Here is a 144,179-nt window from a genome sequence, read left to right on the forward strand (position 1 = left end):
TTTGACAGCTATGTTTTGTAGGAGTGGTTTTTATTATTATTTTTATTATCTCATTATTTTTTACCTCCACCTGTACACACTATACATGTAATAATACCCAGTCTCCCAAATGACTTTCAACAATAAAAACAGTTTAGAAGATCCTAAAAGTCCCTAATACTTTTTTTTTTAAATAATGTCCTGGTTTCAGTTAGAACAGAATTAATTTTCTTCCTAGTAGCTGGTGGAATGCTGTGTTTTGGCTTAGGATGAGAAGAGTGCTGATAACACTCCGATGTTTTAATTGTTGCAGAGCAGTGCTTATACCAAGCCAAGGACATCTCAGCTTCTTGCTCTGTCCTGCCAACAGGCAGGCTGGGGGTGCAGTAAGAGCTGGGAGGGGACAGACCCAGGACAGGTGACCCAAACTAGCCAAAGGGGTATTCCATACCATCTGACGTCATGCTAAACAATATATAGAGGTGGCTAGCTGGGGGGAGGGGGCCGGACTGCTCGGGGTTAGGCTGGGCATCGGTCAGCGGGTGGTGAGCAATTGCATTGTGCATCACTTGTTTGTACATATTATTATTACTTTCCTATTATCACCATTGTATTATTATTATTATTATTGTTATTATTATTTTGTTATTATTATTTTCCTGTCTTATTAAACTGTCTTTATCTCAACTCACGGGCTTCACTTTCCATTTCTCTCCCCCGTCCCAGAGAGGGAGGGGGGAGGGTGAGCGAACGGCTGCGTGGTGTTTAGCTGCCGGCCGTGTTAAACCACGACAAATAATATTAAAAAAAAAGTTCAATTTAAATTTATAATGTTCATCAAATGACCTGGGAATCAAAAACATTAAAGTAACTAGTAGGATATTTCAGTATTAGATTAAAAGCTTAGGAAAATATTTTGTTATTCTCTGTAACATGTTAGAAAAAAAATGGAATTTAAATAGTAAGATGTCATTAATATGTAAATAACAATCCATTACAGTAAAAACAGACTACACATTTGTAAACAATAGGACTTCCATGTAAATCCTAAATGGCATGTAAAGAAATGTCTCTGCAAGCTGATCCTCTGCAATATGTTTTACAAGTTTATCTGTAACACTGAAATATAACGTGATTATTGTTGATAAGCATTGCGTAAATCTACAATGACCCTTATAAAATCAGGCATTTCACTTAAATATATCTATGGTTTATCTAGGTGACATTTATGTTCACTGCATCTTTTAATAATCTTTACCCTGAAAATACTTGTAATATGTTTGGTGATAATGCAGCTTTTCCAGTAAAAAGCTGAGCTGTAAGTGAAGGATTTAACACTTCCCTGTCTCAGTCTGACCTGATCCACCAACAAATGGGACACTTTTGATGAAATATTTATATAGATAACATGTATAAAAGACTTTTATAATATATAATGTATATATATAAATTATAATATATAATATATAATATATAAAATATAAAAATTATATATAATATATATACACACATATATAGTATGGTAGGCCTTTGGGTCCCAAACTCCAGGTGCTCTTACATGAGGGACCAGCTCTCCTTCATCACTGATGGGCTATTAACCACAAAGTCTGTGTGGCTCCACAGACTTTACATGGAAACAGGAAAGTACAGTAAATTTTGGTCCACCCACAAAATCTGTTCGTATACAGGCAGTTTTGAAGTTAAAGTGTTCTCTGTCTTTCTTGGCCTAATATAATACGGGCCCCCTTTCCTTACCATATTTCTCGCAATCATGTTCTGCGTCTGGAGTCTGCATCATGAAGCTGCCTCTTTGTAAGACTCATTTTTGGGTAAGCTATCCAGAGGTAAACGTTTTTGAAATAAAACTGCTTTAAAAAGAGACAAGAGACTTTTTATAAACTTTGGACCATTTCAGACTTAACAACGGCATTTCCTCAAGCATTATGAATCCACGGCACCATCCATTATTTCTCCAACTAGTGCCATTCTATTGGTAAGTACTACAGTAGTGTCAGGCATTAGAATGAACCAAAGGCAAGGTAATCATAAATAAAATAGAAATAAATAAATAAATACAAATAAAATAAAATACAAACAAAACCTATATATATATATATCATATATTTTCAGGAAACCTTTCAGAAATAGTTTTCAGGGTAGGCACTATTCAAGTGTGTTAGTGATTTTTTTTTTCCCCATTGTGATGTGTATTTACGAGACATCAGCTGTCTTTGCTGAGTATTTAGGTATTACTGGCAAATGCGTTGGCAGGACGTGATCCTGTTAACACCGTGGGAAGCCTAGGAGACGCTTTTTAGGCTTGTAGCTGACTGTCAGTAAGCATTCGATCCGCATGTAAAAGCCAACACCTACAAGGGCAGGGCCGGAGAGCCAAGCCTCCTTAATTTCAGAGCACGTGTTGTTTGAGTTAAGTCCGGAGAGCTGCTGCCACCTTAAATTTCTGCCTTCGCAAGAAAATCTTCTGGAACTACAGCGGCGCTTCACTTCTGTAAACATTTGCCGTTCCGTTCCGCCGCCAGCAGAGCGCCGAGGCCAGGCGGGGGCTGCCCGTGACGCACAAACGCGACACCGCGGCCAGGCCCCACTCCCTCTCCGCCCCTGCCCGCCCCGGAGGCGGTGGCGCTCCTCGCCCTCTCCCGCCCCGCTGCGGGGGGCCGGGTAGGGCCGAGCAGGGTCGGGTGCTGCGCCGCGGCGCGGCGACGAGGAGGGGAGCAGGGACTGGTGCGGGAGCGGGTGGGCTCTGCTGGGGAGGTGAGCGTGTGCCCACCGCGTGGGGTTTGTTCTAGGGGCTCCTGTAAGGTTCGTGGGCTTTTGCCATAGGGGCGGGATGGTCCGGGGGGGGCACGTTTGACTATTCGGGGATTGCGCAATGAGTGACAAAATGCTTCTCTTTTGCGGTAGCTAGTTGTTAGACGTGGCGAAGCACCCCTCCTGCTCCCAAATTATGGGGAGGAGGTTTCGGTCTTGCTGATGGCCGCTTGGGCGAGCTGCGGGTGGCAGGCACGGCTCGGGCGGTGGTCGCGGGGGCTCGGCTCGGCACGGCTCTGCCCCGGTGCTGGCGCCGCCGGCCCTTAGGATTGGGGTCCGCGAGGGCCAGGCTGCTCGCTGCGCCCTGCCTTCCGGACGGGCTGTTCCGGTAACTTGAACGGGAAACAGCTTTTAATTCCATCACCCGGATGATTTTTTTTTAAGCAAGCTGTGTTTCTGGAGTTGGGAGTTAAATCCAGGGTATGGTTAGTCGAATGTGGTGATCAAAAAAGTACCACGGAGCTACTTAGGGTGAACTAACGTGTGCTTTACGGGTATTCAGCATTCTGTTTTTCAAATCCTAAACCTTCTCAGAAAGGGCCTGTTTTGGTATTTAAGTGACGCTGTGCATGATGTCACTTGGGGGCTTGTGTTAGTGTGCTCATGGCAGTATCTTACGCAGCAGGGTAAGAAATGAAAGTGGTGGTCATGAATGAAGCCTGCATTATTTTCCAGATAAAAAGCAGAAGCTCTGCAGTTTAAGTGAATTGAGATATCTCTAAATTAGTTGCAGCCTAGCTACAGGCATTCATCAGGATAAGTGAGATTTGGAAAATGAGAAGCTGTGCGATGCAGTTCTTAAGACCAGAAAATGAACCATGGGTGTTCTGCTGTCTATTGAAAAGGAACAAACAGTCTCGGGCTGTTCCCTTTTTGTTGTTCTCTGAACTGGAACTGTTTTATTCCAATTTTGTTCAGAACCTTCATTTCCTTAGTTGCTTTTCTAGAAGGTTTTGGCTGACCCTTAGGTACTTGGGATGAGACCTGGGGAGGGAAAGCTGCTGTGCTCCGCATGCGGGTGCAGCTGAAGGCTGCTTCTGTGCCTGTTAGAGTAACACTGCAGGAAAGGAAGGTTGGGTGTGTGCTGCCTTTGGGCTGTTGCAGCACTTTAGTGTGAGCTCTGAGAGCAGAGGGAAGAGCCTGGGAGCTCCCCAAGGGTGTGGACGAGGATGGACGGCACTGACCTAGATGGCACAGCGCTCGAGGTATTGAGAGCGAGGCCTCCTGTGCCCCTTCATCTCGCAAGTGCTGAGGCACGTGTGGGGCTTGGGGCTGGTGTCCCGGCAGTGCACTGCTGTGGGCCCCCGAAGGAGCGGTCTGTTTGTGGGGTAGCTGGGCCCTGTCACTCGCTTTTGACACTAAGGTGGCGGTGCTGGCTGTTCTGGGAGGGGCGACTGGCAGCCAGGTGGTCCAGGGATGGCATTTCCTAAGGGCTGCTACTGGGGCAGCTGCTTTGTAAGAAGTGCTCTTGATTTTCCTGCTACTTGCTTCCTGCCAGGGAGGTGGCTTCTGCTTTTGCCTGGATAAAGCTGAACCAATAAACATAACTCCTCTGGCAGGGGGAGGATATTTATATCTCCTGTGAGGCCAGAGCTATGAGTTACTATGGGAATCTTAGCCAAAACAGGACAAAGCTTGAACAGAGTGGTGAGGCTTTTCCTGGCATGTGTTCCCTTCCCTAACCCTGGCCCAGAATAGCCCCAGCAGTGCTGGAGCCCCAGCCAGGTCCTCTCATTGCCTGCCTTCCCACAGGGATGTGTGTGGGCAACGGGTGCCTCACGTGGTACCATGGCATTTGAAGGACCCTTATAATCATAGCATGTTAGGTTGGGAAGGCTTAAAGGTCATTTGGACCACCAGGTTCCTTCAGGCCTTTAGGCTTTTCAGGAAATGTATGCAAAGATACACAGTTCCTGCTGCTGGGACATGAGCCAGGCTACTGCCTGCAGTGGATCTTGCTCTGGATTTATGTCCTGAATGCAGGTTGCTGCATGTGGCCAGCACAGCACAAGGGATTCATGCAGCTACTGTTTTTGTTGGTATATTGGTATAAACCAAAAAATTTGGTGATGAGTATTTGCTGTAACTTTCTTTTAAGTCTGTGGAATTTTATCTCCATTACAAAGAATTAGCATTCTTCCTTCTCTTGTATTAGCAAAGTACTTTTACTTTTCTCTGCTCAGTAAATATGTTTCAGTGGTTGCTGCCTATATTTATTTAAAAACTGCTACTAGAGCTAGTACCACACAACAGTATGTAAAGCTCTTTATTAAACCAAAATGAAGATGTAGACTTTGAATCACAGATCTTACATTGCTCAGTGTAACTGAGGCAGCTAGGAACCAAGACATTTTTTTCAATGGAGCAATTGCCTTTTGCCTGTTGCTACATTTTCTTCACTAGTTGGGAATTTCCCTGTATGTAAGAAGGTTGCTGAACAATAAGTTGTGTAATATAATAGCAGAGAAAAACGAATTTTTGTTCCTTTGGTACTTCGTTTTTTTTTTGTTTGTTTGTTTCACAATCTTTTTAAACTAGTTGGATGAAAAGGAAGGTATGACTGACAGTGTTGTGTTAATCTTGGAGGCTGAATCAAAAGCTGTAGGAGTTGATAAAAAGCAATAGAAGAAAAGATCATGCTATTAAAAAAATATCTCTTTAGCATCTTGTTAGATGAAATGGGGATTGAGCTCTGTAAAATCTTTATTGCTTTGCTATCTGTAGAGCACATTTCAACCTTTCCTGAATCATATATTGCACAAAGGAATGTATGTATGGCTGTAAAATAACTCATGATTCTGTCCCTATTTGCCATTTATGAAAGGGTTCAGTTGTAATTCTTAATGTTTCACTGAAATTCAAGTACATGGAACGTCTCACAGCGTAAACTGATAAACTGATCTTTTGCTAGTTAAAATAACAATTTTTTAAATCATCTTGAATTTGCGTATTCCTACAAGCCAGAAGTTTTGTCACCATATTTTAATATGAATGTAAATTAAACGTGCCATACTAGATTATCAACAGCAAGAACAAGGTTTAAGTTACATACTTTGAATGTGTTCTTTCAGGTTTTTTTTTTTTCCTTTATAGATTAGATGCATAATATCAAATAATTTCATATTACTATTTTTTTTAAACGTTATTCATACGAGACTAGAATCAAAATACATGTAACAGTGTGATATTTTTGTTAGTAAGGTATGCTAGTACAGAAGAAAAAGTATATTAAAAAAGAACACTTTTAAAACTAATTATTAAACGACGAGGATGTGTGTAAGCTGGCAAGTGAGCTGGGTGCCATATCATCCCACAACCATTCATCCTCTTGGATACAGCTTTTGCTGTGGGAGTCAGAAGCATGAAGGAACTCTTTTCAGTTTCAGTTTAACTCCCTGCATTGGATGAGCATGTTTGCTGGACTGAAATAATTGGATGAACTGTAGCAGACAAAATGTATTACTAGGTTTTACTGTTTTTTTTTTTTTTTTTTTTTTTTTTTTTTAAACTCTAGAGACCCTGGAAGAGTAGAAAGAAAGAGACAAACAGCTGGCCCTTTTCCTCCTGGCATTCTGCTGTGGATACCCATTTGCCTGTGCAAGCCCACCTCTTATTATGTGTGGAGACAAAAATAAATAAATAAATCATATGTGATACTTGGTAGTACTGCTTCAAAAGTGGAATAGCATCAGCTGAGTAGGTGGCAAGTGTCACAGCTGCTTCAGGTTTTACCTAAGCAGGTTTTGTAGTCCACATCAGTAATGAAACCAGTTGCCCTGAAATTACTGTTCCATTTGTTCATATGAGTGATTTTGGGTAGTTGCACAATGTAGTCCTGCAGTCCAGTGAAATAACTGTACATCCTGATGCTTTCTGCTGAGTTGAGGATGATTTCAGGATACACAAAGCATGAATGCAGCAGGCAAAGATAATTCAGATTAATTTGCGGTAGAGGCTTAACCTAGAAGGAAACTGAGATATTTAAAGTTATTTTAGCTTGTATTTAAAATTCATCTGTCCCATATAATTTAGACATGCAAATATCTTTGATCACTAATTTAAAACTGCATAATACCACACAAAAGTAATTCATTCAAAAATAATAAATGTATATTTTGTTTTGCAGAGCAGTTATAAGCAGATCCACGGCAATGGAAGGTGAGTAAAATATAAACCAAATGTTGTCTTTTGTCATATCAAAGATAATAGGGTTTCTTCAGGGATGTTCAAGTAATATTAGCTTAGGTATAAGTTTGCCTAACTTATGATAGATGTTTGAATGATTTAAATTTTAAAATTGAATAACTTACAAAGTATATAGCTTACATTTTAAAATCTTAATTTCTGAGGTTAAGTAAAAAATAAATAAATTAATCATATTGAAATGCAGGCTACTTCTTCTTACAAGCTGACCTTGTTACTTAATCCATAACTCTGAGTCAGCTGGTGACGAATTAGCATGTTACAGGCTAGAAGAACTTGGGAGAAAATGTTTTATGTAGTGAAGAATGGCTCATTAACCAGTCTGTTCTGTACAGGAGTACAGCCTGTCAGTTTGCTGCTAGTTCTTTGCGTTAGAGCCTTCTTGTGAATATAAATGAACAAGGCCCTTCTGATCCAAACAAGTGAGCTGACCCTGCTTGGCTGGGCTTTAGGTGACTTCCAGAGATCCCTTCCAGGCTGAAATGGTTCTGTGATAGTATGACATCAAGTGTAATGCCTGTCTTTTTTCCTGCACTTTAAGGGCCAGAACTCTTTTAAGTCATACTCTGCTTTAATACACATTTTTGCATAAAATATAAGCTTATTATGTAGTTTTTGCTATTCAGAAAATAGCTTAATTTTTATGTATCTACTTTGAAGAAGGTGGCAGCTTGGGGATCTTTCCCCCTATGTGTAGGAGGAAATGAGCAATACTCAAAATATGTGTTGCATTCTTCTAGCACATAACCCTGCATCAGCACCTGGATTTGCAAATGTTGGCTATGCACAGGGAAATCAGGTCCCCTATGGCAACCCGCAGTATGCACCTGGGAATTTCCAAGGTAGGTTGCTTGGCTACAGATCTGCTATTTTGTTAGGACATAAACATGGGGAGCAGGAAGTTTCACCAGAGCAACCATCTTTGATTTACTTTTCTGATATTAATTCTGTAGAGTTTCTGGTAACTTCTATTTTGCTGAAAGTCTTACTCTTTCCTTGGTGTTAGTGTGTGCTGAGCAGAGCAAGTAGCGGAAGTTTAAAATGCTGGATGTTCTTCCTCATAGGTCACCAGTTGGAGTTTGTTAGGGAGGTGTCACTGGTGCAAAGCAACTAATGTATAACAGCTTCTTGCTATTGACGAGATTTTTTAAATTGAAACATTAGTTTATTTTTCTTCAGAAATCCAGAACTGAATAATTGTTTTCCTTTCACAGTTCTCCTGGTCATGTGGATCCCGTTCCTTTTTCCTACCCTTTTGCTGTACTTTGCACGTACACTTTCATTTCCTTTCTACTTTTTCTATCTTATGTTCCATGTTCAAAACAAAGCACTTGTAAATAGTTTCTCATGTCCTGGCATCTATCTGTCTTCTGAAGAACCAAATCACAATGAGCAATATCTAACAATCAAGCTCTCAGAGCGTATGTTATGGATAAAGCGCAAAATGTTTGGCTTAGGTTTCTGTGTTGTACATAAGTTAAATCTTGTGTGTCTTGTAGCAAGGAAATCTGAGTTCTGCAAGTTCGCTAGACTTCAGCAAAGAATGAGCATGTGCTACCTTTACTACAAAGGTCAGGAGATCATATTTTTGTTCCAAAGAATTGCGCACATACACTTACACAATGGTAGTCAGTGTGTGTGCAAGGGCTGTGCTCAGATGTACGAGGGAGTGTTTCATAAGCGTGGTTCCTCACCAGAGTTGAGTGTTCCTGCTGGCTACAAGCTTTAAGCCACTGTCATCACCTGACTTACGGCCACAGCATCATCTTCCACATGTAATAGCCCATGTTTTGTAATGTACTATGAAACATCGGTGCTAAAGGTAAATCTATGAGTCAGCATCTCAAATTAGTTGTATTTGTACAGCTCTACAAAAGTATTTGTGGTGGTTCCTACTTGTATTTTACTCGGAAGCACACAGAAACAAAATTCCTCTGCATCTGACTGAAGGTCTACTAGGTAGGGAAAATTTACAGTTCCTGTTTCATAACTTCCAGTAACAGCAGCGTCAGCTGACCCAGCTGCAGGGGCCCAGGGCCGCTCCGTGCTGCGGGAGCCATCTTCAGGGCTGGGCGTTTACATGATGGGCCTGCTGCAGGAGTGCGTCTTGGAAAGCGCTGCCTTGGCCCTCGTAGGCCCTGGGGCTTTTTCCTTTGGTGTGCACCTCCTGTATGAGGAAGTTGTTGAATTCGGGGGATTCTCACCCAAAACTTACAAGCGGGAATGTACTAGTTTTGGATCCCACTCATTTAGTTTTAAGCTGGAGGTGAATTTTGCAGAAAGGACATTTCTTACCATGTAAGTAGAAGGTGTATTCTAGGAAAACTCTGTCTTAAAATTCCTCTGGTATTTACAAGTTGTCAATTGAGCAAATACTTTTCCTGTATTGTAATGCATTGTGCCATCTTTACTTATAAATAAATAGGATTATTTCTTTTTTAATTTTTGTGTGAATAAAATTTCTACTATATACAAGAGTAACATATTTGTTTATTTAACTTGTTTTTGTCTGGAGGGATTAGAACATCCCTGTCCATCATGAATTCCTTGGGTCTGAGGATCTTCATGCTTCAGAAAAGTAAACAAGTCTTTTTGAAGATCCATGGTGCAGCAAGACCGAAGTTTCCTAACTGTATCTCTCCTTATGCTTAGGTGGTGCTGGAGCAGGGCCTTATGGTTTCCAGGCACAGCCTATGGGAGGCCCACCTGGTCTGGGTGGTCCACCCATCCAGAACCAGCCCACTGCCAAGGACGGGACAATCTGGATGCCCATCCCTCCTCCTCCTCCCAACTGCCCTCCCGGGCTGGAATACCTCACACAGGTACCTGCGGCCTTCCTCCTTCCCCAGGGAACAGGTGGTTACCTGAGAAGCAGCCTACATCTGTGGGAAAGCTAAAGAACACACCTGCCTTTGTTGCATCTGTCTTTTGGGCTGCTAAGTAAGGCCTTTTTTAATGTGAGTAATGCACTTTTGAATGTGGAGGTGCCTGTTACGGCCAGAGTACATTGTGGGGTACCTGTGCTCCTTCCAAGTGAGATGCTGAAGGGCAGGGGGCTTGGATGTATTATACGTCTTTCCTGTTTCTAAAGCTGCTGTTCATGAGAAGTAATGTGATTTGGCAAGGTGTTTAGAACAGATACGTATAATGTGGGTACCGTTAGCACCTTAGAGGTGCTTACTTTTCTGTGTAATGCTTTCTCAGACACTAGTCAAGCTTCACAAACTTAGAGAATGTTAATTAGCAAAATGAGAATTGCTCCCATGTTGCAGGATACACTCTTGTACCGTAAAAGCATGGTTTGTCTTATTACTGGGACTTAATACCAATATATTGCCAGTTTTTCAAATTGCTCTAAAGGGGGGAAAAAAAGCTTCCTGAGTTTCACTCAGAGCTGAGCTTCTGCTCTAAAATTTCTGAATTTCATGCTAGTGACTCCTGCTTCTCTTTGTACAAATTCCTGATGTAGCTATCTGGGATGTGTGGTGTTCAAGGATTTGTTAGCCTCTGTAGCAATGCTGAGATACACTAGGTCCTGAAAGGAACACAGGCACCTTCATTCTGTGTGCTTGTAACCAGACCAGCTTGGGTACAGCACCATCTTCTGTGGTGCTCTGAAACGCTGTTCTGCTCTACTGACAAAGGACAGGACAGGGAGGACGTGAACCATGTCCACAGCTTTGCTAGTAGATGATCAGTCTCCAGGCAATGTATTGCTCCATAAATCTGCATTCTGAAAAAAACAACAATGCTTCTTAAAACTAGATTTCTCATATTAACTGTTTATTCTGTTTCATTTTTCAACCATGAACAGATTGACCAGATATTAATTCATCAGCAAACCGAACTTCTTGAGAGTAAGTGAAAAGTGTTTATCACAGAGAAAATATTTAAATCTAAGAGTCCCCAAAACTCTGAAGTTTAGACTTTCTTTGATGCCACTTGTTTAAAATAGATCCTTTCATGGATTGCTCCCTCTCTCTTTCCTGCCTCTTATCTGTCTTAATTCCCACAGAACTTGTGGAGGAGAGGAGGGAAGAAGAAAACAGGAGGGTAGAAAAAGATTTTTAAACTGGTTCTGTAGCTTAAAAGATACACAGCAATGCTGTGTATCTGTTGAGTAATCTTTGTAACCAGCTGTAGCTGAAATCACTAATCTCCCATGCCATTCATTCATGACTGCAGCTTTCCTCTCTTCACTACTTAAAGATCTTTTTATGTCTCCTCTTGCCCCATCTAATTCATTGGGCTGGCATGCTGCTCCAATTCCATTTCCAGGCAGTCTTGCTCTTCTAGTTTATTGAACTACTTTCCTTCTGCTCCTGTCATTCTGTTCACTTTAAGAATATCAAAGTTGTGTTATCAGTGTATTTCAAACAGAATAAATGAAATAGACCTTCCATCTCAACGGACACTTAATGCTGCTGCTTTTGCTTTCCATAATATTTCAAGGGTACTTCTATTTGTTGGAGAAATTAATCAAAATTTCAGCCCTAGTTCTTGCTATTTTCTATTTGTGCTGCTTTAAATCTTGACTGTGAGGCCTTTTCGTGGCTTTCTCATTCTGAACATATTCATGCCCTCTGGATCCCTTTTCTTGCTTCACCACTAAACTTAAAATTCTTCCTAATTTTCACACCTTCAGCTCTTCCCTAGGAACCTTCCATGCTGCGTGACTTAGAGTGGCAGTGCTCACTCTGGCAGTGGGTGCCCATGTCTGGGGGGAGGGGAGCTGATGGACATTTCTGTGCTCTTTCTATGTTGCCGTGTTCATGATGGCTTGTCCTCATTGAACTTCTCTGTGGGGCTGGCCTGCTTGAGGGCCCTTTGCCAGTAGCTGCCTCTGACAGACTCCAAATGAGACCTTCCCAAACAGTAGTGTAGAAGTAGCATGGTGTCTTTTCTTACTGTTTTTCACACAGACACACCTAATAAAACTGTTAATTCCTTACTATTTTTCAGTTTTCCTTGGATTTGAATCAAACAACAAATATGAAATCAAGAATACGTTGGGGCAAAGGATATACTTTGCGGTAGAGGACACTGACTGCTGTACAAGGAACTGCTGTGGGCCATCACGACCTTTCACCATACGGGTTATGGACAATCTGGGTCGTGAGGTGATAACACTGCAGAGACCCCTGAGGTGTTCGTCATGTTGTTTCCCCTGCTGCTTACAGGAGGTGAGTTGTTCCCTCAGTATATGGGATGATTTTGTTTTTCATGTTAATAATTATGGGATGTTGCAACTTCTGAGGCCTCAAATCTGAGTCTACTCAGAGCTTTTACTGATGAGTTTGTAGTAGCTGCTTTCTGCGAGGTATTCACTGAATGCTTTCAGGATGTCCAGAGTATTTTCTTTGCTAGAATTAAATCTTTCCACTGCAGACATATAGCTTGTATGTTCCATAACCTTAGGAGTATGCTTCTGCTTTCAGTGAGGGCAGAAGTTGCATTTGGATTTGCGGTTCTGTAGTTTTCTTAAAACAATGCAGCTTCATTGGAAAGCTGGATTGTTGTGGAAAAATAAATTGTGCTTGGTTTGCACATTAGTGTGGGTTTTTGTCTAACAAACATATCAAAGCATGAACTGCTTCACATGAGGGGTTTCTTTCTCCTGTGAAGATAGAAATTCAAGCACCTCCAGGAACACCGGTTGGTTACGTTGTCCAGAACTGGCATCCCTGCCTACCCAAGTTCACTATTCAAGATGAGAGAAGAATGGATGTACTGAAAATTAGTGGCCCGTGTGTTGTCTGCAGCTGTTGTGAGGATGTTAATTTTGAGGTATGCAATGCAAAAATCGTTTGTGTATATCTTCTTTCAGATAGTTTGACAATAGTTTGTTGCTTCACTTACTATCAGTCAGCTGTATGTATTAAGTAAGGAGAACATAATATTTTAATGCTAATACAATAAATTCACTTCTCTAGATCATTCTAAGTAAGCCAGCTAAATTTCCAGAAATGGCATCTTAAGGCCAATCATCAGTGATCTGATTCCTTGTGATTGCACACAAGGAATCAGATGGATTTGTAATGGATATATTTAAAGCAAAATCTTTTGAATCCATTACGTTAGTTCCTAACAACAAAAAAGTTATTTTCTGTTGTATTAGCTGTTTATTAAAATGACCTTCTGCAACCACTCATTCAATCATGTAATAATAATTCAGTAACAAGTAAATGGACATTATTTATAGCTGAAACTTTAACTAGAATGAGTGAAGAATTACAACTTCCGTTTAAAAATAATGTATTGATGCATCAGTATTTTCATACAGATTAACTAGTAGACACTAGTCTACTGCATTGTTTAAAGGGATGTTGTGGTTCACTGCTAAACCAAATTTAGTATGATTTTATTTTGGGGATTAGTCTTTCACGCGATTCAGAACACAGGGTACAATTTCAGGAAAAGTGTTAACCTCTGCTTTGGAACAGGAGAATGTAATTTGTTTGATTTTTCACTTGAGCCATTCCTGAGGTATGGGAGGAGAAACTAATTCACTCTCTTGGCTAAAAGACAACATTCCCAATGGAATGTGTGCGTGCTTGCATGCAGTAGCTGTCCTCCAGTACTGTTAAAACATTGAACATTGCAGTCAGATTTAGAATTAGATGTCTTAATTAATGACTTTCTGATAGTCAGGGTTGTTATTCTATACAAATGGCTGCATTCAGTGACTGCATTAATTTAAGTAACACAATTTAAAGCTTTCAATTAGATCTATAATGAAAATAATTTGGGAATATTGTAAATGATAGAATTGTTGCTGTTTTTTTTAATTTGTTTATTAAACTAGGTGAAGACTTTGGATGAGATTTCTACCATTGGGAAGATTTCTAAGCAGTGGACTGGATTTTTGAAAGAAGCGTTTACAGATGCAGATAACTTTGGAGTTGCATTCCCAATGGACCTTGATGTAAAAATTAAAGCAGTCATGATTGGCGCTTGCTTTCTTATCGTAAGTCCGTAGTTCACTAATCCTTGAATATGAACTGACTTCTTTGTCTGAGCATTCAAACTGTGCTTGGTAGAGTTTGACTCTGAGCTTCTCAAAGTGAGTGAGGGTTTGTTGTGGACTTCTTGTGCATAAAGCTAACCCTGGAGGGAGTGCAACAAAGAAGTATTTCAGATAATAAGCTTATTTTAGACTACATGAAGCGCTAACTGTATTTAAGAAGAGCTTCATATGTGTTAGAATTGAGAAATCCTATAAAAGGAAGACTGCTTTACAGACTCTTTAGAGACAAGCATGTTTATGTGGATGGTGAGACTAGAAAAGTGCAGATCAGCAATAGCCAAGAGACTCAATCAAAGCCAGAACAGATCACTTCAAAAGTGCACTGTTTCCATGTTGGCAGGGCTCACGAGGGAGAAGAAAGGTACATACACAGCATGTGCGTTTGGAAAATTCTCAGCAGTTTTTACAGCCCAGCTCATGAACCAGGTTTTCTTTAGCTGTGTGTGTTCAGGTGCTATGATGTACGTGAAGAGTAGTGAGTATGAATGAGGACTCCGGGCACAGAAAATGTGCTTTTCCCCTTCCTCTCCTGTAAACTAAAGATAATGGCAATTATGATAGATTCCAGCTTGAGGTAAAATTGAAGAGACTGAGTCAGGCTGAAGGAAGACAGGATGGAAATCCTAAGGAAGTATAATTTACGTTAGTGATAATTTTAGTTTCCATCTAGTTTCCATCTACATAGTTCCTGAATAGTTTCCATCTGCAGCTTTCACCACTTCTTTCTCTCTCTGTGGATATCCTTTTACCTCTACATGACACCCAGGGATAGGGGCTGGAGAGGGGTACCCCCAGCTGCTTCTCATCATCCAAAGTTTCTGAGGGGAAGGTGCTTTGAATATCTTGCAAAATAACCACAAACTAAGAACCAGATTTTAAAAATACTGTTTTTGTTTGCCTTTTGTTTTCTTCTTAGGATTTCATGTTTTTTGAGCGTATTGGTGATAACCCGCAGCGAACAGGAGTGTGGCAGTGAAACCCAGAACTTTTTATTTAGAAGGAAGGAAATAAACCACCCAGCTTTCTAGTGGGTTGCAGAGCTCCCGTGAGAATATGAAAAATGTATATCTTGTGCTTGTAATTATATCTGTATAAACTCTATAAAGAGCTTTATTGTCTAGCTTCTGTTTTTGTAATCTAATCATATTATTTGTAGTATTAAAATAAGCACCCTTTGCCTGTACAGATAAATAGTGTAGTGTATAACAATATATAGTAACCTTTTTCCAAGAAACCTGGAATTGTTTATTAAAAATTCTAATTGTAATTCCTTTTAAAAAAAAAAAAAGACTACTTTTTTTGTTCTATATTAATATAAGCAGTCAGCCTAATAAAGAGGTCCTGATCTTTTCCTATTGTTATAAATCGCTCAGTCCCAAAATAGGATTTTAATCAAAGTTTACAATTTATTAAAAGAATAGAGGTAAGCAAACAGCGCTGGGTGCGTCGGGAGTCTCCGCTCCACCTAGACGCACACCAGTTACATCAAGCAGCTGATTTTTATGCTCCTAGGCTAATACATATTCATTACTACTTCTGAAAAAAAACGGGTTATTATAATTAGCTTCCGGGATCCAAACCCTCCTACTGGAGCATGCGCATCAGTCTCCGGTGGTCCCTCTGGGGGTCTTTCATGCTGAAGGCTCGTAGTCTTCCTCTCATTTTTTTTTTTCTTTTTTTTTGTCCTTCCCCTTTTGTACTCCTCGGCAGCATGTCAAAAGCTTACACAGCGTCCCCTGCAAGTTTTGTCTTCTAGCCGTCCTTCAGCTTCTTTCTTTCTTCTCCTTAATCTCCTGGCCAGATATCAGGGGCTTGTATAGTGTCCCATTCAGAAGCCATAACAGTTACTAGTTGTTAGCAGTTGTTCTGAAATCCCCAGACATCAGAGACTTCTGTGGTGTAAATGCCTGAAGTAACTAGGATAATAAAACTAACATTCACATTTTTAAGGAAAAGGTACAGCACTGAAGAGGCTTTCAGGGTAGGGCATAACTGCATTACCTGAGCATTTCCTAGGCTCCCAACCTTAGATGCTATCGCGCTGGGGAAACTTGGTGTGCTAGCCCTAAGGAACAGCACGGAGCGTAGAGTGGAGTGGAGACACCACGGCTAGGCTCTGTAATCAGGTGGGGCCTCGATTGTTCTTGTGCACAAAGCTGCACTTTTTGCCACCCTGAGCCAAAGACCTGTCACGTTTTGACAAATGCTGTACCCTAGTGTACTTTTTGCTCATTATAATATCATTATAATACCAAACCACACCTCCATCCCAAAAGCTACCTGCCTCCAAGGTGCGACCACCCCTCACTGAGCATGTGCCCTGAATTTCTCGGAACCTATTACTTTAAACGGAGATGGGAAAACTGCACCAATCATAACTAAGATATGCTTGACTAGAGCCACTCAAGCTCCACCTAAAAGATAGAAAATAATATAAATTGGCCCAAGAGAAAGGGGATGTTAGGGAAGATACCACCGTCAGGGGAGATACCATCCCGAGGAAATACAACATCCTTAGGACCTTCTGACTCCTGGGATCAGTCGACGGGGCTGAGCCTCTCTTCCCCCCCCATTGGGACGCCTTTGGGTGAGATCTGAATACTTGCTTATAAATCTCTATAGAGTCTTTGATCCTTTTAACGTGTTTATTTCTAGGCTGCGCACCTGTAATACCTGTAACATCTATAACATCTGTAACACCTGTAACACCTGTGTATTACATGCATACTAGCTTGCTTTTGCAGACAGTCACTATCGCTGGCAATCCAAAAGAACCTGATTATCTGTTGCTGTAATAAACCATACTTGATTGCATTGTGATAGCTCTCATTAAGTGCAACTAGGGTGAGGGTGGTTATCCGTGATAGTTCAGTGTTCTGAATCTAACCAGACCCCCAGACCGTTAATGCGTTGATGGTGAATGTCTGATGGGACCCCCAGACGGTTAACGTGTTTTTGGTGAATGTCCGACTGGTTCAGTACTCTGAATCCGACCGGCCTGTAACGGTTAATCAGCTACACCCCTTAACGTGACAACTTCAAAGAAAGAACATACAAATACAAATAGCTCTCTATTGACACTTCACGTGTTGTTAAAACATTCCTCACAGGCCATTCACAGGGACGCTCCAGTCACATCTATAGTAGTGCTAAATCAACCACAAAGAAGGCAAAAAGGCTGTAACTGTTAGGAATAAGAGTTCGGAATAACAAAAGCAAATAGGCTCATGGATTTGAGGAATATTTCTGAAAATTTGATAAATTGACTCTAATGAGGGGGAGACTGGGACACTGGGAGGAAAGGGAAGAAACCACATCTGTGGAAGAATTAAATTGCCAGTGCAGGACCCAGAGACAGACAGAACTGCTCTCTATTGACATGAATTGTTAAAATATTCCTTTGCTAGGTACAAGAACTATATACATTAACCATTCTGTTTTTCTTAGACTTGTGGTTATACAAGGGTATGTAAGACAGAAGGTCACATTCATCATACCATGCGGCCCTAGCACTGTTCCATACTGACACGAATCAGATGAACATATATCACACCATGTATCCTTCTTTGATAGTTTTGGCTTGGTGTTGATATTGTTGTTTCCAGCTTATCAAGTATATACGTGCTGGGCAGCTAAACCCCACAACCGCTCTCTCACTCCCCCTCTTTTAGATGAGGAGGGGGAGAAGTAAAGCAAAGAACAACTCACGGGTTGAGATAAGGATAATTTAATTAAAGGGAAATAATAATAATAATTAAATAAAGATTATTATGAACTAAACAATTTAACTGAAGGGAAATAAAAGGGGAAGGGGAAAAAGGGAGAGGGAAAGGGAAACATAAAAAGAAGGGAGGAAAACAAACAAATAAAATAAATGAAGGCTATATGGAAGTCCAGAGGAAAGAATTTACTCTCTACTTCCCACAAATGAGCGATGATTGACCACGTCCTTGAAGCAAGGCCTCAACACACGCAGCCGGTGTTCGAGAGGAGGACCGACGTTTTCCCAACGAGAGCCCACCCCTCCCCTCTTCTTCCTGTCTTCTTCCACCTTTTATTGCTGAGTGTGACATCACATGGTATGGAATATCCCTTTGATTGGTTTAGGTCAGCTGCCCTAGTGATGTTCCTCTCCTCACTTTTTGCCCACCCCCTAGGAGGGTTAGAGAAAGGCCCAATGCTGTGCCACTGCTGCTCAGCAGTAGACACAACACTGGTGTGATAACACTGCTGTTCCAGGTACAAGTACAGAGTACGGCACTGTATGGGCTGCTGCCGGGAAAGTTAACATTCCAGCCAGACCCAGTACAATACGTTTGAAACAAAGTATTCAAAATGAACAGAGATATCAGAAATCATTGCAGAATTGTATTAATCTTATGATGAATCAGCTGTCAAATATGACTCATTTAGTGTAACAGTTCCCTAATTTTCCTTGGCTGTTTTAAAACTTACGGTTTTGATTTTCAACAACAGAAGTTAAAGGAGACTGGAAACATAAATGCCTGTGGTTGCTTCTATTTAATGATCCTCTAGGAATTGCCTTGTGTGTTTTTTTTTTCTTTTTTTCCCTGAGGCAAGGAAAAAGTAGCTTTCAGTTTCTTCAGTCATTTAGTCCATAGTTTTCACAGTTTGCAAGTCTTTAGATATGATGGTGCAGGAATAATAAACAGAACAATCCCACTTCAAAAGCAGTGGGAACAATCCCACTTCAAGATGCATGAAATGGTACATTTATATCTTGTCATTTATAACTTTATTTAAAAGTGCAGGCAATGGAGAAGTCGCTGTTTCTTAGCCCAACTTCACACAAGAATGTATGCATAGCAGTTCTTGGGATCTAACTACAAGGACAGGTTCTTGCCAGTATTTTGAGTTGTATTCTAATTTTGTTGAAGATTTCTTTTGTTCAGGATTTTCAATTTATTGATGGCTCCTGGCCAGTCAAAGAGCAGAGGAGTGTCATTGCTGCTATGTACTGTGACTCTTAGATGTTCTAAGAATAGTATAAATCCATTATGACAATGTATATCATTATGAAATTCTTTAAAATTGTCTTTTATGCCATATTCAGGTTAACTTTTGCTGCTAACAACAAAATTCCTTGAATATAGTGGTCTTTGAGGATTGTTGGAGATAGGCTTTGGTTAATCAGTGCTGTTCTTAGGGAACAGTTGTGCCTTTTTTTGGCCTGAAAGCACCATCAGCCCAACCTGCATGCAAAATTAGACAGAAACATTCATATACATCTCTGTAGAGCAGTAAGAGAAGAATTTGAGAATGGAAAGAGCTGCAAATGTCCAGGTTCACATCAAGATGTAGGAAAAATAAGTATTGTAAGTAAGAAAGAAGTACGAGCTAAGCCTCCTAGATTTGCCAGAACTGCTGTAAGAACAGGGAAGAAATTCCATAATCTTGAGTCTTGAAGGCATGGAGAGACCCCTGGACTAGGGGAGCTTTCCATCACCTGGATAGTTCTGATACTAGGTTCCACAGCTCTGAATCTTTTGCCTTGTTTCAGTCTCTCATGACACTGAAAATATTGCATGAGAAGTCCTAACTGAAGCTACCATGGGATAACTCTTTAGTTAACCAAGTGGTATCTTACCACTGTCATAGTCATTTATCTTTTCCTAATCTATTTATCTGAAAAATTGTTACTCCTTAAATTTTTCAAGAGCTGCTGGAAGCAGCTATATTCACTTGTGCATTTATGAAACTGGCTGTGCTAAGTACAGAACAGATCATTCTTTGAGCAGTCTTTCTTCATTCTGGAGAACCCATGACAGCTTCCATACTTAGTAAATAACCAGGCTCTAGAAATTCCCACTTTTCATCCATTGGGCTTTAAGCAATACAATGACTTATCCCCATAGTCATAAATCCAGCCTTTGGAAGCATGAGAAGTCCTTCAGCATGCTGCCTGTTAATCAATTCCACCTCAGTTAGATAAAACTGTTAACTGTCGATAAATCTTTATAGAGTGAGATTTGCAGATGGATTTCTCTAGTGCTGTTAATGACCTTTCCATCTGCATCATCCGTTTATGGTTTTCATCCCCAGCTGTACAGGAGATGCAATTGCCTAATGAAACCCTCGGGTACATAGGGCAGAGAAAGGCATAATTTATACAATGTTTCTTGGTAAAAAAAATGTGTGATTAATTTTAGTTTCCCAGAAACCAAAAGCAAGAAAAGAAAAACAAAAACCCTACCCCTTCCTTAGTCCCAAATCAAAATTGCAAAACTGGTTTTCTGCTAATTGACGAGAGAATAATATTGCGAACTGGAGATGAGGAGTATCCTTGTTTTAAAGTATTCCAGCTGGTGTTCTAAAGTTGTCTGTATTCCTGAATATGAATATGAATGTTAATGCTTTGTGACAGAAATACTTACGAAATTGTTGAATGCTAAAGATAAGTGGATGATGCCAGGGTGGAAGTTGTAGAGTCAGGGGCTCACATATAAAGGAAGCTCTCATGATCAGAAGGAAACAAAGACTTCCTGCATGGAGGGGAAACTACACAACAAGATGAAGAAGCCACTTCAGTCAAAAAAGCAATTGTGTAATGAGACCTGATCTTGGAATTAGTGATACATTAGAGTGAGAGGTATTAAAGCAAAACAAAAGTAACAACTGGCCAGTGAAATAAAGAAAAAGCTACTGCCCTTCTGGGGTGGAGGGAAGAGGCCAGGTATCAGAGAGATCTGTTGTCTTAGATCAGTCTGTGTAAGGGCATGCTTTCATGATACATGCTCATACGGTCTGTGCTTATGTACTGGGTCGGAACACTAGGATTCAAATGCATTACTCCACATGGTTCCCTTTTTTACATTCCACCTCCAAACCTGAACAACAGTATGGAAATAGGGTTGTGGTGGAAGGCAGGCAGCTAAGTCTTTGCGTGGCCCTAAGCCTCAAGAAGCTGCTTCTGGATCTATGTGCTACTTGTATATCTTCTGGATGGCCACAGCTAATTTTTGTTGTATCCTAGAGAAGTCACAAACAAAAGCACCTGAAGTTTTTGTTGGGTTATTTGGCTATAAAACTTCTTTTGGAAAGGTGTTGCTGTCTTTTCTTCTCCTTCTGGTCTCTTTCTCTTTTTCCGCTCCCATTCTCTCCTTTCTTGTTTTCTTCTGTTATGTCATTTACTGTCAGTGATAGTGAAGTAAAACAAAGCAAAGCTCTCTCTGAGGTGCCTCCTGCCTTCCCAGCACACAGAAAAATGATGGTGAATCTTTGGGCTTTTGTTTCCAAGTGTTTGGTTTCAAGTGCTTGGTTCTGAGTAGAAGAGAAGGTGAGTGATTCAAAGATCGAAGCCGAAATTCCTTTAAGTGGTATATTCTTTATTGCAGCGCTGGATGCACGGGGGATCTCTCCACCTATCGTGCATACCCAAAGCGGAAAGCAGTCTTGAATTTATACAATCAATCTATCAATATTCTACACGTGCCTATACATATTCATTACCTATCCCCGCCTTCCCTCGTTTCTCATGCTAATTAGCCTTTTGGCACCTTGCGCCTGCGTAGAGCCTCCCAAGAATTGTGGGCAGGGGTCTTTGGGACGTGGGCAGGGGTCTTTGGGAGGAAGACCCCGAGTCTTCCTCACAGTGTACTTTTCACCTTTGGTCAGGAATCTGCTGAATTGGCATGTTTCTTAATTGCAAGAGCTGGTTGTTGCTAGTTCTTCCATTTGTTGTATCTTTATAATGAATTCCAATGTCCAGTTTTGAGATTTATAGTCCTTACGTTTGTTTCTCTGTCTGTCTGCCGCTTCCTTATCATGAGTTCCAGTGTCTTGTTTCGAGATATACAGTCCATGTCTGGGGATTGTCCTTGCCTCCCCAATGCCTCCCCAGTACCTCCTTAATCAATCCCCCCTTTTCTTTTCCCATGCAAATTCTTTTGCATCAGATACTTTCATTATTTACAGTAACACAACAAAGCAGGCATCTAAACAACATGCACACAAATATTCCTAACACTACTAATGCGATTAGAGCAATGAACACTTGTTTCAACCATTGAAAATTGGGCAACCAGGAGGTCAACTTATTCCATATTTCACTAAAACTCCACGAAAGATCATCTTTACTGATCTCATGTAGGACCCTTGTCTGCTTCCATATTTCTTCCAGGTCGGTAGAGATCCTTCCACTCTGATCTACATACACACAACAACTTGTGTTTATTACTGTACAGACTCCCCCTTGAGCGGCCAGTAACAAGTCTAGGGCCATCCGATTTTGTAATACTACCTGTGATAAACTAGATATCTCTTCTTGTTGAGCCTTTATAGCATCCAGAGTTTTGTTTTCTAACTTCTCTATAATTGCAGAAATATTAACTATCGCCTTTTCCAATTCACTCACTCCTAACCATGGGATAAACCATCGAACGAAACTATGAAAAGCGGTGTGTCTCTCTATCAATGGATTGTTAATTTTTCGTCTGATTCTCCGCATATGAGTTCTCAAGTAACCTCGAGGCACTACATCATGTACTGTCATATTGGGGACTACCGCTCCAAGAGTGCAAGTTCCCTTCCAGTTCTCAGGCAAGACCTTACGGGCTGTATCGTTGCATAGCCAATACCACCCTTTTCCTTCTGGAACCGGCCAGCTGGTTGAATTTGCCCAGCCGCTAGTCGTACTAATATCAATTGTTCGATTACAAGATGTCTGATTTCCCACATAAGTAGTATCCGTATTTATACAATCCTGTTTCCCCATACCCCTAGGTGGGTTACACCTTTGTACACATACATAGTAAGATTCCAACGGCACAAAGCTACTCACTTCTAGTTCCAAAACTTCTTCATATTTTCGACCCCAAGATGTGTTTTCCCACAAATTAGTCCAAGATAAATTTGCAGGCAAGGGAATCCCGATTAAAGATACACCCTTATTCCCATGCTGTGGCAGATGGGTACATACCCAACAGTTCGTCTTATTAGTTACTTGAGAAATTGTTTGTATTAAGGTCAGGTGTAAGTTCTCATCCCAAGTTGCCCACCCGGAATCCGAGAACCGCACCCCTGCAATCATTAGGATCTGGAAAACCGTAATTTTGTTGGTCCAATTGGAGTGGTGGTCCATATCCTCGCCAGGGCCTTCTTCACCCTTGAATTGTGGATCCAAGCTGCTTGCTCCTTAGTTTTAATGGCGGTATGTGTTGTCAGTAATACTTGGTATGGTTCCGTCCACTTTCCTTCCATTTTTCCTGTAGGGGTTGTCCTGAAAAAGTCTTTATATATATATAATCCCCGAGCTTAAAGGGGTGGATTGGTTGATCCAACCCTCTAGCCCTGGTCCCTAAAACAAATTTATGTACTTTATTTAATTGTTTCTGAAGTTCAGTTATATAAGCATATAAATATTCTGATCCTAACTGCATTAGGTCCTCTCCACTAAATAGAAATTGCTATGGCCTTCCATATAAGATTTTGAAGGGACTCAAATTCCCTTTTATTCTAGGTTTAACTAATTCCAAGTAATGCTAAAGGGAGGGATTGAGGCCATGACAAATTAGCTTCTTATCCAATTTTAGCTATTTATTGTTTAATTAAATGGTTCATTTTTTCTACCTGTCCACTTGCCTGTGGTCTATAAGGAGTATGCAGTTGCCAATCTATCTTTAGAATCTTACTTACCACTTGTTGTACCACTTGCGCACAAAAATGTGAACCTCTATCAGAAGACATTGCTACTAGAATCCCAAAGCATGGTATTATTTCATTTAACAAGACTTTAACCACTTCTCTTGCTTTGTTTGTTCGACAGGGAAAGGCTTCAGGCCTTCCTGAAAACGTGTCAGTCAGAACCAGTAAATAATGATACCCCCCTTTTCTAGGGAGTTCTGAAAAATCAATTTGCCACTGTTGCCCCAAATAATTTCCTTTACCGATTATTCCAAATTTTATTCTATTCTTGGTATTGGGGTTATTGTGTAAGCAAATGCTACATTGTTGAGTTACTTGTTTTATCATATCGTCCCACTAATGTCTGACTCAGGCTCTTATGCAGTGTGCCAGCTCCCCAGTGCGTTTTATTGTGTTCTGTAAGAACTATGGGCCATGTCAAACTAGAGGGTATTACTATGTGGTTATCTTTTAAATATAATTTAGTCAGCAAAGTATAAGGGTTTGCCACTACTGGATGTATATCCTCAGTGATTTTATTTATGGCCCTCAAATCCTGAACTAGCCTATAGCTTTTTCATCTGCCTTTTTAATTGGCAATATGGGTATATTGTATTCTGATTCGCATTCAATCAATAATCCATACTGTAAAAATTTATTAATTATCTCTTTAATTCCTTTCCTATCTTCTATCCTCAAAGGATATTACTTAACGTTAACGGGTTTCTCTCCTGGCTTTAATTTAATAATTATTAAGGTCACATTTTTAGCTCTTTCAGGGGTTTCAGTAGCCTAAACTCCTGGACATACTTGATCTGTGATCTCTAAAGGTATTTCACTTTTAGGGTCAGTTTGTATTAGTGCCAAGCTTAACACATTTGTTAGTTGTTCTTCTCCTGTTCTTAATTCCATTTTCCCTTTTTCAAAGACAATTTCTGCTCCTACTTGCTCTAATAAATCTCTACCTAAGAGTGCCCATGAGGAGCTAGGCATATATAAAAATCTGTGTATGCCCCATTGTTTCCCTAACTTGTACTTCAAAGGTTCACAAAAATAAGCCTTTTTGGTTACACCTTGTCCTGGTTTCAGTTAGAACAGAGTTAATTTTCTTCCTAGTAGCTGGTAGAATGCTATGTTTTGGCTTAGGATGAGAAGAGTGCTGATAACACCCCGATGTTTTAATAGTTGCAGAGCAGTGCTTATACCAAGCCAAGGACATCTCAGCTTCTTGCTCTGTCCTGCCAACAGGCAGGCTGGGGGTGCAGTAAGAGCTGGGAGGGGACAGACCCAGGACAGGTGACCCAAACTAGCCAAAGGGGTATTCCATAGCATCTGACGTCAGGCTAAACAATACATAGGGGTGGCTAGCCAGGGGGAGGGGGCCGGACTGCTCGGGGTTAGGCTGGGCATCGGTCAGCGGGTGGTGAGCAATTGCATTGTGCATCACTTGTTTGTACACATTATTAGTAGTGGTACTATTATCATCATTGTATTATTATTATTATTATTATTATTATTATTATTATTATTATTATTATTATTTTGTCTTATTAAACTGTCTGTATCTCAACTCACGGGCTTCACTTTCCATTTCTCTCCCCCGTCCCAGAGAGGGAGGGGGAGGGTGAGCAAACGGCTGTGTGGTGTTTAGCTGCTGGCCGGGTTAAACCACGACACACCTTTTACCCTAACATAATAATTCTGTGAAGGCATTAATGCTTGATTTAGAACTGAATACGTTGCCCCATATCAATAAGAAATTTCACTTCCATTCCTCCCCTAGCTTCATTATAACCAGCGGAGGTACTAGGGTAGATTCCCCAGGTCCCCGTTATTCCTGTTGAAATCAGGGGTCGATTATCCTAGGAAAAGGCTAGTCAATTTGTCCTCCGAAGCCAGGTCCAAACCGTTTTGTTTTATTTATTTATTTATTTATTTTCATTATATTTCAGAGTTGGTCCAAAAATTCCACAGGGGTTTCTTTTAGACCTTGTTGGAAGCATATTCTCAATTCCCAATTCATCCAGGTTTTAGTATTTACTTAACCGTTCATAATTTTCGGGATGATTAGGGTCTTAGTGGGGGTCGGTCAGGGGAATGCAATTGTCCACAGTTCCCTGAGCGGTCCCATCGGCAATCTGAGCTCGCACATGAACTCAGGTTGTTTTAAGAGTTAACTGCTTTTCTGTTTCTGTGACAACTCTCTCGGACCCATCATGGTCCCTTTGCCCCAAAGGGCTAACACTCATGATTTTAAGATCTCTGCCTCGGGCAGAGGCAGAACTATTATCATTCCTACATCCTCTTTCCCTGCTCATTCAACTTCAAACACCTTTAACACTTTCAACAACCCTTTTAACACTTCCTTTATCTTTCTCCAGCCTGTACTTCTCTAATGCCATCATCAAAGGCTCAGTCAGGGGCCAACTTAATTCCGTACCTTTTCCCACCAAGATGCTGAAACATCAGTATACAACATTTCATCCTGTTCTGCTTCTCAAAAAACAACATTAACTGTAGCAAAATATTATAGTTTAAAGTTCCATTTAGGGGCCACTTTTCTCACATTCCAGCTTATAAAGCGGCCACCACTGATTACGATATTTTATCAATGTTTTCCTGTTCACAATTCCACGGGCAGATCCTCCAATATCCTTCCAGTGACTTAAAACACATCCTAACACACTTTTCTTTAAAATTTCACTGCTTGTTTGCCCCCCCAGTTTCCAGTTTACACTTTCAGAATACACGTTACTTACAAAAGCGTATGACAAAACGTATCACTCACAAAAATACGGGCACGCATTATCTTTCAGTAGCGATGTCACAAAACTACTATTACCAGCAATATTGCCAAAATCACAATAACAACAGTCAGAGTCAAATTCCACATGCGATAAGTCAGAAAACCGAACTGTGTAACACCGTAACGATATCTTTCTTATAACAATGCCACGAACCTACTATTACCACCAGGAAAATAGCCAAAATCGCAGTAACAATAACCAGAGTTAAATACCATACTCCATGAGTCAGAAAACCGAAATAGACAACACAATTCCAGATGGACCTTAAAGCGAGCTCCTTCCTTAAGGTCCCCAAACATGTACTTATGGTGCTAACCACAAAGTATATACCAAACACTGCCTCGCAGAAGATCACCTTCTGACTTACAGACAGTTCCAGATGACCGGTCTACCAGAAAACCAAACCAGAATAAAGAATATACTCACTTACAATGATGGGGTCCTTGTCTGCCTCCGCAGTGATCCGGTGAGTCGAGGAGTCCTTCCGGGAAATCCCGGGGGTACCCTAGGGAGTCCTGTTCCCAGCGGGTCCTGCGGTCCGGCAGAGAGGTTGTCCCATCTGGGTTGCCAAATTGATTCAAAGATCGAAGCTGAAATTCCTTTAAGTGGTATATTCTTTATTGCAGCGCTGGATGCACGGGGGATCTCTCCACCTATCGTGCATACCCAAAGCGGAAAGCAGTCTTGAATTTATACAATCAATCTATCAATATTCTACACGTGCCTATACATATTCATTACCTATCCCCGCCTTCCCTCGTTTCTCATGCTAATTAGCCTTTTGGCACCTTGCGCCTGCGTAGAGCCTCCCAAGAATTGTGGGCAGGGGTCTTTGGGACGTGGGCAGGGGTCTTTGGGAGGAAGACCCCGAGTCTTCCTCACAGTGTACTTTTCACCTTTGGTCAGGAATCTGCTGAATTGGCATGTTTCTTAATTGCAAGAGCTGGTTGTTGCTAATTCTTCCATTTGTTGTATCTTTATAATGAATTCCAATGTCCAGTTCTGAGATTTATAGTCCTTACGTTTGTTTCTCTGTCTGTCTGCCACTTCCTTATCATGAGTTCCAGTGTCTTGTTTCGAGATATACAGTCCATGTCTGGGGATTGTCCTTGCCTCCCCAATGCCTCCCCAGTACCTCCTTAATCATGAGGAAATAAAAAAAAAAAAAAAAAAAAAAAAAAAAAAAGTGAAGAAGCCCCAAACCTCCATATAATATATAAAACGTGAGGTATCTCTATTTATCTATTTATTTCCTTAGGATTGCTCCCATCCCTGCTTCTGTAATCATTTTGAAGAAACCTGTGTATCATCTGCAAGAAAGACACCCATACAGGTTTTGTTCTGGAGATCCTGTACCGTGTTCAACAGAGATACTCGACAGATGGCTTGGTTTACCTTTTCTTTTTTTTTTTTTTTTTTTTTAATCTGCATTTATTTTTAGCACGGTGTTTTAAAAACAGCAAGGAGGGGGAAATGCCCAGAGGACATTGCAGGAGCAGCCACCGTGGTGCTGAGGCCTGTGTCCGGCTCCTCAGGCGCCATGCCGGGCTCTGCGGGCGATAGGTGGCATTGCGAGCGCAGAGATGGCGCCTGTGCCGCTACGGCCTGCACCCTTAGCTTCCGTCGGCTGTCGCTAGCTGTCGTCCTGCTGTTTTCTGTGGAAGAACCGCAGATTACGCTATCTCCAAAGTATGTTTTCCCTACATGCATGTGGAAAGCTAGATGGGCTTTCCCATCAAAGCTGCAAAATCCTGAGCCTCAATGTGGCTACGTGCTGCTAGGCAAATTAAAAAGTGCATGTGGAAGTACGCTAAACCATGACTGTTTAAGGAAACCCAGCCAATTACAGTGTAGTGCACTTGAAGTTGCATTACTTAGTAAATGAAAGAATTTGGAATTGGATTATGATTTCTGACATGATTTACTGCAGAATGAGAAAGTTATTAATGTATCCCAGGAACGACCATGAAAGCACACAGGCTGGTTTCATTGCTGATTTAATGTCACTGATTTATCTCTGAGGTGAATTTGACCCTGTAGACATGAGGTGCCTTCAGTGTATCCATGACAGGGACTGAGCAGCCCCAGGACCGCAAGTGCACAGGGCAGCAGGCAAGGGAGAGGTGAGCCAGGCTGGGGCTGCCCTCCCGCCCCAAGGCTCAGGATGTGTTTTTTTTTTTTTTTTTTTTTTTTTTTTAATTGCGTTTAAGCTTGCTGCTCATGCCTCAGCTGGTTTAACCTTTAACTCACCGAGTTATTGAACTGGGGCATCTGGAAGCAGCATTTCTCTGTTGTTGATTGCTGTTCATTTTGAGGAGGAAACAGGCAGTCCTTGGAAGCTGGCAGTACATGCAGAGGGCAGTCCATGCTGAGCAGGAGGTACATGGCCACATGCTGCAGGAATTGGGGCTGCCTTGACCTGGTTTACAGCACCGTATTATGTATACCCAACATGTCAGTTCAGTGGTGGTTTGTAGCTGAGATCCTGGTTATGTGTTCCTGCTCTAAAGCACAGTCCCTCATGTGCAAGTCTAAAGTTCCCCCTGAGTGCTGGGATTTTGGGGCACAGTTTGACTTGGTACAACCTGCCGAAGTACTTGGACTTGCATGAACATGGCTTTGTGCTGGTTTGCTTTCCCTTCCATTGCAGCCCGTTGCCTACCTGAACTGTCATGTGCACCACTGATGAGCTCAGTCCCACAGCATTTGCGTTCTCTCAGTGGCTCCGTCAGCTGCCAGTGACTTTTCCCAGCCTGTGCAGTCATTAGTTCAGCTCAGTCACTGTCTCCTGGTTTTACTGTGGCTCTCCAGCCACATGGCATGACACAGAGCAATGCTTGGACAAGGGAATTTGAGCAGAATAATTCCTAATACTGCAAGTGCTGTGTACATTTGCCCCAGACCTACACCTTAGCAGCTGAAGTGTAGCTTCACTACATGAAGGGCATCGAGGGGCTGGAGCATGTCCAAAGAAAGGCAATGAAGCTGGTGAAGGGTCTAGAAAACAAGTGTTATGAGAAGCATCTGAGGGCACTGGGGTTGTTTAGCCTAAAGAAAGGGAGACTCAGGGGAAACAGTATCACACTCGACAATTTCCTTAAAGGAGGCTGTAGTGAGGTTTGGGTTTTTCTCCCAGGCAGCAAGTGATAAGATGAAAAGAAATGTCCTCAAGTTGCACCAGGAGAGGTTTAGGTTGGATACTAGGAGAAATTTCTTTACTGAAACAGTTGTGTGGCATTGGAATAGGCTGCCCAGGGAAGTGGTTATGTCACTGTCCCTGGAGGTCTTCAAGAAACGTGTAGATGTAGAACTTAGTAGTATGGTATAGGGGAGAACTTGTCAGTACTAGGTTAAAGGTTGGACTAGAGGATGTTAGAGGTCTTTTCCAACCTGAATGATTCTATAATTCTATGATTCAAAAATCCTTTTGAATCCTTGTCTTTTACTCCTGCAGCCTATCCTGCTTATCAGCAACTTGCCAAGGCGATCGGCTCCGGAGCAGACGCTTTCTGCAGCGAAGCGGGGGATCGAACAGGCAGGGCTAATTTTTCCGGCATCGAGCCCACTCGAGGGAGCTGCCAGGGCCCGGCAGTCCTCACGAGGGAGGTGAATGAGGTGTGAACAAGGTGTAGGCGGAGCCAGCAGCGCCCCCTCCCCAGCCGTTCAAAAGGAGCCCCTAGGGAGCGTGAGCGACCAGGAGCGTGGCAAACGGGGGGGGGGGAAACAGAGCAGTGTGTCTCAGAAGAGAGCGGCGCGGCAGTTCGCGCAGGAAGGGCAGAGCATTCTCCCCCACCCATATGAACACCTCCTCTAATGGCGGTCTACCGCTAGCTCAGCTGCAATGGTCTCCACCAGGCACAGTGCTCTCTCTAGAAAGTCTGTACACACCCAGACTGACTGCCCGCTCAAAACTGAAGCAGTTCAGGTCTCTGGGTGCAGGGAGTGCCTGAGCCTGTTGCTACCATCTGCGGGGGGCAAAGAGACTGTGTGCATGAGGTGCGAGCAGGTGGACGACCTGGTCCGCCTGGTGGCAGAACTCAAGGAGGAGGTCGAGAGGTTGAGGGATATCAGGGAGTGTGAGCAGGAGATAGACTTGTGGAGCAACTCCCTGCGCGGCCTGAAGGACAGGTACTAGCCCAACTGAAGTGCATGTACATTAATGCACGCAGCATGGATAACAAACAGGAGGAGCTGGGAGCCATTGTGCGGCAGGCAGGCTTGGTTACCATCATGGAAACATGGTGGGACCACTCTCATGACTGGAGTGCTGCAATGTCTGGCTGTAGGCTCTTCAGAAGGGACAGGCAACACGGAAGGGGAGGTGGTGTGGCTCTCTATATCAGAGAGAGTTTTGATGTTGTGGAACTTCAGGCTGGGAATGATAAGGTTGAGTCCTTATGGGTTAGGATCAGCGGGAAGGCCAACAAGGGAAGCATCCTGGTGGGGGTCTGTTATAGACCACCAAACGAGGATGAGGAGACTGATGAGGAGTTCTACAGGCAGTTGACAGAAGTTGTGAAATCGTCAGTACTTGTTCTTGTGGGGGACTTCAACTTCCCAGACATATCCTGGAACCACAACACAGCCCAGAGAAAGCAGTCTAGGATGTTTCTGGAGAGCGTGGAAGATAGCTTCCTGATGCAGCTGGTTAGTGAGCCTACCCAGAGGAGGTGCCCCGCTAGACCTTCTGTTCACAAACAGAGAAGGACTGGTGGGAGATGTGGTGGTTGGAAACTGTCTTGAGCAGAGTGACCATGAAATGGTAGAGTTCTCCATTCTTGGAGAAGCTAGAAAGGAGACCAGTAAAACTGCTGCATTGGACTTCCAGAGGGCTGACTTTGAACTGTTCAGGACACTGGTTGGTAGAGTCCCTTGGGAGGTGGTTCTGAAGGGCAGAGGAGTCCAGGAAGGCTGGGCACTCCTCAAGAAGGAAATCTTAATGGTGCAGGAGCGGTCTGTCTCCACATGCTCAAAGACAAGCTGGCGGGGAAGAAGACCAGCCTGGCTGAACAGAGAATTGTGGCTTGAGCTTAGGAGAAAAAAGAGGGTTTACAATCTTTGGAAAAGAGAGTGGGCCACTCGGAAGGACTATAAGGATGTTGAGAGGCAGCGCAGGGACAAAATCAGAAAGGCCAAAGCTCATCTGGAGCTCAATCTGGCTACTGCCATTAAAGACAACAAAAAATGTTTTTACAAATACATCAGTGCAAAACGGAGGACTAAGGAGAATCTCCATCCTTTACTGGATGTGGGGGGGAACTTAGTTACAAAAGATGAGGAAAAGGCAATGGTGCTTAATGCCTGCCTTCTTTGTCTCAGTCTTTAGCGGTAAAACCAGTTGCTCTCTGGATACCCAGTACCCTGAGCTGGTGGAAGGGGGTGGGGAGCAGAATGTGGCCTTCACTATCCATGAGGAAATGGTTGGCAACCTGCTACGGCACTTGGATGTACGCAAGTTGATAAGGATGAATGGGATCCACCCAAGGATACTGAGTGAAGCGGCGGAGGAGCTGGCCAAGCCACTTACCATCTTTTATCAACAGTCCTGGCTATCAGGAGAGGTCCCAGTTGACTGGCAGCTAGCAAACGTGATGCCTGTCTACAAGAAGGGCCAGAGGACAGATCCGGGAAACTATAGGCCTGTCAGTTTGACCTCAGTGCCAGGGAAGCTCATGGAGCAGATTATCTTGAGAGTCATCACACAGAACTTGCAGGGCAAGCAGGCAATCAGGCCCAGTCAGCATGGGTTTATGAAAGGCAGGTCCTGCTTGACGAACCTGATCTCCTTCTATGACAAAGTGATGCACTTGGTGGATGAGGGAAAGGCTGTGGATGTGGTCTACCTTGACTTCAGCAAAGCTTTTGACACCGTCTCCCACAGCATTCTCCTCAAGAAACTGGCTGCTCGTGGCTTGGACTGGCGTATGCTTCATTGGGTTAAAAACTGACTGGATAGCTGGGCCCAAAGAGTTGTGAATGGAATCAAATCCAGCTGGAGGCTGGTCACTAGTGGCATCCCCCAGGGCTCAGTACTGGGGCCAGTCCTCTTTAACATCTTTGTCGATGATCTGGATGAGGGCATTGAGTGCACCCTCAGTAAGTTCGCAGATGACACCAAGTTAGGTGCATGTGTCGATCTGCTTGAGGGTAGGAAGGCTCTGCAGGAGGATCTGGATAGGCTGCACCAATGGGCTGAGGTCAACTGCATGAAGTTCAACAAGGCCGAGTGCCGGGTCCTGCACCTGGGGCGCAATAACCCCAAGCAGAGCTACAGGCTGGGAGATGAGTGGTTGGAGAGCTGCCAGGCAGAGAAGGACCTGGGAGTGATGGTTGATAGTCAGCTGAATATGAGCCAGCAGTGTGCTCAGGTGGCCAAGAAGGCCAACAGCATCCTGGCTTGCATAATAAACAGTGTGACCAGCAGGGCTAGGGAGGTGATTGTCCCCCTGTACTCGGCTCTGGTGAGGCCGCACCTCGAGTACTATGTTCAGTTTTGGGCCCCTCGCTACAAGAAGGACATCGAGGTGCTTGAGCGGGTCCAGAGAAGGGCGACGAAGCTGGTGAGGGGCCTGGAGAACAAGTCCTACGAGGAGCAGCTGAGGGAACTGGGCTTGTTCAGCCTGGAGAAAAGGAGGCTCAGGGGCGACCTTATTGCTCTCTACAGGTACCTTAAAGGAGGCTGTAGCCAGGTGGGGGTTCATCTGTTCTCCCATGTGGCTGGTGACAGGACAAGGGGGAATGGGCTAAAGTTGCGCCAGGGGAGTTTTAGGTTGGATATTAGGAAGAACTTCTTTACTGAGAGGGTTGTGAGGCATTGGAATGGGCTGCCCAGGGAAGTGGTAAAGTCACCATTCCTGGAGGTCTTTAAAAGACGTTTAGATGTTGAACTTAGTGATATGGTTTAGTGGAGGACTTGTTAGTGTTAGGTCAGAGGTTGGACTCGATGATCTTGAGGTCTCTTCCAACCTAGACAATTCTGTGATTCTGTGATTCTGTGCTTTTTAACTGGTGTACAACAGTGACTTCAGTATTTATTTTTTTAAATCCTGTTGAGCATGGCTATGCAATGGAACCAAGGATTCATTGTTACATCAAATTTCTCATTTTTCAGGAAGCAGAATTTGTGGCTCCTGGAAAATGTAGGCCAATTGGTGGACTGAGGCTGAGCTTGCTGGCACTCTGTTTTTGTCTCTATTCTGCTTGTTGCCAGATTAGGATAGAAAAGAAATAGAAGCAAAGCTGTTCAACACAGACAAGGGCTCACTGTGCCCTTTCCTCTTTTTCCACTGAACAAATTTTGGAAAGGCTTTTAGAGGTGGTGAGCTAACATTAAAATGCACCAAACAATAAAGTCAGACATTGAATTGAACAAGAATTTAGCTGTGCATTGCAGCACACGTTTTCCTGTGGGGAGGAAAGAAAAAAAAAAAAGCAAAAGCAAAGAGTATTTCCATGGTAGAAAATGGAACAAGAGAGAGGAAGGTAAAATCTCTGTTGAATAAATCAACTAACTTTATGTATGTTGTCTATGCTCCATTTGTGGTATTCAACTTTCTAAGCAGTAAGTTAAGTTGCAGGAGCAGTTTGTGCAAAACTGCATATTAAAGTTCTAAAAAATAAATTATGAAATCATCAGTGGTTATGTGTGCTTTAAGGGAGCCACTACCATGAAGTGGCAAAGTAAAACATGAACTAAACACCTCTTAAGCTGCAAATACGAAATCGACACAGCAATTTTTTTTTATTTTTATTTTTTTTTCCTGGGGATTAGCACTTCAGTAATTTTTCAGAAATTCAACGAAAGCTTTCACTATCAGATAAACTCATGCCATATTTGCTAACAGAAATATGCACTGGTCAAGTTCTTATCTTTTCAAAAAGATGTAATGAGGTATAAACATCAATGAAATATATTTGACCTCAAAATCCTATTGAGCTCAGAAAAGTCAAAGCTAACGAAGTGTCCAGTCCAGAGGGCACCTAGCATCATGGATGAATCTCCGTGCCTCAGCTCAGATCCAGCCACACCAGTGGCACAGATTAGGAGAGTTTTGGTTAATAAACATTTAGATTCTAATAAGATTAGAATCTGACTATATGACTAGTGTAAAAATACAATATACCTGCTGGCAATAGAAAAGATACAAGAGAATTATGATAAAAGTAACAGGGCTTGAAATCTCACCATAATCGAGCTGCAGTCTGGAGTGGTTAAGAAAACGTGATGAGTGCTTTCTCTGAAGACATGCTTTGGTGCTACCTGATTACAGGTATGTGGAGAATTGTCACACTTCCTGAAACTTCATCCCCTCCCTGAGACCATCACTGTCCTCTCCACCTGCGCTACCCACCTGCTGTTCATACCAACTAAAGTATTTTCATCCAGGAGGAGGAATATGGCATACATATGGAGGAATATGCATACATATACATATGTGGCCAGGCCAAAACAACTGGTGCTACCTGTCCTTTTTCCTGCTGAGGCTGTACTGATAAAGCATTTGCAAATGCCTTCCTACAAACTCCCACGAAATGCCAGTAATAGTTGGTGACTTCTAATAGGCGGTCAGCATGGTATCAACAGTTCAGTCTGCTGAGGACCAAAATCATAGAATATCCCAAGTTGGAAGGGACCCATAAGGATCATCAAGTCCAACTCCTGGCACCACACAGGTCTACCAAAAATTTTAGACCATGTGACTAAGTGCACAGTCCAATCGCTTTTAAAATTCAGACAGGCTTGGTGCAGTGCCTACTTCAATGGGGAGCCTGTTCCAGTGTGCAACCACCCTTTTGGTGAAGAACCTCTTCCTGATGTCCAGCCTAAACCTCCCCTGCCTCAGTTTAACACCGTACCCACAGGTCCTATCACTGGTGATTAAGGAGAATGGGTCACCTGCCTCTCCACTCCCCTACACTTCCTCTACAACGAGGAAGTTGTAGACAGCGATGAGGTCCCCCCTCAGCCTCCTCTTTTCCAGGCTGAACAGGCCCAGTGCCTTCAGCTGCTCCTCATACGTCTTCCCCTCTAGGCCCTTCACCATCTTTGTCGCCCTCCTCTGGACACTCTTCAACAGTTTAATGTCCTTTTTGTAGTGTGGTGCCCAGAACTACACACAGTACTCGAGGTGAGGCAGCACCAGCACAGAGTAGAGCAGGACAAGCACAGAGTAGAGCGGGACAATCACCTCCTTTGACTGACTAGCGATGCCATACTTGATGCACCCCAGGTTACAGTTTGCCCTCCTGGCTGCGAGGGCACACTGCTGGTTCATATTCAACTTGCTGTCAACCACAACCCCACTCTGTGGGGATGCTCTCCAGCATTTCATCACCCGGTCTGTATATATTGCCAGGGTTGCCCCATCCCAGGTGCAGGATACTTGGTCTTGTTAAACTTCATGTGGTTGGTGATCACCCAGCTATCCAATCTGTCCACATCTCTCTGCAAGGTCTTTCCACCCTCATCCGAGTCCACAACTCCTCCAAGTCTGGTGTCATCAGCAAATTTGCTCAAAACACCTTCTAGTCCTACAACCAAATCATTTATAAAAACATGGAAGAGGACTGGCCCTAAAATGGAGCCTTGAGGGACCCCACTAGTGACCATCTGCCAGCCAGATGTGGCCCCATTTACCACAATCCTTTGAGCCCTGCCCATCAGCCAATTGCTCACCCATCGTATGATGTTTTTGATTATCTGTATGCTGGACGTTTTGTCCAGTAGGATCCTATGGGAAACCGTGCCAAAATCTTTGCTGAAGTCCAAAAAGATCACATCAGCTGATTTCCCTTGATCAACTAGATGGGTGATCTTATCATAAAAGGAAATCAAATTTGTTAGGCAGGACCTACCCCTCATTAACCCATGTTGGCTGGGACCAATGACGGCATTGTCCCCCAGGTGCTCTTCAATAACTTCAAGAATCATCTTCTCCATAATTTTACCAGGCACTGATGTGAGACTGACAGGCCTGTAATTGCTAGGGTCTTCTTTCTTGCCCTTCTTGAAAATTGGCACAACATTTGCCAGCTTCCAGTCTACTGGGACCTCTCCAGATTCCCAAGATCGTTGAAAAATAATTGAGAGAGATCCCGCGATGACATCAGCCAGCTCTTTAAGCACCCTGGGATGGACCCCATCCGGACCCATGGACTTGTATGAATCCAGGCGGAGCAGCAAATCCCACACATGTTCAGGGTCGGTTGGGAGTTTGTCATTCCCACCGTCATGGTCTTCCCGCTCAGGTGCTGCTTGACTTCCGATGTTTTGGAATCACCTGATCTTGTGCTTTTAGGAGGCAGTGCTTAAAGATTGACCAGCACTGATGGACGCCAATGCCTTTAAAAGCAGTTTCCAAGGGGACCTTGCTGACTGTTTCCCTGAGCAGCCTGAAGTCTGCTTTCCCCATATCCAGGGCTGAAGTTTTGGTGGCAGTTTTCCATCTGTCACCATAAATTCTAAACTCAGCCACTTCATGGTCACTATGACTGAGACGGCCGCCAATTGCCACGTCTCCCACAAGACCCTCTCTGTTCTCCAGCAACAGATCAAGGAGGGCACCTTTCGTAGTTAGCTCCCTTAGCACCTGCACCAAGTTATCACCTAGGTGCTTTATGAACCTTCTGGACTTGCTCGTGACTTGCTTGTCTCTAATATGTATGTAAGAGGAATGTATTGAGTGTGACATTCAGGTTAGAACAAGTCATCAAGTGTCTCTTGCAAAGACCTACATTTTTTCCTCTAAAAAGAAAGAAATAAGAGCGACCAAGTAGAATTATGATGTTGCTACACTCCTGTTAATCCAGCATTTTGTGGTTAGGGTATTAATATTTTCAGGTATCATGAAATTCTCTAGATAACGATAGTTGAGTTAATGATTGCATCAGATGTAGTTAGACAGTGGCCTCTTCCTTGGAGATCCCTTTGCCTGTAGAGCAGTAACTGAGCTAAGTCCCATTAGTCCCTTGCTAGTGACTGAGCAGATGGCTAGTGCAAAGGGGTACTTTTGTTTGAAACTTTTGGTATGCAATTCCTGGGTGATTTTTAGTGCAAGATTAAGAGTTTATTCCATAAGTTTAAAATCTGTAGAAGGCATTCATAGGAACCATCCTCTTTAAAGCTGTATTTGCATTTCCTATTACCACTGAAAAGGCACAGGATTCCCTGTAGCATTGCTTCCAGGTGCAGAATTGGGGCACCTGGAGAGGACCAAGGTGCTGTGCAGCGTGGCTGTAGTTCCTGCTGCCCAGTGATGCATGCTGTATCCCAAGTGACTTGTCATGGACAGACATCTCAGGCACAGCATACGTGGAGGAGCAACCCTTATTTGCTAGTACCTGTTTTCTGAATCTTTGCTGAATGCCAAATATTTTTCAGTGGGTTAAGAAAAAACCATGTCACAGAGAGATGCTGCAGCCTTCCTGTCATCCATCCATTATCTAAATTAGGTGTTTCTCAAATGTTTACTCACCGAACTATCAAAGCTTTTATCTGCCCAGACATGCTTTCTGGTTATGGAGGACCAAACTGATGGGAATCACAGACTGTGGTCTGTGTGGAGTGAGAAGTAGATGGACAAACTTGGAATCAATCTCTTCCGTAATGACAGACTGATAGATCACATCTTTTTTCTTCTACAACACAAAGAGGCAAAAAGGAAAGGAATGACCTAATTTAGTCATTGAGATGTATGGTGTGACAGAAGAGTTTTCCTAAAAATGCACATAAAATGTAAACCCATCTTTCCTGTAATTGCCTGGACAGCAGCTGACTTCTGTGACTCACTTCAGAGAAATTCCTTGAGAAACAGGTTTGGCTTTCTTTGGGACAAAAAGAAAAAGAGTAAATTATATAAATGGTGATTGTAAAGCTAATCCCTGCCTAGTATTCCCTGTCTGTACTATATCAGAAGCAATCAGAGCCAGTAAAATTTTGAAGGTTTTAGTAAATTCACTGTCAAAGAGTACATGCTCTCACAAGCAGAGCTCTGCTTTGGAGGTCAGCCTGGGAGCACTGATTCCTTTCAAAGAAGAAGGAGCGAGCCTCCTCTGAAGTTCTTGGCATGCTGGCTGAAAATCACGGACATTTAATCAGTATTTTTTTCCTCGATCTAATCAGACCAAAATGTGGAGTAATCTACAGCAGAGTTGTGGCCAAAACATCTTCCTCAGTTGGCTACAGGGAGAAACAGACAGAGTGGAAAAAGTGTGTGGATGGCCTACGTGCAGTTGAGTTCAAATGCACAGCATTTGTTTATGGAAGCTTATATTCAGCTGCACCATCAGATGTCTTAATTATAGTCTCAGAGCATAGGGGGAACAACACATTAAAATTATATTGGAGAACTGTCTGATTCGCCACATCCCTCCCCTCCTCTCCCTTTACCCACCTCATTTGCAGCCAAAAAAATCTTTACTTTCTTTCCCAACAGTTTCAACAGTTGCAACATTTTCAATAAATACTAGACAGTGGAGAAGCATTTGTAATAACTCAGCAGAGCAAATGCATCTTGACACACAGCAAGCTGGGCTGCTAATGAACAACAGAAGGAAGATACAAAGAGCAGGATTAAATAGTCTGCTCTTACTAAAACAACGTGAATCTTCATCCTGTCTGACCCTAATTTGGAAAAACCCTCACAAGGTATCAAGAAGAGAAAAAGGCAGCAATTGTGATTATGCAGAAGCCTAGCTTTAGTGGTATACATTTTTTTTCCTGGGTTTCTGTGATTTAGAGGGGAGTTTTTATCTGCCTTTGTCTTGTCTTTGTTTTATTTTGGAAAATGCATCATAGTGTTTTCTCTGGCTTTAGTAGCTACTTCAAGCATGGGGCAATTTAAAGATTGTTTTGGTTTGTGAGCAAGTGATTTCTATCGTTGGGATTGGAAAGCTGGGGAGGTTCTCACTATTATATCTTGGGGTGTTGAACCTTAAAACTGTGAATGTTGAACCTTAAAAATGTGAACAGTCTGTGGCAATACTAATACCTCATAATGGCTTTGTCTAGTGTTTTGAGGAGCCCTCATAGCTCAGTAAATATTTCATAATAGTCTTATCATTCAGCTGGCTTGTCCCCTGCTAGCCAGGGTGTTGCTCGGTGGGCTTTTGTAGACCATCACTGTGATGCATGATGTCTGATGATCCTCCAGAGACAAGCAGTAACAAATTTACCAAACTGATAGCAATAATAAAATTGAATTAATAATAATCTACTGGGATTCCTTAATGTTCCTGTCTGAAGAAAGACGTTCCTTTAGTGCTTTTTATTATCTTGAAAATCTTCCAAAAGTGCTTATAATATTGATGTGCTACTTAGGATGGCAGGATTAAAACAAATCACCTTGCCTTCAGATGAGAAACTAATAACATCTGTAGTAGTTCCTAGTTTCTTGCATGCACTACAATTTCAAAATGACTTACCCAGACACTACTTTGAGAAGTGGAAACCATGGCTTTTATGTTATCTGGCAGCCTGAAATCTTTCAGATGGCACTGACCTGCAGGGGCTGGATCCAGCAGCTCCCTTGACCCGTGTTCCATTTAGGTATGCACACTCCAACTGGCAAGAAGAAGAATTCAGCCAGAGAGAGATGATTGAGTGATCTATAGTCCTGGGACCCCATTCTTGAATCTCATGAACTAACAGCTTCAAAAGGATCTTGAAAAAAGATGAAGGCCACATGACTGGAAATGTTGTATTCATTTTTGAATGCATTTACCAAAGGCCTGGAAATGAATGCTGCTGTTTCTGAGCTCCGGTCCAGGTTGGAACAGACTGGCAGACTTAGAGGCAGTTGAGTCATCTCCATACAGAGCTGGTAGAACAAAAGATAAAGCATGACAAAAGGGGACTGAGCTGCAGATAGTCACGTGTCCCTGTCGTGAAACACAAGAGAATGAAATCTCCATCCTTTACTGGATGCGGGGGGAAACTTAGTTACAAGAGATGAGGAAAAGGTGGAGGTGCTTAATGCCTTCTCCGCCTCGCTCTTTAGCAGCAATACTGGTTGTTCTCTGGATACTCAGTACCCTGAGATGGTGGAAGGGGATGGGGAGCAGGATGTGGCCCTCACTATCCACGAAGAAATGGTTGGAGACCTGGTACAGCACTTGGATGTGCACAAGTCGATGGGGCTGGATGGGATCCACCCAAGGGTACTGAAAGAACTGGCAGAGGAGCTGGCCAAGCTGCTTACCATCTTTTATCAACAGTCCTGGCTATCGGGGGAGATCCCAGTTGACTGGCGGCTAGCAAACGTGACGCCAATCTACAAGAAGGGCCGGAGGGCAGACCCAGGAAACTACAGGCCTGTCAGCTTGACTTCAGTGCCAGGGAAGCTCATGGAGCAGATTATCTTGAGAGTCATCACACAGAACTTGCAGGGCAATCAGGCGATCAGGCCCAGTCAGCATGGGTTTATGAAAGGCAGGTCCTGCTTGACGAACCTTATCTCCTTCTATGACAGAGTGACGCGCTGGGTGGACAAGGGAAAGGCTGTGGATGTGGTCTACCTTGACTTCAGCAAAGCTTTTGACACCGTCTCCCACAGCATTCTCCTCAAGAAACTGGCTGCTCTTGGCTTGGACTGGCGCACACTTTGTTGGGTTAGAAACTGGCTGGAGAGCCGGGCCCAAAGAGTTGTGGTGAATGGAGCCAAGTCCAGTTGGAGGCCAGTCACTAGTGGTGTTCCACAGGGCTCGGTGCTGGGGCCGGTCCTCTTTAATATCTTCATCGATGATCTGGACGAGGGCATTAAGTGCACCCTCAGTAAGTTCGCAGATGACACCAAGTTAGGTGCATGTGTCGATCTGCTTGAGGGTAGGAAGGCTCTGCAGGAGGATCTGGATAGGCTGCACCAATGGGCTGAGGTCAACTGCATGAAGTTCAACAAGGCCGAGTGCTGGGTCCTGCACCTGGGGCGCAATAACCCCAAGCAGAGCTACAGGCTGGGAGATGAGTGGTTGGAGAGCTGCCAGGCAGAGAAGGACCTGGGAGTGATGGTTGATAGTCAGCTGAATATGAGCCAGCAGTGTGCTCAGGTGGCCAAGAAGGCCAACAGCATCCTGGCTTGCATAATAAACAGTGTGACCAGCAGGGCTAGGGAGGTGATTGTCCCCCTGTACTCGGCTCTGGTGAGGCCGCACCTCGAGTACTATGTTCAGTTTTGGGCCCCTCGCTACAAGAAGGACATCGAGGTGCTTGAGCGGGTCCAGAGAAGGGCGACGAAGCTGGTGAGGGGCCTGGAGAACAAGTCCTACGAGGAGCAGCTGAGGGAACTGGGCTTGTTCAGCCTGGAGAAAAGGAGGCTCAGGGGCGACCTTATTGCTCTCTATAGGTACCTTAAAGGAGGCTGTAGCCAGGTGGGGGTTCATCTGTTCTCCCACGTGCCTGGTGACAGGACAAGGGGGAATGGGCTAAAGTTGCGCCAGGGGAGTTTTAGGTTGGATATTAGGAAGAACTTTACTGAAAGGGTTGTTAGACACTGGAACAGGCTGCCCAGGGAAGTGGTGGAGTCACCATCCCTGGAAGTCTTTAAAAGATGTTTAGACGTAGAGCTTAGGGATATGGTTTAGTGGGGACTGTTAGTGTTAGGTCAGAGGTTGGACTCGATGATCTTGAGGTCTCTTCCAACCTAGAAATTCTGTGATTCTGTGATTCTGTGAAATATGTACTGACGCTCAGAGCTTTTGAAAGAGGCTAGGCTAATAGCAGTGCAATGAGAACAGTATTACCTTTTTTTCCCTGGATCAGGTGTACAAATCCCACTCTGGGAACCCAAATACAAGAATTAAGAATGACATTCCCCACTATGTGTCGTGAATGTTACAGCTGAGTCATAGTGAGTTCTGCAGGCCTTATTTCAGCAGGATTCTCATTTCTAGGAGATGTAAGCATAATATGAGAACTGTGCTAGTAAGTAAGACTTTCCTGTAAGTAAGGGTTTTGCGGAGGTGATAATTTGCTAGGTAGCTGCCTGCCAGAGTCAGGTATAGAGGCTATAAGGTTTTCCGTATTTCTTTGTGGCTATATTAAGTACTTTGTTAAAGTGTAAATATCTCAAAGGCAAGACTATTCCTACATTGATACAAGCAAAGGGTTCTTGTCTACCACTTTTCTGTGCTATGACAACAGAATTGCTTTTACCTGGCCACTTCCAAGGAGTGTGCTGGGGATGTGTGTTCTGTGCCTACCAACTTTCTCTCCTTCTTTAGGCACCCACAGATGCAGTCTGCCTGCACAGTGTACCTGTGGACACTATTAGCTTGAGTATTGTGAGTTCTACACTTATAAACTCCATGAAAGTGATGTTGGCTGCAGCCTTCTATACTACACATTTAATAGTCCCCTATTAATGGCCTCTTTAATGGCCTAAAGAGTAGTCCTCTTTAATGGCCTAAGGAAGAAGGACCAGCAAGACAATGACCCAGGCTTATTGGCTTGTGATTCTCCGGCTATGTGCAGTTTTGGCTTCATTCTTAATCCTGCTTGTGATTTTATGAACAGCCATTCACAGCACTGGAGCACTGCTGGGCTATTTGTGACTCCTGCTATTGATCACAACCTTCTCCCCATTCTGGAGGAGATTGCTGCCTTCGTCCAGTACATAATAGAAGTTTGTTTGTTTTTCTTTAAATAGGAAGGAATTTCATTCCATCACATTCCCTAATGTAGAATCAATCTGTAGGTTGTCTTGAGCAATACAGGCTCAAGGATTATCTGGAAGCAAAGCTGCCAGATCACCTCTGAAAATACCCTCATACAGCCCAGACTACAGGAGCAAAAATGACAGATTTTGCCAACCTGACATGTCATCAGAATTATCATTGTCTTCCTGAGCATCCAAACTAAAGCAGCAAAACTGCAGTCTCTGAGAAACTATTTCAAAGACCCAAAGTAGCCATCGTTCTGCTTCTGTTGAGTGGTATGCTAAAAAAAAATATAAATTAAATTACCAAATCATTCGAAAAGAACCTTCCTGAGGCTCTACTGGAAGTTCTTAATTTATTCCAGTCCATCATTCCCTGAACAGCAGATAGGCAAGCACTAAACTGCATATTATTTGTCTTGAATGCAGAGTGGATTGCATTTACCATAAGCACACTGCTGCTCACAACTTTCCTGGTAATGGTATTTAACTGTTCATTTAAAGATAGAATTCTTATTTTCCACACTTTGTTTTTATTGGCTGCCACCTCTATTTCCCTTTAAAAGGTTTTCTTTTGAAGACCAAAACAGTTAGGCACTGCAAAGCCATATGATTTTTTTGACCAACCAGAGAGGCACTAAATTAAGTAAGATCTGTGACTCTCAGCTTTTCCTCTCCTTTCCTGTGGTCAGCCCGTCACACAATGACTCCTGAAAACTGGAATGCTGAAGGCTTTCTGTAAGGGGACTGTAGCAGGAGTAAAATCATCGCCAGCCTATCTCCTGTCTTTCTTTCTCAAATCCAGTGCTGCAGAAATTCTGCCAAAAGTCATTCTGAGGCCATCTGTGATTCCTCATTTAGGTCACACCGGAAGTAGGAAATAGGACTACTAAGTCAATTGTAATTTTGTTTAAATCAACTTAAATTACTAAAAAATTACCTACCTGTCAAAATTAGGTTTTGTCAGGCAGCAGTTTCTATTTACCTTAAATAAGTCAGCTGGAGAGAATGAGATCATTGCAAACAGGCGGAACAGTCATAAAACTACCAGAGAAGGGTCAGGAAAAGAAAATTAGACCAAAAACATTCCAGTAACAGAGAATATGAATTGCTATGTCTTCCCTTAGGGGAATACTTGTGGGACAAGCTTCCCTGCTCCTGCAGTTTTACCAAATTGCTGCTCTAGGAGCCTCGACCATGCTTCTGAAATCACAGAGAAACCAGAGTAGGCTTTAGGGTAACTTTTGTAAAACGCACACTGACTGTCCCTCCTCTATTGGCTGAACACATGGGACACTCTTCAGTCTGTTTAATACCACAGACTTACTCAGAGGAACATTTTTTACAGTATGATGGTTTGTTGACAGAGACACAAACACTCACATAGACTCCCAGTTTTAGATGATTTCATAAGTGTATATTTTTTTCCCACCAATTTCTATTCATTCCACAGTAAATGTTTATTTTTTTCTCTTTCAGCCAGTTTTCTTGAATGTCAGTTCCTTTCCATTATATTCTTTTCTGCATCTCTAAACTATAACAAAAGCAAGACTAACTTGCTCATTATGATTAATTGTCCATTTCAACACCACTCATTTGAGGCTCTGCAAAGAGTTTTATAGTTTATGGGGTGACGGGAGTGAAATTTTTACAAGATCAACCCCGATCAGCAGGGTTTACAAGATACACTCTGCAGGGTTTAATTCTCATCTTTTTGTGCCTATATAAATCATGCACAAATTAATGCAATGAAAGCAAAAAATGGGGATCAGACCTGGCCTTAAACCAGACCTCCCTCACTGGGCATCTGGTTTAAGGTCAGGTCAGCAGGATTTATTCACTTATGATGCATGCTGACTTCAGTAGTGCAGGACTGGAACTCGAGGCTGGAGCAATCATGTCGTAAATGCCAAAGGATGGACCGCAGACAAGAACTTAGCACAGCTTTTCATTGGCACTCATGTCTTGCTGCTCAGTCTCGGTAAAGGAATGTAACTCTCCTTGTAATTTCAAAGCCACTCCGTCAATCTTTTGAGTAATTATGGGATGACAGCTGATTATACCCTGGAAATGCTTGCTAACACTATTAATCTTTTGCTCATTTGGGCTGTTTATGGCTATAATTATAAATTAGTGAATGAAACAAAGTAATTTCTGATTGGGTGGTTTGGGAAAGAAACGATGAATTTAGCTCGAGTGATTCACTTCATGCTCAGGAGTGCAAGGTGCTGAGCATCCCCTGAACTCAGCGGCTCTGAGTGCTCCCAAGGAGTGCTGAGCCTCTTGGTCACAGGCTGGATCACACCCATAATAACAAGACTGGGGCAGCAGCTCCCAGGACGGTTCTGATTGAGGTTGAGGATAAATTAAAGGGAAGCAACCAAAGAGAAACTATTTTCATACAGTGACAGTGGAATTTTGGTAACATTAAGTCTGATTCTTTGAAAATAAATTGTCTATGGAAGATTTATTATGGTTTAACTGCTAATGCAGCTGTTATTAAAGAGTAGGTCAGGCAATGTGATGCATATTTTAATGCTATAGTATTGCAAGATGGGCCTTTAAGCTCATTTTGATCTTTTCTTCTTAAAAAAAAAAATCATGTATTGCTGTTTTTTCATTTTTGTTTAGTTCTAGTATTTCACAGACTTATGATCAAGTTAAACAGACAAAAGCATTTAAATGATATATACCTATAGAACATTTTTTTTTTTCTGTAACTGAAAAGGGTTTTTTAAGCTTTCTATTTCTTTGGAATATTTTTTTTTAGTATTATTTTATAATAGAAGCCTGCTATTTTCAGCTACCTCTGACTCATGTAAAATATTGGTATGTGTGTTGAATTTATCATTCAAAACCAGTATTTTCAGAAATTACATGAAGTAAATAATTTAACTGGGAAAATAGGTGTGATTTACTAATCTAAGCTCAAAGATAAACTCAGGTTACCGAATGTTTATTACATGACAATAATAAAATATTATCTTAAATTAGAACAGTGATATAACCACATGAAGCCAAAACCTTCCATTTAATTCTGTCGTTTACATGTACTTGAGCCAGGCAGTGGAGAGATATGGAATTACCTCTGTGACACACGAAGAGGACAAATGTTATAAAACTAGAAAGACATTTGAGGGGACAAGGTGGAACAGAATGGAAGAGGAATGAACTTGTTCTTCATAACAAATAAGTTATGACTACTGCAATTGAAAATATGTGAGGAGTGGCTGGCATTTGCCCAGAAAAATAGACTGGATTATTACTTGTCAAATTTGCTATTTGTTAGAAAACCCTTTATGATCTTTATTGAGGTATAGGACTTAGGGTTCTTGCATTAAATTTCTTTTTTATTCTCAAAGTATTGCTGATAGTGAATTGTTGACAATGCTATTACAGTCTATTGAACAACTTCAGTGTTGCAATATTGCATATGAGCACTGCTGCCTCACTTCAGCACCCGTGGAAAAGGAATGATAGTGGGGCTCCTGAATGAAGGAAGAGGTTTGAAGGCCTAAACTTGTGGAGTGAGATGAGTCTAAGAACAGGAAAAGCCCAGCAGGAGCACAGTCTGTGATTTTCTGTTTTTCTTACAGAGTGAAATAAAGAGTAGTTGGAAGATATGAAAAAGATCTCTTAGAAAAAGATGCAAGTAATCTCTGCAAGTAATGGCTTGTTCTACATGTTAATTTTTACAGTTTCTCTGCAAAAAGTTTGTAGAAGATGCACCATGTCTGAGTGCAGGGGAGCTGGAGAACTTGCTTCGGAGAGAAAGAGAGCTGCTGTTCCTTTCTAAGTGCTATGTAAAAGCTTTGCCACCTTTGTCTTTGATTTCACAAGCCTTTCACCTTTCCTCTTAACTGCACTATAGGTGCTAGCTGTTTAGCACATCTCAAGCAACCAACAAAGCTCTGACTACCGCTGATTTACATGGGCCAAGTTAGATCTTTCCTTCCCTGCTGCAATTTGGTCCTTAGAAAGCACAGCTACAGCTTTCAAAACTCAGAGGGCAGCTTCCTATGATGGGACCTACCTCCATCTGGCTGCGATGATGGGCTTGCATTGTGATGAACGTCTGTTTCCATTCCACGTTGCACCAGTTATGCATATGTTGAAATGTTAAATTGTTGGTGGTTTAGAGAAGAGGGAAGTTGCCAGCCCTATGATTTCATACAGTTAGAAAACAGATGGGGAGAAGGAGATAGGGATATGCAAATACAGTCAGGGAGTCACTGAGACTGTAGAAGAGGTATCTGGACATCTGAGGAAAAAGTCACTGAAGGAATGGAGATTTCTAAAAAAATCAGGAAGCTGTTGTCTCCTGCAAAGGTCCCATCGAATTTTGCCCAAATATCTGACAGCTGAATCCTAGATGTTATTGCTAATCTGTTGAAAATGCACTGTGCCTAAAAAAAAAAAAAAAGAAAAAAAAAAACAGCTTGGCAACCGACTGTGTGGTTACAGAAAATTACTTGTCACAGTGACTATCTGAAAAGAGGACTGCTTGCAGTTTCTCCCTTTTCTGGTTTTGCTCACTGCTGCTGGAGTTTTGGAACAAGAAAATCCTTTGGGCTCCCATGTTCAGAACTCCACAACTAACAGGAATGAATTAACTCCTCTCCTCCATGCCTGCTTAACCAAATTAATTAATTTCTCATGAAGAAATTGCCTTACTGCAAAGGAAAAAGTTTTTATTCTTTATGAAAAAAAAGGTTGATAAGGTCAAAAGTCAAAGAAGCAAATGATGACAATGTGAGACTATTTCTTGGGACACTTCTAGAAATTGTTTCTGGAGTTAACTTTTGTAGTACAACACGCATATTTGCACAGCACGTTGCACACTGTGTTATTTTTTAAATAATAAGATAAATTACTACTCAGTTCAGAGATTTAAGTGTCGAGTGAACACTTAATGTGTGAACACTTAACATGTGAACACTTAATGATTGAACATGGTAACAGTACTGGAGCTACTTGCAATAGTATCAGTAGAGTCCCAGACCCTGCTAACCACCATCTGCCAGCTAGGCCTTGAAGTTGGTGTTTGTGGACAACAGTGGCATTTCTAACCCGAGTGTCGGCAGAGGCAGGGCGAGACAGAGCTTCTGGACATTCCGTAGCTGCTTGAGCTCAGCACTGGAGTTTCACAGGCATTTTTCCTTCCATCAGGCAGTGTCTGAGTGAAGCCTCTGGGGGTAGGAGATGTCTTGGCCACATCTAGCACTTTTAAAGCACCGCTTTCAACTCTGCATTGTCCTGGGGGAAAAGCTTGAATTTTCTAAGAAGTCTAAAATAGAATTAGCTTATAAGAGACCAGGGACAATAAGAAAATGTAGAAGTTTCTAGTCAAATTCCGGCTTTGAACTTGTACATATGGCTTGTGTTTGTTTCTATCACTGTTCTCTTCTCCCATTTTTGTTATGCATTAGAAATCTGTCCTTGCCAGCTATCTCCTGTTCTTTCAATATTGTATATTTACATCCTTCTTTCACTTTTCATTCTCCCCTTCTACTGTCTACCTGCACTTTTGATAACAAAATACCTCCTAGGCTTTCTCTCGGATGCTGCCTCCTGTTTTGTTCAGTGGTGTCCAGGTAATGGTGTTGTTTTGGGACCTGTGTATCAATCTCTATTGAAACTAGCTGGTGCTACTGGTGCTAGAGGTGAGCTGCCGGGCTGTGGCTCCTCAGAACACTGAGTGTGGACGTGACACTCAGCTGATGATTTTACCCTCAACCCTGAAGGCTGAAGCTTTGCCTGCTTTCTGTCCCATCCCATCCATGGAAGCTGTGACCTCAGCTACATGGTATTCTGAAATGGTGACCAACTGTCCTTTTTCCCCTCAGGCATTATAGAAGTCTGTCATTTCTTTCATGTTTGGTAGTATTAAGTGTTCTACATGTCTCCTTTGATTTAACTCCTTCTCGATGACTTCTTATTTTTCAGCTTGATAATGACACACTCTGTATATCTCTCTGTACAAGTGTTACTGTTAAGCTGTTCTGGATCTGAGGTGAGGTTTGATCTGTTGAGGACCTCTTTCTAAAAGTTGCTTACCCATTTTCTACCTTAAGACTGTAGCTGTAGCACACTAACTACTTTTTTGCATCTTCACTTTTCATAGGCCCAATTTCTTACTTGATATTTTGATTTTTTTTCTTTAAAACAAACAAACAAACAAACAAACAAAAAAACAAACAACCAAGAGAGAAGTGCTTGCAATGCCATCCCAGCCACGGCACTGCTCACCAGCAGCCAGCGCAGCCTGTGTAGTGCTGGGGAGCACTCAGCAGCAGCAGAGCTGTTCCTTGGAAGAGTGAGCAGAGGCTGCACGTGGGTGAGTGCAGAGCTGTGCTCATGCTGTCTGCAGTCAGAAGATGTTTGTTCTCTGGTGAATCTCTGCCTGCCTGACAGAGGTGGCAGGAGAAAGTAGGTCACAAGTAATTGCCCAAGAACGTGAGGGGCTTTGCTGTTTTTCCCAAAGTTACCAACTGCACCTTCACCATTGTGTTACTTGGTTTTCAGCATTTCCCCATCCCCACTGCCATGGGGCCTTCTCTGCACTAGGAGCTGGTGGGACCGAGGACCTGCCCTCTTCCTTCACTCTCCCCCTGAGCTGTGTGTGCTGCTTGGGCCGGACAGAGCGAGTCCTGCCAAAGAACTGTGAAAGCATCTGGGCACGGAGCGCTGGGCTTCGTTTCTGCTCTGGCTTCCAGACAAAAGCATGCTGTTCTTATTGCTGCAGGAGCCAGGGTCAAGCTTTCCCTTCTTTCACCCTTGTTTTTTTCTTTAATTTTTACTCCGTGGGTCCAAAAAAAGCCCATCTGCTAGGCCCATAGAACCATTCAGGATAAAAAATGAGGTGTCTCCCTGACTGTTACACAAGTGGGTCTTAAATACATGAATCCTGCGTTCAGCACTTATTTTTCGTTTGGATTTAGTCCTCAGCGCTTGAACATTTCCCAGGCGCCATCCACGCCCGCCAGCTGCTGCTGCACTCAACGCACCGCCTCACACGCGGGGCACCGCTGCGCGGGGACGGGTACTCTTGGCCAGGGGTCGGGGCCTAGCGACCCCTGAGGAGGCGGGGCTTAGCGCAGAGGGAAGGGCTTGTCGGTAAAGGGGCGTGACTTAGCGGGCAAAGGGGCGTGGTTTATGGGACAGCCCCGCCCCCGGCGGCGGCGGTGGCGGCGGCAGCGTGCGGCCGGGCGCGGCAGCGGCTGGCGTTGCGCTCCCGGTCGCCCTATAAAGGCTGGGGCGGACAGCAGCGCCCCGCGCTCCTGCCTGCTGCTGCTGCGGAGCGGCGCTGCGGAGTTCCCAGCACCGTTTTTTCCAACCCCCCCCCACCTTTTTAAAATATTTATTCTTACCCCGCCCCAGCTTTGGGGAGCGGCGGCAGCCCAGCGGGTGCGGAGGGGGAAGATGGCGAGGAGCGGAGCACGGCCCCCGCGCCTCCTCCTGTTGCTGCTGCTCACCCTGGTGTTGCCAGCGGCGGCGGAGCGCAGCCCCGGGCCCGGCCCCAGCCCCGGCCCCGCAGGTGAGGCGCGGAGCGGTGCGGGAGGGAGAGCTCTGGGCTGCGCTGCCCAGGCTGGAAGCTGCCTCGGTTATGGGTTAATTGTTTAATTCGTGTCTGTGCTTCATGGGGTCGGCAGCGCCCCAGTTTGCTGTCGGAAGGAGCGCCGGAACCCGCAGAGGGATGCAGGGCTCAGCCTAGGCACGAGGGTAAAAATAGATCCCCTGCTGGGAAGCCAGAGGCTATGCCTTTCTCCCGCCCCCTCGCTTTCTTCCCTTTTCACCGACAAGGTGGTGATGGAAACGGGTTTTTCCGCTGCTAGGGAAAGCACAGCCTGTTTGCCTCTGCCCTAAACTAGAAGCTCCTAGAGAAGTGCACTTTTTCAGGCAAAAAGTAAGCCGACCCTCAGAGTCTTGTTCTCTCATTGCTCCTTGTGCTTTGTAGTCTCTTTAGCTTCGAGGAGCCAGAAGGTAGAAAGCAATTTTATCTTCAGCATGTAAAATAAAAGAATGTATACAGGAAATTCCCTCAAAGAGAGGTGTCCAAACACATGTGCATCAGACTATATGCCAGAACATATGTCTTGTGCCAGTGCTGCTTTAGAGTCTGTATTTCTGTTCTAGAAATAGAAAGGTATTCCATCCTACTAAACTGTTACCACATGAAATCTGAAGTAATTTTATTTCCTGCCTTGTTTACTCAAGAGTGTAATCAAGTTATTTTTATTATCTGGCTTAATTTTCATTTTGGTGTGCTGAAAGAAGCTCTGCTTTCTACGATCTCGTTTCCAGCAAGTTCTGATTTTTGACTGGAAATCTGCTGCCTTAGCTGATAACCAGTGTAAGAAACAACTTGGTGTGGATGGATATCAGGCACTGCTCATGCCCAGCTTTTTTCTTTTGCTACTTTTGGTCATTCTGTGGGGTTCTCTGAAGGCTGCAGTGTGTGCTGTTGCTCATGCTCTGAGTGCCCTGAGCACTGCTGTCTGGGCCAGGGCAGGCTCGCAGAGCTGCAGCCTCCTAGGGTGTGTTTTGGGCAAAACACTGAGCTCCTGTGTCTGTGGTCAGGGCAGGCTCCCTTGGCAGTTGGTTGTAGCGATCACAGTGTACATTTGTTCTCTGCAATATCTATTCAATGTATTTTTAAGCTAGGTGTTTTAGCTGTGGGATCTCAGGCTGATGTAAGTTAACGGCTGGCCTAGTAACCAGTTCTGGTTTTAAATCCTGCTGGTGTTCAAAGGTGTGAAAATCAGACTGTAGTTCAGAGTGGTGGATGTTACACTGTGATTCAGCAAACTATAAACAAATTGCTACATCTAGATAAATAATAAAAAATGTTACACAAAAACAGTCTGTATTCTACTGTAGCAAACTGCTGAGTAGAAGCTACTCAAGGAGTGGTTTCTTGACCCCAGCTGCTGCCTGCTGCATTGCTCGTTTTTATTCTAGTTTTAACCATTAAATGTTATCCCCAAGTCTGTTGTGTTTGCTTGAAGAGGAACAGCCCTTAGTGTGCTTTCAGTTCTAAGAATCTGACTTTACTTTCTAGTCTAGTCTACTTCTCTTTATTCTTTGTGTGTGAATGTGGACTCTGACTCCTGGGTGGTGAAGACGTAGAAGTTTTAGTGCAGAACAATGGCATCAGTGTATTCCTGTTGCTTACCTTGCAGTGCTGCAGGAGACGTGGAAAGGGAGTGATAAAGACATTTTTCATTCTCACTTCCCACTGAGAATATGGATTTCCCTGCCGTTATTGGGTCTGTTCCCCAGAGGCAGTGGGCTTGGTCACTTGGCTGCGTGGTCCAGTTGCTGCTACAGGTTGTAAAAGCAGTGAACTGGCAAGTGTTGAGCTGACTGGGTGTCGCTGCCATCTGTGTGTGCTTCCCCAAATGCAGGGGTGAGGATTTAGGATTTGTTGTGGAGAGCAGAGGTGGCTTCCAGTGCTGACGTGGCTAGGCAGTGTGGCTTCTTGTGCTGGCTGCAAGCACTTTGGGCAATAGCAGGTAATGGGTGTAGCTACGGGGGGGTTTGCCCGGAGATGCAGCATGTACTATTGCCATTGCTCTTGTTGTATTTTGAGGTCGGCCAAACTGATCATTGTGATTTACGATTATAGCCCTTTCACTGAGGCTCTCTAGTAAAGAAGCAAGGGGATTTGATCACTTCAGCATCTAAACACATACTGAAAAAACTGAAAGACTATTTGGTGGAGGCCATAAGTACAGCACTCCCCATCTTCCTCTTGCAAAGTTTTCTATTTTGTGCTTCTATGCTGATACTGCTTTTGTCCCAGCTTGTCACCACAGTATCTGAAACTGCTGCAAGAGCTTGTGAAGCTATGCTGGTGCTGTCCCTAAGGAGGTCTGTGCCTCTGTACAGGATGTGCCTGTGAGGACAGGAGGAGAGTGCTGCCACCTGCTTCCAACAGGTGAGGGGTAAAGGCATGGCTGTGCCCAGGGCCCTAGCTGTACTGGTTTACCTGTGTGCCAGACATGTTCATCACAATTTTCTGGGGAGTATTTGGGATCAGGGTACAAAGTCATCCTTCTATCACATGTTTTTCCCCTTGAATATATTGCTGTGTGTGAAGGCAGACTGTGTAGGCAATCTGAGGTCCTTGTAGTACCTGTTTGAGAGGCTGCATAATGGAAGCCTCTGATGAAGAAGAAATAATAGTAATGAACTTGAGCTTTTTGGTCAGGTTTTTACTTTCCTGTGGTGGATATGATATTGCTCTTGCTGAGATATGCGGTGCAATCAAGTAAGATCACCGGATCTTTAACCAGAAAATGCATTTCTAATTAAAACAGGAAAAAGTAACATAGCTGTAAGTAACAGTGGTACTGTAAGTTACTGTGTAAAAGTGCAGTGGAATGACCACCATATTTATTATGCTAGCCAGGAAGGCTTTGCCTGAGATATTTCTATCAAGGATCTAAACTAAGATTATTTCTCAAACATTTTTGCACTGGCTGAATATTCTGGAGAGTCATAATTTGTCTGAGTTCTTGTCTTTTTTTCACCATCACTCCTACTTATTTAAGTGACTCAGCCTTTTCAAAGGGAGCTGTTTAGTTTGTTGAGCTACCGCTATTACACTGCATGATCAGAAGGAACACCTTTGCATTTCTGTTGAGCTGCTAATCTGTTTAAAACTTAATTCACTGGAGCAGTGTGTCAAGTAATTTCTCTTGGCATGAGGAGCAGGTATGGTCACAATCAGGGCATTTTTATTTTAATTTATAATATTTGTTTTTATAGTTCTTGAGGGACCAGCAAGGAGAGAGATTTTGAAAATGAAGAATATTTTTTATTCTCTCAATTTAAACACAGCTTAGTTCCCTTCAGCACGAAGCACAACTTGACCAAACAGATCCGTAACAAGAATGTGTCTGTGTGCGTAGGAATGTCGTGAATGTTGTAGAATAAGTGACACTTAATCATCGAGGAATACGTGCTTGCAAGCACAGTCTGACACCACTGTGGTGTATATGCTGTAAGTTCTGTGGTAGAACTGCTTTTTGGTATTTCTTTATGATGAATTCAGTTTTAAAAGTAGAGACTATACTGGCCATGAGGAGACTATGTAAATAAAATCAACAGATTATAATGTGAACTCTAGCTTCTCAAAAGAAATAATTTGTAGTGGGAGGGGGAGGGGTGCAAACACAAAGAAATAGAATAAATCTTTAATTTGATATCTTGACAGTAATCTGCCTTTTCCATGTTCTCATTGTCTACTTGCATGTCTTTATTTTTAATTAAGAGTTTCATATTGCTTCAAAACAAGCACTACAGAAATTCAGGTATCTACTAATTGTTGAACTATTTAGATTATTGGCAGATAAATTATGCAGTTAACATATGATCATTTCAGTATGTTCCTACTCAAATCAAAATCAAAAATACTGTAGATTACTGTGGATTGCTTAAATTTATTTTCAAACAACTATTTTTGTGATGTAATACAAAGTAATTACATATCAACTTCTTTAATAGTTTAAGGCTAATCAATAGAACTCTGCCGTAGTTAAAACATCCTAATTTATAGGAAAACTGTAAAGAAAATCACTTTTAGTGGTTGGCCCACCAGTTCTTTCAGGCTATCCTTTGAAAGTGTTCTAACATTTTTTTTTTTCCTTGTAATAAGTTGCAACTCAATTGGTCCACTGTGGATTTTCTTAGAAAACAGATGTAGGACATGGGTGTGTGTCCATTTTGATGGTAGTAGTGATCCTTGAAATGTAACTGCGAATGTCTTTAAAGCTGACATATGCAGTATTTATAAGTAATGCAGACATTTGATTAGGGAAAAACATACAAACAAACTAAGAAAAAAGACAGGAAAGTGCTAAATAAAAATAGATCTGGTGTTTAAGTGCTGTTCCTTTGAGAGTTATTTTTGTACCTGGGGGGGGTCTAAGTGGCAGATTAAGTACATTGACCACCAGAGGGTCTCACTGAAATCAACTGTGCAGAAGATAAAATGTATCTTGTTTAGCAACTGAAGTTCTCTGCCATTTAAAAAGAAGTGAAACTGGATTGTGTAGTTTTGAATCTAGCATGAAAGTTTAATACAACAAAGTATTTCTTTAGGCTTTCATAAGCAGTTCACTAATTCTGTTTTATATCACTGTAAAACATGTTTGTGTAAGATCAGGACTGGGTCCATAAACCTAGTAACTGAAGTTGCTAGTCTTGGCTGTTTGTTATGAGTGCCTTGAAATACACATCATTCATACTGTGTCCTGGTGTTTGGTGTCAGAAGCAGGGCAGAAGTCCTGGGTGCTGTTCTGTGGCTTCAAGGAATGGCTTGCTTGGGACAGACGCTACCTTTCTGTTGCAAGTGTGGAGTTGTAGTCCCTCTTTCACATAGAAAAGGCCTCCAAAAAGTGTGGTTTTCTCCTCCCAGAGCTGTGGGGCCTGCATTTCTGTTCAGTTACTGAAACAGTCCAAGCTGGGCTGTGGAGATCAGAGGTTGTGTTTTGCATGTCCAGTGTCTGGAAGCAGGCTGGACAGAGTGCAGGCATCCAGGTTGGTTATGCCTCTTCAAGACAGCTCCAGCTCCACTCTGTTAAACAAATACTAGTCAAAGGAAAAATCATTATTGCAAATCTTAATTGCAGAGTTTCACTGATAGCTTGATTAGCTGTCAACAAACAAGATTTAATGATGCCTGGTGTTGTGTGTGACCGCTTGTTTAAACAGCTGGACTTGCTGAATAACAGCTTAGCCTTGCTCTTCTACAGCATGCTCTTCTACAGACACACATTTATGAGAGAGACAAAGGGCAAGGCTATTAAAAGGTGGAAGCTGAGTAACCTTTCTCACTCAAGCAGCTGATGTTAGTTGTCCCCTGGCCCCAGCTGTGCAGCCTCAGTGGCAGATCACAGCCAGACTGTCCATCAGGCATGAACACACCCAGCCCAGCTGCTGCTGTGGCTCTATCCCTGCCTCTCTCAGAGGGACTTCTGTGTCTAACTGCCATCTGGGCACTCATAAACTGCTGTAACCCCATCACCCGATCTGTTTGCTGCATATCAGGAAGCTGGGCAGCTCTCCTTGGAGGAGTTGCTTCATGCTTTGCAAAGATACCATGTGCAAACATTCATTAATAATTCTTTTCCTTGTCTGGAGACTAAGAAATAGGTCTTGTCTTTGTTCTACTACAGACTGATTCAGTAAACAGGGTCTCACCCAAGACTCCTGCAGCTGGTGGAAAAACCCTGTAAGTGCTGCAGCTTGTGTCTGGGTTTGTTCAGGAAGTCTCACATTAGGAGTGCGGGCCTGAGCAGTGGCCAGTGCTGGGGTGATTGATGAGTGCACACACAGGTCTTAATGAGCCTGTGTTGACTGCAGTACCACTGAATTGAAAATAATTTTTTAAAAATTAATATATATGTGTAATAGCTGAGGCGGAGCAAACTTGCAAATGTTTTTTAAAAATGGTTGTGTATTAATATTGGGAGTAGTTGCTGATCTTTATCTGACAGTGTGTATGTGCCTCACAGAGTTGATCACCAGGTGGTGTTTTTTATTATTATTTTTCAAACCAGCTATATTCAACAGTTAGTCACTTCCATATAAACATTTCAGATGCTTTATTAAGGTGACACCAGAAATAATGTGGTAGAAGGCAGGCAGTAAGCGGCAGAACCGCAGGCTTGCTGTGGAGCTGGGATGTATGGAGGAATGAACTGCCTGTCTGCACCTTGTGGGCTGCGACTTAAAGGGAGAGGATTTCTTTGCATGAGGAATCTTTACTATTTTTATAGCAGACTTTAGATGCTGAAATACACTGTTTGCCTCTTTATAGATTGATTTAGATTGTGGATGTTTTTAATAATAAGGGGACTCTTGAATGTTAAATCTTTTTATTTTTTTCTGAGTTTTCTAAGTAGAGAGCATCAATTTCACATAGCATGAAAAATAAACCTACTACCCTGTTCAGGGACTGTGTATTAGTATGTGCCAATCTAGTATAAGTTCTGTATTATGAGAAAATTTCAGAGCAACTTTTGCTTACTGTAAGCACTAATTTCTGCTAGTGCAGCTTCTTTGTTCCTTTAAAAAACAAACAAAAAAAACCCACATGAGAAGCAGCAGAAGGTTGTAGCAGACAAAGTGTATTGTTACTGAGGAAATTGTAACAGTACCAGCTGTTTGAAACTAACAAACTGGGCAATTATACATTCTATACATCTTATATTTTTTCCCTAGACTGTTTCTGAAGGCTTTCTGCCTTCACTAGTCCTGTAGCCTGGCTAGGGACAGCTTTCTTACGAAAGACCATGCTGGCTATTCAGTACATCCAGTGCTATTCAGAAAATCTGGGGTGAAATAAACAGCTTTATGTGACTCTTCCACCTTGTTTTGCTAGCAGCTTTATTTGACCAGAAACTCTTACCAGAATTGCTTACTGCTTTCTTTGACTGGAAGTCATGTAAAGTACCATGGGATAGATGTATGTGTTAAAATTCGTGTTTTTTCACATTGTGTACTGAAGATCTTATTTGTTTGCTGCTGGATTACATTAGCCAGGTATATATATGTAGGTATAATTTGTAATTATGGTTACATTACATGTGATGAGTTTATTCTGTTTCCAACTCATCTTTTTAGAGTATGTGGATTTTCAAAAGTTTATTTGGCTTAAGATTCAAGGTTAAGGCTATAACTTTTTTTTTTGTTGTTTAGAGGAAAAAGTTTTCCTTTTGAAAAGTTTAATACTGTCTTCCTGAAAGACAAGGAAAAGCTTTTGTGCTAAAAGTCTGAGTTTTGAAAGTGGTCTTTAGCATTCTGACTTCTTAGTTGGCATAGTAGTTTTGAGTTGTTTGGATCTATGTAAGTTTTGTCTTGTTCAGAAGATATTGGACAGGATTTCACATTTTTCTGGGATAACTTCCAGAAATATCTCTCATCTGTTAGAGAAATTACAGGAGGTTAGTTGTAGTCTATTACTAAGTAGCCTTTACTTCTTCCAAAACTTACTGTTCTATCATGAAATTATAAGAATCTATAATGATGGGTGGATCATGCTTTCACAGCGTACTAGCTGACCTGCATACAGCTCAGCCTGTACTATTGTCCTTCTTTAACTCCACTTGCTTTTTGGGGCAATGATGTTAAAATGGCTTACTCTACAAACCACCTGGGCTGGTGACATGCTGGGAGGTATCCCCAGGAGCTGCTGGTTTGCAAGTTTCTATGCTGTGTGCATGGCTGCTGGTGGTGATTTCTCTTCTAGACACAAATCTTCCCTTTTCAGAAGAGCAGGGAGGATGGAAAGAATGAGTAAACTGCTAATTATCTGTTCATTTGGTTTCTAATTCAGACTACTGAAAGTCTCGGAACATATTTTGTTGATCACTATGTGCTTTATGTGAGGTGCATGAGGAAGGAAAATAGTGTGAGGACAAGTCCTCAGGTTCCACTTGGGCCACTGGCTGCATTCTCATTCCCTTCTGGATGCAGACGTTGGATGGCATTGCTCAGTTTCTGGTGACTGGCTGTGGGGTAGGTTGTCTGCTGTGGGAATAAACAGGCGCATTGAAAGCTGTAATCAAAAACCAAACAAACTTTTCGTTATTTTTTTCTTATTAACAGTTAATCTGTGGAAATAATAAATATTAGCAGAAGTTCAATCAGAAGTCTGTGGTTAGCTGGGACTGTTTAGTGTCATTCTGACAGCTACTTCTCAGTTTACCATGCTTTTAAACATTTCTTATGACTGTTCTCTTGCTGTGTGGCAGAGGAGGAATCCAGACTGAAAACACTTTCAGCTGTGGTACATTTTAGTTCATCTCTCCAGTGATGAAGCATACTCCAGTGTGGTTTAAAGGCAAGCTAAATCCAGTCTTTTTTTTTTTAAATTGTATCCTGTTTATCTCCCCCATTTCTAGAGGTCTGGGAGAAATAACAGATACAACTACATAGCTTCTTTATTGCACTTGAATGTGTCCATGTGCCTTCTCCCCTCCAGGCATCTGCCCAAGCCTATGCCTTGGATTAAGGTCACACAGACAACTGCCAAGGTTACCAGGCTTTCCCTAGAGAACTGTAATATCTGTATTTTACAGTGTGTATATATTTGTCTTTAAAATCCATGGAGGTGTTCCTACTAGATTTCCAGTTCCCAAAGCTTTTCCATAGCCTCTAGCAATTTGTTCATTTGTTTGCTGGAAACCTTTGGTGGATTACTTTGCAATAAGACTGTTTCCTATAGACACTAGGACATGGATCAAACCATTTTTGAAGAACCAGTCATTTATTTACCATTATAAGCCACTAGTTTTACAGATAGGCATAGGATTCAATGGCATAACATGGTGCTGTGTGCAGATATTGTTTGATTTTTCACAGCTTATGCCTACCCCAGAGAAGTCCCTGGCAGTTGAATCCGAGGGCTAAATGTCAGCTCCCTTGTGGCTGTAAGCAACAGCCTCATTCTTGGCTGCTCTAAAGCTACTGTGCTAGTGCCCATAACCCCTGGTAGGAATTATGTAGTAATCTGTCAGTGTTCACTCACAATAAATAAGAACCATGTAGGTGTGTGAGGACTGCAGCACTTGGCCTGTTCCTTTGCCAAGGTATGAGCAGAGAGGTCACCACAACTTAGCGCAGTCCTGCCATGGCAGCACAGGCTGAGACCTCACCATGCAAATCATTGCAAACAAAGGCTCTGTCTTATGGCTCTTATTTCTAAAAATAAATATTTGTGATACAGTCAGATCCATGATAGTAGCAGCACAAAAGGAGTGAAGTGTTTTGATAAACATTCATTGGGTTTCTTAATGTGTTGCCTGAGCTCTACTGTTGTCTTTCACAACTTGAGAACTAAAAGGTTTCCTAGTTCGCATGTAAAAATGAATTCTGCTTGTCACTGGATATACTTCTCTTGGCCGAACGTGTGCTCTCAGGCTTGTTTTCAAAACAGAACAGCTGTTTTGTGAATGTAACTATCTGAAAGCTGTCTGGAATAATTGCACTGTAGTAACTTCAGCACCCTCATATCTGGCATGAAGCTCTGAAGAGATTCTTTTTCTTCCCATGCCTTCCTGTTGAACCTCAGTATAGGGTTTGTGTTCCATTTTCACACAGACTGTCTCCGCTCGCAGGAGCGGGTGCCAGGCATGGTGACCCCTGCAGTGACAGCTGTGGTGGGCTGCAGGCCCTGCTGGGCAGCCTGTGTGGGCAGGGCAGTGGCTGCCTGCTGTGTTTGTGGGTTTGCCTGTATTTTTGTATTTTGGGGATGCTGTTATAGTTGGAGAGAACTGCCATGTGCACATCTGTCCCTCCTTATGGGGGCCAATCAGACAGAAGCTAGATAGCTCAAGTCTCGGGTGTAAGACTGTGCAGCAGAGCTCCTGTGGGAAGGCCTCTGGGTGGAGGGCAGGGTGGGGGTTTGTGTCCAAGCTCAGTGGCAAAGCAGAGCTGTATTGCTTCAGCTGGAGGCTATCACAGTGTTTCTGTGGAGGCTGAGAATTTTGTAGCTCACCTACTGCGGAGTACCTGGCCACGTTGCTGGGGGGTCTGAGAAACTGGCTAGCAGTGCACAGATATACTCTGCCATGTCTTCTCTGTGCCCACTTTTTACAGGATAAAAGCATGTGTTTTCTGCTCCTTTATTTGAAACAGGCCAGTCTGTGTGCACAAAACCAACCAACCAAGAACCAAAACAAACAACCACTAAGACTAATTAGGCTACTTAGAGTTTGAGATTATTTACAGGCTCTAAATAAAAATTCTAAATACTCTAAATAATGATGTAATTACAATTCTGCTGCACATAAAAAATATTTAAGTACCACATGCAGGTAAAGGTCTGTGGCAGTACAGCATAGACATTGAAATAATGCATTTTAAATCTCTTCATCTGTTTTTTTTTAAAAAAAACAAACACACAAACATCAACAAAAAACATTGGCAAGTATGATGAAAAGAAAGCATTTCCAAAGTAAACAGAACCTTTATAAAAATAGCTTCCTGTTTATTTTGTGAATGTTTGTAAAACTGTCACAGGCAGTCTATTTATATGGCTTCATTCACTATGAGCGTCATACTGATTCTTTCATTTTCATGTCAATGTAACTCAAGTAACATACCAGACTGCACAGTGAGTCTTGAAATGCATGAACAGTGTGTAGGTGGAATTACTGTGGGTCTCATTTAAAATAGAGTAACAGTATCACATAGAATGCTAAATTATTTTGTACTTGCCAGACAGTACTTGTATATTTAATACTGTCTCTATTAGACTTAGCTACTGTGGGGGATAAAATAAGATTGATCTGATGCAGTCCACATCTTATCACTTATATCATGTAGTCAAGTTCTGGTTTTGAGATCCTTGCTCTTTGCATTACTCAGGAAGTTCCACTGAAGACTAGGACTAGATGGAAAAATGTCTACCCCTACCAAATTTTGCAGTTACAGTTAGTGCTTTTCTGTTCATCTAGGAAACTGTCAGTAATGGATTCACTTGGCTTGGTGGTGCAGTCTGGTATGATCAGATTTTCCTTTATCTGTTCCACAGTGAAAAATCCTACCTTCTGTAATCAGTTCTGTTTTAGCCATAATCTAAGATATCATGTTCTTCCACTATTCTGTGGTGATTCCTGTAGAATTACTTTAGATTGTGACCTTTAAAAGAATGTAATGAACTATTATTGCTGTGCTTATGTCTGTCTGTGAGTCAGTGTGAGTGTATTGTGCTGGAATCCTCTGTGAGGGTTCTGCTGCCCTTCTGAGGTGTACTCATGGGATTTTGTTCTGATTCTTGCTTACAAAAGGCTCCTAGCTCTCATATGGAAAAAAGATGGTGTAATACACCTTTTAAAACTGTCTTCTTCAATTTTTTGGGTGTCCAGGTTGAGTTGATTGAAGCATTTTAAATATTGCCAGTTTCTTTGCTGTGTACTCTGTTACAGGAGTATCAGTCTGGTTGGCAGAGCCAGCACGTAAAATCCTTTCTAGGACCAGTCAGTGAGTGGTGTGTCCCCACAAAAGCTGGGTGGGAAGGATATGAGAGAAGTCCCCAAAATCATGAATGAGGGTAGGGCAGGTAGCGCTGTCTGCAGCTGAACTTGGGCAGTGCCAGTGCAAAGCTGCAAAAGGTCTATTCTGAACAAGCAAAATTGTGTTTTTCATGGAGTAGGTACTGGGCATGTGTGGCTGTCATTGTTTAAAGATTACATCAGTTTGGTGAATGACTAGGTAAGAGCAAGGTGAAGAAATGGATCAAGTGGTTCAGGGTATAGAGAAACCACATCCAGGTCACAAAAACCTACAAACTGAGACTGGTAGAGAAAGCATCATATATACATACCATATATTTACTGAAAGGGTTGTGCAGCATTGGAATAAGTTGACCAGGGAAGTAGTTGACCACCATCACTGGAGGGCTTCAAGAAACATGTGCATGTAGAACTTCGTGGCATGGTTTAGTTGTGATGAGCTCTCGTGTATCTGAGGGCTGCAAAGTCTGCAAGAGTGGAAGAGACCGAAGGGTTAATACAGATGTTTTTCACAGCAGCCACCTCTAGCAAGTATTACTGTGCTAGTGAGGATCAACCCAGAGGATGTTTTATAGGAAAGTGAGGCAACAACAGGCACTGTGTCTAGAATACCCATTAGAGGTGATTAATTTCATGTTCTGTATGGACTGATTCCCTGGGCTGTGTTCAGAGGGCATCTGTTACTTGAACTCGGGCCAAATGGGAGAGCTACAATGTGTTCTGGGATTCAGGCAGGTCTGATTAAAAACTTGATGTTGGATAGGGGTCCTGTATCTTTGATAGTTTCCAATTATGCACCTTGATTATGCAGTATATTGCATAAGGTATGGAACATTGTCCAGTCATTTCATTGGGAAAATATCAAACTGTTCTGTGGGAATTCATGGCCTCACTTGAACTATGTCAAAAGCCCTAGGATATGAAAAGGAAGTTGGTTGCATGGCCACTTGCTTGCATGCAGTTAAGAGGTCAAAATTACACCTGGTATAACCTGCAGACATCAGATTCTGAATAAAACAAATAATAAAAAAAAAAAAACAACACACATGCTCTTGTCTCTGATCAAGGACTTAAAAGCACTGCATGCAACCTGCTAGGGGACTGGTTTCCTCTGCTCACTGCTGGGTGAAGTCCTCTGGTACCATTTGGTACCATTTAGTCCTGTGACAGGATTTGCTCAGATGGAGAAGTAATAAACTACTTTTGTTTCAAAGATTCCTTCCTGTCCAGTGGTCATACTAGCTTTGTTTTTATCTCTTGAGCCAGTTGTTTACAGAGCAGATGTTACTTTGCTTCCTCTTCCTGAGGATAATTTTAAATGCAGTGTTCTTGTCTGTCCTGCCTGTAATATGACAGCATGTTTTCCTCATCTCTTTGAATCAGATGCAGGTGAGTTGTAAAGCCCCTTGATCCGGTGCTGTACAGCATCCTTTTGTTATAACTGTGGCCTGAAAACTTATATGTTCCTTCCTTTTGTCTTACAGATAAACTCCTAGTTTTTACTGTAGCAACTAAAGAAACTGATGGCTTTCACCGCTTCATGCAAACTGCAAGGCACTTCAACTACACAGTGAAGGTACTGTATGTGCTTATGCCAGTTATTCATACTGCACAGCCTTTAAGATGGCACAGTAGTAGATGAAGGTGTATTGGCTTGGGCATGCTCTGGGATAAGGTAAGACAGTCACAGAGCCCTGCTGGTGTCCCTGCTGCCTGTGCTCTGGGGGGTGCTTCTTCTACTGCCTTAAGAACTTTTTTTGCAGGTTAGTAAATACCATGGCCAGTGTCTACAGTTGCTTGTAGGCTCTGTTGTGATTTATCATGTAGCCTTGCTTTTCAGTGCTCCTTGTTTTGTTTGAGCAGGTGCATGACTGCTTCTGGAAGCTGCAGTGGCAGCACAAAAGGCTTTGGGTGTCCCTGTACTCCTTAACCAAGGCTGGGGCCCTGCTGTGGGGAAGGAGGGAGGGTCACAACTGCAAGACTGCAAGTTTCCTTGTGCTTCCTGAGAACTTGTAGTTCTCAGAGAGCACAAAATGTTTCTGTCATTCTTCCCAGCCCTTTATGCCTTGTTCTGCATTTCCGTATGTCACATATTGAGGTTGGCCTTAACGTGACCTTGGGGGCAAAAAGGAAAGCACTAACCTCCTTGTAAACTTCTATACAAATTGGTTCTGCAAGAGAAAATTCAGGAATTCAGATCATGTTGTGATAACTTTCCACTTGCTTACCACAGTGTCTAAACTATAATTAAGATGTGATTTGGGTCTCTGAAGTTTAATATCAGATGCTGAACTTGGAAGACTGAGAGGACCTTTCCTAATATGTTAATGCAGTGCTGAAGCACCTGGGACGCCTGGGCTCTGGGTATGCCGATTAGTTTTGCAGGTCGTCTGAAACACTATGCAGTGCAGTTCTTGCATATACTAGGAGTTCAAAAAAATCTTCTGTTCTTTATGCTCAAAACCCACAAAAGGTTTAAGGTGTAATAGGTTATAAGACCTAGCTAGGGGATAATTTTGTTTACCAGATTTTAGCAGCACTCTGTAAATTGAGAAATCCATACTTTTTATAGAAGTGTTCTGGAGGGATTTTGGGAAGACTGGAGCTTGGGTTTTTATTAATAATATCCTGATCCAACCTCTCTTATGCTTCCTGTTTCTAAAACAATTAAATTGTCTTTTAAAGGTCTCATTCAGAATGTTTTTTCTAATACAAATTTTGAAACAGTTATTTTTTTTTTCTGAAGAAGGCATGCTCATTTCTTATTTGGTTAAGAAATGTGTCTCATGTTTTTGCAGTGATGTCATTGTGCTGAATGCTGCTTCAGACATGAAAAACTTATGATGCTGGAAATGCTGGCTTGATGTGCTTTAATGTGTTGCTTCTGCTTTAACATCTGTTTTCAATAAGGATCTACTTTAAAAAGCCTCTTGTTTTTGGTACCAGCAAAAAGCACTTTTTCCTTATTCCAGGTACTTGGAAAAGGTGAAGAGTGGAGAGGTGGTGAGCTGGCTAACTCTATTGGTGGAGGGCAGAAAGTTCGACTGCTGAAAGAAGGCATAGAAAGCTATGCTGATCAAGAGGACTTGATTGTCATGTTTGTCGAATGGTGAGCAAACCTGGTGTGTTGCCTTTACATTTTAGTCTGGGTAGTCACTCAAAAGTATCTGATGTGGCATGCTGAAAGTTGCATGCTGCTTCTCCCTCTCTCTGTTTATTTGAGTTTGCTTCTATTTTTCTCCATTAATAAAAAATAGTAGATTGTGCTTGGAGCAGTCATTGATTTTTTTTTGGTATTTTTAAAGGATTTACAGATGTAAGAGTTGCTCATAGTTCTGCTGCCTTGAGGCAGTGGAAAATGTTGGAGCTGACAGGCTTTCAGGCAACCATGTATCCTTCCCCTGTTCCCCTGTTGTAATGCAGGATGTGGCTGTGAACTATGAGTGAGGGGTGGCAAAAGCAGCTCCAGAAATCAAGTGCTCAGCAGCAGAGCGTAATCTTGTTCCGTGAAGTATCAATGATGTGGAGGAAAACGGAAAATGGGCTCTTGAGGAAAGCACTTATGGAGACATCTCCTTCAATGCTAGAGAACTGAAACAGGAGACTCCGTGCCAGATAGGTCCCCGGTGCCTGTGCTGCCTGTGTGGTGGAAGCATGGATGGAGAGTGCTGCAGGGCTATGCCTGAACATCCTCACTAGAGGCCTGATAGGTTTCTTTCTGCCTCAGAAAACAGGGAGCACAAACGTGTTCAAAACCAGATTTTTTTTTTCCCATAGCTTCTCTGCCTTTTTTTTCCCCATCCTGTTCTCTTGCTTCTGTGACAAGAGCATGATTTGAGGAGCTAAGAACTCAGCTCAGGCCATCACCAAGGTCTTCCATGCCAGAGTGGGCTCGTAGCACTGAAGGAATCCTACAGGAGGCTGCGGGACCAGGCCCTGAATGAGAGGCATGCAACCCTGAGCACAGCCAGCCAGCTCTTTGGGAGCAGCTGAGTGCAAGCCTGGAGCTCTGTGCATGGTTGGTGCTCTGTTACTGACTTGTTTTGGGGTGTCTGCTTCTGGATTTCTCTTCAGCACTTAACTTGCCTCTCCATTTGGTAGCTCAAGAATTTGAGGGACCCTTTTGCAATTCAGAAGCTGGTCAGGATCTGTTCAGCAAACCTCATCACAAGGAAAAAGTGGTCAGACAGTAGTATTTAATGAAAAGTTCACTTGTCGCTTAGCCGAAGTTAAAGTTGGAGTAGCCTATTAAACTGGCAGCAGTTTTAAAGATGCAATTCATTTTTTCTTTTTAAACTTAGCCTCTTGTGATAAGTAGGAGGTAGTTAGAAAGCCTAAGTCATCTTAATCACTTTATGAACAAGCTTTATATGGGAAATGGTTTAAATATCTTAAATTATTTTTAAAAGTGACTTTAAAAATAGCATACAGTTTAGAGCTATACATTCATTTTCTTCAATTATTTTCTTTGACTTGATTAGCAGTTTTGCATTCAATATGTGAAAATCAAGTATCTTTAATAAAGTAAATATTACATGTTTATACTGTTCTACTGATCTTCTAAAACTTGACACGCATTTAAGTGTAATCTTGGTGATTTTGTTCTTTACGAGACTCAGATGAATCAAATGTTTCCAGAATGATTGCTATGTACTCTGACTTTTGTTTTGAAATTTTTATCATGATGCCTCAATATTTTCTTGCTATATGGCAAAATATGCAAATTTATCAGTTTCTGTATAGCTGAAATTCTTCTCCAACATAATTTATTCTCTTTGAGGTGGGCTGTTAGATAGGGATGGATGAGAGTGTACAGAGGACTATGTGTGTTGAAGTACAGATGCCATAATCTTTCTTTCCATGAAAATTTGCAATTCCAGGCTTCCACATTCTTGAAGACAATAATCCCAAGCATATATTGACTTAAAGCTAGTGGAACAGCCTCCAAATAAGGGGGAAAGAGTTTTCTTTCTGATTCTAGCCTTATGTTTTGATTGTAATGAGTGTTTTCATTTTTAGGAATCCTGGTTTGTAATTTAAATATTGGGAAACAGCACTAAATTTGGAAATGTCAAATATAATGAACTCCCTTTCTTTTTCAAGTATTTTCATTATATTAATTGTCAGGCATCTGAAATATTAAACTGAGGGGTGGGAAGGAAACATCTGGTTTACTTACTGTAACTAAGCAAGTCCTTTCTAGTGAGCTGTTTATTTAAATGTAGCTTCTTGCCATTTTCTGAGCTTTTTTTTTTTTTTACACGGCTTGCAAATCTGAAAATAGTTTGAACTTACTCAGTTCCTTAGTGAATGGTTTATGTCTAGGTGCAGATAGCAAAACACTCTGCCTGCAGATGGAATAATATTTAAATTAGGCTTGTTTTGGCACGAGCTAACTGCTGGTTTACTTTAGAGCATTTCAGATTGAACTGGCTAAGGGCCAGTATAACTGGACTGAAATGGTTGGTGCTGTGGCTGCTCACTCAGAACTCCCACAGCAATTGGCTTGGGTCATGGAAGATTTCTGAGATCTCAATCACTTTTTCAAACATTCCTTAGGAAGTGAAGGGTAACCATTTGGAGATGTGCAGAAAATGCTAGTCAGGTGTGGTTCTGGTGGAGATACTTTGCACACAGCAAGGTGGCTGTGGGGCCTAATAGTCCATGTAAGTAATATAAAATGTGAGACAGGAATTGCCAATGCGCATGGTTATCAGCAAGCCCCCTCTTGCTTGTAGTTAGAGCTCTTACCTTGCAGCTCAAATAGGAACAAATCCTTACTGTTGTAAAAGCTGTAGGTGCAAAAGTCACATGTTCAGTTCTGGTTGTGGCTGCAAAACAGGAAGAAAGGATGAAGGATTCCAGCCCTGAACATCTGCCATCTGGGAGCTTCAGGAAATGGGGCTGGAGTTCTGGAAACTTTCCTCTCTGCCCCCCCCTCCCTCGCCTTCTAGTTAATCAGGATTTATGAAGAATAAATAAGAGTATGTGAGCTCTTCCAGCTTGCCAGGACAGCCTGCTTCTTCCTGGATATAACTCTCTCCTTTGGCCAATTCTGATCTGCTCAAAATTAGACCACAAGTCATGTGCACACTCCTCCTTCCCTAGAAAGAGTATCAGCTCTCCTGGGACCCATTTTGCAAAGACCTTAGTGGCCTAAACCTGAGGTGGGTCCTCCCTTATGGTAGGAATTAAGTGCTGGATACACTGAACATAATCTGATGTAGCAGATAAACAAGACAAGTGGTTGCTATATCAGTTTTAGCTTGGTTCTAGAAGTTCTCTTGTTGCCTGGAGAGAAAATGCTGTAAAGCAGCTGGTGAGGGATTGGCAGCAAGGGGCAGGAGGTGGAGGCACTGCCTGGGGAGGGAGTGTGGAATAAGCCTGCAGGTTACAGCTTTACTTGCCCTCCTTGCCAAACAGAAGGCCATGATCCTTGTGGGTCCCTTCCAACCTGGGACATTCTATGATTCTATGATCTTAAAATCATTGGAAAACATAAGTACGTGGTGGATTCATGCTCTTGCACAATATCCCTTAGTTTGTAAAGTTTACAATAATGGCTGATATAGTTTATCTGTTCTGAGCTGAACTCTGTGCTGTGCTTTGTATTATAAACTGTGCTGTATTAAGTAGCACATCCCCTTCCCAAGCAGACACTGTGGCTAGCCCAGCGTGTTGCGCAGCTTTGGCTCTTTTCCAGAATGACACAACTTGGGAAGCAATGTTCTAGGGATATTTCGTGCCTGCCTGCAGTTCCTCTAACCTGATCAAAGAGGAGAAGCACAGCCTGCCACAAGCTATTAAGTTAAAGCCTCAGACAAATCTGTGTTATTGTCTGTCGTCTTCAAATTGTCTCCTGTTTCTTCCTTGATCTTCGTGCTCATTCTGGTTTTGATTGGGCTACACCAATTGAATGGGAAAGGGAGGGAAGTATTTTTCTATATATTTTGGGCTGAAATAGGCATTTTTGTAAAACTGGGGAAGCTCCAAAATGTACATTATACTTTTTTCATACATTCTTCTGCCAAAGTTACAAAAAAACAAAAGTTTGCAGAAAAACACTTGCTTTATATAGACTACATAATACACTTTCTCTCCAGGGCTCATGCTTTGCTCTGTGGTGGAGATCTGTTGCATTTGTAATCCAGCTGTTCAGTTTTCTTAGTCCAATTGTATAAAATCCCCTTTGAAGAAAGGGCTTTTAAAAATTCAGAACTGTAATAGCCAAGTACTAGAAGGCAGGAAGGGTTGGTCTCTTGGCACTATTGCTGAGTAATACATTGCAATGCAAAAAGTTTTGTTTACTGCTGGAGTGGGTACTACTGCCCTTCCTTTCAACCCAGCTCAAATACTTAGAACAAGATCTTGATCAAGGTCAGACCTGTACCTTTCTTCTGCTCTATTCCAGGATTGCTGATTTTTGGTGACTAAGATTGTGGAGTAAGAACATGCCCACATGTTGCTGCTGAGACAGTAACATTAAATCCAAATACTTTTTTCTGCCAGAGATTAGTCTGCTATGATCAGGTTCCAATATTTGTCATTGAATGCTATGTGAAATGAATCTTGAAGCGGTTTGTGCATTCATGCTTTTGTATGTACTATCAAGTACAAAGGAGAGTTATACTCTAATCATTTACACTCATTTTGATTTTTTTCAGTGGCATTAATCTAGATTTGATTCAACAACATGTAACTGCTAGGTTTGTGGTACTACATGACCTTTTGCTAAACCCGTGTGTATCTTTTATTTTGGTTTAGTGCTGGTCTCTGGATATGGATAACTACTGTTTTTAGGCATGAATTCTCCACCAGTAGATCTCATTGAGAGTTAGGAGTCAAATCTGACTAATGCATAAAAGCAGGTGATGTTTTTTTATAAATAGATACTCTGAAGTTTAGAGTCTTCTGAAGTATTCAGTGCATCAAAACCATTAAAGCAGAAATCTGTATACTGTCAGGATGCAGCACAGTTGAAGTTTGTGGATAACTAGATTGTGTTGAGAAACAAGAGTACATGCTCAAAAAGACTTCCTAGAAAAGTCTGTCATTGTATTTTGGAACAAAATCATCTTGCATTTCCTGGGAAGTCACCTAAATCATTTTTCAGTCCTACTCTTTCATGTGTAAATATTTTGTTCTTTTAAACATAAGTTTTCTAAGGGGACAATATACTTAAACATTACTCAATACGTGAAATCTAAAAGCCAGTTTCAGGTAGACAAACTCTGAAGGAAGAACATCCAAAATGTAGAAGGCTCAGAAAAATGAGTGTAAATAGAAGAGGAAACTGTTAGATAAATAGTATTGAGGATTATTTTCTTAGAAGTGTATAGGATTTTTACATAATACTTGCTGAGTATCATCATGTAGTTATTTCCTGAGTCACTTTTCAGAATAAAATGGCTGTCTATATGATTTTAAAAAGTTAAATAATCCAATCCTTTTTATTTTAATGTTTCTGTGTTTAAAAAACACATGAATCTAATGGACATCTTTTCTGCATTTTCAGCTACAACGTTATCTTTGCAGGGGGGCCTGAAGAACTGCTAAGGAAATTTCAGGAGACAAATCATAAAGTGGTGTTTGCAGCAGATGGACTAATATGGCCAGATAAAAAGCTAGCTGACAAGTATCCTGTTGTCAGGAGTGGAAAACAATTCCTGAACTCTGGAGGCAAGTGTGGTTTTTTTTTTTTTTTTTGAACACATTGAACTCTTGAACTTGATGTTGATTCTCTTTGGCTGTCTGTTCTATGTATTTTTTTGTGTAGTTGTTCCTGAACTCCCCAAGAACAACTTGGAGATTGGATTTGCTGTTTACCACTTCCTGCCCCTTGAATGTCTGCTCATCTGTGCTCAGGAAAAGATTTCCTTCAAACTTTTAGGGTGTTTTTGGCAATACTGTTGTGAAAAGCACATAAATCAAGTACAGTCTAGGGTGTAACTCTGCCTTGCAGTGAAATGCTATGCAGGGATCACCCAGTTGCAACCAACTGGATCTACTTCAGAAACAATTTAGGGGTACAAGCCAAAGTAGTACATGCTATCTGCAGGGGCATGTCATGAGCTGTATCACAGAACTCCCTGCTCTTGTTCTGAAGGATCTCCATACCCTGGTGATGGTGCTGCCTGATGGTGCAGCACAGCTTGAGCCATTCATTCAAAGAAGTGTGGGTTACTCCCAGTTTATCTCAATGCAGTTTTAATTTTGCAGTCACTTTTTTTTAAATGCCAGCTTTTTTAATTTTGCAGCTGATTAGCAGATGCATACATTGATGCTGACATTTACCTGCTACAGAGCATAGTAAATCACTCTGGATTTACTATGCTCTGTAGCTGGGCACTGTGCAGATCTGGTTGTCCCCACATCTTTCTCCCTTTACCTCACCTATCATCTGTATCTTTCTGTTTTCACTTAAATGTAATGCATTTCATGTTTGAATTGTATTCCACTTGTACTTCTGTCAGGATTAGATTCAGGCTTCTCTGCCAGAAGGAAGTGATAAAAACAAAGCTTTTTTCCTACAGATGGGCTTCTTTCTTGGGAGCAGTAGTAGCCCAGTCTTATGCTGTGGAGCTCACAGGACCATCTAAGGCACATCTCTATTTCCTATTTTTCCCCTTAAAATAGTGTTAGTATAAAAATAACCCTTAATTATGAACTCACAAACATAAAACAAAACTAATGCATGTTGCTGAGCCAAGTTGTGTAAGCTTCTTTTCCTTTGCTGGCACCAGAAGTCTGAATGAAGTCTCTGCTGGATAACATTGGCAGAGTAGTGCTTTTTATGAAAATAATTTGTGTGATATTGCAGGATTTATTGGTTATGCTCCATATATAAATCGTATTGTGCAGCAATGGAATCTGCAGGATAATGATGACGACCAGTTGTTTTACACCAAAATCTATGTTGACCCATTGATACGGGTAAGTAGTGATTGGCTTTCTCACTTTCTGCTTGAAATAGCATGCTGCTCCTCACAAAACATCAGGAGATAAAAATCAAAGGAGCACTGTCTCCTTTTTTCTGAATGCCATGTTGCCAGTCTTGTTTGTTCACTGGAGGCTCCTACTGTCAGAGTGATGAACAGGCTTCTGAAGGGTCATGACTTGAAATATTTCAGGCTGCCAGCAGATCCAGGCAGGCTGTACTTTGTTGTTAGAGCTAATAGTTCTGAGGTATGTGATCAGGAACATTCATCTGAATGAAGGTACCATGTACTCTGCAGTTTGACAGGTGGAGAATGTGGCATTTTTCCAGAGTGTTACTAAACTACTTGCTGATTTAGTGTTGTTTGAATTTTGGCTTGCTGCCATTTCAGGTTCTGCCTGCAACTGCCTCTGGCTCCTCAGCTTTTTATGCAGATACATTCTATAAGACTGCATTATAAATTGTGGGGTGATACCCCTTTGAGCCATAGCTTAACAAAGGTCTTTGCCAAGTGGCATAGCATTACAGTATGGCAGGTTAGAAACATGGCCCTGATACTGGAAAAAGAGTTAAGTCTCTTTAATGATGTTTGATGCAAAAGGACTTTTACAAGCTGATATTGCAGTATTTTGAGAATGTCTTAAGCACACAATTGCTCAAAATCAGATGTCAAGTCTTCGAAATACATGTGTTAAGTTCTATAAAGTTGTTCCTGCAGTGTAGAGCACGTGTACGTGCAGGTACAGAAGTGTTTGAACTGTCTTTATGCAAGTTAAGTCAGATGCTAGACGTACAATTGAAAAGACGGAGTAGAGACACTAGAGCTGACTCTGCACTGAAGTCAGAAGTAATAACAATTAGTTGTCTGAACAGAGTATTGTAGACAAAGTGTGTTCCTCTGCACAGAGCACCACTACACTGTGCTTCAAAACACCTCTGTAGTTCTGGCTTGGGATGCAATGCCCTGCATTAGCACTGATTCTCTGTATGATTATGTCCAGAGCAGTAGAATATATAAGGAAATCTTGGATGATTCAAAGCGGTCATATCTAAATAAGTGCCTTAAAATGTATTTTAAAGGCTATGTATTTTTATCAACATCTTGAAACTTTAGAACAAGGTACACTAAATAGGAATGCAGGTAGATATAGTAACTTGTTACTAGGAGTGTGTTTTAAAGTCAATGGTATTTTCTGTTCTGATATGATACTTATGTTTGATTCTTCTATTTTTTTAAACTGAAATGCAATGATTTTGATAAGAAGTGCCAGTAAGTTTTGTTGCTTGTCCAAGAATTGTAAATATCCTTTAAGATAAGATGCAGATTTTCTTTGGCTTATATTGCCGAATTGTAGGTTCTTTGGAGAGTTATCTTTATTGTTCAAGTCTAGATAAAGCTTTTGTGTATATAAAACTTATTGCTATAGAACTGCAAAACTTAACAGTAGAAAATCAAGAATTAAATCTGAGAGCTAAGTATGCAAAGTAGTTTAACACAATTACTTGCTGTCACTGTAATGTGCCTGTAGTGTGACAGTAAAAGTGTTGACTTCTAGAATACCTCAGCATCTTTGCTACTTTTATTTCAGGAAAAAATAAACATTACTTTGGACCACAAATGTACCATTTTCCAGACTCTAAATGGGGCTATTGGTAAGTGTATGATATGCATATTGTATTTCATTAAATGTGTTATTAACACTTTCTTTGCTTTACCATGAGCATAGTTCCTTTGCTTCTTTGTTTCAAATAAATATTTGTATGGGTAAACCAGATTACCATATTAATCACAGGTCTTCAGGTCTTCTATTAATTGATTGCTTCAACTGACAAAATAATGACTTAAGATAGGAAAATTTTAAATAAATGAAATTAACAATAAATATAAAGTTAGGGAAACTTTCCATCAGCCTTTCACAAACTTAATTACAACAGTAAGGATGGTAATTAAAATTGCATTCTCGATGTTATATCATTCCACATTCATTTCAATATATGCAATTTCCTTTCTTTAACTGTCTTGAATTAAAATTGAAAACTACATTTGTACAAACTTCCTTCCTTATGTTTATCCTCCAATTATAGAACAGCTTTATATTCAGATCATATCTAAAATAACCATGCAGTTTCTTTATAAATAGCTCTTGGACAAAATTAGTTTTTTAATCAGGCTTTATTCAAATTTTGAAAGCTGCTGATGGCAAACTGAAGCTTAATGTAGTCTCATTTGGTGTAAAGAACTTAGAGTTGAAGATCTGGTTAAAAACTGAAAAACTTTCAGATTAACTTCCAGATAAGTAACATTAAAAATGATAGCTACAGTAGGACATACTGTATCGGCAAGAACTTAAAGAAATCTGAAGTTTTAGATTTTTATAAACTTTTTACAGTATGTTCCTTATTAATTTGCAGATGAAGTTCTTCTGAAATTTGAAGAAGGAAAAGTAAGAGCAAGGAATTCTGCATATGAGACATTACCGGTCACTGTTCTTGGAAATGGTCCAACTAAAGTGAGTGACAGTTGGGTTTTGGTTTTGTGCAAAGACAGCAATTTTGTTTCAGGCAAAAACAATGGAAGAATCTGAAGCAGTTGTAGCACACCACTACTGCTCACTTCCAATTAATGTTAATAAAATTTGCGGGGATAAACCATTCTACCAGCAGTCTCTGTCATGTCATTCTGTTGTCACTAACTTGACATCACTGCTGGAACAGCTCACTTTGCTCCCAAATTCATTGAGCATGAGATATTAGAAGCAAATAAGCTGATGCTAGTTTTCTCGCTATCACAAAATAATTCTTGAAGATAGTGAGGAATTTTTATCTGTTTATTAAATGGTAATCAGAAAGTTTTGAAGGGAAGAAAAGTCTAAGCAAGAGCTGCAGACTGGGGTACAAAACGACAATTGTCTGATCCTACCACAGACCTGCTTACGTGAGCGTGTGTATACACACACTAAAAATATACTGCATATAGGTGCATACATACGGTTCACATTTGTTGCATCTTCAGTGACACTGATTACTATCTTCAATGTAACCATGACTCATTAGTTCTGGGACCATGTTTCTGCCATATGAAATATCTGATTTGACGTTCTCCCCACTTACAGGGATTTGGTGGTCCAAAGGACCAGGCATAGTTCTTTTGGGAGAAACGGCCACATCTTGGTTGTATAGCAGCTGCATTTTTTGAAGCATGTGGCTATTATCTCTAATAGCCTAAAGAGCCTATTAGAAGGGTTGGGCACCACAACTTCCTAAGTTCTTCTGAATGCACATTCCTTAATGTAGCTCATTACTTTCAGAAAAATACTTCTAAAGAGAATGAAAGGTTCTTGAAACTCATTCATATCCCAACAAATGTTTTTTTTGTGTCCATGGTATTTCATGTAATGAACTAGTGAATTTACTAATGTCATTATCTGTTTGGCTTATAATTTATTACTCAGTAGTGATGAAATATATTACCTGATATGGCTTCATATGTAGCTGTATGCTTATAGCTATATTGCTTCAGCTATTTTGCCTCAATTAGAGGCAGTTTGGTTCATCATTGGCTTTGTGGGGGTTTTCATGTTACCAGTGAAAAGAAAGATGCTGTATTTTTCAGTGGGGCAAACAGTTTAGGCCAAAACTCCTTACACTAATCCACAAACTATGCTACATTAAACAAAACTCAATCTCTGCATGTAACTGTCATTTTTAAAACAAAATAAAATCTTACTAAATACCACTTTATCAGTCTGTGATTAGGTTCTTCTGTTTTAAGCACAGAATAGTATTAAAAAGACTAATAAAATGGGATTGGAAAAAGTTTTCAGTAGTTAGTAAATAAACTAGCACTAAACTAATTCCCGGAATCAACTCCAAAAAGTTTTGTATTTATAAGAACTTTCTTGTAAGTAATCTGATTTGCAGATTAACAAATTGCACTAGTCAGAGATGTTTCTTTTAAATAGAGACCAAATTATGTGACTTCTAGCATTTTTTTGCCCAAATTTTTTAGACCTTATTGTATATCTCTGAAACAATTCTATTTATAATCTGTCAATGGCTTTCAATGTACACAAACCTTCTGAAGTGTGATAAAATGCAGGCTGAATATTTGTCTGGACTGTGTCTGTGCAAAATGATAATCTATCCTTCCAGTTTTGATAAAAGCAGTAGACAAGCAGCCTTTCCTCAGGCATACTGGCTGTAGTATGAGATCCATTGCAAATAGTAGTAGAGAAGTGTGAAGCTCTGCCCAAATTTTTGAATCCAGGAGGACAGGGCAGCCCAGGTAGTCCATGAACAGCAAAAGTACAGTTTGTTCTATGCCAATTCAAAATGTGTTAAGAAGGTAGGTGCTGCTTTAAAACATTCCATTGGCTGGCTTCTGAATCTTGGTATAGTCTGCCAACATATATCAGGAAATACACCTACATTTTCATGTGCTTTTCATATAGCCAGTCTGTGTGTTTTGTGTTAAGGGTTGATTCCGATATTTGGGAAAAGAACTAGCTATAATAATCTTCTTAGTTTGAAATCATGCACAGCAGCTTTTGAGAGTTAGATGATCTATAGCGTGTTTCTTGTACATCATACAAGCACTCTTGAAACAATTTGTTTAATTGAAACCATAAATTTAGGTATTAGGAGAATATCATTTCTGGTTTATAAATAAAGAAAACTCTTACCAGGTATTTTTCGATATTGGTTTGATTTTTAGATTAAAAAAACAGCCTATTGCCATTAGGTATGTGGGATTAAATGATTAAGCCTGAATTCTGTAAAAGGTACAGAATTAATGCATGTAACACTGATTACATGCACATCTCAGTAACCTGAATTGGTCATTTGTTTACCAGATTCACTTGAATTACTTGGGAAACTATATCCCCAATGCTTGGACACGGGAAACTGGATGCAGTATTTGTGACTTAGATTTACTAGATCTATCAACAGTAAAGGTAAGAATACTTTCACTGGAGCAACGCTATTTTGAAAGGTATATAGTCATTTCTAAAGCAAAATGTCTTCAGTATGCAGTATTACATTTTGTAGATACCTGGGGATATTTTGTCTGATATATGAAACTAGAAGGAAGGAATTTTAGTTTACTGGAAATATCAATACTTCTAGAAATATTTTCATGCATGCATTTTAATATAGATTTCCCAAATATTACTGAATCTAGTCCCTTCCCCCAAAAGCTTTCCAGATCCTTACTTCTGTTCATTGGGGATGAATGAATCATTTCTGAATCGCGCAAGATGCAAGTGAATAACTTGAATTTTTGGGAGGTGTGGAAACTCCTTAGATCTTTCAGACTTTAAATACCTTCACAAAAACAACAGCAAAACACTAGAATATGTGTCAGTTTAATAATTTGTTACAAATGGTAATTAACAGTTAGCTGCTACATGCTTGCAGTTGCTGTTTTCTGAGAGAGATAGGGAAATAATCAGTTTCTTTGCCTTATGAAGGATGATACAGATATCTGTTTTCATTTATCAGATTTATTCCACATATATTGATATACAGATATTAGTGAAGTCTCAGAAATTCTCATAGGACAAACCTACCTAAATACATATGTGCATGTATCTGATATTTGGGAACTTGTTTTAACTCTTTGGCTCCATGTATGACACCTCTAATGTCTTTGCACAGTTTTCAGTTTGTATTAAGTAAACTTTAGGTAAACATTAGGATCTACAGTGTGGAAATATAAGGCTTGTACTTGAAAGAAAGTTCAGATTATTCTTAAAGCGGTTTCATTTTTTTGTCTGCAGTGAAGATGAGAATGAGAACAGTGTTTAGAGTGTTGTGAAGATTGAGGATATCATGAAAGAAGTGGTGGCTGGTTTGGCCCTGAAAGTACAAAGTGAAAATTTCTGGGCAATAAGAAGCTTATGAAATAGAATATGAATCCAAAAATTATTGCTGAAATTGTAATCACTTTCAGATTCTTTTCACATATATATAATTTTGATTTGAAAATACAGTATTCTACTGATGTTCTGTTCAAATTGTTTGCACTTTCAGCTCTAACTTAAAGTTTTTCTCAGGAAGAGAGATTATCTCAGTTTTATCTGACAGTGCTGGCAGTTCAAACATGGCTGGGAAGTTTACCTTAAAGCCAGTAATGGGGAGTAACTTGCAATGATTTACTGGATAGCTTTGTATAGTTCAAGTACATCTACTTGGAATGTGTCTTCCTTACTGTAACTCATTCTTTGGATACTATACCTCACTTGCTCTGCCAGCAGAAATAGCAAGACTTTTCCCTGGTTTTTGTGGAAGTGTTTACTTCTGGCTTTTCTGACTACAAGCAATATTTCATTTTCAGAACTCCCTTTCTGTTCTGGCCTGGCTGGTTGCTACTTAACAAGAAATCTCTCAGAAAAGAGCAATAGCAGCTCTGGTTTTGTTTGACTTTCTGCATTGATGCACTCATCTCCTGAGAACTTTCTTGGTTCTCTTCATAAGGAAGTCAGATTTGTTGATATGTGATGGGCTTTGAGTTTCTTCAGATGAATTCAGATGAATTCTGGCATGGGTTCTTGACTTGATGAGCTTAGCTGTTGTTGTTCCATTTTGGGTTGGGCCTTACCTACAGACTTTGACTGAAGTAGTACAAAACAGATGCACTCTGGTATAAAACAAGTAGCTGAAACAATACTGGTTTCCATTATGGCCACAAGGATATTCTTCCCTCTGTGAAGGCTGGGGTAATGTATGCAAGGCAGAGGTGGGTGGAAGCATCGTGGTGGGCTCTGCAGGTCAGTCTGCACTAGATGAGCAGAAGAGCCTAAGATGTACCTGGAGGCAGTTGGAGTAGGTGCCTTACTTAGTGGGATATAATTTTAGTAACCTAAATTAAATTGAGTAACAAACTTAATGGCCCTAGAGCTACTTCTTAAATCCTGACACTTGTTATTGATGTGGAGGCTTCCTGGTGTGAGCAGCAAGGATAATGTTGTTGCCACCTCTTGCTTCATTGGCACCTTCTGTCAAAAGGGCTCCTGGACTCTGTCTTCTGACTGTGCAGAACACTCTCCTGCGTTTCTTCCAAAAATCATCACAAGCTCACCTACTGCTAGTGGAAGAAGCGTACTTTAAAAGGTGAACATATGACCTCTATGAAAATGAGAATCTGTCAGAAAATATAGCATCCACCAGTATAGACTGGGTGCTTGCTGAGGCTTGTGTGTTTTGCTGGAGCATAACTGGGAAGAACCAAAACTTCAGACTTGATTTGCTGAAAGCTCTGGGTATTAAAATTGTTCATTCTGACCTCAATGTGTAATCTGAATCTTGTAAGCATGGTGACCCAGGGTCTAGATCAATGAACTCTGCTTTGAGGAGATAAAATGGGAAAACACTTTGCAGGGATCTATGGTCTTTTATACATTAGATATATATGTGTAGACATTGGAGCCAAGTAGTTCATGCTTCAGTGCGTTGCAGGAGTATTAGTGACTCCTGCTTGTCCCTATAACCTCTGCATATCCAGCCTGAACCTTCTTCCTTCTCTAAAAAAAAAAAAAAAAAAAAAGAGGGCAATGGTTTAGAATTAGAAAAATACAGAAGAAATTATTGTAGCAGTTCTATTATTGGTAACACATGTTTGTTCAGCTCAGTAAGTCTTATGGCAAGGCTGCTCCCCTCATTGCTTGCGATCACTGGTATTGGTTACTCTGACCCAGGTTACAGTGGGGTGGTTTCCAGTAAATATTCCAGTCACTTCTTTTGGGCCATGTCAGAGTCCATGTCTTCATCAGCTGTTCGAAAGTTATTAGGTTGCCTGCATGAGTGCATATTGGATGAGTGTGTTGGGTTTGCAAATGAAGTTGTAAATAGGAAGCAGTCAGGATAAGAGCTGGTGCTTTAATGTTTCCTAGCTGGTGCACTTGCTAGTGTGTTCTGGATTTCCGATGTAGACACTTCTAAAGTGGGTGTAGACTTGCTCAAGGAAAACTAACTGGCAGTCTTTTATATGCATATAAGCTTTCTCTCTGAGCCTCTGGTAGTTGTTTAGGTGTTAATATTGACTGTCTAATTTAGAGGTGCAAAAAAGCTTTAAATCAGTGCCTTTCTGCACGATTAAAGACCTTTCAAGGTTAAATTTCTGTTTCAAATAATGTAATAGAATTTTAAGACTGTAGTTTTGCTTTAGTGTTCATGATCTCTATACTGAACACATACAAACTAGGAGTTTAAAAGATATGAACATATGAGATGGTGGAGAAAACTTCAGTATCCTTTGTAAGGGGAGTTGTTCTGGTTAGTTTATCACAGGTCTTGACAAAATCATCAGGGAAGTAACACAACTCATTTATGATGGCAGGGGGATGGTGGGTATAGTGCATGAAAAAGTGTGTGCAAGTGATGTATCTATCTGTATCTTCGGATGAAGATACAGATAACTAAAATATTATTGTGGTATTTATTCTTTAACTAGTACTTTAAAAAATAGTTCCATGTTTTCTCGTAAGTTTAATATATATGTTAGCTCTAAAAAAAACATGCTTTACAGTTCTAGGTGTATTTCATTACATACTTATTGCTGTTTTAATATTTTTATAAGTAAATATTTTACAAGTCTTTTTACACTTACTACTTCCATTTTCTATTGTTGGAATTCAAAGTTTTGAAGCAATTTTAAATTCATCATCTTTGTTTTGTCAAATAATGAACATAAACATGGGCAGTCGCACCTAGAGTTGGTTTGTTTTTATTGTTGGGAAGATGTGTGGCCTAACTTACTCCAGCATGATGTTAGTTGCTTTTTAATAAAAATAACCTTAGAAAGAAGGCAAGTCTTATTGGTTGTGTCAAAATATAATTTTTTTTAGGAGCATCCAAGAGTAAAAATTGGTGTTTTCATTGAACAACCCACTCCTTTCCTACCTAAATTTTTAGACAGACTGTTGACACTGGACTACCCAAAGGAGGCCCTCAGTATCTTCATTCATAATAATGTAAGTATGTTACTATTCTGCAAAATGCCATTTTTAGATGTTGTGGTATGAATTAAAAGCTTGTGCTTGCAATAAGGAAGTTTGGAATATCACTGAGTGTGGCTTCATCCCCAGCCACCTTGGTAACACTGAATGCTTCCTTCCTGCTGGGTGATCTCTCCTTGGGGATGGCAGAGTAGGGATGGTCATGGGCAGGAGCTGGGGCACCAAAGAGCCATTCTCTGCTGTCTGGGCACAGGCTCCTTCTCTCTGAAGCCCTTCTGGAGTGCTTTAAAAACTCCTCTGTGCCTATGAGATTGTAGGATGGGGGTTAAAGTACTATGATAAAATACTGCATAAACAGTTTGAGTTGTGTTGTTGGTCTAGATGTACAGCTTTGATTTATATAGCTGATGTGTTGGGTTCTCTTGCCAAAACTTTGGACAAAAGAGCTTGATTTTTAATGATAGCTATATTGGAATATCTTCAAATACTGTTTTCCATCTGTTTGTTTAGGATAGAATACAATTTGTTCTTGGAAACTGTTTATGATTCCACAGCAATTTGTACTTTTCATTACAAAAATGTTAACATGATTACAGGAGGTTTACCATGAAAAGCACATCAAGAAATTCTGGGAAAAAGCCAAGAACATTATCAGAAATATAAAAATTGTTGGACCTGAAGAAAATCTGAGTCAAGCAGAAGCCCGGAACATGGGAATGTAACTTCTAATTTATAAATTCTTTATAGTTATGAGCACACTAACATTTTTCATCTTTCATGTATGTTACTTTGTATCTTAAATACTAACAATTTTACATCTTAAAGTGTAGAAATGAGCTTTTGTGGTAGAACAAACCCTAGATATCAAATATGAACTGAGTATTTTATGGTGTCTGCTTAATATAAAAGCTGTTGGTCATTTGTGGAAAACATCTTTCTGGTTTGGACTGTTCCATCTCAGTAGTCCTTCATCTTTTGATGAAGGCACAGGCAATAGTAGACTGAAGAAATAACAGATGCCAGTTTATTTTTACATTATACTCAGCACAAACTATATATTTAAATATCTGTCACCAGCTTGAACTCTTAAGGCTTAAATACTTAAAGCTTTCAATTTTTCATTCTCAAATGAAAGAAGTGATGCAATACAATGAACTTCAATAATTTTTTTGTGCAGAAAAGTACATGTAGCAGTAACTATGTAGTAGTTGCAAATGAAGTAGAAATTCTAAGTACCACATTTTCAAAATATGTATGTTTTTATCCAAAACACTTTCAAGCTGAGTTGTCAGTGATTCTACAGAACAGAGTTACACCTTGCACTTGATATGCATTTAATTTCAGATTTGGACTAAGCCAACAAAACACAAAAAGTAAAAATACGGTTAGAGCTGGACCTGGGTATACAGGTGACAATTATATTTCTTCCTATGGATCAAAAAGATGGAGATCTTCTAGAAGTGCTCTAGTACAAGTTTCTGCTTTCAGAAAAAGAAAACTTCCAGTTGACTTTGTCTTATGTCCTCCTACCTCCTGCTAGGGAGTCTGACTTTAGGTTTACACCTGGCACTTGCGGGGCCTGAATCTGACCCTGGGACATGTCCTGTATCAGACCTATGGGCCACTGGGTTATAATGGTTGCAGCACTGGCCACTGCTGGAGTTGCTCGTGATTCTCCCTGCAGGTCCATTCATCAGGTTATAGTGTCTTACAGACCAGGATCCCAATGAGACCTTGCTGTGGTACTTAGGCAGGCTTTATTCTCATATAATTCTTGCATTCATCTTTCCTCCCAGTCTTCAGTGAATGAAAAGAGCAGAGATAAATTTGAGGCCTCTTTCTGTTATATTCAGATGTGAAGAGCACTGCATAGGCTGTTCACAGTATCGGCTGAAACAATGAAAGGACTAGTCTTAGATGCTATTGGAAATTCATTTGAATGGGGTTTTGTTGTCCTGAAGCCACAGAGAAATTGATATTTGGCTGAGCTCCTAGTCTCTCCCATAGCCTTTCTAGGAAACATTACAAATGTCCATGGCTGTAGAAGCAGCCATTCATGTGTTTATAAAGCATGAGCATTATTAGTAGGATCTTTCATTTCAATAATGTAGATATAATTTGATGGCTCCTTTCATTTTGGCTGGGATAGGTCAATTTCAGGTCATCTGCTTCTTCCATTGCATTCCTGGTTTGCTTGGCTAGCCTTCTTATCAATTTCTCTAAAATAACTACACTTTAATTTTCCTCAAAAATCTAAAATGGAAGTATGGGATTTCTATGGGAAGGGCAGTTGCTTTTAAAAAAAAAATCAATTCATTGGCTTTCAACCCTCCAGCTAGCTTCCAATATAACCTCATTTGTATCTCAATAGTATTGTGGTGGGAATAACTTGATAAGAGATTCTTCAAATTTTAAGGGTTTGATTTACAGACACTAATGTATCTCCTGTATCTATCCACAACTGATATTTTTGTTCCATCTCTTTTTTTCCCAATTTAGCCGTTTTAACTTTTCTCTATTAATATATAGCAGATTTAAAATGAGTTTGGCCTCCTTATTTGCACATTTCCCACAAAAACTATTTATCTGAAGGAGTAAAACAGTCTTCAGTTCGTATTTGGTGCCTAGAGTTAAAAATAAAAGAAAACTTCAATTGAACACACAGGAGAATACTTTTGAGTATGTATTTCACTTGGTCAACCTTCTTACTTAATTTTTCCACTGTTTGGCTCAGTAAAAACTGGTGATAAATCATGAGATTCTCAGTGAATGAGACTTATGTCAATATAAATGTGAGAAAATAACTTTTTAATTTCTTCCATAACCATGTAGCAAACTTCTACCTACTTTTCTCATTCACATAATAAACTATAAAAAGGCATTTACTTTCTTGCTGCCTACTGATATGGAAAAGCCCTCTCCTGAGCTTGGGGTAGTTGGATGGGTGTTGGAAAAGACACAAAATTGTGTAGTCAGCAAGGACTTGTTTGGACAATTCAGCAACATTGGCAGCAACATGAGTGTACAGCTTTCCTTATGCTACAACAGGCAGAAATGGGGAGATAAGGTAAAGTAGAATAAAAAGAAGAAAATCTTAGCTGCACATCTTCTGAGTAGTTTCTCTCTCCATGTATATCCTTTCAAAGTGCATCTTTCTTACCCTTTAAGCTATGTTTACAAGTTCTAACTGTTTTTTCCTTCTCTAAAGAAAATTTTCACTTGGGTTCATTGTTGTGGTTTTGCCTTATTTGGAGTTAAGATTCCAACCATCTTTAAAGAATTTATGACAAAATGGAAAATAACAGTATGAGATACTTTCAAGCAATAATAGGAAGTAGAGAGAGATGAATTTCTCATTTGTTTCTCTGAATTTTTATTTGTAAAAAGCTTGCTTTCTCTAAACTTTCCTCCAAGTACACTACATTGGGATTCTTTATTTTTTGATTTTTTTGTGTGAAAATGATTAACAATAGAACTAATTTTTTTCTGAACTCCTTGAAAATGTGATTTACCTCTGCTTTTAGTGGGAATATTAATTTTAATGTAATTTTATACTGAAAGGTTTCAAAAGTCTTTGGAAAGACTGAAATTAGTTGGGCTGTTCAATGACCTCACTGTTAGATTTTGAGCTGTGTTTTCTTGTGTGCTTCTTGAAAGTCAGGATATTACATCAAGGTTTCAGGGCTCCCATTTAGTGTTGGTAAGTGATGGATTGGCCACAGGTGAACTTCCTTTAGCCCTGCCCATAAGGCTGATATTTTGGCTGTGATTAAAGGAAGAACGGAGATAAAATGTGTGTGTCTTGGATGTCAAGTGTCAGACTTGGATTTTCCACAGCTGCTGCTTCTGAATGCTTTAGCGATTTTGGGTTTCAGGCTCAGCATTTTGAACTTTCAGCCTTGCAAAGGAAAAACAACCTCCTGCCAATATCTGCTTATTAGTTTCCAGTTGCAGTAACTGTGGTGATGTTACCCAAGTCTGAGTTGCAAAGCCAAATGTTAGTGCTCTATCTATTCTGGGGCTACATTTATTCGTCTTCAGTAAAGGGTGATAGGAGCTTCTTCGGGAAAAGCAATGGCTATGGCTGAGATACTGAAAGTTGCTAAATGGCAGCAACGATGCCAAGTCTGTCAATGAGCATTGCAGGCCCTTTTCCTTACAGGGGTCCATTGAATGGCCTGAGTACTCTTTGGCTCACAGTCCACATTTGGAATCATTCTTCCATACTGTGAGAAATATGAAAATGATGAAATGCTAACTCAAACTATATCTAAACAAAATGTAAATGACTCAGTGCTAATGCAATTGAGTAGATAGTATGTTCCCATATTAACAAGTAACCCATTAGAAGATCCTCAGGGGAAAGCTTCATGAGCAGAAAAGCCATGACCCTGATCCTTCTTGAATGAGGTCAGTTGCTAGATGGGCTCATGGTTTGTCAGTAAAGTCATAGTTCTGAGTGCAAAATACTGTAAACTAATCTGCTGAGTTTTAGTTTGTACTTCCAATAAAGTATCTTGGTGTTCTACTAAAAGTGCTACATGTACAAAATAGCTACACTGAAATAACTAAGTTTTGTACAAACAACAAGCTTTCTTTTCAACATTTGGTCTTTGTTTATAAGCAAAGTGTAAAGAAAGTATGTTAAAGGTTTTAGCCATTTAAGTACACTAAAGTTTAGGCCAATTAAGAAGTATATTACTATACATAAGAGTATTGCTAGAAAGCACTTTCCACTTGTTCCTTGCTGTGGCCTGAATGCACATACTAAATAGTTCCAAATGTAATCTGGCATTTCTGTATCTGTGAAGGTTAGCATACATCGTAAGAATGTAATACTTTAAAGCAACACAATATCCAAGATTATTTAAATCCCTTCAGGGGAGCTACTTGCCAACATTGAAATCCTAAAGAAAAGATGCATGAATTTGCTATGAATAAGCTTGTTGTATTCATTTTGACAAATCTTTACAGTTTTCTGTATACCTGAAATTGGAAGCATTTTAATGGAGGCTTTTGTTAGTGACCATAAAATGCAAAGGCAAAACTTTTATTTTACATTTGATTAGTACCTAGAAATGCAAGGATAATCATCACTTAATACATTTGCCATTTGGTGATCCAGTCTTCAGTGTTGTATAGAAGGAAATAAGAGGAAAAAAGTCACAGTAGCAGCATTCATTTTTGGCCTCTTAGTCTGTGTATAGGTACATATAAATATATATCATAGATATAAAGATAAAATGTACTTAATATTCTTGTTTATAAAGGTTGAAGTTAGAGCTTTCTTAATATTAGTGACTGAAACTCTTAATTTAGTATTTTGCTTTGGATTAATATGTGAATGATGAACAGAAAGATTTGTCAACATAACACATTGAACCAGATTTAATGGAATTCTGGCTCTTTAAGAAATGGTAAAAGGTAAGGGACCGTAAATTCTGAAATAATATGAAGTTTTCCAGCTGTGTTTGGCTATGACTACGTACAAATCTCTTCTGTTTTTCTTCACATTGTTCATAATTAAAAACATGAATTCCATTCATATCTTTGTTAATGGCAGCAGATTTTTTTTCCTTCTGGGGAGGTATTGGGCAGTGCTGTGGCTGAAAGCCTGGACTGACAGGGTCTGTCACTGTCAGGTTTAGTTTCCTCAGTAGTAGAGTGGGGATAAAGATACTTGAATATTTTTGGAATGAGTTTAGCTAATGTCAAGTGCAATATAAAAAGTTACTACTAACTATTGTAGTTATGGTAATGATAAAGCTACAGGTGAATTGCATTCAGTAGTTGTAAAGCTTTAGCTTTCAATGGAGTAGGCTAGTAATGGGAAATGTTATAAAGAATTGCTGGGCTGTGTTATGGCAGAAATAAAACCTGCCACTTTAAGTTGGAGCAATTATGTGAGAAAGTGCTGATTAAGGAATTGCAGTCATATAAGAGTGTATTAATAAGACAAACTGTTGGTGAAGGAGAAGTTAAGACAAAAATGGAGAATGACCAAAGACTTAAACAGTGGGTTTGTGTCCAAACACTGACTTCTGCAGTAGTGGGAATGCTATTTCTATCACTTTGGTACTTTAAAAATTTGGTTTGAGTCATTATCACATCTTTAGTGGTTGAAGAGGAAAGATTGCTTAAATTTATGGATGGAAAACACCTCACCTTCTGTGATTTCAGTGAAGTCACACATCTGAAATCCTTTGTATATAGGAAAGTTTGGTAAAAGATCCCAATTTTGTTGACAAATCCTTACAAGAGATCCTAAATGCTGATCCAAGTGTTATGTTACGTAGTGGAAGGGAATGGAGGAGATATAAGTAGGGAGCTGTTCCAGTGATCGCTGTGACTTGTACGTAACCTGTCATGTCTGCTGTTTGTCTTCTCCTGAAGTGACAGATCTCTTCCTTTGCAGAAAACCAGGCAGAAACAATCAAGTCAAATTGAACTTGAACCAAAACCTTGTTTGTAGACAATTCAAAGCATGAAAGTAAAATTATTTTAACACTTCAAACTGTTTGAAATTGATGCAAGTCTGTAAATAATAGTGGGGAGAATAGACAAAATCAATAATACCACTTGCATGATGGAAAGCCGCTGCTCTTGTATGACTTGAGGAATTGTTTCAATTTCTTGGAAACTACCTTTGATTTGCTATAATCTCCTACTACTCTGTTGGTGGAGGGAGGCTCGATTCACTTTAACAAATCTTTGCCTAGCAATTGTATTTCTGCTAAAAACAGATGTAGTCTGTGTCTTAGACTTATATTTATGGTAGAATGTTTCATTTTTGTTTGATGGAAGCTTTCTGTTGAATATGTGGAAATCTGTGCAAATAACTTATTCTTATAAAATCAAAATCATAACTGATGGGAATAGTGTATGGGACAAAAAACCACCTCTGTCCAAATTCTGTTCAGCAGCCATGCATTTGTCTTATGCTTCACTGTAACAACTGCGGTGGTGTTGTATGTCACAAAACAACCCAGAAAAGGTCTTTACATATATTTCTTTTTTACAGTTTTGCCTTTCATTCTCTGTGTAAAGATTAAATTACTATTCAAATCAACAGATCACATCTATGCCACCTTTGACAGTGTGACAGCCACATGCAAGTTATTTCCTCGAAGCTTACATTTCATATTTTAGCTATCCAGTACTGAGCATCAGCATTGGTATCCAGGTGTCTGTTGTAGTGCCCTGACCTCTGTTTCCTATTAGTACTAAGTGTAGTAGCTCTTACAGGACTTGGTGAAGGCTTGATACCACTTTTATTAAGAGAATTACAAGACATCTGATCCATGCTTTTAGGCTTTTTTAGTTTATTGCAGTACTGTGATCTAAACTTATCTTTTGCTGCATAACATGACGGGATTTTTATGCAATGTACAACTAGGATAGTTGGTTGCAGTATTTTTTCTGGCATTTGGCACCTTTTCTGGACATGAGTAAGCTAACCATTCCTTTTTGTCTTTTTAGGGATCTTTGTCGCCAGGATAAAGCATGTGAATATTACTTCAGCATAGATGCAGATGTTGTATTGACAAACCCGAAGACTTTAAAGTTACTGATAGAACAGAACAGGTGTAGTGTATCTCTTTACAGAATGCCTTCCAACTTGAAAAGATTCTCTGGGGCCCTTACAGTGAAAATAGGATCCTGTCTGTTCTTGTAAAGTTAGATCCTCTTTGTTTACCTGTGCTATTTGATTGCCATGGCTCATAACAGGCTTGGAGGCCAACAATTCACAAAGCATTTTGTTCCTGTCAGGCAACAATTCCTGATGTGAATTTCAAATGCTTCAAAATTTGATCTAGAGAGAATGGTATGGTGTAAACAGGCTTTGTGAAATAAATCAATACTTTAAGGAATAACAATTTCAAAGTTGTTCAAGCAGTAGGCTTAAACCAACAATGAAAACAATACCAACAAAATAAGAAACCCACAAACCATAAACCAATAGTTTATTATTGGTGTTGCAGTAATATTATTTTAAAATCATAAATGTGATAAAATAGTAGAAATGTTTTATTGTAGATGAAGCATCTCTAATGACCAGTGTCTCCTTGTTTTAATATGATCTCTTAAGCTGTACTGAGCAGTGACTTAGCCAGTGGCAGCTTTTGGCAGCTTCACCTGGTGGAAGTGCTGTTTGCCATGCAGTGTGTAGCGCTGTGGCCAGCTGATATCCCTGCTGGCAGTACCAGTGCTGCCTCACTGAGCCCCAGCCCAGTAGGAGACCCTGCTTATCTATATGCTGCCGCCATGGTACCCAGTCTGGGCACTTCTGCCAATTTGAAACTCCCCATGTTAGGTTGGTGGTGTTTGCTTCTTGGTAACAAATTTGGTATTTCTGGTATGTCACATACTTGGACTTGCCTATTTTGATTCAGTGTTAAATTTTGGGTAAGCTAATTTTCAACCTGGAATAACTTTGGTACCTGAAGTTTCACCCTTTTTTATTGTTTTTTTTTCTTGTCTCTGACATTGTGATGCTTTTTATGTCACTGCTGTAAGCAGTATTTTTTTGATTATGGAAATTCAAATCACCTTTGGTTTATAGGAATTGTTGCTTCTGTTATACTGTTTTTTTTAATCTCTGGAATGTAAGAGCCTGAATGCTTTTTTTTTTTTTTTATCTGGCTCAAGTTCAGAATAGCTGCTATAAGGTTTTACAGTCACTGGTGTTTTAACTATGTTCTTTTCTGAGGTGAAAAAAGCTGGTATATTTTGACATTGTTTACATATCACAGTTCATGTTTTCTAATTCAATGTCACTTTGCAGAAAGATAATTGCTCCACTTGTAACACGTCATGGGAAGCTTTGGTCCAATTTCTGGGGTGCTTTGAGCCCAGATGGCTACTATGCTCGGTCAGAAGATTATGTTGATATTGTCCAAGGGAAAAGAGTGTAAGTAATTATAAGCTAATTTTTAAAGTCAAGGTACCCATGTATGGTTATTAGGAACATACTTTATATGACTTTTATACAATCTTATTTCTGTGTTATTTCTGAAGGACCTTAAGTTATTTGTATTGTTCAGCTTTTTCTATTTCATAGAAACTTTTATTTCTTTTTTTTCCAAGATCACATCTTGAAATTAAAAAAAGCAAACATGAGCTATTCATCATAGATATAATCATTACCAGTACCTGTCTGGTTATGCTGGTAGTGTATAATACAGAAAATAGCAAAACAAATAGCAAAAAACAACTGAATTCCAGGAATCTTAGTCAAAAATGATCTCTGCATTCATCATATGTCTTCATCTTTTTGAGGCAAATGCTTAATCAACAAGTGACAAATGCTTAATCAACAAGTGACAATGATTGCAACTTCCTTGTTCTGGTGTTTCTTCTTGTCAAGTATATCCTACAGACCTCTTGAGAAACATTTTTCTGCTGTAGCCTTTTGTGCTTGTCCTTACCCTAAATGAATATTATGTAAGGTCTTCCAAGCCTGACTTTCCCATGTGGTGATGTCTTTTTGTTGCCCTTGGAAGAACAAAAAGGTCTGAAACAGATTGCTTGAACAGAACTGGCTTGTTCTCAATAGCACTGAAAGATGTGCTCATGGTGCTGGGAGGCCTGGCCATGGGAGGGAGGGAATCTGCAAAGCATTCATTATAGCAGCACTGCTTTGTTGATATTGGCCCAACTCACATAAATATATGGCCTGCTGTGGTCAGTGGGTGTTTATGTGAGGGGGTCAGATGAGCTGTGTGAAGCCTTAGTACAGTCTTTCAACTCATTTAAAAATCTGTTTCAGAATTACTTTTTCCATCTGCCATTGTAGAATAATAGTATAATTTAAGAGTTTGCCTTAAATATGGAAACATGAAGTACATTTGTAGTTAAAAACTCTCTTCAGGGAACTTGACCTTATTTTTTATGAAAATAATTTGTAGAAATTGAATTACAGCCTACACTCACATTTGAGAAGTGACTTCTTGATGCACAGCTGTAATTCTTCAGATGTCTTGGGAATGTTTTAGCTTCATTGCCTTGAAACTTGCTTTGTCTTACCAGCAAATACAGAGATGCTGATTTACTAGAATAGACAACAAATCAGTCATAGAATATCCCAAGTTGGTAGGGACCTGTGAGGATCAAGTCCAACTCCTGAATTGTGAAACTAGTTATTTGCCTTTTTTTACAGAGGAGTATGGAATATTCCATATATGGCAAATGTATACTTGATTAAGGGACAAACCCTCAGATCAGAGATGAAAGAGAACTACTTCACACGTGATAAGTTGGATCCTGATATGGCTTTCTGCAGGAATGCCAGGGAAATGGTAATGTACATCTATAACGGCTTGCTTTAAATGCACACAGGCTTCTTTGTGTTATGCTACACTTGACCATTTCACTTAATCTTGGTTTTAAAATTTTTACTTCTAATTCAAAGTACTGGCCAATTTTTGTGACACAGAACATTTTAGGTGTATTTTTTTTAATTGTTGAGAAGAACAGATTAAAAGTTTTTCCAGTGGCAGTGCACTGACTATGTGGTAGTTTTGGTTTATTTAAACATGCTAAAACTTCCTGTTGAGGTTAAAGACCTTCCTTGGTGGTGGAACCTCAACAGGAGGGAAGAAAGCTCAACTTCTCCGCTGTGCATGACTTCAAATTTATCAATGCACACACCTTTACTATGCACATTTTGATAGAATGTGAAACTTCTAGAAGACTAAGCTGGAATATTCTGCAATTTTATAAGTTAATACACTTTTAATCTAGTAATGGACAATAATATAAAAAAACAGATATGTGGTATGGTAGGAATCTTCTTAGGGGAGATGAATTACTCATTAATTTTTCTAGGTTTGATTAAAACTATCAGAAATCTGTTACTTCCAGTAAACTAATGAGAAACTTAACTTTTACTGTAAAAATGAGTATGTAAATCCACACTTCTACTGATATTTACACTAGTTTCAGCACAGAAATGATAAGAGCTAAACAAGACCTATTTCCAGACACTATAGCATTGAAAAATAATTCTGCTGAATTGAACAAGAAAAGTTGGCAAGTATTAATTTGTCCCCCCATAACAAGGCATGATTTCCTTTCTTTGTGCTGACTCCTCAACCTCCCCATCCAATTCTCTTGTATTCAAACCTTCTCAGCATCATTTATTGCAGACTTGTGCTTCCCATGCACTCATTCAACTAATCTGACTGTGGCTCATCAGGAAATTGCTTTTTCTTTCCTGGTCTGTGCTGTAAGATTGTTTGGTACATGCTTGTTTTTGTATTGCAGCAGATAAGAAGGGGCTGGTGGAAACAGCTTTGACTTGTATGTTAAGCTTTGCTTGGAGATGCATGTTGTCTGTAAAGGCATATCAGCTTTTGATCGAAGGCTGCTATTTCCCTATTGTAACTGTAGAAACCTAGTAGTACTTGGACAAAAAAAAAGAAGCTGTATCAGAAAACTGATGTGATGATTCTCCTTCATTTTAGACTTTACAAAGGGAAAAAGACTCCCCTTCTTCGGAAACATTCCATATGCTCAGACCCCCAAAGGTGTTGATTTTTTTTTTATTTGTTAGTTCTTATTACATGCAGTGTTATTCTACCAAAGGAAGATCCTTTTCCTCTGTCCACTTACTCTTCACAGAATATCACTACAGCTTTCTCTTTAGTCTTGTAAGATTCCAATTTGCAACAGCACAGGTTCTTCACAACCAGCTCCAAATGACTTATGCTTGTTATTTCCCCAGGATTGTTTCTCAGTGCTCCTGGGGTCATGGCATGCTAAAGCAGTTTTCTAGCAGATAAAATTGATTCAGCAGGCCTAGGACGGAATAAAGCTAAAATTCCTGCCAGGTCAGCCAGGGTCCCTCCATGAACATAGGGTAGCTGTGAAATCAGTGTCGTTTTAAGCTGTTTTTCTTGAGCCAGACCTTCCTTATTCTCCCTGCTGCAGCTATTTTATGATTTGATAGGTGCCCAAAATAGGGCACGTATTTAACAATCATTATCGTTCTAACAATTTAACTCTTTTTCAGACAAAAACTTGGAAATAAAAATATCCAAGAAATAATAATATCCAAATGGGGATGTCTTTATTTATTGCAAATTTAGGTCACAAATGCTTCTGAAATGAGATTTAAGTCTGAAAAACAGTAAACTTAATGAATACTCAATTTCTCAAAATATTTTCTGCTACCATTGCTAATCAAGTTTTTAATAGTTTTTAATATCTTCTGTTAGCAGTTTGATAATAAAACTGTATTACCACACTTCATATTTTGTACATATTTTTCCAATGTTTACTAAGGGGATAATACTTGAAAGTGCTTAGTCGCTTTGCACCCTGATCTGAATATTCTTGTGCTGTATTTGCAAATACCTTTTTTTATTTCAGGCCAGTTCACCAGGATGATACAGTGAATACTCTGAAATAATGTTTCTTCTTTTGATTTCCATTAGGACTTTCTGTTAGCTTGTTCTCTTGGCTTTTAGTTAGAAACTAAAACTTAGATGTTGATTTTTTTTCGTGTGAATATCTTCAGTTTGAGAACAGATACTTCTAGTGTGGCTGCTTAGGTTTTCTGGAAAACAATCTCTTGTCTGTTTTCTCCTTTCTGTATATTTTTGCACTATGAATAATATGTCTTTGTTTAACTGTCTTGAAAGATATATTCAATCCAATGCTTGTAAACAAGAAATCAAGTTTTTGATTAGAGTCAAGTATTTTGCTAAGATGGATGGTTTTGCTAATGATATTTTTTGTTTGGTGTAGGGCGTTTTCATGTACATCACCAACAGACATGAATTTGGAAGACTTATTTCCACAGCCAATTACAATACCTCCCACTATAACAATGACCTCTGGCAGATATTTGAAAATCCTGTGGTATGCATCTAATTATTGATTAAACACTTTTTTCAAATACTTTCAAATACAATGTATTATAAAGTACTTGGAACTTCAAGACTTTATGCAGAAAACGTGTGTATTGTGCACTAAATATTGGTTGTATATTTAGTGGTGTTCTCTACCACTCATTTGACAATATCAAAGTCCACTGATGACTGCAGTAATGAGTTGGAGATATGGCCATGATGTAGGCTGTGGATTCATGATTTAGACATGATGAAATTCATTTCTTTTGTGGTTATAAGGAATTGTTTAATTGTTTCTTGTGCTTTCCATAGAGCACACGAACAGAGCACAAATGATTCTTTAGTAGATTAATTCTTAATCTTTTAAAATTATTCTTGCCAGGACTGGAAGGAAACCTACATAAATCCCAACTATTCAAAGATCTTCACGGATAACATAGTAGAACAGGTGAGTATAACTATCATTAGACAAAGACTACTTGTCTTATTTTGGGGATTGACTGATAAGTTAGCATGGAAACAGCTATTATATGCCAATGCTTTGGTGTGCAGCAGAACAGTTTGTTTTGGATCACTACTAAATTTGTCAGTGAAAATTGAGATGCTAGAAGTCCAAAAAAAAAAATTTGCTAGATTGTTCAGATTAATGTAATTGTAGGAGTAATTGCCGTCTCCAGAATAAAATTGTAGCTTATTTGAGTAAGCTAGTACCACTAGCAAAAGACCTAATAAAACTTTTGTAAGAGATTGTTGTGGTTTTAGTATCTAGTAAAGTCAAGCTCTTACAGATGATTTTCTTGGGGTTTGCATTTCCCTATGGATTCTATAATATCTGGTAACCATCAACCCAAGATGAAGCCTTTTGCTGGATACTAAGTATTTTTTTCCTTCCTGTCTGTCTGCTTGCTTTCATGTAACTGGGCTGGACACAGTGCTTTTATGATGATAATTGTTTACTGGTGTTGGATGACTATTTTTGTGACAATTAGGCACAGTGTTTTAATAAACTTGGCTTCATTAAAAGCTGGGATAAATTGCTTTTGTATTTAAAAATGTTAAGTTTGAAACAGCTTTTCTTAATAGTTCTTATGTAAAAGACTCAGGCTATTAAATCAACCAAGACACAATATTTGGGTGCACTAGCGCAGCTGTTAAAGCTGAGTCACAACTTCTAAGGTAGCTCATAGCTTTTGCTTCATTCTGTGAAAATACACTTGTGGACCAAGACAAAACTTGATTATTTAAATAGATCTGAATTATGGCTCAGAAGAGAATGGCTGATATTCTTTAGTGACCAAAAAAGTGAAAGTGTTGTTGGCATGAGCTGGTTTTACAGCTGAAAATAAAAAGGTAACTGTTGTAACTTAACTCCACTAAAAGAGATGAATGTAGATTTCATGTTTTCATAGCCATGTCCGGATGTTTTTTGGTTTCCTATATTTTCTGACACCGCCTGTGATGAATTGGTAGAAGAAATGGAACATTTTGGACAATGGTCTGGCGGAAAACACCAAGTAAGTATCAACCTCTATAAACATTATTGAGAGTACATTTATAATAAGTCATAGTGTACTGCAATAAACTTTCCAACAAATGCTAATGACCCAAGACATCTGCTGCATGGTATAAAAATGCCTTGTTTTGTCTACTACGTAGCTTGTTGTTCAGTAGTTTGAGACATTCCTCAATTAGCCTTAAAGTAGCAAATTCAGACTTTAGGAGTACTGCAGCTGCTGTAGTAGTTATCCAAGGCTGATCTTTAACTGTTCAGAGAAGTTTTACTCATTCACCTCAAATCCTGATTTGTCAGACTTGCCCCCCTAAGTGGTTACCTACAGGTGTCATAAGATACTATTTGTATTTGTACCAGGTTCAAAGTATTCATAACTACTGCTTAAAGTAGTATTCATAAGTATTCATAACTACTGCTTAAATCCAAGTTCTAAAAACAAAGGTTTATCAATTTTGCAAATGCTTGGAAAGGAGATATGTTGCAGTCACGATTTTACTGCAGGTTGTAGCCTCTAGAAAGGCTTCTTAAAATGCTTTTATCTTAAAATTTTAGCATATTTAATTATAAGCATACTTAATCTTATTTAATCTTAAAATTATTTTAACATTTTTATCGTGACAGTTGAGGCCTGTGCTCTGATCTGATCTACATCTCAATAATTAAGAGTTTCACTAGGGAACTGATTTTATTTACAGGCAGCACATTTAGATGTGCTGCCTGTAAAGGCAGGTGTCCACTCACCTTCTAAAAACCATCCAGTTCTTGATCATTGATACTTCAGCAATTACTCACAGCAGTTAGCTGTGAGATTACTGTATGTTAAACTTACATATGCACTGCTCTGCAGAATCATGAATGCTTGTAGAAGTGCCAGAAGCATTCCATGCCCATATTTCAAGACTATTTATGGTGTTTTCATTAGGACAGCCGTATTTCTGGAGGTTATGAAAACGTCCCAACTGATGATATTCATATGAAGCAAATTGGACTGGATAATGAATGGCTGCATTTCATAAGAGAGTTCATTGCACCAGTGACACTAAAAGTGTTTGCTGGCTATTATACCAAGGTATGTGTTTAAAAGTATTGCAGATAATCTCTAAATGCAATTACTAATTCTAAGTATTTTAACAAGTGTATCATATTTAGGTTGATTGGCACATTTACAAGCCACGTAGCAGTAATTATAGATGAATATTGTGTTGTTAACTCAGCTTTAAATGGAGAAACAAAAACAACAGCAACAAAAAACCTTATGTGTGACTTGGAAGTTTGCATGTTGAAGTCTGACTATATATTTTGTTTCAGGGATATGCTTTATTGAATTTTGTTGTAAAATACAGCCCTGACAGACAGCGGTCACTCAGACCTCATCATGACTCCTCTACGTTCACGATCAATATTGCACTCAACAAAGTAGGAGAAGATTTTCAAGTAAGTTGGCAACAAACTTATTGAATTTAAAAAAAAGTCATTCTTGGAGTTGTCTAATATTGTTTTCAAACTAGAGCCCAAATGGATACACTGAAAAGCTGTGTCGAAGGGGAAAAGATATGCAATGCAAGCAGAGAGATTTTATTTCCTGGTGGTTTTGATAAGAATCAATTTTTCTCTATTGCAGGATCTGTGCCTGTTAATGCACTAAAGTTGAGTTGGTCAAAATGGCTTTAGACGATGGGAGGAAAGGAGTTGAGGAAAAAGTTTGGAGATATTCACTTTTAACATTTCTGAAACAATTAATGTAGTGAAATACAATTTTTTTTTCATTTTTTAAATACTACCAAGTTCTCTTAAATGGCTTTTCTTTACAGTTTTTTGTTTTTAAAAATTTCTTTAGGCCAGACACAAAACCGAAACTTTCACTAAGGACAAAGTAGTACAGTTGTACTACTTTCTCTTTTTGACCTAAGATAAATTTTTTGCTGTGATACTTATTCAAATGAAACAGCCCTCAGGAAATGGAGACAAACAGGGTAGTAACAGTAACATCCAGCTTTGACTGGTAGAGAAACTTAACCCTCTTTTTTATAAGGCCATGTCCTGTATTATTTGTACTTGCACTTAACATCCATATGTATGTTTCTCAAATTTATTCCTTTAGAAAATATTGCTTCAGCTTGAAACCAACAACTAGACTAATTTAATTAGCATTGTTTAAATGATGTCATGGATAGAGATGCAGTTCTAGAACAGGGCCTATGAACATTGGTTTGCTATTCTCTGCATCATTTGCAGTAATGTTACTGAAAATCTGTTTCTCGGAGGTGCTGACTGAATGAGTTGTTATCCAGGGAATGCTAAAGTAAGGGGAAGTCTAAATTATTGCTAAAGCTTGCCTGTTATGAGTTGCTCAGAAGACAGTAATTTGAACAATAGTATGCATAGTTTAAACAAAACTTACCGTAACAGCCTATTATTATCATTTTAAATTGTGGATAAATATTTATCATAAGTGTGGTGTTGGTTTTGTTTTTTTTTGCTACAGGGAGGTGGATGTAAATTTCTTAGGTACAACTGCTCCATTGAGTCACCCAGGAAAGGATGGAGCTTCATGCACCCAGGAAGACTTACTCATTTACATGAAGGACTTCCTATCTTGAATGGCACAAGATACATTGCAGTATCGTTTATTGACCCATAATTTTATTTTGCCCTCTTCAACACCAGTGTTTGATTCTTTACCTAAACATTTATTTATAGTTTTCTTTTGGAAGAAGGTGATACAAGAAATTAAGTTACTGTTCCTAGACAGCAGGGTTACTTTGGGCTAAAGAACAAAAAAAGTTTTTAAATTTCTCAGTATCTGCTCTGAGCCTTGAGTCACAAAGTAAACATGTCCTGCTTATCTTTCCATTTTGCTGTCTTAAAGAGTAGGTAAGGAGGAAAAATGGAAAATCATTTTACAATGAATCTTTCTATTTTGGGAAAAATCCTAGATGCAAAATTATCTGAAACTTATTGTGGTTTTTATTCAAGTGACACATTTAAAATTGTGTAGTGTGTATATTTGGTACCAACTAATTAAAAAGCACAGCCTAAAAACAAAGTGAATGTCATGCATTTATTGGGGTTAAGCAATAATTCCGGAGATGGGTATATATATTTAAGGGAAAACATCTCAGTAGCCTGTTTTCTTAATTCACTTAAAGATACACATTTCAGTATTTTAGGGGAAAAAAAGGCAGAGATGGAGTAATGATTAAATAATTCAGCTAAGAAAAATGTTTTTATCATTTGTTTTAAGAACTCAATGTGTTAAAATTACTTCTTCACCAAGTGACCTTCACTTAAAATAGTTATTTTTTTTAAGTATGTAATTGAACCCAACTGATGCTAGAAATTTGGTGTTCATTTTCAGTGATGGTAAATTTTAATAGAAGGATCTTTTATAAAGACAATTTTCTACTTGTATTTAAAGTTACTTGAATTTTGTATCAGGAAAAAATTGTGGAAGTCCCTTTTAAACCTAAGGGTCTTAACTTGCTGTTTATTTTAAAGAAATACATTTAAAATATTCCTACTGTATCTACTGTTTGTAATTTAAAGAAACTTGAAGCAAACTGTCTCAAAGTCTACCGTGCCAAAATGCACATCTTGGAAAAACTTGTGAAAAATAAAGGGTAATTTTAAATTAATGTAACACCTTGTGGTTTTATTCAAGTGGGTGGCTGAGCTCTGCCACACCTGCTCTCACTCCCCCTCCTCAAAGAGGAATAGGGAGAAAATGCAATGAAAAGGGCTCAAAGGTTAAGATAAGGACAAGGAGATCATGCAGTAATTATCATGACAGGCAAAACAGACTCAGTATAGGGAGATAGTAATAAGCAATAAGTCTTACTAACACACTAGAGAAGTGAGAAACAAAGGAAAGAAACCAAAAATGCTTTTGCCTCCATCCACCTTCTTCCACCTCCTCCCCTAGAGGCACAGGGGGAACGGAGGAACAGAGGTTATGGTCAGTCTATAGCTCTCCTTCTCTGATGCTCCTTCTCAGTCACTCTCATCTCCTGTGTTGTGGGGTCCCTCCCATGGGATACAGTCCTTGATGAACTGATCTGGTTTGGGCTTCCCACAGGCAGCAGCTCTTCAAGCACTGCTGCAGATATGGGTCTGTACCACAGGGTCCATCTTTCAGGAGCAAGCTGCTCCAACCTGGATCCCCCATAGGCAGCAGCTCCTGCCAGGTCCCCTGCTCCTGCATGGTCTCCTCTCCACTGGCTACAGGTCCAGCCTGGAATCTGCTCCACAGGCTGCAGTCTCCATTGGTTCAGGTCCACCTGCTCCACTGTGGGTACTCCATGGGCTGCAGGGGGGCAGCCTGCTTCACCATGGTCCTTACCACAGGCTGCAGGGGACTTCTGCTCTGGCACCTGGAGCACCTCTTCCCCCTCCTTCACTGACCTTGGCACCTGCAAGGCTGTTCCTCACTTGTCTCACTCTCCCAGCTGCTGTGTGGTGCAGTGTTTTTTTTTTTTTTTTTTTCCTGTGTTAAATGCGTTCTCACAGAGGTGCAAAACAACATCACTTGCTGTTGACAGCTCTGGTCAGCAGTGGGGCCCTTATCAAACATGGGGCGGCTTCTAGATCCTTTTCACAGAAGCCACTCCTGCTACCCAAGCCTTGCCATGTAAACCCACTACACACCTTTTGCTTGAATGTATTAGGGCTTTTTGCATATTGTCTTTATTCTTACAGAAGTTAAATTTATTGTTTTTCAATGAGTTCTAGATGCACTTAGATTGCTAGAAGCTTCCCAAGATGGTGCTGGTTTTCAGCTTATTTGCTTTGTTACTGTCGAAGTTATTTCTCTTGTGAGTTGGCACCTATGAACCAAATATTGCGTTACACTTTCAGAACAACCCCAGCAGGATGCATGTTTCTTGTCTGTGCCCAACTTTCCTTCATTTTTAGTAGAGAGGCTTTGGATCTAAATAGTAAATCACTTTTTACCTGCTGAAGAAGCTTCATATCAAGTTCTACTAAATGGAAGTTCTACTTGGAGCTGAGAGGATGGGGAGCGAAGTTCAAAGACTATATTACGCCAAATAAGCATGTTTATTTCCATACCAGGTTGTTTTGAAGAGTAGGTTGTAACCATACCTCGTCCCACTGAAGCAAATGCATCAAAAAGTAATAACTTTGATAATACACAAGTGAGCTGGCTTGAAAAAAGCTGTTTTCCCACAGGAAACTTTGCTTTCATTTCCCATACATTTCCCAACCTTTCTCCATTTCAGGATAATAATCAGAGGTTGACAAATATATCCCCCAACTTTGTTTCCAGAGGCAAAACACATCTTAGTGAGTGTCTGTGGATATATAGCCTGTGATTAGGCAAATACTACAGACCACAAAATCTTAACGAGTTTGAAATGAAAGCAGCCTGTGTCAATTGTTTTTTTTTCCCGAGCATTTGCCTGCAGTCTGTTAGACTAACTCAGAACGGAGTAGTGTTATTTAACACTGGATCAGTTAAAGACAGTTTAATTCTAAATGGAGTTTTCTTGAAAAGCTGCAACTACAACAACAAAAAAGACAATCCTTTAACACAAAACATGGAAAGATTTTAAAGTGTTCTTTCATGACTTGTTTTATGTATTTCATACTACTCAGTCACATTAGATCTTTTTTCTGCCTTTTTCCCCCCACAACATAAATATTTGTGCTTACTGTTAAATTTGTTTTCATCTATTAATCTTCTTGCAGATGTAATGCTTTATTTAATGTATTGCACACTCACTGGAAAAGATGTGTATACCCATGCTCACGTTACTAAAAAAAAATTTATTTTTTTAAAAAGTTCTTGACAAGGTTGTCCACTTGCTTGAATTGTACAGAATTGTCTAAAATCAATTCTTGAGAACTAACAGATACCAGGAAATAAGGTCTTAATTGTTCACCTGAATTCATTCTGAAAGCTTTGCTACACTGCTATTATGTCAGTGCACTAGCTCCAACTGTCACTGTTCAGAAACTATTTTTAACTTTCATTAATTTTAAAAGCAGTTTTAAAAGGTTTTTCAGTCCCCTAACAGTGTGTGTTTTGAGACCTGCATACATGTATGTGCCTCAGAAAGAAAGCAGTAACTTTAATCCCAAAAGTGTATGAGAGACCTTGGGAGTACAGGGACATGAAGGTGCTCTGCAACAGATGAGACATTTGTAAAGTATCTGTTTTGTTTTGCTTTTGCTGGCTTTATTTTTCATTTTCACTGTGAAGTACTTGAATTTAAGATTATGATGTGGGGAAGAGGTGGTAGAAGGGGGTATATGGATAAAGAGGATTTCTTAACTACTTTAACTGAAAGGATATAGATTGTCTTCATATTTGTGAGACTGCTACTTCTAAATAACATTCAGAATACTTAGTAATACTTCCACACTTTTAATCTTTTACGTCACTTACAACAAGGAATATTTGTCACTTTTTTTTCCCCAAAGTATTGCTGCTCCACTCTTACTGTGAACTGATAAGAATAAGACTGACAAGACCAAAAGAAAGATGGATTTTCAGTAAGGCAATAATAAAAGTCAAATTGATTGTGCCTTTTCCATGTCTTTTCTCCAGTTTACAGTATTCATGGAATAAATGTTGATTCAAAGCAGAGCTTCCACAACAGCTTTCTTTTCAATTTGTAGGAAATAAGGAGATAAAGATACTTGGAGAACTCTAGAAACCCCCCCTTAATGAGTAATTCTGGATCTAATGAAGCAGACTGTCTTGTTCAACAGTAATGGAGAAACTTGTAACACTATCAATTTTCAAAATCCTGAATACAAATCAAACATTATACACAATTGGAAAGAAATGCTTCTCTTGTCTTAATTGAAACCTTTTATTTGTTACCTGTATTCTTTTTTTTTTTTTCTTCTGTCTTCTGTAGTTATATTCCCATTTGATATAGGTTTTAACATCTGCGTAAATACATCCCACATACAGATTGATGTCTATCTTTTAGTGATTCCTGGGAGGGGGAAATGAGGAGGTGATGAGTCAGTGCTCAGGAAACCTCAAAATTCTTCCCAGAGAACTGCAGCATTGGCACAGCTGCACAGCATGATCCTTGACCATAAGCTAGCACAAGGAGACCTGAGAAACAGTTGATTTCTTGATACGCTTCTAAGGCTGCTATGTGTAGAGAGTTGATTGTTGGTTGCTTTCTCCCTCACTAATTTATTGCTTTTGGAAAGTTGGGGCAGAAAGGGTTAAGTATAAGCTACTAAAAGCTAATTTTAACACTTAGAAGAATTTGGAGTAGTGGTGAATGCAGTGAGTGGGTGCACAACGCAATGCTGAAATTCTGGCACAGCCAACGTAGAGACTAATCTCTGAGACGCTTCTGCAAGCTCAAGGGATCATGAGATATATAAAGCAAGTTGGTCATTCTTTAAAACACGCACCACATAAAGTGGGGCAAGCAGTCAAGGTCCTAATACCTAAAACATTTTGCCTTAAAATTTCCAGATTCATATTGCCTCAGACTTTGCTGTGCCACCATGAATTATAATAGAGATCTTGATAGCATTACTTGCAACAAGAGAAAATTCTTACTTGTACTTGTGCAGCAGTATGCTTTAATGTGTATGAGTGTTTTGGCCACACGAGCTAGGAACTCTTGGTTCTCTTTGCCTGTGCCCTCATCACTCTTTTATTTATTTATTTATTTTTTCAGTTTATAGAGCCAGTGGAATGAGACGGACAGAGTGAGCCACTGTGAATGCCGTTCCCCTGGTGCTGCAGATGAGCCTTCTGTCCTGCCCTGTCATGTGGTTGGTGGAGCAGGTAACCACTGAGCTGCTTCACTGCCGTGGTATGTGTTTAGTGAGGATTTTTAGTCTTCACCTCATGATCTATCAGTCCACCTGAATGTAGACAAATCCATGCCTGATCTCTTCCGAAGCCTGGCTGTATCTCAGTCTTGTTCAACAAAGGGAATGTTTTTCATTGTGCTTCTCAAACTTGGAAAAAGGGATTTCCCACGTTCTGAAAGCTAGGGAGCACAGGGAAGCACGCAGCCAAGACTTGATTTTATGTAAATAAACTGACATAAAGGAACTTTCCAGGAACTTGATCCACATTAAAAGAAATTCTAAAGGAGAAGTAGGAAAACAAGATACAAGCTGAACACAGAGGTGAGAGAAATGCTGTGCATTTTGCATCGATAGGCAGACATAACCTACCTGAAGCTGGAAAACGCAGATGTGGAAGGCTGAATAGAGATACCAGTGTGTTTCCAAAATAGCTCTGCAGGTATTCTTGAAATGTTGCTTAAGCAAATAAATGGTTCTATTCTTGCCAAGTTGGTCCCATTCTTATTTACTTTTAGTCTGAAAGGAACAAAAAGGACATTATAAAGCTACAGCACCATTCAAATGTTGGGAAACAGAAGCTCTTTTTTTGGAAAAAAAAAAAAAAAAAAAAAAAAAAAATTATATTGCAGAGGAAAGGGAAACTTTACAGCCATTAAGATGTCAAAACTACTCCCTGCATGGAGTATTTTATGACCAGAACCCTGAGGAGGCACTTCAGGAATATTGTCCAAATACCACACCCTGAAGGCCTATTTTTATTTTTGTGTGGATTTAGCATTCTTTAAAAATAATTCTTAAAAAAGATCAGGAAGTAGCTACAGACATGCTTCCTGAAGGGTCCTCTCTTCATGGACAACCAAAAATATGAGTTAGCATAAAGCATAGGTATTTGACCATGTGGCTGGACTTGCAGCCTTGTGATCATTTCTCAGCCAGGAAGCTCCCTGGGCATGCTACTGCATGTGGCACTGCTGCCTAATGAGGCTCGGGCCTGGCATTAAAACTCCATGACAAGTAAGTTATTCTAGGCTAACAGTTTAAAGACAAATAGAGAAATCTGTTTTTGAATAGATTTTAAGCAATAATTTGAATTTGCGAATGCAGGTTGCTGATACAAGTATTAATTTCAGCTGGAGTGAGCGTGTGTACAGCTTCAAAGTATCCTTTACTTGGAATTGTCTGTGAGTTGATAAGTTAGCAAAAAATTCATACCTGAAGTGCTCATCAATTTCTTTCCTGCAAAGCAGGTGATGTTGGTTTGTATTGAGACTCTTTGGGTACAGGAGATTTTGGAGAGGTCTGTGAGGCCTCAAATGGAGGGGAGGTGGTGAGTGGGGTAGTCCTTTAATTGGAAGAGACATTAAGCAAGGAGGCATGACATGAAAGTAGTGGGTCTGAAGCTTTTTTGCATGACATGTATTTGAGACGTGGATGTTCACAGGTTGTCAGAGCAGACTGCCCAAGGTCATGGGTGAGAGAGCCCCCGAGGGTTTTTAAGAAGACATCCCCAAACTGCAGGTGCTTAAGGGCCCACCTAGGTAAAGACTTGTGTTTTTATTCTGTTGTTACCTCTTGCCCAGGGACCTGCTTCTGACCATTGCTGAAGACAGAGTCCTGTCCCACTGTGGCCAGTGCTTCCATAACTTCAACCTCTGCACAATACCACAAGGAAATGGAGAAGCTGCCCTTCTTCTGCTTGTCTTGGACAGAAGAGCCTTGGTCTCACACAAGTTTGTTGCCAGTATTCTTTTTCTTCAGGTCTCAGTCCCCCCACCCCCCCAAAAAAAAAATCCTTTAATTCATAACTTCTTTGCTGTATTAAAATTGCATAAAGCTTTGTGGATGGCAAAGTCCTCTTTCAACAGCACTTGTGAAACTGATTTATGCTTAGTAGGAAGGTGTTTTTACTGTAGAGCTTCTGTACAATTTGAGTGAACTTTCAGTAGAAATCCTGGAGCTTTGAGTGGATTTCCTGAAAATATTAAATAAAGACCTCTCTTGGATATTGGCAGTGAAACTTAAGGTAGGAAAGATGGATCTAAAATGCAAGAAAGGTTTGAATATATAGCAGTGTTTGGAGTTAAGTTTAAAAATTAATTTACAGTTTAAAGAAGGTAGAGCCAAGACAGTGTATCCTTACAAAAAGCCTCTTCATTAATAAAAAAAAAAAAAAAAAAAAAAAAAAGTAAAAAATCAGATAAGACAACCAATCTGATTTTTTCACTGCATTGGTGTGGGGTAGTCTACTACACTGTATGTTTTTTATGTATTTTTTTACTTAAGAGAAGAAGTAAGGAAGTTCATGCAGTTCTTAAGCAATACAAGCCCCTAGGTCTATAGAAATTAATGTATTAATGCGAGAAGTGATAAATACATAAAATATATAGCCTGAGTGCGCATATATAAGGAAAGTCCTGTTGACAAAGTATATCCAGTGCCCCTGAGGCTGGAGGTCTGCAGTAAGCAAAGCTTGTGTTTTGTGCTGGAGATTCCATTAGAGAATTATTTGATTTCCTTGCATAATGGGAGCTAAATGCTATATGCAAAGGAGAACAGCAGCTTTTTGTTCATGCAAAAGGAGTTGGTCTCATAATGCTGAAAATATTTCACTTCACAAAAACTTTAGAGAAGGGTATCTTTGTGTGTATTATAACTCATACATAGATACCGGTACAGTGTATTACTTTTACTTTATAAAGACAAGTTGAGTTTTATCTTTCCTATATACAAAACTACTGCTTCTGCTGTTTTGTTTTTTGATGTTTTTCTTCAAGATGAAGTTTTTGTGTGCAGCGTGCTATATTGTAGCTCTACTCATTTACTTTAAAGGCAAGCCAAGGGAGCTCTTCTAGACTGAATGCCTTCCACAGAATATTTGCCTATGAAAAACTTTATAGGAAACGTTACTGGATTTTTCATCTTTTCTCTTAAATGTCCACGAAGAGATAAGAGGAGTGTTTATTGCTAAACATAAGAATGTTTTCCTTTCAATAATGAAGTTTGCAGATCCAAAATATCTACTGCAGAAAACTGGGTTGGTTTTCATTTTTTTTGTGGTGGAAGAAACAAAACTTTTTTTTTTTTTTCGTGGAGCCAAGTGGTTGTATTCAAAGTACAGTTTTAAGCCTTCATGCATAAGAAATGAATATTATTGCAGTTTTTAAAAAAAAAAAGTATAAGGCAGTGGAACTGAGTAAGTGAGTGACCAACGTGGCATATCACGCTCTACTATTAAGTAGAAAAATAGCATTTAGTGTCTTTTTTTTCATTCCAGTTGCTAAGTTCTAAGTAATAGTGAAAAAGATTGGTATTGTCAGAGTTAAGCAGATCCTCTGCTGTCTTTCATTGTCTGCAGTATAAGGCTGATTCCCCAACAAACTTGTCTGCTGTCATTTGCCATGTTTTGTCATCCAAAGCACCAAGAATTATTCATAAGGCCACTAATAGGAACTCCTAGAGTTCCCCTCCCCAACTTGTTTACTTTTCTATTTCCTTGTCATCAGCTTCTAGATGAGTTTGGTATATTATTTTTTAATTTCACTGTACTGACTTCTGCATGTGTTGCCTGGTAGAATGTTTCATGTTACAAGTGGAGCACTAAGACATGGCATTTCTCTGTACTTTTTGCCAATGTCTTTCTTGAATCTAGTATTTTCCTAAATGCCTTGTGGTCCACTGGTAAAGCGATTACAGAGATGCCTGCAGTCCTTCCTGACCACTTTTTTAAACATTTCACTTTTTCAAGAACCTGGAAACTGGTTGTAGATACAGAGCTTCTTTCTGTGTTCCCACCTGGCTTTAGTTCAGCATGTTGGTAGCTTCTGTATAAAGTGAACTTTGATAAAGAGAATATTCATCCTTTTCAGCCAGCTTTCCAACCTCCTAAGTTTTGAATTATGAATATTTTTCTTTGTACTAAAGTGTTGTGGGAAGGGAGAAAACACTCCAACATCCAACCAGTAGCACTGGCAATATAAATGGTACTTAAGTGTGAAGTAAGGTTTCTGCATGGAATGCTTTTCCATACTCCAGTTCCTCTTTGTCTCCATCCCTCCTTCAATTCAGAAAAAAATGTAGTCAAACCAAAAGCCAAAGAAAAACTTTCCTTAGCTTTTAAGACTGAAAATAGCTTCAGGACTGTAGGAAGACTTGTATAGGTACTAGATGAACTGCTTTGCACTGTGTCAAGCCTGTACTTACCTCTCAGGAAATTATTTGAAGAACCATTATAACAGTTTGAACTGAACTGCTGCCCTCTACAAGCTAGAGTGCATTATGCTTTGACTAAACCAGAACACAAGAAACTCAAAGAAAGCATTCTGTAACATTTACTGATACTTAGTGCTCATTTTCTTTAGAGGTTGGGGCTATTAATTAGAGAAGACTATTCATCTCAAATTCACTAAACTTGAACCAAGAATAACAGTAAGGAAGAAAATGCTTCTAATTTGTTAGTAATTTTTGAGAATTCCCACAACATCATGACCTTGATTTAATTAATGACCTTAATTTAATTAACTTGGTGGTTACTTAAGGCTGTCTGCAAGAATAAAAAAAATATTAATTTTAATTTTCACACAATAAAAATATCACTATGTATGAACAATAAAATAAGGACATCTGTTTTGGGCCCACACCTCTAAATTGCTGCTTTTTTGCACATCTGATTTGTGTTGCACATCTGACTTGTTTCTTCTTAAAAATTACCTTTCTCAATTTATTTCCATAGTATGTCTGTTCTATAAATGTTCTTCCATAATTTTCTGGGGAGGTCAAAGTATTTAACCTAGTTAATAAAAGCATGAGCAAACTGGGACAGTGGAACAAAAAAAAATGCTTTGCCTTATGTACATGCTTTTTCCCTGGTGAGAAGCCGAAGACATAATAGTGCCTTTATACTGTCTGCCATCCTGTGGCCAACACAGAATTTTACAGATGCTTACTAAAGAAAGGAAGGGATCATGATATTAGAAATTAAGGTAGACATAATAGTTTCAAAAATACTTAAGCTTAACAGTTAAGGTACAATTTTAGAATTCAAGTCTGGTAATACTCACCTATGAACACTGTCCATTTAGATGCATGTGCCTTAAGAAAAGAAAAAGAAAACCATGAAAAATGCCTGCATAACCACGTTTTTAGGTAGTAGTTGCAAAGCATAGTCTGAAAGGGGATGAAGTAGTGTCCGCTCATACAGCAGTACAGCCTTTCAACAGTATAGCCTTTCATCTAAGTGCGTCAAAGTATTTTGCAACTAGATGGGAAAATTGAAGCTCAGGATAAAATGATTTGTTCATACTGTTTGGCACCAACTCTGGGAAGAGGCTGCAGTGTCTCAGCTTGCAGCCTTGGCTCTGACCTCCAGCTGAGTGACTCAGTGGCCAAGCGAGCATCCACAACACATCCGCGCCTTCCCGGCAGCCCCTCTCCAGCCTGGGATGACGGGAGGGGGCTGGTGGGAAGGGACGTGCTTCAAATACCAGACACAGCTCTCAGCCAGCTCAATGCACAAAGCAGAAAGCAAGAGAAACTTTCCCAACATGCTGATGTCTAGTGCGGGATCTCTTCCCCGGTCCAGCTCTGCTTCTTTCTAAAAATGTTTCCTGGTAAGAAACCAAAATCTCTGGACTATTGGAGCCAAGAGCAAGGCCAGCCAACACAATGCTGTGGGAGCATCTCTTCCCTTTCCTCATCTTATATGTGGGGAACACTCCAAATCCATGGCACCAAATCTCTACTGCACCTGGCGTTAATGCATTCGTTTGGCACTCAAATGAACTGTTAGTACTTCTGACTTACACCTTTGTTTGAATAATAATAATATAGGGACTTTGTTAATATACAACAGATAAAATAAATTGTCTATTATTTTCCTAGATGTTGGTTGGATTTACCTTTTCAGATGGCATATGTGGTATGTATGAATTACCTGGGAGGTGGGAACACTTTCTTAAGTCTTTCCTCTAATTATTTGTATGTGAGAAAATAACTTCTCACTAAGGATTAAAAGTAAAGTTTTATCTTGTTTCTTTAAAATGACTTACTGTTCCAGAAGTTGAAGTTGTTGTTTTGTTTTAATTGTTCAACTCCTTATCAAAAAAGTGTCAAATATCTTACATGAGCACTGTTGCATATGTATGTTTTTGTACCTTCCCAAAGCCTGTTCAAAAAAAAAAATTAGAACTTAAAAATATATATTAAAACAAAATCTTTCTACAGAACACTTTCTTGGAGTCCTTTAACAAGTTTTAGGTGGATAGAGCCACTTTTATCAGCTCTAATCTGATGTTTTTTCCTACTCACTTTAGCCAAAAGAAAAAAAAAAAGTTAAATGGAAACTTGCTAGATTTCAGTGAGTAAACTAACTGGTTATGTGGTGTGTAGGCTACAGGGGAAAAGACAAAATGGAGAAATTATTTACATCAACCTTAAAACTGTAAGTTGCTCATACTATTAAGTTTTATAAAGATTAATTGTTAATAGTAAATAATTCTATTTCCCTTAGCTGCTTTGGGCTAGATCTTGAGCCACTGTCTGATAGGGCCAAGTTTTCATTTTTCATCTCATAAATTTTCTCTTGGCTAAGTTAAATTCTTTCAATGTAATTTCATTGTCAAAGGAACTCATTATCATGAGAAGAGGCAGTTAGTTATTAAAGCCAGTTTGAATTTTTGGATTGGAATTTGAATTTAATGGTGCAGCAGATCAAGGGGTATAACAGTAGAATCACTTTCTTACTGGAGATTAACAACTCCCTCTTCCTTATGACCTGAGAATTTATGGTTTTGGACCACATGGAACCATTTCATGTTGCATGATTTCCTTTTCAGCTGTGGTGAGGGGGAATAGCATTTTAAAAATAATGATTGAAAAATAAGAAATTCATAAACTAACCATAAGGATTTTTTGATGGTTTTAATCTTCATCCTGTTTCGTGGTAACTTAAGGTGGTTACTTCTGTTCCTTCTAAATGCACTAAAATACAAAGGACCATAAAGGTTTAATAACTGTCTTTCCTGTAAGAATGCAAAATATAGCAAGTATCTGTTCAGTTACCCAGGGACTGCTGTGATTACTTGTACTGACTCAGGTTAAGGCAGAAAAAATAAGAGATTCTTTAATTAAAAACAAAACAAAGTGCACACAGGCATACGAACAGGTTGCGGTAATATTAATGTCTGCTGAGCAGCTTTTGTGCCACAGGGCAGCACCATTCCACAAATGCCACGGTCTTCTCCAGTGTCCCTCGAGTCCCTGGCCATCATACAGCACTCATCACAGCTGGGCTTTCAGCCAGGTAACTCATGCAGTGTTTATCTGGAGAGCTCATTCTTGGCCAGGATTGAATATAGGTCTGATGATCCAGATAGTTCTAAAAGTATGAAGCAGTTCTTGAGAGACCAGAATTTCATTGCATTGGTGAAGAGGCTGGAAATCACAAGCAGAGGCAGTGAACATCCAGTGCTGCCAGGCAGCTGCTGGGAATGCTGCTGCTTTTCATGGCTCTTCTGTCCCCCAAGAGCCATCTCCACTGCAGGAAGGAAGGAGATGTGGAAGCTCATGACTGCTGCATTGCTGCTACATCATCCTCTATCACCCATTCAGCTTCACTGGACCCATATGACAGGGCTGAGCTGCAATGAAAATGTCCTTGTTACTGTCTTTAGCTCTTGCCAACATTTATAGCATCAGACAAGATGTTCTTCAGCTCAGAGTGAATGAAACCTCTAAATCAAGAGCTGTATGGCTGCTAATAAAGCAGCTGCTTATTCATCAGATCTCACTTCCTTGCAAATTCTTCTCTGTTTGGGTTTCATTTCCTAGGTGTATGGAAAGTATATATCCATCAAGGAAGGTACTTTTAAGGACAAATAAATGTCTGCATGCAATATATTTTATTTGAATTGTCATTTGGATAAAGGCACTTTCTGCAATGGGTTTTTAACTGGAGGACTGGGCTAGAGCTGAAGTGATTCAGGGAGAAAATAAAACCTGAGGAACTCACCTTGAGCAGAGCTGGAAAGAGGCAATAATTTGTTCCCTGCTCTGTTACACAATTTGACAGTAGGTTAAAGTGCTTTCAGCTGTACTAGAACTAGATCCTCAAAAAGCCTGCAGACAAAAGATTTTCCTGTCTTGACTTTTTGTGAGGGGTGTTGGCTCCTGTACGCTGTGTTCGTAGGCTGTGAGGTGAGAGCTCAGCAGGAAGGCATGAACTGAAGCTTGTCCCTGAGTACACACACCATGATCTTTGCCTGAAGGGACAGGGGGAAGGAGCAGACAGGGCTACCACTGTCCTGGGGGAGCCTCAGCCACCCAGAGACGGGCACTGGGAGCTGGGAAATGGGCAACAGGCAACATGACAAAACGCATCTCTTTTTATGAGCCATAACAAGTCTGCATTTTAGTGCCACTTACTCCACAACACAGAGTAAATACCTGTGCTGCATCTCTCTCTATTGTGCTAGGACCTGCCAGGGGACAGGCAGTGATGACTCTGTTAAAGGAGCAGTGGGAGAATGAAACAGAGGTGGTGTTCTTTCTTTCTTGGTTTTTTTTTTTTTTTTTTTTTTCTTCTTCTCCCTTCACACAACAAAATCAGGCTTTTACAAACAAACAGTAGCAAAATAACCTTTTCAGGAAGTACACAGGTTTGTCTTAAAATTTGTCTCTGCTTCAAAATATTTTCTCTGCCATATAGTCTCTGGGAATTAATTTTAATTCATGCTACCAGCATCCACTACTATGTATTAATGTAAAAGTTTGCAGTGCTTTTCACTAATTTGACTCCTTGCATTATTCTGATGCTTAATCAACAGATTGATTGCAGCAATAGAAATTTGAGAAGTTAGACTTTGTTTGCTAGCTCATAGTAATTTCTGATATAAATTTGGTGACTGCTAAGGAAAAATGTGGGCATTTACATGCTTTATTGGACAGAAGTATACGAATACTGATTATGCTATTTATCACACAGATCTTAACTGACTATGTGCTAAACAGCTGCCTTTCCCTTCACTGTGAAGTTGTTCTAGTAGTTTCTTCTTCTTTTCTCATTCCCTAGCCACGTATGTACTTTCTCTCTTAGTCTTTTTTTCTGTACAGATGCTCTGTTGATGTTCTTTGAAAGTAGATGGGGAAAAGCCCCTTGTCATTAATATACTTTAATATACTTTTTTTTTTTTTTTTCTTCTTTGGCAATGAAGCATTTGGCCACGTCTCTGTGTTCTTTTCCAACCAGTATTGCTTCCAGATGTTTTCTTGTTGCTTCTTTGTTGGTTGTATTTGGATTGTCACTTGATCATTAGCACTCTGTTTTCCAGAGGGAAGCCTTTGACTTGGTAGCAACCAGACACAGAACCAAGCCACAATTTTCTGACCTCAGCTTCCTCAGCTTGGGTTTATGTTTGGATTTGAGATTTCGGTTTGGCCTATAGCACAGAGCCCAGCCACAGAGTTCATTTCTGAAGTCAGAGGTGGCATTTACCAATGACCCAAGACTACACAAGCTATTGCTTCATGTTGACTACGTGTAGATTCAAACTCTTCTTAACTTCTTTTTTAGTTTAGGACAGTGCTATTTAACTTCTTTTTTACTTTAGGACAGTGCTATGGGCAACTTCCATCTTCAGTGAAAATAAACATACCAGAACTCAATGTGATTTTGCTCCAGAGAGACAAAAATACCAGCTTCAGAAGTAGGAGAGTCTGTCTTGGTAGGCTGGACTTGGGACTGTGTCTCCCTGAGGTGGCCCTGGCCAGAGCTGGCCTCTGCTGCCCTGACCACAGGGACTGGAGCTCAGTTTCTGCACATGGCTGCCTCAGGCCCCTTTTCCCTCCCTCAGACCTGGATAGGCCTTGCTGGAGGCTCCAGGATCAGCCTGGCTGCAGTGACTGACATGCTCTGGAAGAAAAGCATAGCCAGCACTGTTCTGTAGTGGGTTTGATGTGGGAAGAAAGATTAAAGGTTTGAACAACAAAATGCTGTAGGTACCCTGATTTTCTTACAGCTCTTGCAACTCCTGCATCACACACAAAAAAAGGAGTGTGTGCTTTTCCTCTATAGCCCATAATGGAGGTACTCCTATCATGTCTCTCAGCTGTTGCTTCAAGCATGAAGAACTCTATTATTGTCTTGTCAGTCCTTAAGGGCTGTCTTTGTTTCACAAGTCCCTGTTTTTGCAGGTTTTCCTACTTCCTGGTCGTGGGGAATTTGCCCCTTTAACTTGTCCTTGTGAAGGGGAAGGCTCACTGGAGTCTGAGCTGGCTGCGTGCTGTTCCCAGAGCAATTCAGCCATAGGCAAGGGAGAGGCCTTCATCAAAATGGAAGCCAGAAGGTTTTTTTACACAGGGACATCATCAAGACTGAAGAACCTGTTGTAAGGCACCTGTACTGGCAGGAGGCAAAGGATGACACAAATTCACAAACTTGCTGAAAATGTTTAGAAGATTAGTTCATTGTTCCTGCAAACTTCAGGTATAACTTTTCTTCCCTCACCTGGGAGAAAGTCAGCCATATTGAAAAGTCATACCAGAAAGTCATACCACATTGTGAGCCGTGGATAATTTGGCAAGATGCTAATGTTTTTTCCTATGGTTAGTTTGGAGCAGATTTGTGCTGGAAGAAGACCAGAAGTGAATAAATCTGGGGAAGGATGTAGAGTTTACATGATGTATAGTTCACAGGATGTACAGTTCACAGGGACTTGGCTCCTCTTCATTCACTCCATCACATTTGGAAAGATGTCCACGCACATATGTTTCTTGGTGTGTCAAAGGTGTGAAGAAACCAATGCTTTCCCTTCTCTCAGCCCACAGGAGGGCAACATTGAGCTGCAGCTGAAACAAGCAGGCTTTGCCAAATGCAGGTGTGCAGTTTACTAATTCAAAAATTAATGAATTGGAGCAAATTAGCTAATTTAGAGTTGTTATAGACTCTGGTTATTTACTGATGCATTGGTCTGCATCTACTCTGATTTTGTGTTTTGTTGATTTGTGCTTAATCAGTAATTGCCCTAAATCACTTTTATCATTTGTGGCCAATGAGAATATGTTGTAAAGAATAAGGCAAAGTTGTATGTTATAGATAGTGGCTCCAGATAGTGGCTCTGTTTTTTTTTTTTCTTTGTGCTTCTCATCCTAAACTGTATTGCATAGTTAAGTGTGTTGCAGAAAAAAGATTATTAGGATTATGGAATTGTGAGGTTGTCTTGAGGAAAACATTACAAGGATAACAGGATGAGAATGTGAACTGTATAATCTTGATAATAGGAAGTGTACCTACACAAAGGTCCCCGTTCAGCAGTAACTTATAGTCTCCATACATCCTGAGCAAAGCCTGGAGCCAGATTCTCATTGAGGCTGAGGAGCCAGACTTGGGAGAAGCTGAGCAGTGAAGCAGGAGATGTGCCAGGTCCTAAGCAGCTGAGAAGCCAATGTCAGAGGGAGTTTGGCACTCAAACACTGTCTGAGACTTTGGACATGTGATGTATTCAGATTGCAGTCAGTTAATAAAATAAAGTGTTTCCTTCTAGGTACAGGTAGTAGAATCTGCTAGAAATAATAAGCAAAACAGAGGCAGGACATGGCAGGAATGGGAGTGGGCGTTGATGATGTGTGCCTGTATTACTGCACAGGGGCATGCAGTGAGCAAACTCAGAGCTGAAGTGTGGCAGTCAGAGCAGTCTGAGAAGCACATGGGGCATCCTATGTACCTCAAAGCTCTGGGCTAATGAAGTGATATGACAGCACCGAGCATCATGCTGATACACAATGGGCATGGAGGTATTTAGGAGGCTGAGACAAACAGACTGCTGTGGGTATAGCACAGAACTCTGCTTATGGTGTAATTTGTCATGAAAAACTGTGCTTTCTTTCTTCACCACGTTTGTTAATAATTGATACTTTTCCCAAGATCTAAACACTTCTCATTTCTATAGTGACAGAAAATAAAACCTCCAATAGAGATCCACAGATAATAAAACAACCTTTTCTTATGTTGTTTCTACTTATGTTTTTAGCACAAATGTTATTTCTGGAGAAAATGCTTATCAAAATATTTTATAATCAACATATTCTGAAAGCACCACAACCAAGGAGCCAATATATCTGAAAACAGTGACTAGAAGGAGCATGTGCTGCTCCCCTTTGGGGGAAGCCCTATGTATTTGCTTTACCTTATAAGTTGAAAATATCTGCATTATTAGGGGAAGAAACAAAAATTATACAAGAATAAATACCATAAAGAAAAGAAAGTAAAACAACTACTGCTTTACTAGTTTCAGACTAAGTTCTCTGAGGATTTGTCAATCTAATTGCCAGAAGCAATTGTCTGTCTAGCCCATAAAGATAAATCTGTGCCCTCTGTTACCAAATTATCATTAGGAACCTTTGGATCCAGCAATACCCTAATGTTGACTTGCAGAGCAGAGCCTCAGGGCTGGCATTTGTGTCTTCATGGGTAATCCTTTAACCACTGGAAACAGTGACCAGAAATCAGTTATTGACTGCAGGTTTAAATATATGCTGCCAAATTCCTTTATTGAATAAGGAATCTATAAGACTATATAAGTTGTAGTTTCCTTTTTGGCTAAACACAACTAATACCACTAATCCACAAACTCTGCATCATGTAAACCTGATACTAGTAAGATGCTGTTTATTTGAACTGAACTGAATGCTTTGCCCTTAGGAACTCTGTAACAGAAATATCTACCTTTAGAAAGTTGTGCTAGATTTTTTGTTGTTTGAAAAACGTTCTTTCAGACAGTACATCAAAATAAGGATTTCTCTTTCATTTCTTTCTGAAAAGAAATTCTGCCAGGTGTCAGCAGTGGTGGAAACTATGAATTCACTATATGCATAAAATGAGCAATATCAGCCCTGGCACTGAGTACTGGCAAAGATGCTCAGCTGTGTTTTGAAAGGGCCACCTCCAGGAGCAAAGACAAGTTCAAAAACACAGCTCATATAATATTTTCCAGAGTTTGCTGTGAGTGTTGACAATTTTTCATACTTGCAGGACTCATTCCATCAAGCCATAAAAGGAAATATCACCAACACAAATGCCAGAATAGTCAGTGTGTTTGGATCCAGATCTCCTTGGGTATGGCTCTTTATTTATTTATTTATTTTTTAAACATCAAAGCTATAGTAGTTAAAGCAATGTATTCTGACTATCACATCAGTGGAACATTTTCCAGAAAATATTGTAAAAGACTCAAAGACTCTAGTAAAGGACAAGCAGTTGGGTAGATTGTTAGCAGTTCTAAATATACACTGGAATAATTTAAAAAAATAATCATATAGCACTTATTTGAATATAGGAATAAAACTTAATTCATAATAATGCTGAACAGTAACAGGTACTGCATGTTAATCATAATAAATGGCAGAAACCTAGTAATCTTCCTAAAAGGGCAAGTTATTTCAATATATATACATGAAGGAACTGCTAATCCTGTTTTTTATTAAAGTAAGCATAGGAGGAGCATTCATTTCCCAAAGTTTAAGAATTAACAATTTTCTTTGTGCTGGGCTTTTTGTTCATCTTCAAATTTTCATTGAGTTTTCCCTCTCCTTTCAGAGATTTCACATTCTCCTTTCAGATTTAGACAATGTGTGTATACATATGTGGTAATGGTGAAAACAGTAAAAGCAAAACCTGGGAGTATGGAAGCACTCATACTGGGATTTCTTTGGAGAATGGCCAGTTTGGCAGAGATAAGTCAAGATCTTGTTTTCTGTATCTATAGCCTTAATGCTCTACAAAACCTCAAAAAGTGTCAGGCTACATTTGGAATTAGATGTAACAGCATTGATTAGAAAGGAAAGTAAATTAAGTGGGGAAAAAAATCTCAACAATAAAAACAAAATTATTATTATTATTATTTTTAATCAAAAAGGTTGCAGTGCTAGTGCAGGTGGATAATATTTAGCTTGTGTCTGCATACAGATCCCTAGCATTGGTGACGGGTAGAACACAGAGCAGTCTTGGTGTTCCTCAGTAAAAGTCCTTGTGATGTGACTGGGGAAAACAAAAAGGCAGACTTGCATATTGTGCATATACACATTCAGGGAATAAAATCAAACCAAAATTTTGAAAACTTATTTTGATGTAACATAAAATCCCATCTGTTATTTCTGTTTTTTTCCCCTCTCCAAACCTGAAAACAACTGAATGCACAGTTTGCAGGCCTGGAATGTCAGTTGAGATTTCAAGTACTCTGAATATAAGACACAAAGTTTCAGATTAAATGATTTTTGACTGGAGAAAAAGCTTGTTTTTTGCTTGTTTATCGTGATATTATGGACATCTAGAGCCAAGTATGTGATTTTGTGGGCCTGTTTTTTGACTTGCACTGCATCTATAGATATGTATGTGAATATGTATACTGCTGCTTCTATATAAATAGTTTAGAAAACTCTCCCTTTGATGAAACAACGTGAGAGGATGAGATCTGTAAGTAAGGTAAGTATAGCAATGCTTGCTGTAACACAGAAGTGTTGAGGATCCTAACTTTCAGCATTCCCATATACACATTACCATTGCCTACTATACTGTTTGGAGAAGATAAATATCTTCAGACGCAGAAAGGAGCATTTAGACAACTCGCCAACAGTACACTTGCCAAATGACATGCAGTGTTCCTGAGTCTCCCTGAAAAAAATTAGTAGACACTTTAATTTCAGTGATTAGGATAATATCCATGTTGAAGACATGAAATTTAAAATGTTTAACTGGATCATGTATTTCTGCCATGTTCTCTGGGGATTTTTTGACATTTTTCAAATCTTGATTACTTAAAGGTCCGAGTATAATACCATATTAGTATTCAGAAAGAATATTTGAATCTTCATGCATTATTTGATCAGGCTAAGTATGCATCCGACTTTGATTAAGACTTCGCTGATCCTGGAGTAAAATCATTAAACATTCATAAACGACCATTGCTTTTTCTCCTCCTCAAGAATGTACTGACACGTTTTATGCAATTATTTGTCTCAACTATCTTCCTGAACTTTTAACCCCCTTTACATTCTCTTATGCCTGCTTTGTATTAAGTCCCCAAATCTTCATTTCAAAGCATTTTTAAAAGCTAATATACAATCAATTTGAGCTCAGTGAAAGCAAAATTATATGTATAATAAAAAGCACCCTATCATGGTAAGGTTCTTTGCTAATTAACTACAAGGGTGGTTTCCTTTGAGGAATAATTCCTCTGAACTCTTTAATTCCAAGGTTAAAATGTCTTTGATTCTAGGCTCATCTTTTAGAAAGATGTTTCTGAAAGTGATAGCCAGATAACGTTGTTCCCCAAGGTACAATCTGATACCATTTACATCTCCTGCTTGCACATCTCAGCTCAATGCCACAAGGATAGACAGGGAGTTTAATCCATCAGACACCTTTATGTAGTTATCTATCTATCTATTTATTTATTTTATTTCTTTCTTTCAGCCTAGCTTCCTAAGAATCCAAGCTCACGGACCTGCCTGAGTAAGTGTAACTCATCCAGACTATCCCGTCCTTAAGGGGTTATCCAACGTCATACATATGAGTATGGCTATGGTATATAAGGAGAAATTCTTCCAGTTCTGCAAGTCAAATAAGCAGGGTCTTTCCTTTTTCACTGTGCTTTGTGCTCTTGTGCACAATATAAGGGTCCAAAAGAAACAGACAAACCATTATATCCTGAGATGGCAGTATTTTAAGGTGAAATATTTAGAAAGATATTCAAACTGGGGCTTTTTCCCTTTTCCATCATTTATTCTAAGTGTAAAGATAAATTTTAGAAATATATATATAAAGCATTTAAATATCATATTTATTTATTTAAAGCATCTTAAAGTGTTTATAAATTTTAGATATGTGCTTATCACAATTGAAACTGTTCATAAAAACTCCACTGGCTTCAAGGGTAGGGATTAATCAAAACACGTACTTACTAATTACAGGAAAAATACCTACTCAGAAGTTTAGGTTAACCAACTTCTTTGCTTTTGGTAGTTTGGTTTAACTTTAATGTAAGTTTGGTTTAACTTTAATGTAATGGAGGCCTAAATATAATTTTGGCACAAAATAAGACAGACATGTCTTAATTGTAAAGGAAGACATGCAGTTTATATTCTCAGTAAAAGCCAGATTGTATTTCTTTAAAGGTGGAATGTATATCTTCTTATATTCATGGTTTATAGTATTTGTGAAAGATGCTTTTGTTAACTCTTTCTCTTGGAAAGAGATTTGTCCTGTCCCCCCTCATTTTCTGCATCTTGCTTTAATAATACTAGTGGACTAGTAATGGATTCCAGAAAATAAAACTTTAGTCATTAAGAAAAAATTATAACTTTTATCATTAAAATATTTCAGTGTGGCTTATTTTATTTATTTATTTTTCTATCAGAAATACTGTACAGAATGGAATAATTTTTGTGTGTGTGTGCATTCAGAATAGATGATTTGAAGTTGTAGTAATCCTCCCTGATGCTGAAATCTAACTGTTCAAAAAGAAAACAAAAATCATATATATTTTTTCAGTCCTTCTTTAAGGCTATAAAACTAATTTTTAAGCAATTCACTTGCTTTTACATATTAAGGACTTGTAGCTTACACAAGGGAATAAGAAAATTTCTTCCTACTCCTCAGATTATATTTTCCACATTCATGTGTATTCTGAATGTATTTAGTATTAGCTGAGTAAATGAGTAAAAAGGTTCTAATTGCTGTTTCAGAATGAAAACTGATGTACAGTCTCTGACAATTCACCATTGAGACTTGTTTTCAAGTTTTTGCTCTTATTTTATTTGGCCACCCATTGCTTTGCAACATAGATTATGTGTTTTGTATTTTATGTTTCATGATTATTTTTTTTTTAAACTAAACTATTAAGTTATTCCCCTGGAAAAAGTTTTTAGAAACTATTTGTATTATCAGACTTTCGTATAGGTGTTTGATGGGCAACTTGTGGCAATTTTAACAATATTTTTTTCTTCTGAAAGAAGTCTTTAGTGTTATAGTACAGGAAAATTAGATACAGCTGTGAAAAAACAGATATTGTCCAAAAGAACACCAGGTCTTCTGAATCCTTGCACTACCCTCAAGGCTATCTGAGGACAAACTCAGGAAAAAACACAAAAGTCAGGATAACATTGGCTTTGGAAAAATAAAAAGAAAAAAAAATGGATTGGATTTCGACATCTCTTTTATAGACGAAAATAAAACCTGAGTGCTACTCAGATTTTCCTCATTTGAACCACATGATTTTCTGATGTTATTTATAACTATAATGTTGTCAGCTAGATCTGTCTATGTATCTATGTCCAAATATCTGTGTTTATTTCTGTGACTTTCTGCAGATCTAACTTTCAAAAATGTATTTAAATATTAATTAACTTGCTAATATTTCAAACCACTCTCATATCTTTTTTCCTTTTTTGTTACACAGTAGTTTTCTATAATTTATTCCTTCATGGGAGGGATTGACTTTACCAGATTAGAGAACTGCAGGTTATGATGCTTCCACTGCTAATATACAGAAATAAATTTAAAGCTATAAGGTTGTTTCACTTGCTGACCACCAATGAGGCTGGTAAGGCTTCAAGAAAAGACACATTTCAGGTAGTTTCACCCTTAGAAATTGCTCTGTGATCTTTGATGTTTATACATGATTAGTTTGCTGAGGCTGATGTCTGACTTCCACGTTAGGTTTGCTGCTCAGCACATTGTCAGAGAGACCTTCAATGGCAAAACAAGCGGTTTAGGTCTTGAAGAGACTGAATGTGAAGAGTTCTGCCTCATCTCTCACATTGCTCCATTTAGTTTAGGTGGTTTTGTTTTCAGCCTAGTGCAAGAGCAGACTTTGTTACTGCTTGATATGGGAAAATTTTCACTAGGATAATTAGTTCCTAATTTTAACAGTAAAAAATAATGAATATCTATTTGAATTTCAGGTAGAAATACTAGGATGGTAATACTATTATTCTCAGGTATTATAAAGCTTTAATTCCACACTAAAATTATCTACTGCATATGCAAACTTGGCAAAGAAAAAGCAGGCCAGGAAAAAGTATAGCTTATGTTAAAGCAGTGGGCATGCCCAAAGCACTGAGTTAAGTGCTTGTGCCCTGCAGTTGCCTGCAGTTACCTGCGACTGGACCTGCCTTTCATCTGGTTATGGAAGTCCTGCTGCATCAGGTTGGTCTGTTTTCTAAAAAGTCTGCCTCTTTCACTTTGTATTTGTGGAAGGACAACGGTGTGGATGAGCCCTGTGTTTTTTTGTTTTGTTTTGTTTCATTTTGTTTTTTCTTGCATTGCAAGATACACAGTTGCTCTCCTGAGATGTTCTCATGTAGTTTATGTATAGTCTTGTTTCAATCTTTTCCTAAAAACTTCCATGCATATTTTTTTATGATGAGTCTCTCTGCAAATGTCAGCGGTGAGATATAACAAATTCCCATTGGGTTTAGGTCTTTGCTCGCAGTGCCTCCCTTGTGTAGGACTTCTCAGCTACTTGACATTTGCATGAACACAAGCTTGTACCCTTGAAAGACACCAGCTTGGATCCTAAAGTAGCACAGCTATGTTGGTTCAGTGTTGTAGTCACAGGAAGTCCATTTAGTGCAAAACACTGCTTTGCTATTGTGGCTGTAATGGTGGTGCTAGCTAGTGCACAGACTTTCTAACCAGCCTTGAAGTGGGCATTGTGCCCTACTTGTCATAATGTAACCTGGCTACCATTCCATGATAATGTATTTCCCTGTTACACTGAAAACTGTCACTGCAGCATAATATTTGCATAGGAGTGGGAAAATATCCTATAGTAGCTTTTGTTTTCTTTTAGATCTTGTCACTTGGACATTTTAAAGCATCCTGCATGGTGAGGAGGGATCTGCTGCTTTGAAAATCCTCAGACAGAAGACACTCTGGTTTGTGTACAATGCCTAGTAAACCACATCATCCTCTGAAGCACTTAGTTCCTCAAATAGAAATATTACTGCTCTTTTCCTGAGAAGTTGTCTGGTTTTCAGCATGGAAAAATACAGATTGAAAAATGCTCTGGGATTAAAAAAAGGAACAAATGCAAAACAACTACTTCTCTGTATTAATCAAGTGAAAGAATTTTCTCATAGCTGACCCAGCTGTTACTGCATGTGTGCTAGGCAGAGAGGCAAGGCTTAAATCTATTGATCACCATGTTTTGGAAGATTGTCCTTCCTCCTGGAAGGGAGGAGGGCTGCATTCTGCTACAGTACCAAAATGTCCTCTGTCTCCCTATGCCTTACAGAAGTCAGGTGTAGACCTAAGATATTTTAACTGTGTGTGCATAAGTGTAATGTTTAGTTGAGGCAGCCTTACTAGATGCTATAGGTGAGTGTGGCTGTTGGAATTCAGAGGTGACCACCGTGGCTTGTTCCCATCTGTACCCTCCTGTAAGGTGAGTGACTGCAAGCATGGAATGAGGTGGTCATTGCTGCTGGCTCCACTGGCCTCCTACATTGCCCTATAGTTTTGTAAAGTCCTTATGTGACCCACATGATAATGCAAGTCTTAATTGCAAATGTAGCAGGAAGCATTTGATCACAAGTTGTCCTTCAACAATTCAACTCAGGAATCATTTCATGAAGTAAGATTTTAAATAACCTTTAGAAACTTGCAAGAAAACCTTAAATTCTGGGCCTAAATATCTTGCAGATTTGGTCAACTATTCTTACTAAATAGCACTATTAATGTTTGAGCTCATCCTAGTGTTGCAGGGGCTGCTAGGTAACTTCTAGTTCTGGTACCCAGGAAAATAGGATGGGGGGAAGCAGAGGGGAGAATTCAGTGCTTGGTTTATGTCCATTGGCCTGTAAGCATAACTATATATCCCTACTGCACTTACAGTATATCTTGCAGTTACATTGTCCTGCTGTTCCACCCTCTTTATTTTTCTAAGTGATACATTTTTTCTGCATGAGCTTTGTGTTTACATTAGCATTTTTTAAAGCCCTGGTTACAGAGCAGTGGAGATAGCAACTCAGTCCTTGAATTGCTCACAGCTGGATTTTTTTGTTATGACAAGGATAACAGTTAGGAGGAAACAGAAGATAGACTGGAATCTGAGGAGTTTCCAGTTTAGGCATCATCTTGCAAAGATCAGATTTGCAATCAAAATTAATTCTAAATGGTCTCATTTACTTTCTTGCACATCAGTGGTTTATTATTAAAAACCAGCAGCTATGGCTCAAAATTAATTTAATTAGCCTGATTTTAATAAGATAGTTTCAAATATTCATCTACATTACCTAGGGACAACCTAAGTTAAGCTGATTGAAAACTGCTCATAAATTGCAAATGTACATTGATCCTTTCTGTCCAGCCTTGGTTCTGAGCAGAGCTCACGTGTAGAGAATGGTAGAGAATGCTCTTTCACTTAGAGCTGATCCATGTGTTGGAACAACTGCAGTCAATGCGCTGACTGCACATGCCATTTGCAAACAGATGAGGAAAACAAACAAGTCAAAGTTTTTTTTTTTTTTTTTCCCTCAGGAAAAATACAAGCTCTCCTGGTTGATACATCATTATTAACATGCCCCTAACTTGACAGAGCCCAGTTAATTTTGTTACATACTTTTCTTATGCTGTAGCCCTCTTATCAGTATTAGTGACCAGAGTTTTAATACTGAGACAAGCAGAATATGTAAATGCAGCCCTTCTTCCAAATCCATCAGTGATAAATCTCAGTCTTCTGTGGAAGGAACATAAGACCCTAAAACACACTCTATCCCATAAGAATGGGATAAGAAATTAGACTTAGGAAACGGGTTGCAACACTGGCCCTTTGTGTAGTAGCCAGGCTTCAGCAGATGACACAGCAACTTCCTGGGGTCCCAAGGATGAAGGATGGAGCTCTGGGATAGCTGCCACAAGAAAAGGAAATTCCAGTCTGCTGGAGAACTGCTGACGTGAGCGAGGAATGGGGTGTGGGAGGGAAGGCTGTGAGTTCCTTCACTAGTGCAGATTTCCTTTTCTCAGATAGGCCACAGTACAACTCTAAGCATGTTGAGTAGTGTTAATTCCTTCATGCTGCCTGGAAAAACACAAGTGAGAGTTCATCAGGAGTGTACAAGGGGAAAATCCTGCATATAATAATAAAGCAGACCAAAATATATAAACAGTATTTTCAGTAATGATGTAATTCAAATATTTCCAGTTCTTTCTTATTTATTTATTCTAGGTAACCATTCCTGCTTTGCTGTAAATAAAAGAATACTTGTTGGTATTTTTTGTATTCTTTAACTGTCCCACTTTACTTAACTCTTTGTAGACATAATTCTCCAGAGAAATTAGGTGAAAATCCTATAAACCACCACAGGTACATGTCTAGAGGCACATGGTGTTTAGAGCCAATACTTCTGATGGAACAAAACTGCAATGCATATTGATATATTTTCATTTGGTCATACTGACTTTCCAAGTTGCTGAGATAAAGTGTAATGAACAGCAACACTGTTATTGCAATTTGTATGGAATCAAAATTTCTATTTTCCATCAATTTATTTCTCAGATAAGAGTGAGAGTTTTTTGGTTTTTGTTTTCCAAATCCACATGGAAACAATTAATTAATTCAATGTACTCCATAGTTGTTTTTAATGCCTTATAGTCAGGAAGCAAATTATTTAATCTCCAAATGTAGAATGTCCAAAATCTAGATCTAGAGTCATTATGATTATCAGTCACTTGGAGCCCATTTGAGCTTATGATCCAGATGTCTTAGAGAAGTATACAGAAATAGTTTCCATTAAGCAGCAATTTTTATTTCAGTGTTTATGGCATTTGAAAATGAATGAAGATTAAGTGTCAAAGTAATTTTCATATTTAAAAAGAAATATGCATCTTTATTATTATTATTATTATTATTATTATTATTATTATTATTATTATTTATGGATAGCTCTAAAAACTATATTTGTTCTACATACAAGATGTCTTCTTCACAGTATGACAGAATCAAAGAACTCAAAAGTTCTAGTGCAGAGTGCCATCCAGGTTTTCTCATGGTCTTTCTCAACACAGCTGAACAAACACCAGCTTTCTTTCACTTTTGTATCATTAGTGATGTAAGGAGCCATTTGGTCCACATGTGGCCAGAGGTGGTCAATCCATTGCAGGATCATCAGCATCATCTGAGACTTGCTTTTAGTAATATTGTTCCTCCTCCTACAGTGTTCAGCAATAACAGAAACTGTGGCTCTTTCTATGTAATTCCTCCTGTGCCGGTAGATGAAAAACAGGAATAGAGTAACTGTATCACGTTTTTCATTTATTTCTATTAATTTCCCAGAGTTCTTAGGTCAATTTTCCATTTGTGCCATCAAAAGAAAGCACAGGGATGTCCTTCCCGGAAAGCAGTTAGATAGACTTTATAGAGGTAAATTTAAAAGGTAATGTCAATGATGTTCACTTAAGTATTAAAGATGACTTATAACGATATCTAGGACATTTGTCTCAGACTTGTGTAAAGTTGCTGTAAAAATAAAACAAACAACCCTGTATCTCCCACCATCCACAGAAATACCTGATAATTTTTTTTTCTCTAAGTGCTTTAAGATTATTTACATTTTAAGATTATAATGCATTTACATGCATTACAACAAATATTCCTACTATTGAAAAAGGCAGTAAATAGATTTCTGAACAATGTAGTACTTTTTATTACACATTTTCCTATTTGTGACAAAAAATAAATTGACCAAACATGTACTAATTAAAATTTCCATTAACTATATTCAGAATTTAACAAAATGTTTAAATATTATCCAAAATCATATCCAGATAATAATTATGTAAGTTACTAAAAATGAAAAACAGCTAAGTAGTTCAGTTAATGGACTGCTTCTTCTCTTCTCTTCTCTTCTCTTCTCTTCTCTTCTCTTCTCTTCTCTTCTCTTCTCTTCTCTTCTCTTCTCTTCTCTTCTCTTCTCTTCTCTTCTCTTCTCTTCTCTTCTCTTCTCTTCTCTTCTCTTCTCTTCTCTTCTCTTCTCTATGATAATTAATCAACAGTCCATGTAATAAGATTTTTATGGTAATCATTTATGATGACAGTAATTTTCTCCATTGCTGACATAACCCTAACTGCTGTTCATAGAGGTAGTAATAGTGCAGGAACACCCACGCACTGTACCGTGTATTTATGTACTCATGTATTCCTGTTCAGCAACTGATACAAAAATTTTAAAAGCTGTCTTCTAAACCATAAATCCTAACAGAAAAAAAAAATAATTAAAAGAGACTTTAAAAATAGATGTAATGGGCCCCTATGAAATCATTTTCTACTGCTATCATGCTGACTAACTGCACAGGTTGCATTGCTGAACTCTGAAACAGATGGTCTTCTTCTATTATAAACCCCAGAGTTACTGGACAATGGAGGTATTTAATTTTGAGGGCCTTTAAAAAAATAAATCCTATTTTAGATTTGTTTCTTGATGAAGATTCACATATTTTTACTGCAAAGTAGTATTTGTCCAAAGCTTTAATCACTGCTCCTCCTCATTTATTTCTGGAATGTTTCGTGGGATTTGTCATCAATTTTTGCTGCTTTGCATTGATCAGGCTGTAAGCACCAAGTGCTTAGTGATTTTTTTTTTTCTTTTCTTTCTGTCTGGTGACTGCTATACTCTACCCATTTCCTTCTGTGACTGGAAAGAGAGCAATAAGCCTTGATTATGTTAGCACCTTACAGAACAGCTTGGATAATTTCAATCTCTGTGCTTGTTTGGGTAAAAAAAAAAAAAAAAAAGCGCATTGTTTCAGTGAATGTCTTGAAAACTTCTAGATAAATATGAACAGTTGTATGACAGTCCTGATGACTCCAACCAGTTTTATTATGATACAATTCATCAGTCAAATGTCAGAATACACAGCTCATTTGCATCTGTCTTTTTGTAGCATATAGATTTGTCTGGCAGGGTGGATCACATATATATATTTAAGTATTTTAAGTATATTTAAGTATATTAGTTTAAGTATTTTCTGGCAGCATAAGACAGGACTGTAACAAATATCAACACTGTAAAATGCACTGAACATTTTATAAACTCAGAATTTATGTTGCTGCTTAGCTTTGTTTTGCTTTTCTGCCATGTTTTTTCTCAGAAAGGCCTAGAGCTGATAATATATCAAGTGAGTTCTACATTAACAACTTTACTGCCTTATTTTATATTTTTAAATATTTTGTTGGTGAATTTAGTACCTGTGACACTCTGATGGCTTTAGGGCTAAATTCAATACAAGGATCTATAGTAGCACAGCCAGCACATGCAGTGGGAGATGAATATAGAAGCTGTGACTCCAAGGCTCAGAAGGAGTTGCATACTTGAAGCCTGAGTGCAAAAATTGTGAGTTTCTTGTGAACACAGAGACATACCAGGCACAGTCCCCCATGGGGCTGCAAAACTCTTTCAGCTGCTTCTGCCCATGGGGAATGATGCCTGTTCCTGTCCTCTCGGTGAAATTCAGAGAAGCAGCTTTCTGGAAGTATGGTTCCTGAATGACACAAAGGAGTATAATCAATATCTCTCTCCAGACAACCACATAACTTGACTATAGCCTAAACTGAAACCACAGAGCATCCTCACATATCACCTAAGTGCTGACTGCCAGCATCAATGCTTTTCTGGCTGTGTTGCATTGCGTCATGCAACCTGAATGATCACACATGCTTGAGGGAGTTGTATTTTAACACTGAGACAGTCTGCTTGTTGAGCACATAATGGGAAAAAAATTCCCTGACTCACCATGTAGGAAAATGGCTTACACAAAGGGTTTTGTCTTTCTCTGCCGTCTATTTCAACAGAGCCAGGGCTCTGATTGTTCTTTTACCTGATTTATTTCCCCTCTTGCATAGGAGAACAGGACAGGGAAGGTACATTTCTTGTATAATTTTTATTACTTTCTGAACTAATCTCTTAGCGTTCTCCCTGGGTTTAATTTTTGACTGAGATGAAGCATAGCTGTGTGATGAGACACATCCAAAGACAAATTCCTACAGCTGAAAACTGACCCATAGGAAATCCTTTAAGAAAAATCTTGAGCTTCATATGCCACAAAATTATCATCTTCCTTTGTACAAGCACTTTTCTCAGAGAGAATATGAATGCAAAAGTTGTACGTTGTCTTGCATGTTTTTTTTTTTTTTCCTCACAGAGAAAGATGAAATGGCTCTATTGTGCGTTCCTTTTCTGCTTTCTTACCAGCTTACAAGCTTTTCCCACAAATCAGTTCATCTTTATTAGGTAAATTGAGATTCCCATACTGCAGCAGAGGATCTGTCTGCACTTGTAACCTGTGAGAAGTTATAGTCTAGCACAAAGAGTTCATCCTTTCTTGTAAGAAGAGAAGCTCAGGGAAAAGTCTGCTTGTATTATTTACAGTGGCTTTAGTGGGTTATTTTGCCATCACTGCTTTTCTGTGCTTTTCTCCACACAGAAGGAGTTTCAGTTCTAGAGAGGTGACCTTCTGTATTACTATTAATTAACACTTCCACATAGAAGTTAGCACAGTGATTGCACATGCAGTGAACCTGCTACTTGAGCTGTATGGCAGGTGAGCCAGTTACCAACAATTCTGTTGAAACAAGTGCAGTTCCTTCCTACAGATTCTGACAGGCTAAGCAGGTGTATGGGTATACTCTGAGACATAGAGTCTGGATATTCCTCGGGATGTTAATGAGGAAGTAAGCTATATTGCCAGAACATGTGTTCTTTAACACAAGCCACATATATTGGTCCTCTCAGAGTACTGAGTAAGATACTGAGTGCAAGAGGCTTGTGTGGTTCCCAACAGGAGGAAGCACATGGGTTAAAGTCTCTCAGGATGAACAGTAAAGTTCACATTTTCCAAGACCCAGAAAAACTCATTTTCTCTGAAATATTTTTTACTTATTCTGTTGATCTATGTGTTTATCTCTTAACATTAGAAAATTTAGAAATCTATATGATTGGTTTATAAAATTTCTTAAGGTTTTGTGCTGCACATGAGTCAGACTCTAGAGGGACCAGCTAACTTAGAAATGATCCCAAGGCTGTAACAAGAAAATAATCACTTATTTTTCACTGTGGCTGTTCCTTGAAGCTTCAGCCATATCCCATTGAATGGATTTATAACCTCCTCAATGCTAAACCAGCATTTTCAATATCCTCTGGAGGCCATGGATCTGCCTGCTATGTGAGTTATCAAATTAGCTTTCTGGCAGGCAGTTAGGCTGCCAATAGTCTAAAGTAATACTAAGGGAATAAAGTAAACTACAGAAAAAATATTAACCTTTATCTCATAAAAAAATTAATGAAAAAAATCTTGTGTTGAATATCCATTTTTCCAGCAGTAAGGCCTTGTACAACAACAAAGACATTGCTGCTTCGACATTTTGAAAAAAACAACGCTGCTTCAGTACTAACTTTTTCTCATATTCAGTGTCACTGTTACATGGGGAGAAGACTGCAAGAGCCTCTGGAGCTGGTATGAGCATCTAGCACCTGAACAGCTGCATTAGGTTCCCTCTCTGTGTTAGAGAGCCACTGGATTCCCTCACACATTTTCTTGTAGGGAATTCATTTTCCTCCAGCCTTTCTTATCCCAGGGCTCTTCAGAAGCTTTGCTTGTAGCGGTTAGGCTTTGTTGGTTCTGGGGCCTCCACAGCACAGGCCAAATGCATACTCAAATAGATATCTGCACCTAAGGTCCAGACAGGACCACCACATCGCTGGTGCAGCCCTTACTCCATTGAGCCCTGGGTGGCCTTCATATCTGCTGGGTGGTTGTAGGGGGCATCTTAAGGAGACACTTCCTATGTTGTGTTGAGACAGAAGCCCTGTAATACAGGGCGTCCTTTACCCCATGAGGAAGACTTGCTCCCTACATGACGGCTACATATACATATACATATACATATACATATACATATACATATACATATACATATACATATAGTTCTGCAGTGCCTCCCAGAACTCGATGTGCTCCAGTCTCAGGAGTGTTGGATCAGACTCTCAATCAGCACTTGTGCAATTTTAAACTTTGTCTGAAATAAATCATTTTACTTTTAATGTGTATTTATTCAAAGGCATAGTTTCACTTTTCTTAAGGAAATAATCTTACTGAATGAGAATAAAGGGTAGGTCACAAAGTTAGCCTTCGTGACCTATAAAATGTATAACAAATGGGTGGAAAAATGCTTTCAGCAACCTCTTTTTTGATTCCTTCAGAGAAGAAACAAGTCTGTGACTAACATATATATGATCCCAAACCCCATGAGTTTGGCATTTACTAGATTTTTGCCAATGAGTGAACCACAAATGTACATGTAGCTACTCTGCTTATGGAAATGTTATCTTCTTCACCCTCCAGCAACCAGAAATGTTTCCATTTATGAAAAACAGACATCAAGTGGTGTGGCAGAACTTATAACCACAAAAGGAAGATCTTTGATAAAATCACATGGATGGGTTTGTTCAAACTGTACAGTACATAATTTGCCTACCCCACAAATGGAAACAAAAAAATTAGCTCTTGCAAGATGGCGTGCTTCATGTTGTCTGCTTAAAGAAGTCAATTATTCTTGCGATCTACTGTATAGAGTTTAATTTATGCTGGAAATAGAAAATATAAGACAAATAACTCAGCAGTTGAATACTAAAAGCAAAGCAAAACAAACAAACAAACAATTAAAAAAAAAAAACACTTTTTTTTTTTTCCTTCTATTTTCCCCTGCTAGAGGGATGTAGTTAAGAGTAAGCTTTCCCACTGGGAGCTAGTGACTGTAACTGAAGTGTAAGTTGTTTGCACTATTAGTGCTAAGTCCCTGGCTAGAACTGATCTGTTTAATCAGTTTGTTCAGCTGGAAGCCACTGTTCTATTGGGAGAAATTGTCTAAAAATATATTTCTCATACACATTTATTTTAAAGCAATAATTTAAATTACTGTTACTGTCCTGTTTTCTACAGAGCCTGTTGGAAGTAAAGCAGGAAATTTTTGATTTTAGGACAACCCATGGAAGATTTTTCCCTTCTCTAATGCATACAACTTGCAGTCAGGTAGGCCATGAAGGTTCTTGGAGGCTCAGGATCTCTTGGCGAGAGGAAATCTGAAAAATCTTTCCCAATTTTCTGCATTCCTTGTTAGGAATACTGTTGCATAGCTTAATCCTTTAGGTTACTTTTTGGAACTTAATATTTGCACACCTATATCTCTCAGAGTGTGCTGATTTTCAGATACATAATACTTGAGATAGGTAAGAGGCTTAATACAATTTTGCCAATCTTAGAAGAATTATTGTAGAGAGGTTCAAGTTATTAGTTACTGACTAAACTTAATGTAGAAAATGTAGAATATATTCCAATGAAAGTTGATTAAAACAGTAGTATGAAATAGCCACACAAGTATTTTCCAGTGAACAAAAATATCAAAAAAGTAACTGAGGAAAAAAAAAAAAAAAAAAAAGATAGCTTTTAGGTAATGATGAAAGCAACCTGTAAGTGGCTGTGAGCAATTATTACCTAGTCTTGATGAAAAAATTGTGAAGTAAAAACAGGGCATTAAGTTCTGGAAGTAAACATGGGAAGTGTACTGTTGAATTTTAATTTTAGTGGAAATTTTTGTTGCCGATACCAACATGGCCATAAAGATACTTAATTCTTCTTCTTCTTCTTTTTTTTTTTTTTTTTAAATATGCGTGTTTTTTTTTTTGTTTATTTTGAGATACATTATCATTTTCTGTGTCAGTGTTTAGGCAGAATGGACTAAAACAACAAAACTTGTCTGCATACTTCATTCCAATTATTATTATTATTATTAGTTTAAATATTAGAAAGCACCAGGAAACACTGGCTCCTTACAGTTCCTTTGGGACCTACCCTATGTAGGGAGTTCAGCTTAGCGAATTTTCTACTTTTGCTTTTATTTTATGTGGATTGTAGGTCACTTGGACAGATGTGTGTTATCTAAATTAGAAAAAACTAAAAAGCAGTTTTCTAATGCTAACTAGAAGTGTTTCTTAAAGCTCCATTTAGCTTTGTCAGGAAAGTATTCTCTCATCAAATAAACATCAAAAGCACTAAAAGCAAGTCAGTCTCAGCTTCTGCCCAGTAAAGAACTGAAAGAGTTGGGATCAAAGTTATCCCAGGCTAAGCAGAGACATTAGGCACTGCAGATATGATATCCCCACTTTTTTGTTTCTAAATCCTCCTCAGTCAAATCTCTTTGGACTAAAATTACATTAAAAAAATAATCTATCATCAATGCTTCAATAAGGAGAAATGAATTCATGCAGTATGACTTACGGCTTGTCACTCTATTTAAGATGTGAATTGTATGTAAGAGGAGCAAACTGCAATATAACAGGGAACAGAAATGGATTTGCCATTGAAAATCAAGAGATGTGAAGAGATTTGAAGTCTATTTTTTTAAAAAAAAGAAAGAATGAAATAAAGGAAAAGAAAACTTGATAAGACTGCAGTTTAATGGCAGTAGATTAATGACATGCATTTATTTCATACATAGCTGTAGAAAATATTCTCTACTGCTTAGAGAAGACAGTAATTAAAGCAATGCAACAGTGCCCAACAAATGCGTGGTGTGACAGCAGAGGTGATCGTGGCCAAAGGTGCAGTGTAAACTGTGCCCCTCAGCCGGCATATCCCTGGAAGGCAGGGCTCAGTGTTTAGCTATGTAATTACACTTCTAGGGTGCATCTGGGGAGCTGTGAGTACTTAGTTTTTTCCTTTGTTACTGGGAATTTTCTCCATGGAGATGCCAAATGGCAAATCTTGAAACAGGTATAACTGCTTATCTTCTAAATTGGCACTCTGCCATAAGACAACATTATCTGCAGAAAATACAGTGAGAGACATTCCTTAGAGACATGTAAGGGAACCACAATAAATCAGAAGCACAGGAGACTTAAAAAGGAAAAAGAAACACCCTTTGTGTGCACTAAAATGGTTACTTTACTGTGGTAAACTGAAGCAGTAGCAGAGCTGTGAAGTCTGTCAAATAAGGCACACCACAACAACTGAGAGTTTGCCAGTGTTTTTCAGGATGCCATGCTTCTATCAAATGAAAAAGGTGGAAATTACAGGAAAGCTGGAGCCAGGACAACAGCAGTGAGTGCTGTGCTTCACTAAACCAGTGGGAAACACAAATGTCCTGAAGGACAGACAGCTGGGAGTGCTGCCGTGAGCATTTGCTCCAGTGTGACGCTGAGCTTGAGCATCTCTGACAGGCATCTCAGCAAGCTGGATGCTACTAATGTTACAGAATTATGTATATTATATATCTGTATACAGCCATAGAAGAAAAAAAAGTGTTAGGTGTCCATAGCCAGGATATTCCTGTCTAGAGTATTAAATCCATTGTTCAGAAAAGTGTTTCTTATATATCTCTGCATAAACCCTGCCTCTGAGTTCATAGATAAGCATCGGGATATTTTACCTGCAGCATCGTGCCCAACAATTGCATTAACCAAAAATATGGGTGGTCTCCAAACACCCATGTAATCGTGCATGCAAAGCAGCTGACACTGCACTGCCAGCTATACTTATAGTGACTTGGAAATGTTAAATGCTGTATTAGTAAGTCGAGCCTTTGCTCTGTTTAGGCTAACTTAGCTTTTAATCTTTGCTAATGAAAATCTGCAGTTAAGATCCTAAATCTTTTCCTTATTTTCCAAATATTTCTGCAGCTGTAGTTCCAATCCAATACCCAGTATTAAAAGCAGAATCCTGTCTGGAGAACACTTCTGCTGGGTGTTGTGTGACTGTCCCAAAGACTGCCCAACACTGGAGGAGTCTAAAACCCTACAGAGGCTTCCCTGCTCAGCCTAATGCTCCCCTTGGCTTTGCAAGAGCCTTGTACGTGGGGCCACCGGCACGACAGTCAGCAGGCACTGCACATCAAGCTCCAGCATGGGGCTAGTTGTCTACAACTTGGCTCCTCTGCCTGACTGGAAGCACTGCTGTCACAGCTCAAGTAGTTGTTTCCTGTCTAAATAAATTTTTACACAATCGGGGCCTTGGGTTCCAGTTTTTACAGCAGCAGAAGTTACGTACTAAAGGGCTGAAGAAAGACTAATCAAATTTGTCATGTTTTCACTCTTCTGCTTAGCCAGAGTGGGGATGAGAATCCAAGCAAAACAATTGGCAGCTTCAAGGGACCTTTAGATTTGGCTCTGAGCACTCCATAAGTGTCCATTTTGCCAGCGTGCCTGAGCTGGAAATAGCAAACCTGGACATGACAGCTGAGGAAAATAAGAGCAGGTTAGGAAGCACTAATGACTGACTGCAGTTCATTTTTAAACAGCCCCCATACCTGAGAGAACCAAGTAATGAGGTTTGGCTAGAGTAACGTCAATATATGTAGGGCTTTAATTCCTCCTCAGGTAGTGGGGGCTCCCAGAAAGGCAGCGTGACATGGGGCAGGCTGTGTGGGCACCCATCACTCAAGTCCTGCCCCTTATGTCAGGATGATTATGTCTGTACAATTTGATGATTTAAAGGTGCTTTAAAGGCGCTTAGCACTGCAGAGAGGAGCAGAGAAGCCCGAGCAGGCCTGCAGGTGCTTGTTGACTGTCGGTATGGGGAGGTGCCACAGAGTGGCCCCGAATGCTGTACCAAGCCTCTGCACAGGGGGCATTGGCAGGTCTCTGAGTTGAATTCACTTGCATCCAAGTGTCTTTGTGCCATACCTGAAGAGACAGTGACCGTGATGGTCACAGGGAGGACAGCTAACTACCGAATGCCTCAGGAAGGCACCACTTTTGCCAGGGAGGCAGGGCCTCCCTCAGCAGCACGGCATGGATCCAGAACCTGAGCTCAAGTCCTGAGGTAATGTTTCAACAGTCAGCTTTTCTAATGAGGTCCAGGGGGCATCATGCCTCTTGCCAGCTCTTCATTAGTGAGCTGACTGTGCTGCAAATACACAAAGCCCATCAACTCCATACAGTCAGCAATTGCTGCTGGGCCTGCTGCTGATTTACAGAGATCAGCTGTTCTGGGTTAGGCATCCACATGTGGGAGTTTGTAAGGAACTTCCTTGAAGTAAGCCCTAAAGTAAGTTACATGTCTATTGGAGAATGTTTAAAAATAAAACCATATGAAGAAGCATGCAAAAATGAGGGCTGGAATTGGAAAGCCAGCTCTGTTTCTGTTTTGCCATATCTCACTGTGAGCAACTGTAGGAAGAAGTGTCTACTAAAAGCGAGTTACTGTTTCAAGGGTGAAAAAAATGGATGCTATTCCAAAATTTGCATAAATATTTTTATTAATATTTACTATTATTTTTATTATTTTCTATAGTTTGAATTCTTGGCTTTTACTCTTCTAGGAAAAAGGCCATGTTCATCAAAGATCAATTCAATTAGTTTGATACAACTGAGCACTATGAATTGCATGCTGTATTACTTTTCTTCATACCTTCTCTCCTTACACTATTTTTGCTAAACTTATCCTGGTATTAAAGGTGATGATCCAGTGAAGATCCATCAGTCAGTAATCCACACTCTGCTGTTTTGTTGTTTCTCCTTTTTTTTTTTTTTTTTTTTTTTTTTTAATGGAAGTCCTACTTTTGTATTTCCTCTGCTATGAGGCATCCCAGGTTTGATACTGTGCCAGTTCCATGGGTATTTTTAGATGGAGATTCCTTGTGTGAACACATAAATTTCAGTCCTGGATAAACCTTCAATGTGGTGTAATTTTGATTTCTATAGTCTCAGTTCTTTAACCAACCACATTTTTTTCCCCTTATGCTACTTTATCATCTGCACTGAAAATGTAGGTGTTTCATTTCATACTAGGGCATAAATTCATTAAAATGTATATCATCTGTATTGTATGACACTTCCGGTTCCTGGTTCTTCTCCCCCTCCTCCCCCCCCCTTATTTTGCTAATGATCCTTTCAGGATGTGTGTTTTGAATTTGAAAATTCTACCTGAGCTTGTATGTTAATTAGTTTTCTTGAGGTCTTTGTCTGCTGGAATGTGAATACCTTCTTTTTCCAGTCTGTCTCTATTTACCTAGAATCTAATTTAAACAAGACTCAGAAGCGAAGCAGAGCTACCACTCTGAACATATTTCTCCAGACAGATTGTCCATCCTCTAGAGATCCAGAAACAGAGATGATGCCAGTTTTTGAAACTGTATAAACAATTTTGTGCTCCAAAGCAGCATGGAAAATGTTGCGTTTGGGGGGTTACCAAGCACTATTGAATCTGTACTAGCAGACAGCAATTCAGGCTATGGGTGTTTGAAGAAAATGGCACAAATACAGTTAAGGCAATGGGTTTGAACCTGATTAGATCTGGGGAGTCAAAGCCAGATTGGCTGAATTTAATTCAATTAATTTAATAACCTGGAGTACCGAAGTGATGGGGAATGCATCGTTCAGAAAAAGTGATGTAGGAGCAGATCATAAACAAGCCAAGATAAAACTACCAGGAAGTATCTTGAGAGTTCACTACAACATTGATGCCTGAGGTAAAAACAGAGTCCAGAAAACTCCAGTCTGGTGATTTCTGTACAGGTTACATAGGTCTAATAACTGTGGCAGTTTCTGATCCACAATGAAGGAAATATCCTAAAAAAAGAGGGCTAAGGTCATGAATATTATCGAGTCAGGAGATCAACAGAAGAAGCTGTAGGTGTAAAGAAAATGGGATGAAACTGTAAAAAGATTGGAGCTATGTAATTCACAAAGGGGATGCAATGATTAAAGTGAGGACAGCACATCAACATGAAGGACATTTCCTGGTATATCTTTTGTCTCTGAGCAGCTCAAAAAAACAGTTATTTGAAAGGTTTTCCCAGGATTAATATAACATTTTAGTGAAGCAGGAATTGCCATGTAAGACACATTCCAAAGGTGTGAAAGAAGCACCAGCCTGCCCTGTTGAGGTGGAATGTCTTCAAGTGGCTAACCACAGAGAGAGAGGGGGAAATGCCCATTTAGATGAACCTGTGGGGAGCCCTGCACCCCCTGATGCTTATTCATCACGTGGTAAAGTGTATGTGTGACACCGGGAATGGAAAGAGGGAGCTGCAGCACAGGTGAAACCCAGACTGGCATGAATTCAGCTGCCTTAGGAAATGTTGCATACTTGCAAGTTTGGTGCGCTACAGCTAAACATCAGAGCGCGATGCTCTGGAAGGAAATTGTGCTCAAGACTGTCAATTTTATGGTTCAAAAAAACAACTTTGATGCAAAAAGTAAATATTCAATCTGCCCATGCTATACAAAGAAGTGCTGGAGGGCAAAGAAAATGTAATTTGAATCTTCTGTCATGAAATTTTCTGGGCAAGCCAGGTTCTCTGGTGGTAGTTTTATGAACTCTGCATGAAATATTGTAGGAGCTTTGCGTGCTGATGAGTGTAAAATAATTGTTGAAGCAGTATTAATAAATAAGCTACTGTATGGAGAGTAAGTATAAGATAAGTATGGAAAAATATTTTTCTGTTTGCCCCCCCTACATCAATTTTCAAGTAGATAGTACCATAATATTATTCTTATTTTGTGATCTTTTAATGTTGATGATATTTTTCACGGAAATATTTCTTTTCTACACACGAAAATTATAAAAAGGAGCAGAATATCTACATTCCTTACTTTTCATTTACTTCCATTTTGATTTACTTCCTGCATTATTGAGGTTGCCAATCATGTATGTGTAAATAGCACCTTATAGGCTTAGCTAGCCCAGAACTGTAAATGTTCAGAACAAGCTGAAAGGAGCCTGCTTTATGTTCAGATCTCTACCAAACAGGATAAAAAATCTCTGCCATCTGCCTGTAACTTTTGTTTATAACAGCTCTTATCTCCTTTTCCACCTTGTTTTCCATTATTTCTTTAAGAGAAGCACTTTTCTTTCTTATAAGACATTCCTGGTTCTTCTGTTTCCTCTGGATAATGATTATCAGGCTGATCTTTAGTAGATTATGTATCTGTTAATATGCTGTAGAGAGGCATGGATTTTCTTACTATGTTTGATGAGCTATTGAAACAAGTAGACTTTTTTTTTTTTTTTTTTTTTTTTAATGTGTAATGTCACTGAAATAGCTAAAATGTATTATTCTCAAAATCTTATGATATTTGATTGTCTTATCACTCTGTTCATGTCTAAAACATTTTCAAGTGTTGTTAAACTGTGTGAATTAGTTCTTTCCTTATTATTTTGGAAACTGCATAATCCAAATTATGAAGTTTAGGGTGCTCTGAGCTATAGGGTGCTCTGAGCTATCACTGAACTAGGCTGACAAGAATACTAGAATGACTAAATGATTGGCAAACGCATTACAGAGATCTAAATAAGAAAGAAATAACTGCCAAAATAAGACTATGTTCTATGTATCTTAGTCTCAAAACAAAAGTTTTGAGAAATAGATCTTATACCAGCATGTATGTATATAGCCTTCTTCTGAAAGCTGGTACTGCCATATTACATCTTTATTTTGATAGTTACTTTATTTTTATTTTTTATTTTTTTAATAAGTTTTCTAGGCACTTAATTAGAGGAAAATCAGTGCTTAGCTATTTAAATATATTGGCTGTGTTTGTTTTTAAAGCAGTTGGCAAGACACTTCTTTTTCCTTTAAACTACTTTGTTGGTTTAAATATTTGGAACACACATTCAATTTTAACAGCTTTTCATAGTGGTGACTCCAAGTTTTTTTTTTCTTTTTTTTTTTTGAGTAAAGCATCTTTTTATTAGACTTTGGGTGAACTGTATTCACTTCCTCTGTTACTCACATATAGCACGACAATATATTTTTGCAATGCTATCAGTATGAATAGGATTGCAAGGAATAATCCTGGAGAAGATGTGATGGGGCAAGTTAAGACTATGGTAGAGCTACAGAGTGGCTCTGAGAAATGCATGGAATATGGTGGTTCAATGGTAGAATTCTTGCCCGCCATGTGGGAGGCCCAGGTAGTTATTGATGCTTTTATGATATCTTCCTCTTCATCTTCCTGTTCATTTGATGGCCCAGCCACTGCGGAGTATCCTATCCCATTGTCATCTTCGTCCCCAGTCTGAATAGGAGTTCCTCTGTGTTCTAAATGACCTAACTTTCTCATCTGTTGTTTCATCTTGGTTATAGAGGCAACTTGCACTGCTACAGTCTATTTCCCTGACCCAGTTGCAGGGCTGATCACAGGGGTTGGAACAGCCACAGGGCCTGTCACAAGGATTGGAATGACCACTGGGCCTATCACAGGGGTTGGAACAGCTGCAGAGCCCGTCACAGGGGTTGGAATGGAATGACTGCAGGGCCCGTCACAGAGGTTGGAATGACTGTAGGGCTCAACACAGGGGTTGGAATGACCGCAGGGTCAGAGAGATTTCTCTGTGTCACCTACGCACCAGCATTTCCTTCTACCGAATTCACCAGTTCTAAGATTTTCTGCAATGTAAAGCTCAGGATTTTTTACATTTTGGAAAAGACTCATGAACAATCAGAGAGACTGACTTACAGCTCTTCAAAGCAACACTATAATGAACTACAATGCTAGGACACTATAATAGATTATAATGAACCATAACAGTAGGAAGGAGTGAGAGTTTGCTGTAGGAAAAAAGGGGAAATGATAGGCAGAATAGTACCAAATGAACAACACAGAGCTTAAGTCTTAATTGTCTTATTCAGCAGCCTGTTTATGTTTTGAAACACCAGTGTTTATTTGCTGCATATATACCACCTGCCAAACTTCTCTTTTGGGACGTGTAAGAGTTAATGGGTTGTGAATGCCTTTGCTAGAACCTTTCTGAAATTCTCTATAAAAACAAAGTCTTTGGTGAAATTAGTCCTAGAGACAAAGGGCTGGAATACTTGCTGTCTCTGGTCAGGGTGATACCACTTCACAGCAGCACTCTGCCAAACCCCCTAGATTCTTTACTAGTAATGAAACAGCCAGCCGTGGCCATTATAAGAACCACTGGACAAACCTAAGCTTTATTTGAATACAATACCCTCTGCTTTTGTCAAGTGATGGAAATAATTGCAAGTTTAATATGTAAGAGAAAAAGGAGGCAGACATACGATATAAATTTCACTAGGCTTCAGCAGCCTTTGCTCTTGGCTGCAGCACTGCCACAGTCAGACCCACTGCCTTTGGGTGGGCAGAAACTATGTGAGTAACAGTGATGCATGTGAAAACATGGGAACATTGTAATAAAGGTGGCTTTTGATCTTTTGTGAGAACATTTTCACACCAATACAGCTTTGTAAAATTTAGTATAAGTAACAGTATCAGTAAGATACTTATACTTCTTTTACCCATGAAATAGAGGGTCAGGGATCTTGTTTTTTTATCTGATTGGTCTTCATTATCTCTCCTTCATTAGCTCTCAGGGAAATAAAACACTCCAACAGGGTCAGAAACCACATATGTCTGCTCTGCTTTGTACCTCATATACTTTCCTATGAAATTACATGGAAGCTCTGGCTCAGTTTCTTCACTCTGTATCAGTTCGAAGCAGCGCTGGCTTGTTACATTTCATAAAGTTGATATATGAGATGTGCAATTTGAGTCCCATAGGAGCTGCATTTTCAGAGATTGGGAGGGCTGTTACACAAGAACATCCGGAATATTTTGTTACCCAGACACAATACTTTATGATCTATTCTGCCTGAAAAAGAGCCCAGTTGAGACACTAAACCATTATGACCCATTAAAGAAACACATGATTTTGCAAAAATGTATCTCATGGCTTTGTTAATACCATTAGTAATCTAGTGCTATTGCAACATTAAGTGATACTCAATTTTTCATGATTCAGGAAACTTCACAGATTACTCAGTGCTTTCAGTATGCGCCCTCCTTTCGCATATGTAACTCATTTACCTTCTGCTACAGCACCCTGTGAAATCAGTTAACTATAGGTTGCTTCTCCAGGGTGGCTGCTTGGGCAAGTGGAGGACGGTTAACCTAATGTTGGCCATTTTAGGGGTGGAATCATGGGGTTGCACCAGTGGCAGATGCTCTATAGCCTTTCTGTTACTAAACTAGCTCAGGTTTTCCTGATGAATTCAACACTTCCCATCACAAGCATCTGGTAACATTAATGATGAATATTTTTAAAATCCTCCTCCAACCCAAGAATTATTTGGTGTCATATTTCTGCATTGCCCAGAGCAAAGGATTGAAACAAACAAACTAACTAACTAAAAATCATAGAAATCCTTACATCCCCCCACCTGCACATTTTTTCTGCTTGGAGCCTAGTTCTGTAGACTAGTCAATATGGACTTCTCTGCTGCCCAGTGAAGCTTGCAGCTCTTGGTATTTTTAAGGCACTGATCTTAAATGGAGTTTGAAAATACTAATATTTCCAGACTAATTGGACTCAGGCCCAGCACATTTCAGAATTAAACAAGCTTAAACAGTTAATGGAAGCTATAATTTTTCAAAGACTAAGCAACTATTGGGATGCACATGTTAGCTAATTAAATAAAGACATAAATATACTCATCTTCTCCCAAGTGCTGTAATGTCTGCCTAGAAAGTGTTTCTCTTCTCCTGGCAAAATTGTTCGGTGGACATGTCTGGCTCTACGGAGAGACAATACAGAGATACCTAAGGAGGAGTAACAACTGAGGTGGACTTTGTCTTTGTAATGCAATGGTGAACTACTACTAGCTATAACATTTTATTGGTTTGAGGTATTAAAAGACATTTCAGAAAGGTTAAAACTTCAGTAATTAAAAGAAAGATAGTAGCTTCTTTGATGTTGTTTCCTAACAAACAAAAGGAGAAAGAATTTTAAAGATACAGAAAATCATGGAAGTGGAGCATCATCTGGAGAACCAGAAAATAGAAGTAAGCATGAAAAACAGAAAAAAAAAAAAAAAAAAAGAAGATAGGAAATAGAGATTCAATAGTCAGTTATGCTTAACAGAAAATTCCTGTAGCAATTATTTAGCAGATCAATACAAATCCTTGTTTCAAACTGCTTCACATTTCAGAGTTGCTATATGTGCTGTCCATTTTTCTGGTAATGCAGCATATAGTGCTTCCTTTAAAACCCTGCAACATTTGCTGGAGTAGTGGAAGCTGCTTCTGGGTGGTGTAGTCCTCCCTTTGAAAACATACAAACCATGATGCATGAAATGCTTGGTGAGAGAAGTATGCCTTTATAACAAGAAGGGAGTCCATGCAGGCCTGGGTCAGACCAGGTCTTGTGCCTAAGTGCAGGCAGGACAAAAGCTAGTTTATGGCTATTGTAATTGTATTGGTACTTAATAATTATGGCATCATTTGTTATTGCATTGAAATAGAAACTTATCAGAGGAACTTTCACATTTGATATTCAGCGAAAACTTACTGACTGGTTTGCTTTTCACACATAAATGTTTTGAAACCATGTCATACACCTTAATCTGTACTTAGCCTCTTAAGGAATCTGATATACAGAAGTGCAAAAGTGAGGAAAAAATGTTTAATGTTAAGATTATATTAATATTTTATTAACATGGTATATCTAGAATTCTAGTGTCTAGTTCTGCATGCAATTTAGCATTTGGATACAGATTTTGACCCTTGCATACAGTCTCCTTTATTTTAAGAGAAGAGCACCAGCTCCATATAAGCTCTGTCCAGGAGCAGTTAATATTAAAGTCATAAATCTAAGTGAGCTTTACAGCAGAGCACACGTAAAGGTACATCACAATGCGTTTTGCTTTCTTGGAAGAAACAATCATTTTCAGTCAAATAAATCCATAAAATATATTTTCAGAACTAGGCTAGATGTACTTTACACCTTCAAAGTGCAAAAAAGAGTGTTAAAATAATTTAAATGCAGTGCATATGATGATTTTTAACACATAAATGAAATTAGATGGGTACATATTCCAGAGAAAAATGGTGAAACTTTGTAAGTTGAAGCTAACACAATGGTGACTGTGCCAATTTGAAATGTGACATGTATTTCTAGGCAGATATTTCTTTGATACATATCAAAAGCCATTTTTGACAACTTATTTAAAAGAAAAGATCCCACTCTGTATGAAATGATTCTGTAATCATTTCATGTAAGTGGAAAATGGTTTAAAGTGCACCGTTGACTGTTCTATTCAAGCAATGACTTCAGCAGATGGTTGAAATTTTGTCATATATTCCTGTGATTCTGTAACCCAAAGGCAGCTCAGGAACCACACCACAGCTCAATATCCTTTGAAGCCAATATGAGTCCTTCCATTGACTTCAGCAGATTCAGGATTACAACCAAAAAGTCCATTGTAATGTGAACTACATTCTTCCCTCAATGAATGGTTTAAGATCCATCCAATCCATCCTTCTTTTTTTTTTTTTTTTTCCAGTACCAATCATAGAACTCACTCCAACTGTAGAGCAGATTTTTTTTCTCATAGATCACTTCTCACAGTCAGGTATTTCCATCTCTTCTTGGCTTACCATCATTATTTTCTGAGCTGCATTCAGACACTGTTATAAAGTCCACTGACCTCTTCAGGAAAATGCTGGACTCAGCCAGTGCTTTCCTACAGGTAATATAAATTGGGACAGTACGCATTTAGTGTTGGATGTATCCAGTCTTGAAAAAAAACAGTTTGGCCTTCCATGATCATTAACTTTTATGTGTGGAAAATCATAGAATTGAATTCATCTCTCTCATTTCTGAAATTTCCAACTGTAAAATTATCCTATAGCAGACTAGGTATAATAAATTATTTCCTGTAAAACTATATCAGGCCATGACACCATAACAGAAGCTATCTCATATGTGCTACCATGACATTGCCCCCATAGTCTCTCTTTTGTGATGGAAATCCTCCTCCCTTCTCCCTTTACGCAGAGGAGAAAAAGCTACGTAAGGCTATTTAAGGTATCGTGCACCAGAACTTGGAATAGGCCAGCACAGGGCAGTATCTTCTCACTTTTCTAGGCATTTTCTGAAAAA

At 39.6% G+C, this 144,179-nt stretch overlaps 2 protein-coding genes across 6 annotated transcripts; both read left to right on the forward strand.

The window, feature by feature from the left end:
- The first annotated feature begins 2,595 nt into the window (after positions 1 to 2,595).
- PLSCR1 (phospholipid scramblase 1) lies at positions 2,596 to 15,388 on the forward strand. 4 transcript variants are annotated; one of them, XM_084291702.1, is made up of 9 exons: positions 2,596 to 2,799; positions 6,935 to 6,966; positions 7,752 to 7,853; positions 9,664 to 9,833; positions 10,826 to 10,868; positions 11,974 to 12,194; positions 12,637 to 12,798; positions 13,817 to 13,978; positions 14,955 to 15,388. In XM_084291702.1, the coding sequence occupies exons 2-9, from the start codon at positions 6,960 to 6,962 to the stop codon at positions 15,012 to 15,014; spliced, it is 927 nt and encodes a 308-aa protein (XP_084147828.1). In that variant the 5' UTR covers positions 2,596 to 2,799; positions 6,935 to 6,959; the 3' UTR covers positions 15,015 to 15,388. The 4 variants fall into 4 exon arrangements, with proteins under 4 accessions (XP_084147828.1, XP_084147827.1, XP_084147829.1 ...); XM_084291701.1 differs by having other exon boundaries at positions 2,596 to 2,751; XM_084291703.1 differs by having other exon boundaries at positions 2,776 to 2,794.
- A 35,048-nt stretch (positions 15,389 to 50,436) lies between these two features.
- PLOD2 (procollagen-lysine,2-oxoglutarate 5-dioxygenase 2) lies at positions 50,437 to 99,060 on the forward strand. 2 transcript variants are annotated; one of them, XM_084291850.1, is made up of 20 exons: positions 50,437 to 50,673; positions 63,649 to 63,740; positions 65,137 to 65,273; positions 70,680 to 70,843; positions 71,985 to 72,097; positions 73,691 to 73,754; positions 74,514 to 74,611; positions 76,955 to 77,056; positions 80,948 to 81,073; positions 81,655 to 81,776; positions 88,538 to 88,642; positions 89,844 to 89,969; positions 91,218 to 91,356; positions 92,524 to 92,586; positions 93,809 to 93,922; positions 94,295 to 94,360; positions 95,322 to 95,426; positions 96,348 to 96,494; positions 96,734 to 96,859; positions 97,911 to 99,060. In XM_084291850.1, the coding sequence occupies exons 1-20, from the start codon at positions 50,559 to 50,561 to the stop codon at positions 98,064 to 98,066; spliced, it is 2,280 nt and encodes a 759-aa protein (XP_084147976.1). In that variant the 5' UTR covers positions 50,437 to 50,558; the 3' UTR covers positions 98,067 to 99,060. The 2 variants fall into 2 exon arrangements, with proteins under 2 accessions (XP_084147976.1, XP_084147977.1); XM_084291851.1 differs by lacking the exon at positions 92,524 to 92,586.
- The last annotated feature ends 45,119 nt before the right edge of the window (positions 99,061 to 144,179 follow it).

This window comes from Netta rufina (assembly GCF_964035555.1).
Source record: "Netta rufina genome assembly, chromosome: 9".
In the NCBI taxonomy this organism is placed as follows: domain Eukaryota; kingdom Metazoa; phylum Chordata; class Aves; order Anseriformes; family Anatidae; genus Netta; species Netta rufina.

Coding starts and splice junctions, on each gene's coding strand:
- PLSCR1 (XM_084291700.1), top strand. Junction 7,854..9,663: donor TGCACCTGGGAATTTCCAAG/GTAGGTTGCTTG, acceptor CCTTATGCTTAG/GTGGTGCTGGAGCAGGGCCT. Junction 9,834..10,825: donor GGCTGGAATACCTCACACAG/GTACCTGCGGCC, acceptor AACCATGAACAG/ATTGACCAGATATTAATTCA.
- PLOD2 (XM_084291850.1), top strand. CDS start 50,559: ATGGCGAGGAGCGGAGCACGGCCCCCGCGCCTCCTCCTGTTGCTGCTG. Junction 63,741..65,136: donor ACTTCAACTACACAGTGAAG/GTACTGTATGTG, acceptor TCCTTATTCCAG/GTACTTGGAAAAGGTGAAGA. Junction 91,357..92,523: donor GCAGGAATGCCAGGGAAATG/GTAATGTACATC, acceptor CCTTCATTTTAG/ACTTTACAAAGGGAAAAAGA.